We start from the raw sequence: 142810 nt of genomic DNA on the forward strand, positions 1-142810 counted from the left end.
GAAATCAAATCTGCTTCATCATCTATGTAACAGACTTTATAATACGTGTAAATAATAAGCTCGGCATTTAATGCCATTCTACCACAACGTCTGATGTCTAAACTGGAAGATCTGGGGCTTCCGTTATCACTTTGTGGGTGGATATTGGACTTTTTGTCAGACCGCCCCCAGAGGGTTCGGTTGGGCCCTTATACCTCTAATATGCTTAAGACTAACACAGGAACACCACAGGGATGCGTACTCAGTCCGCTCCTTTATATTCTCTATACGTACGATTGTGTCGTTGCTCACCCTAGTAATAGGGTTGTCAAATTTGCAGATGACACAACCGTGATTGGGCTCATCCCTGAAAAGGAGGGTGAAACAGATTATAGAGATGAGGTGGAGCGGTTGACAGAGTGGTGCAGAGCTAACAACTTGCTCATAAATACAAGGAAGACAAAGGAGCTTGTGGTGGACTTCAGGAGACAGAAGAGCAATGTCCAGCCACTTTTGATTGATGGGGTCTGTGTGGAGAGGGTAACAATGTTCAGATTTTTGGGCATTGAATTACAAGAGGATCTGTCCTGGAGTGTCAACACAAGGGGGCTTGTGAAGAAGGCGCAGCAGAGACTGTACTTTTTGAGAATTCTAAGGAAAAACCATCTTCCGCAGAAACTGCTGCTTGCCTTCTATCACTGTGCCATTGAGAGCGTGCTCACTTATGGCTTATGTGTGTGGTACGGAAGCTGTACTACCCAGGACAGGATGGGGTTGTGCAGAGTTGTTAAGGCAGCAGAGAGCATTGTTGGCTGCCCACTCTCCACCTTAGAGCAGATTTATGCCACAAGGTGCCATAGGAAGGCACTGGACATAGTAAAAGATCCATCGCATCCTGATCACTGTCTTTTCGAGCTTCTGCCGTCGGGACGGAGATACAGGACGATGAAGACAAGAACGAGCCGTCTTAAGAACAGCTTCTTCTCCAGAGCGATCTCGGCCCTGAATGGGAAGCCTGGACTTTGAAAGTCATCTAATCTTCCTTGCTGTACTATACTGTATTGTTTTATTTAGTGTTTTTATCGAGCAGTCAAGTAATTTCGTTGTCCCCGAGAGGGGGCAATGACAATAAAGATATTAATAATAATAATAATAATAATAATAATAATAATAATAATTTATTTATACCCCGCCCATCTGGCTGGATTTTCCCAGCCACTCTGGGCGGCTTCCAACAGAACACTAAAATACAATAACCTATTAAACATTAAAAGCTTCCCTAAACAGGGGTGCCTTCAGATGTCTTCTAAAAGTTTGGTACAGTCATACTTTGGGTTGAAGACGCTTCGAGTTCAACCCGGAAGTAACGGTGCTTAAAATGACGGCATGCGCAGAAGCGGCAAAAAGTGACGTGCGTGTGTGCGCACGCGCGCGCAGACACACCGTCACTAGTTATGTTTACTTCTAGATACGAATGGGGCTCCGAAACCTGTAGTTGTTTTTCTCTTTGACATGTGGTGGGAGGGCTACCTGATTGTCTTGGGTTGCTCTACTTTGAGCAGGGCCAGGATTGGTGTTATATGCTCAAAGCGTCTTGTCCTGGTGAGCAACTCAGCCACTGAGTTCTGTACCAGTGGAAGTTTCCAAACCATCTTCAGAGTTGCAGTAATCTAACCTAGAGGTTACCAGAGCATAGGCAGCAGATGTTAGGCTATCCCTGTCCAGTTAGAGGCACAGGTGAGTCACCAGTCAAAACTGATGGAAGGCACTCCGGTCTAGGGAACTGCCCACTAAGAGTGCCTCCGTCTTATCGGGATTGAGCTCCAGTTTGTTGGCTCTCATCCAGTCCATTATCGAGGCAAGATAACTATGTATACGTTTAGTATTGCAGTTCTGTTTTTCAGTTGCATTATTGTGTATTTTTTATTTATGTTATTAATTGCCAACAGTTATAAAATTCTTATCAAATATTTGTTGTCTGCAATAAAGCCATGATAATACTCAGCATTGCTGCTGCCTTCTGCCTTGGGGTTAGTTTTCTGGGGCCGGAGGAAATAGGTCGAGGGGCTTTTGAGTAATTTGAACCCATACCCCTAAGGCTGCTCAGAGAGGCAAACAGAACTTCAGGAAGGCATCAATCACACCCCAACTGCATTTCCCAGCCTCCCCCACAGCCCCATATTTATCTTTCTACTACATTCCTGACAACCGGATAGCTTTTCAGAGAAGTTTACTTAAGGCCTGGTCAGAAAAGTGCTGAGGGCACCATGGCAGGGCCTTTGAGCTCTCTCTCTCTCTCTCTGCTGAATGCAAAGAAAGTGAACTGTGAGGGAGCCACAATTTAGAGAATGGCCATAGCTCAGTGGCAGAGCATCTGCTTTGTGTGCAGAAGGTCGTAGGTTTAGTCCCCAGTGGCATCTCCAGGTAGGGTCAGCAATATCCCCTGCCTGAAACCCTGGAGAGTTGCTGCCAGTCGGTGTGGACAATGCTGAACTAGATGGACCAACAGTCTGGCTCAGTATATGGGACTTTCCAGTGTTCCTGTTTAATTCAGCCCTTTATTCAGAATGATGAATAATCTTGCTTTCTGTTTAGCGGAAGGGTCTTGGCTCTGTGGCCAAGCATCTACTTTGTGGTCAGAAGGTCCCAGGCTCAACCACCAATGGCATCCCCAGGTAGGGCTAGGAAAGACTTCTGTATGAAACAGTGGAAAGCCACTGCCAGTCAGTGTAGACAGTACTGAACAAGATGGAAGAACGTTGCCTCAGGAGAGGGAGGAAAATTCTCAGGGATGATTCACACCCTGGCCGGCACCTTCTTGCTCTCCTGCCCTCAGACAGAAGATATAGAAGCATGATTAGTCGCACCAACAGGGTAAAGAACAGCTTCTATCCGTGGGCTGTTAGGCTGCTGAATGAAAAGATAACAACAGGGCAACTGACTTTTGAGTTCGGTGTGTGCGCCTCAGTAAACGAGGGGAAATAAGACTAAGAGAACTGAATGGGAGGTGCTCATGTAATCTAACTGTATACAAGTTGTACAAGTGACAATAAAGTATTTCAATTTCAATTATTTAATTCAGTCTCTTCTTCAGAACTATGAGGGCTAGTATCTTACTTTTTAGGAGAAGAGTAATCTCAATGGCAGTACACATGTTTTGCATGCAGAAGGTCTTAGGTTCAATCCCTGGCATCTCCAGGCGGGGTTTAAGAGCCTGTTGGATCAGGCCAATGGCCTATCTAGTCCATCATCCTGTTCTCACAGTGGCCAACCAGATGCCCCAAAGGGAAGCCCATGAGCAGGACCTGAGCACAAGAGCCCTCTTCCCTCCTGTAGGTTCCAGCAACTGGTATCCAGAAACATTACTGCCACTGACCATGGAGGCAGAATGTTAAGTTGTGGGTGAACATATCAGATGACACAGCGATTCTTCAAACAGCTCTTGTTTATTCACAGGCCAGAACAGAACTGAACTGAAGGATTGAGTCAGCCTGCTTATATAGAGCTCCAGTACAGCGTAACTGTAACAACTTTCTAAAACTATCCAATCACTGAATGTCACTTTTGATCCCTTATTTGCATAACTATCTACAGTATCCCCCTGCTGGCCCAGGGTGAGAACTTCAGTACATAACACAGAACATGACCACTGTGCCTAGTAGCCTCCTCTATGAATTTCTTGAATCCTCTTCTAAAGCTGCTCAAGCTGATGCCCATCACTGCATCCCAACATCCCTTGCCTGAAACCCCAGAGAGCTTCTGCCAGTCAGTGCAGGCAGCACTGAGCTAGATAGACCTAATGCTCTGACTATGTTCTCCCTAGCTGCTTCCCCTTGATGCGTGGACAGATTTAGGATCCCAGAAGAGGTGGGCTTGATCCTCCACAGCCTGGCCACTTAAGCTGATTCACCAACAGTGGGGTAGTTGAAGTTGGGGGTGGAGTGGGAAAGAAAAACAACACCAACAACAGTGGGGCTAGTTGCTGGAGGTGCGGGGGCTGCATTTGGCCCTCAGACCAGAGGTTCCCTCCTGGTAAAGGGCCGATAATTTAGGTGCTCCTCCATGGCATCAAATGGGGATTCAGACACTGCATTTAACTGCAGGGTGAGTGAAACAGCCAGAAAATAAATGGGGCCATGTAGAAAAATTTGAGCCTATTTCATTCACAGGTATATTTTTGAAAAGCCTTTTCTGCACAGCTGTTAGAAAGATACAAGAGGCCTGTCATCCCTCTGGCTTTTCCACAGGCCCATTCAGGGGGGGAAATTTGTTGGACCTATTCTCTACTGCTCAGACTTAGGCTGTTAAGAGCACAGGAGCCCTGCCAGGAAGAGAGCTGGCAACAACACTGACTAATAGTGTAGGAGTCTCACTGGCTTCGCCTTTTTCTTTCCATCACAGACTTGGAATTTCCAGGCACTCCTATGTTTTGGACAGTGAAGCCAAGGGAGGGAACTTGATTGCCTCTTATTTCGTTTGCTCCCTTTCTGCAATCAAACGGGTTGGTTTTATTCTTTAGACTCAGGCAAATTCCCAGTGGGCAAGAGGGCAGAAATGGAAGAGTTCTGAGTGATTCAGCATTATTCTGAAAATGCTGTTGTGAAATCTTTCCTTCCGTGTCCAAGGGAAGAGGAAAAGAGAAGGACCAATACCTCAGTGGTTAGAGCATTTGCTTCCTTACTTTGGGTTTAATCCCCAATGGCATCCCCAGGTAGCAGAGCCATTCTTAGGGGTTGGTGAAACCGGACCCTGCAGGGGGCACAGGTCCACCACTACAACCCGCAAAAATCACCTGTCCTATCAGACTATATGAGTGGCAATGTGCCACTGCTGTTGCAGCTTCTCAATATTCCAGCACACATCAGCACAAAGGTGTGCATTTTTTTTTTGTCTTTCCTCCTCGCCTTGCCATCACACTGGATGCTTTAAATACTTAATAATAATAATATAATAAAAATTTACTTACCGTATTTTTTGCACCATAACACCCACTTTTTTCCTCCTAGAAAGTAAGGGGAAATGTCTGTGCGTGTTATGGAGGGAATGCCTACGGGTGGCGGGGGGGATCTGCTGCAGTCGTGAGCAGAGGATCCATGGTTCCCCTTCCTTCCCTCCTCCGTGGCTCGCTTTGAAACAGCAAAGCGGGAGAAGAGCCGCTGAGTGGGGAGGAGGGAGGGACAGAGAGCCTGCTTCTTTAAAGGAGCAAAGCGGGAGAGGAGAGGAGCCGCTTACACGTGTGTATGCGGCTCCTGTCTGGTTGGTTCCTTTAAAGCAAGCAGGCTCTCTGTCCCTCTCTCTTCCCCACTCAGCTCGCTACATAGCAGCAAAGTTTTTCAGCTTGCTAAGCCGGGGATGAGCGGGGAGGAGGAAGAAAAGCAGAGCCTGCTTGCTTTAAAGGAGCAAAGTGGGAGAGGAGAGGAGCCTTCCCCCCTTATACCCCTCTTCTTCACTATTAGTAGCATCTTTCTCTACCCACCCCACGCGTGCTGCTTGTCCCTTGAGTGCTTTTCCTTCCCTCCCTACTTAAAAAGTGCTTACAAAGCACGGATCCACATGGATCCTCAGGATTTTTGCACTGGGTCACCCCAAATTCACCATCAGATCAGCATGTCCATGGCTACATCTTGCACCAAAAAAATCACGTACCCACTGTTGCCTGGGGCCACAGTGCTGTAAAAACGTGGTTACAAAGCATGGATCCACATGGATCCTCAGGATTTTTGCATTGGGCTACTCCAAACTCACTGTCAGATCACATGTCTGTGGCCACAGCATGAACCACAAAAATCATACATCCACTGTTTCGTTTAGAATATTTTTTTTCTTGTTTTCCTCCTCTAAAAACTATGTGCGTGTTATGGTCGGGTGCGTGTTATAGAGCGAAAAATGCGGTATATCCCGCCCTCCCCAGCCAAAGCCGGGCTCAGAGTGGCTAACAACAGTAAAATAATACCTTTAAAGTTAAAGGGATCCCTGATCATTAAGTCCAGTTGCAGACAACTCTGGGGTTGTGGCACTCATCTCGTTTTACTGGCTGAGGGAGCTGGTGTTTGTCTGCAGACAGCTTCTGGGTCGTGTGGCCAGCATGACTAAGCCACTTCTGGCGAACCAGAGCAGCATATGGAAATGCCATTTACCTTTCCGCTGGAGTGGTACCTATTTATCTACTTGCACTTTGACTGGTTGGCAGGATCAGGGACTGAGCAATGGGAGCTCACCCCGTCACGGGGATTTGAACTGCTGACCTTCTGATTGGGAAGCCCTAGGCTCTGTGGTTTAGACCACAGTGCCACCTGCATCCCACCTTCAAGTACTTAAGTCATGTAAAATGTAGTAATATCTAATGCCGCTATTGCAGTAAAGGCAGTTTTTGGGGGGGGGGTGGCGAGTGAAAGGAACCCTGGATACACCTGTGCTAGGTAGAGCCAGGAAAGATTCCTTATCTGAAATCCTGAAGAGCAGCTGCCAGTCAGTGTTGATAACATTGAACTGGAGGGACCAAATGATCTCGCTCAGTATAAGGCAGCTTCTTGTTTAGGCCATCTCTTTATTTAGAGCCATGAGGACTGGAACCTTAATTTATTTGGGAGAAAGGGCCATAGCCAGTTGCTGGGAATCACAAATAGGGAAAGTATTGCTGTAGCATTTGGGTCGTGCTTGGGGGCTTCCCATAGGGCATTGTGAGAAAGTTCCATTGACTCTAATAGATTGACACGTGAGTAAGCATGCTCCAATTCTTGCACTGCATTATTCTGCGCTTGATTTCACACTGCATGCCTTCTTTTCTATCAGGGATGAGAATTGGGAGTTATACCAAAGAAGTGATGTGTAGGGATTCTTGTATGTTTTTAAGGGAGAGGGATTCAGCTAGATAGGGTTGGCTCTATATAGATGTTCCAGAATGGACAGGAAAGGTATGTGGCTTTATTCCGGTATAACATTCTCGCAAACAAGTAGCGCAGGAGAGGATCAGAATTTTCTTCTTCTTCCCTTTTTTCCACAGTGAACAGGATGACCTCACAAACTGAAGTAACAGCAATGGAATGAAATTCAACAGTCCAATGTGAAAGGTCAGGCGTTTAAGGGCCAGCAATGAAAGCATTTTTATTAACGGCTGGGGACTCAGCGTATGGGAAATGGGGGAGGGGGGCCGATCATCAGGAAGATTGCAGCTGATCCCAGGAAGACATGTGAACTTCCTGCCAAGAAGGCAAATGCAATTGTTGGATGCAGTCAGTGGTGGGGGCACTTCTCAGAGAGACAGGGAGGTGTTGAGAGAATCTGAACATGCCATAGTGGCTTATTCTCTGTCCCAGAGAGTGTTCTAGTATGAATTTGTGTAAGCCACCTCATACTCTCCAACATTTCTCCAATGAAAATAGGGATGTTCTATTCCAGGCACGTCCAACTCCCAGGAGACGGTGATCTACTCCCATTATAAAAATACTGGCAAAATTGTTGAGCTTTTTTTGGGAGGAGCCAAAGCTTTTTCTGGGGGCAGGGGAGAGAGATCTACCGTGATCTACCACAGAGATGTCCAGTGATCTACCGGTAGTTCATGATCTACCTGTTGGACATGCCTGTACAGTGGTACCTTGGGTTAAGTACTTAATTCGTTCCGGAGGTCCGTTCTTAACCTGAAACTGTTCTTAACCTAAAGACCACTTTAGCTAATGGGGCCTCCCGCTGCTGCCACGCCGCCACTGCACAATTTCTGTTCTCATCCTGAAGCAAAGTTCTTAACCTGAGGTACTATTTCTGGATTAGCCGAGTCTGTAACCTGAAGCATATGTAACCTGAAGCGTATGTAACCCGAGGTACCACTGTATTCAATAGTAGTAGTAGTAGTAGTAGTAGTAGTAGTAGTAATTTTATTTATACCCTGTCCATTTGACTGGGTTGCCTCAGCCACTCTGGGCAGCTTCCTACATACATAAAAACATAATGCAGTGGACGCTCAGGTTGCGAACGTGATCTGTGCGGGATGCACGTTCACAACCCGCAGCGTTCGCAACCTGCAGTGGCGGGCGCTTCTGCACATGCGCGACCGCCGAAACCCGGATGTAACCCGTTCTGGTACTTCTGTGTTTCGGCGAGTCCATAACCCGACAAAACATAACCTGAAGCGTTTGTAACCCAAGGTATGACTGTAAAACATTAAACAACTTCCCTATACAGGGCTGCCCTCAGATGTCTTCTAAAGGTTGTATAGTTACTTATCTCCTTGGCTTGGGGGTGACATAACTCCATACCCTCCAGCATTTCTTAGATGAAAATAGAGACGACCTAAGGAAAAGCAGGACATTTCCGGATCAAAGCAGAAACTGTATAGCTTCTGTAAATCCGGGACTGTCCCTGGAAAATTGGGACAATTGGCAGCTGTGGGGTGGAGCCTCCCCTGTCTCTGGTGTCATTGTGGAGCCATTTGGGTGCTAAGATGCAGGATGAGAGCTAAGCTGAAGGAAAATTAGGGGAAGCAATGGCTTGATAGGCTTTCTTCACGATAATAGCTAGGGTGGTCACTGGGGTACAACTGCCCTGTGTTAGTATTAATAATGAAATGAGTCGTGGTGGACTTGGTAGGGTGAAAGCAAGCCCAACAGTCAGTGGTGCAGATCCTCCAAGTGCCACTATTTTCCAGGGATGTCCCTGATTTAGAGAAGCCTTCCCGGTTTCTGATTTGATCCCAAAATGTCCCAGTTTTCCTTAGGATGTCCCTATTTTCACTGGAGAAATGTTGGAGTTATCCAACCTCTGAGCCTTCTGAAGGCAATCCTGCATAGGAGAGTCTCCCCCCCCCCAATGTTTAATGTTTTGTTATGTTTTTATATACCGGTATGTTGGAAGCTGCCCAGAGTGGCTGGCGCAACCCAGTAAGAAGTGTGGGGTATAAATAGTAGAATCATTCTGGAATGGGACATCCCTATTTTCATTGGAGAAATGTTGGAGGGTGTGGTGGCACAAGAGCCTATGACAGGGAGAGCTGACTCATTCTAGCTTTGTCATTGTTGACATCCCTGAAGGAATAAATTAATGTTGGAAACATGCTGATTTGTCACCTTGATTGTGATTACAGGACCATACCATAAGAAATGGGGTTTGGGGAGGGCAGGGTGTCAGGTTGGCATCTGTTGTGATAGAAAGTATTGGTTTAAACTGTAGAGATCTTTTCTATTCTACGATTTCAAGAAGGTTCTGGAAGCTTCTCTGTGTGAAAAAAGCTGGTGCAAGCTGGAAGTTTCAAGCTAACCAACGAGCTTCAAAGAAGCTGAACAGCTGGTTCAAACTGGTTCTGTTATCTTTTTCTGTCTGGGTCATGCTGACTATAATAATAGGACAGAAGGAACCTGAGTTTCACTTTCTGTCTCTCTTCTGGTGTGGTGTTTTGTACATAATATGCTTAAGTGTTAAGGTTTTAGTCTTAGTGTTAAGTTTAAGTATGCTGCAACTGGATTTCTTATGGACTGTGCCAATCCTGAAGAATATGGGTTTGTGACCATTATGCTTATTTGCCTACTGGATGAGGTTGATTGCCTCCCAAGTTATTTTTCGGGAACCCTGCATTGTGGTCAAGTTTTTACTCTGCTAACTATACTTTGGGGTCTGCTCTGGATCAATATGGGTTAACCCTTTCCTCCCAGGCTGGGAAGTGCTCCCTTCCAAAGCCGTTATTAACTTTCTGGGAGGGAAATCTTCCATCGGTCATCAGTGCAGATGTCAATTTAGGTTTCTCTCCATTTTTCAGTTTTCCAGTCTTAAATTCAGCTCTCCATATTCCCACAGTGCTTGCCCTTTTTGTTGTTGCCAGCATTTCAGAACAAATTTCTCCTCACCTGCACATACTTGCATCTATTTTTTTGTCTGATACTGTAGACAGTATTTTTGCAAATAATTTCCCCCCTAATGTAATGCATTTTTGGTGTGTTGTTTTCATATATATATATATATTATATATATATATATATATATATATATATATATGCATGTTTAGGCATACCTTTCTCCTAACATATACATTTTTATACACTTGGCTGGTGAACTGCCTTGAAAAATTCGGGCATTCAAAGGAGGTGGCTTCAGGAAGCACAAATTAGTTTGGTTCCCTCAAATGTGAGCAGAATTGAACTTCCCTCCCCCTCCCCCTCCCTAAAGGTAAAGGGACCCCTGACCATTAGGTCCAGTCGTGCCCGACTCTGGGGTTGCGGTGCTCATCTTGCTTTATTGGCCAAGGGAGCCGGTGTACGGCTTCCGGGCCATGTGGCCAGCATGACTAAGCTGCTTCTGGTGAACCAGAGCAGCGCACAGAAACGCCCTTTACCTTCCCACCAAAGTGGTACCTATTTATCTACTTGCACTTTGATGTGCTTTCGAACTGCTAGGTTGGCAGGAGCAGGGACCGAGCAACAGGAACTCACCCCGTCGCAGGGATTCAAACCACCAACCTTCTGATCAGCAAGCCCTAGGCTCTGTGGTTTAACCCACAGCGCCACCCATGTCCCTTCCCCCATCCCTAGTAATCAGATATATCATTTGATTATAGGGGAGAGGTGATAACACCTCCCCCACCCTCTACATGGAGCAGTTGATGAGCAAAGGATTTGTGCACCTGTGGGCTTCTGTGTGAAAATTGGCCTGAGTAAAGTATAGGCCAAAACTGCTTCTGAACGCCAGTGCTGGGAACCACAGAAGGGGAGAGGGCTCATGTGCTCAATTACTGCTTGTAGGTTTCCCATAATGCACATCTTTTTGGCCACTGAGAGAGCAGGATGCTGCACTTATATGGGCACCTGTTGCCCTGAGTCTGCAGGGTCTCCTGATGTTCTTGTCGTGTGATATGTATGTGCATTGTATTTCAGAAACAAGCATCATTTTCATGGAATGCCCTTTTTTTAAAAAAAAGGAAATGAAATGATGGATGTCTATCTTTAGGGACCCATGTACTTCCATGCCATGCCCCCCACCCCAGGAAATATACTCTGAATTCCAGAGTTAAACAAGAAGGGCATTATCATGCAAAATAACCCAGCTCACCTTACAAATGCAGAAAAGGGGGGGGGCAGAAAGGGCTGGGCAGGAGGTTACTATCCTGATCCTATCGGCTTTCTCTGGCCCCAGGCAGGAATTGCAGACTTGAAGACAGTTTGGGCCTGAGTAAAATGCATTTTGGCTATCCATCAGGGAGGCAGAGAAAGAGAGAGAACGAAAAGAGAGGGCATTTTAGGAAGAGAGCCAGGGAAATTTGATCATTAAGAAACCCCTCCTGGCTGTCTGGGGAAATTTAATTAAATCACTGGAAGGCTCGCACACAAGAGCACACATCTGGATCCAATATGTCCCGCTTTGATACACACTCTCTCTCTCCCCACACCCCATATCGTTGTTGTAGGGGGAATCGAGGAGGGACAGAGGACGTGGTGGGGCGAGGAAAACAGCAGAACCACAGAACCATGGCAAAGAAAGAGAAAAAAAGAATTGCGGGTGGGGAGGGGAGGGTACAAAGAATGTGTGTGCAGAGAAGACAGTGGAGCCATTTTTTTTTTTTGCAAAGAACACATAGTTTGGCTAAAGGGGAGACGAGGAGCTCAACCAAGGTAGAAACCATAGGAATCCGCCCTGCTCTGAGTCCAACTATTGAGCCATATAGCTCAATATTGTCTACACTGATTGGCAGCAATGGCTCGCCAGGGTTTCAGGCAGGGGTTATTCCCAGCTGTACCTGGAATGGAACCTGGGTCCTTCTGTGCTCTGTCACTGAGCTATGACTCTCCCCCTAGCAGTAAAGCAAGATTCTAGTCCTAATGGTTCTTAATAATAAAAATAAAAGCAATTTATTTAATTTATATACCGCCCTTTATCAAAAGTTCCCAGGGCAGTGTACAGCATTAGAAACACATTACGAAACATCAATGATAAAAACGTAAGGAAAACAAAGTAAGACAGGCAGCCTAATAGTAAAATAATCATAATAAAAGTCCTCTCCTCCACACTTTCACAGGCCATAGATTATTTAACAGCCATAGGCCTGGGTAAGGAGGAATGTTTTTGCCTGGCATCTAAAGACATGTAATGATGGAGCCAGGTGAGCCTCACTGGGGAGAGCATTCCACAGTCAGGGAGCCACCACAGAAAAGCACTGTTCTCTTGTTGCCACCCTCCGAACCTCTTGGGGAGGTGGGACACAGGTAAGGGCCTCAGGTGACATCATCAGGCTCATCCCCAGAGTCTCAGGTTGCTTCTGACCTGCCAACCTGAAATCCTGGCCCTGAAATCTCCGGGTCTGGGGTGCTTCTGGCCTGGAAACCTTAGCCTGGATATATAAATATTGTGATGCAAAAGCAAGCCCCAAGCACTGTGATGCAAAAATATTATGGTCTGTGTCCACTGCTTCCTCCTGCCTTCTTTTGGGCAGAAATGCCATTCGTCTGACATTCAGAATCACAAGCAAGCCTTCCTTCCAAATATAGGATTCCGTGACCAGATTTTTCCTTTCATCATTGGCTCCACGGCACTCCACCCATCAGGAAGCCCTCCTCTCCTTCCCTGGAAGAAAACATCCTGAGATGGGCGAGGCTAGCCTAAGCCTCTCTTGCAGCAACACACGAACGCACACACACACACACACACACACACACACACACACACACACACACCTTCCAAAAGAGAACTGTCTTAGAACACCTTGAAAGGCAATCAGATTGAGATCCTGCCACATGAAGTCTGATGTATGTCACATGGAGACTTGCTCTTATTTTCAGAAGAAAACAGCATTCTTCTGTCCTCTGCCTTCCCATCAATCTTGCGGCTTCCACATATCCTGCAAAAATCTGTGTTTTCTCACTTAAGTTGCCCCATTTCCAAAAACAACCACAATTCTCTCCCTTCCTGGCAGATATCGTGCTAGGGAATGATAAGGCATGAGAAAATGTGTCTATTTTAGTTCCAAAGAAGGTGTCAGATAGGAATGGGCAATTCTGACAATTTCAGCTTCACTCAGCTTCTCATTTTCCCCACCTTAAGATCAGGTCTCCACCTGAACTCCAAATGAATTAGCGCATTATTTTCATGGAAATTGATCAGCATTTTAATGCTAATGTTTCTCACTATTCACATTTTTATATGCAATTTTGCAAGTGGTTCTCTCTAATATAATGTACTTTTGTATGTTATTCTACCCTAATCATATGTATTTTATGTGCACTTTGCCTAGAGCTGATATCAGTTCAGCAGCATATGAATTGTTTCTTTTTTAAAAAATACATTTTGAGGGGGATAAATATTACATGGTTGCAGAACTGCATTGCAAAATTCAGAAAAACACAAATTCTGAAGGATCATCCGTGTTTGGGTTTGCAGAGGGTCCAATGAAACCCTACTTGCAGTAGACCCTTTGAAATTATGGGCCTAAATGAGTCGTGCCCATTGATTTCAATGGGTCTGACCAGAGTAGCATTGGCTACAATCCATGTTTTCTTAGGAAGCACATATTAGGTTGGTTTTGCCTTTAAATCAACCCCCTAAAAGGTGCAATTAAAACAGCCCCAATCAGACAAGGTGATGGGGGGCCTTTTAGGGTTTTTTTTTTAATTGGGGGACTGGAAAAGAAGGAAGGGAGGAAGGAAGGAGTGTCTGGTGCCTTCAGAATGCCACATTTTGCAAGCAGGGTTCAAGAGCATGCTAGGGATTTGTGTGCTTTTGACATCTACTGCAACAGATCCACCTGGAAAAGCAGAGCTAAGGAAGGTGATGGGCAGAGATGAGCAGAAAAGTGAGGGATGGTTAACAGGAAGACATACTGTATATACAATGCATAAGCAAATCAAGATGTATGATACTTTTCATATAACCTCCGGACAAACAAAGAAGGATGCTCCACAGGCACATACCTCCACATGTGGTAGGAATGTCCCAAAATCCAACTCTTCTGGACATCAGTCATACAAGAAATATGCAAAACAACTAAGCAAGTACTGTGTTATAAGTCAACACCAGAACTGGCCCTACTGAACATCTTCCAAGATAATAATGCTCACTCACATCATAAAGAGCTCATAACCCACTTACTCTCAGCAGCCAAAGGCATCATAGCCAGACACTGGAGAGACCTGTCAGGAGTAAGCATGGACCAATGGTACCAAATAGTATGGAAAACAGCCTTATTAGAAAAACTAACCAATAAACTGAAACAGAAGAAGATGCCTTCACCCCGATGTGGTTCCCCTTTATCACATACACAACCAAACAAGACAACAAGAATCCGCTGACAGCATACGAATCAATCTGGCTAACCTGATTCAAACACACACACACACACACACACACCACTCACACACAAAAACAAATTTCACTACAGCCAAGCAAAGTCAACCAACCTCTCTCACCACCAAGGTAACACAACAAGCGAATAGTAAGAGAACCCACACAAGTGACGCTGACACAAAATCCCACACATACACTAAGTAGAAGAACAGAAGCATTGCCACCCCACCCCACTCACTATTCCTCTTTCCCCCTCTTTTCTTCCTAACCTAACACTGTATGCAACACTAATATCTCACAACAAATGAAACTGATCTGTAGAAAGCACAAAAAAGAGACAGTGCATGTATTTTGGTAAAGTAAGAAATCTTTAATGAAAACATATATTTTTAAGAAACAATAAAGACCAGGTGGGATCTAACCACCACTTAAAAAGTAAAGGGATCCCTGACCATTAGATCTAGTCGTGGCCGACTCTGGGGTTGCGGCGCTCATCTCGCTTTATTGGCCGAGGGAGCCGGTGTACAGCTTCCGGGTCATGTGGCCAGCAGGACTAAGCCGCTTCTGGCGAACCAGACCAGCACACGGAAACGCCGTTTACCTTCCCACCGGAGCAGTACCTATTTATCTACTTGCACTTTGACGTGCTTCCGAAGTGCTAGGTGGGCAGGACCGAGGAACGGGAGCTCATCCCGTCGCGGGGATTCGAACTGCCAACCTTCTGATCGGCAAGTCCTAGGCTCTGTGGTTTAACCCACAGCGCCACCTGCATCCCAACCACCACTTATCAATGGCTAATAGCTGTGATAGCTATGTCCTGCCTCCATGGTCAAAGGCAGTTTCTGAATACCAGTTGCTGGAAACCACTGGAGGGGAGAGGGCTGTTGTGCTCAAATCCTGTTTGTGGGATTCACACAACAGGCATCTGGTTGGCCACTGTGAGGATAGGAGGCTGGGCTAGATGGGCCTGCTTTGGCTGATCCAGCAGCCAGGCTCTTCTGATGTTTTTAATGACTAAATGGATATCTTGGTTTGATCCAGCAGAAGAATAAAAGCCTTGGGCTAGACCAATGCCCTCCATATAACCAGTGTGTTCCTCGGGATTTAAGATGTGAATCCCTGTTTGAAAGGGCTGCCCCACTTCGTCTGGTTACAGTGCTTCAAAGCAACAGGAGAAAGTAATTCAGCCAGAGCAGGAGATCAAAACGAGGCATGAGGCAAAAACTATGCCCTGCTGAGAAAATGTAACATTTCCTTTTTTGATGTTTGGGCTACTGCAGCACTGTGGGGTGCCCTGTGAGCAGAAATAGGGTTCAAGGAGGTTTGCTGCTTTTGCTTTCTTTGAAAGTGGAAGGAAGGAACAATTATCTACTTTTGCTTGGAAAAAGAGAGAGAGAGCGAAAGATGTTAATAAATCAAAACAAAGCCTCTGTCAACTAGTGATAGATTAATGCTAGCAGAATATTATGGGTCTTTGACCTGTTGGGTTGTACTCAACTAAATTGCACTCAGAGCAGACCCAATTCAATTAACACACCTAAATGAGTCATGCCCATGAATTTCACTGGATCTGTTCTGGGGAGGACTAACATTGGAGGAAGCCCATTGAAAGCAATGGAGATAACTCACTCTCAGTAGAACTAACTTTCAATGCATCCTGTTGTTGCTGCTACTGTTGTTTCATTTCCTTTTCTCTCCATTTAAACCCTCAAGGATTTAGTAAAATCCATGCAAGGTCACAGTGTGACCCCTAGTTCTGGATTTCAAAGAAGTCAGCCCAGGACAGGAACAAAATCTATTTTATTTTTTCCTCTCCAGAAGTGTATGATATTATGGTTTCACACGAGGGCAGTGATCTCCAGTCTTCTCCACATCCTCATTGTTCTCAAAACAGTTGGAAAAGGAAAAGGAGTCACCCGTCTTATTAATGGCTTCGCTTTACTCCTAGTGTAAATAAAGCAAATTTATTGGTTTGACCTCCTGGATCATTGCCCGTAAAGGGAGAACCTCCAGAAAATGAAACAGAAAAAGTCAAAAGTTCAACTGGCTCAAGACTGATGGAGTGGCGGGGGGAGACGGGACGGACACCAAGTGGGAGAGACAAAGTCAAAGAAAGGAAACCAAGGTTACACTTCTTGAGAGAAGAAAAAGACAGTGGCCCCACCAGGAAACCAGAACTGAAGTGTTCATGAAAATGCAGAGAAGATAATAAAATAATAGAATCATGGAACTGTAGAGTTGGAAGGGACAGCAAGAATCATCCACCCCAACTGCAGGACTCTCAACTGGACCATCTGTGACAGATATCTATCCAACCTCTGCTTAAAAACCTCCAAGGAAGGAGAGTCCATTACCTCCTGTGGGAGTCTGTTCCACTGTTGAATGGCTCTTACTCTCAGAAGGTTCTTGATGCTGAAGAAGACAGAACTGGGATTCAATATGACATTTGCAGATTGGAAAACTGGGCCCCAAACTAACAAAATGAATAACCAACAGGGATAAATGTAAGGTTCTGCACTTAGGCAGGAAGAACAAGATAAACAAATATGAGATGGGGGATACGTGGCTTGCCAGTAATATATGTGAAAAGGATCAAGGGGTCTTAGTAGACCAAAAGCTTAACAAGAGTTAATAGTGTGATGCAGCAGCAAAAAAAGCTAATGCTCTTTTAGGCTGCATTAAGAAATGTATAGTGTCCAGATTAAGGGAAGTAATAGTACCACTCTATTCTGACTTCATCAAACAGTTAGAGCACCACAGGCTACCTTGTCTTAGGGTTCTGCCAAACAAGAACTCAAGAATAGACCTGTTGAAATTGATGGACATTGATGGACTGACTTTTCTTGAGCAGGAAAATGATTGCCCGCCCCCCAAAGACTGGTGTTTCTTTGCAGGCATGTTCTGCAAGAGGTCATAGATGCAATCAAAGCGCACTATTTATTATATGGAGAGAATAGTCAACGCTGAATCTGCCACAGGATCTCGCTTCCTCTGCTCTGGTGATTGCTGGTATTTATGGATTGCTCACACATCATTTTGCTTGGGCCTCATCTGTACTATACATTTAAAGCAGTATCATGCCACTTTAAACAGTCATGGCTTCCCCCCAAGAATTATGGGAATTGTAGTTTGTTTGAAGTGTTGAGTGATGTTAGGAGACCCCTTTTTCCTACTCTCAGAACTATGATTCCCAGAGTTCCCTGGGAAGAGGGATTGATTGTTGAACCACTCTGGGTATTGTAGCTGTGAGAGGGGAAAGGGGGGTGTCTTCTGGGTTAGAGTCTTGGGCCAGGACAATGGTGACCTAGTGCAGATCCTTGGGCTCCATTGGAAGGAAGGACAGGGTATTATTTTAATAAATAAAATGTAATAAATAAACTCCTCCCTGTGCCAGGAACCTTACCGGGTGACTTTGGGCCAGTTACTCTCTCAGCCTACCCAACCTTTCAGGATCATTTTGTGAGAATAAAATGGCAGGGAATTGCATGTGCAACCTTGAGGAAAGGTGGAATATGATCCAAGAAAAATTAAGAAATATCACATTTAGGCTTGTCGTTAAGCCCACATTCATTCTCTTTCTGTGTTATAATCTGTACATTCTACTTTTAATCAATTAATCATCCTGATGATCGAATAAATCTAAGCATTCTAGTTTTAAAAAGGAGTATATCACTTTCCATAATTGAAAACAAGCAGCTGCTAAAATCAACAGGCCTGGCAACTGGGATCTCTTAAAATGGCATTATATGTCTCCTTTAAAATAAATGTATTTAATCCTATATAAATTGTGTAATCCTCTAGGTCTCTCTTAAGTACTAGAATGAATATATATATGAGAGAGAGAGAAAGCAACATGGGACATTATTGAAAAGCCAGTTAATTTCTCAGTGACTTACTGTTCTGATTCCCCTTTCTGAAATGTGCAAAGAGTTGCAGGGTAATTTGAAGGACCCCTGCTGAACGCACTATAAATCTTGGCGTGTCTAAAGAAACTTTATCAGACCGCTAGGACTGGGGAGAAAGAAAACTGCCCCTCTCCACAACCTTCGTTCTCTCACTCCCCTTTTCCTCCACATCCTTTGGAAAGCCGATCCTCTTTGATCATAAAAGGTCATATTTCACCTTAGAAATACCAGCAATCACCAGAGTGGAGGAGATCCTGAGGGGATCCTGAGCGGGTTAGGGGGTTTCACCACTGATTATTCTCTCTGTATAATAATTTCACACCCTGAGAGGCAAGCCCCACACTCCCTCCTCAACTTTCCTGGAAGAGAAACAGATTTCAGTGGGTTCAAGAATGGGTTATAATAAAGGATAACTGTAGGGTCGTCCCAACCCCAGTTAAATGAGCAGGAAGACAGCCTTGAATCATTAAAGGCACCCCCCCTTTCCCTCCAGATCCCTTCTCCACCCCTCTAACCCTGTCTGATGCAGCTTGACGATGCCCCCAGGCTCTCAAAGGCAGTAATCACAGCAAGATGTTACCCAGTTAAGAGGCGGCCTCTAGGGCTAGACTCAGCCAATTAAAAAGACGGGGAGGAGGTAAAAGGTCAGCCCTGGAGTCTTTGGTACCCCTGTCCTGTGGCCATAAGTCCTTACCCCACCAGTAGGGATGGGATGAGGGAGGAATTTGGGACTGTCACCTACCTTGTTTACAACTCCCAAGCATGGATCAAAACTCAGCCAGCCTTCAAAAATTCACACTTTCCCGAAATTTGCAACACTCTTCTCTAGTTGATTAAAGGGTGTGTGTGAGAGAGATGCATATACTCAGGTAAAGTGTGTATAAAAATGCACATGTTCATTTAAATGCATGCAAAATTGTGCATATTAGAATAAATGTACATGAAAATGCAGGCGGATTTTCATGAGGGTTTTTCTTTAAAATCAATCAATCACAAACTAATACGGAGATTGTGGAGACGGTGATCTACTCCCATTATAAAAATACTGGCTGTGATCTACCCATTGTTATTGACAGGCAAAATTGTTGAGCTTTTTTTGGGAGGAGCAAAAGCTTTTTCTGGGGGCAGGGGAGAGAGATCTACCGTGATCTACCACAGAGATGTCCAGTGATCTACCGGTAGTTCATGATCTACCTGTTGGACATGCCTGTACAGTGGTACCTCGGGTTAAGTACGGGTTAACTTTTTTTTTTTAATAATATTTTTATTGAACAATTTTTAATATAACAAAAACAAAACATACATAAACAAACATCAGACAATAATAAAACATAAAAACAAGTACCATTTCATAACCCAATTTGTAAACCTTACTTCCTCGACCTCCCCTTACTTCCCGTTTCTGTATTCCAAATTCTTACAGTTATTCAGCGAAATCTTGCCTTATTTTATTATAAATTTATAATATTCACCCTTATTCTCTTTATCATAACCCTTACTGATAGTAACCATTTATTTTAATCCAACATCATTCTAACTGTCACCAATTTTATAATGTTTCTTTAAATACTCCTTAAACTTTTTCCATTCTTCTTCCGCCGCTTCTCTTCCCTGGTCTCGGATTCTGCTCGTCATCTCCGCCAAGTTCATATAGTCCATCACCTTCATCTGCCATTCTTCCAGTGTGGGTAGATCCTGTGTCTTCCAGTACTTTGCAATGAGTATTCTAGCTGCTGTTGTAGCATACATAAAAAAGGTTGTATCTGTCTTTAACACCCCCTGGCCGACAATACCCAAGAGAAAGGCCTCTGGTTTCTTGGTGAAAGTATATTTAAATACCTTTTTCAGTTCATTGTAAATCATTTCCCAGAATGCCTTAATCTTCGGGCACGTCCACCAGAGGTGAAAAAAAGTACCTTCCTTTTCTTTACATTTCCAACATTTATTATCAGGCAAATGGTAAATTTTTGCAAGCTTGACTGGGGTTATGTACCACCTATAAATCATTTTCATTATATTTTCCCTTAAGGCGTTACACGCCGTAAACTTCAGCCCGGTGGTCCACAACTTTTCCCAGTCAGCAAACATAATGTTATGACCAATGTCCTGAGCCCATTTAATCATAGTTGATTTAACCATTTCATCTTGTGTGTTCCATTTCAGCAGCAGATTATACATTTTTGACAAATTCTTAGTACTGGATTCTAACATAAGTACGGGTTAACTCAGGACGCAAGGGAGAAACGCGCTAAGAGGAAGGCACGCTTGGCAAATCCTCACCGTGATCAAATCCCACCTGGAAACCAACATCCCCACTGTGGAAGGACGTGTGAATCCAGAATTGGCCTCCACAGTCACTTACGGACTCATTATTAAAACCGTGTTCAAGGAAGGGAATCTTACTCAGCTACGAGTGATCGCCAAAGAGAAAGAGAGAGACTTACTCTTCATCAGCAGCTCCCAGAGCAGGTTACAACGATTTCAAGTTCAGAATTAAAAACAGTTAAAGCAGATTACAGTCACAGGAATATTCATTATTATTTATCCACTGCATTTAAATCCCACCTTTTTCTCCTAGGAGCTCAAGGTGGCGTCCATAGTTCTCCCCCCTCATTTAATTCCCACAAAACCCCTGTAAGTTAGATCAGGCTGAGAGGCAGTGACTGGGCCCCAAGGTCATCCAGTGAGCTTCTTGGCCATGTGTGTGTGGGGGGGAGGGACTTGAACACTCTGTGGGCCCTAAACACATACGCCTCCATTTTCAAAAGCTGGAATAAAGAGGTGCATCTTCAGCATTCACCGTAAGCTGTGTAATGAAGGTGCCAGTTCTGGAAGGGAGTTCCGTAGTTCAGGGGCCACCACAGAGAAGACCCTCTCATGGGCCACCCCACCCCACGGGCTTCTGAGAGTGGGGGAACTACCAGGGTACTGAGTAAAGTTAAACAGTACAGTCGAAGAATATTTATTATTATTTATTAATTTAAAACAAATATTTAAAATAAATAAAATAAGTAAGTAAACAAGTGTATGACTAGAGAGAAGACTTCTATCTTGCCTCAGCCTACTTCCTTGAAAATAATGCTCAGCATGGCAAAATTTCATGCTGTTATCCTTAGGCTGTTTAATTTATTATCCCACCTTTCCCCTCCGGGAAGCTAATGGTGGCAGGCATGGTTCTCCCTCTCCTCATTTAATCCCCACAACAACAACCCTTTGAGGTAGGTTAGGCTGGGAGTGAGTAACTAGCCTAAGAACAGCTAGTGAGGTTCATGGCTGAGTGAAGATTTGAACCCTGGACTCCCAGGTCCTGGTCCAATGCTCTACCTACCATGTCATGCTGACTCTCAAATAGTTGGTTAATCTGGTTAATCCATGGTTAATCAGGAAAGAGATTATCACTTCTCTGACTGAACATCACAGACATAGGACTCAGCTATACAGCTGCAAATATAACGTTTTAAGTGCTTTTAAAGTGCATTATACAAATGTGACACTAGATGGTGATGGTGAGCTTGTGGCAAATTCAATATTTTTTCAAAACGCTTTTTAAAAAAGCATTTTCATAGTGTTTTTTTATATTCCACCATAAACAGTAGGGAGTTGGGCTAAGCCCATGCACTGAAAATGCAACAGTTGCCATGAATATCCAGAGCTTTGATGCAGAGCAAACCTTTTGGTTTCAGCCCTTCCAAATCCATTCATGGTAGCCGGATAAGAGGAGTGTTTCACCCAATAAGCAAATTGGGAGTCAGGCCAGCCATCACTTACTGATCAACTTCCCCTAAAGTTTCTGATCTCGGCTGGGTCCATAGATTCCTGTCAAAACAGAATGTTTGCGAAGCCTGTCACTGAAATAAGCGAACATGACCAAAGCAGATCTTTGTTTTTTTAACAGTTCTGGGTTCTTCAAGTTCTTTCAAAGGGTAACCAGGAGAAAGGAGAAGAGGGTGCAACTCCGATAAGTTTTTAAAATATAGCATTGTAGGAAAATTGACATCACAGGGCAAATCCGTTGTCATTTTTGTTATGGACAGGAGCCTTTCATTTAACATTTTGGATCCAATTCATGTGTTCCAGAAACTGCCAATGAAAATATAATATGTTGGTTCTGTAGTTGGAAAGAATCCCAGCCAGTAAGTCTGGAAGTCAGAGGCTGAACAAATCCCTCTCGTCACTGCAATCCTGTGCTGTGGGTTTGGTTACTTGCTTCCTTAAAAAACCCCACTGGGTTTAAAAAACAGCAACAAAGTCACGGGACAAAGTGAAATCCAAGGCTTGGACCAGCCAATCAGGCCCTGATGGAAAACACTTCTTCTTAGAGGAGCTTCCAAGGATCCACTATAATGTTTATGTTTGTGACTTAACGGCTTCTTTCCTTTCATCTGTTCTGCAGATCTGTTATGTGGAACTCTTGGTAGCAAGCAACAGAAGTTCTGACCAGGAATGGGCAACCTCACTTCTGTTCAGAAGAACAGAAGAAGAGCCTGCTGGATCAGGCCAATGGCCCATCTAGCCCAGCATCCTGTTCTCCAAGGGAAGCTTCCAAGCAGGATAAGAGGGGACGCAAACCCACAGAAGCAGGGAGAATGCAGTGGGTTTCTTTGTTCAGCAGAAAAACATGCTTCGGACAGAAAACCCTGCCATGATCCCTGAGAGTGATAAGCCAGGCTGCCCAGCACCTGGATGGAAGACCTTCCCCACAACAACAACAATTAATTTCTCTCCATAGAGGTGAATGGTGACAGTTTAGATGGGAGGGGGAATAAATAAATAAATAAAGCCCCCCCCCACATGTCACTGATAACTGAACCTAGTCATAGGAACCCAAGAAGCTGCTTTCTGGTGACTCAGACCATTGGTCCACCATGCCCAGTATTGTCTACAGCGACTGGCAAGAAGTATCCAGGGTTTCAGGTATGGAATGTATCCCAGTCCTAGCTGACATTGCCATTGATGATTGAACACAGAAACTTTGGCAAGCAAATCAGGTGCTCTACCATTGACAGTGGATGGTGCTGTGGGTTAAACCACTGAGCCTAGGACTTGCTGATCAGAAGGTTCAAATCCCCGTGACGCGGTGAGCTACCGTTGCTCGGACCCTGCTCCTGCCAACCTAGCAGTTCGAAAGCACGTCAAAGTGCAAGTAGATAAATAGGTACCGCTCCGGCGGGAAGGTAAACGGCGTTTCCGTGTGCTGCTCTGGTTCGCCAGAAGTGGCTTAGTCATGCTGGCCACATGACCCGGAAGCTGTACGCTGGCTCCCTCGGCCGGTAAAGCGAGATGAGCGCCACAACCCCAGAGTCGGCCACGACTGGACCTAATGGTCAGGGGTCCCTTTACCTTTACCATTGACCCACCGCTCTTCCCCCAATTAGGAGTTAAGAATCTACCAGCCTAGATAGCTCGGTTGGTTAGAACATGGGGTTGATAATGCCAGTCCCTGTAAGGGACAGCTGCCTATTCCTGCTCTGCAGGGCATTGGATTACATAACCCTCAGGGTTCCTTCCAACTTTATGATTCTATTTGGGGTGGAGGTGGGGACTTCAGGTAGGCAAATTATTTTCCCGTTTAAAGCTGTCCTTTTTCCAAACACGCTCCCCCCGCAAACGAACTTGTAGAAAAAAAGGCAGGGGAGATGACTAACCGAAAAACAGAAAAATAAGGAGCAGGAGGGGTGTGTGTGGTTGTCTGTATGTCTGTCTGTTAAAAGCAAACTTTTTTGTCGATTTCAGAAGAGGGAGGGGAGGGGGCAGCTCCTCTTGAGTCAATTTCAGGAGAAGGGAGGGGAGGAAGGCTTCGTCAGTTTCAGCAAAGGAGGGCCAACCTCTTGTCAATTTCAGAGCCAGGGGAGTCGTGCGAAAGAAAGAAAAAGAAACCACCAACTTTGGTCTCTGAGCGGCTGGAGAAGAAGCCAGAGAAAGTTTTGTGGGCTAGGCTGAGCAAGGGGAAATTGGGGGCGCGCTCCCTCGCCCTGTTTCCCCTCTCTTAGACGTCGACACGAGGCAGACCGAGATCTTCCCATCTCTTTTCCCTGGGAAACCACAGCCAGGAAGAGCAAATCGGGGGTGTAGCGGGGGTCATCAGAACTTTTTTTTTTGGGGAGGGGAGTAAGAGGGGGGAAAGGCAAGGAGAGCCGGATCGCTCGCAGTCTCCTGGGTTTCTGGGCGCTGGGCGCTGGTGAGCCGGGGTGGGTGGGGGGTCAGCAGGCGCCCTGGAGCCCCCCACCTCCGCGATGGACGCTGTGGCAGCCTTCGGCATGGATAAGCAATTTGCCCCAAACCCGGTGCGGATTTTGGACCCTCCGGACAACCCCCAGGCTCGGAAAAACTTCAGCGTCAGCCACCTCCTGGATTTGGAGGAAGTTGCCGCCGGCATGAATGGGGCAGCCAAGGAATCCGGCGCAGAGGCGAGGGAGAGCGGCAAGGGGGGGCCGGACCCCTCTGGGGGCAGCAGCGGGAGCGAAGGAGGAGGCGCCCTTCGGGAAGGTGAGCGCTTTTTAGATGAAGGGGGGAAGAGGAAAGAAGAGGAGATGTCCTCAGACTTTCTTTTTGAGGGGGGTGTACTAAAGAATCTGTGACGATAGGATGTCCGGACTCATCCAACATCTGTGAAATGGGTAGGAAATGCCAGCCAGGCCTGGAGGAATCCACAAGCTTTCACACCCTGGCAGCTTTGCTCGCAGCTCCTCATAAAGCCCACCTTCTTGGGAGTCAGCCCCACTGAATTCAAGAGGACTTGACTTATGAGTAGACATGATCCAAATGGTGCCGTTTATGGCAGATTTGGGGCCTGATCATGCCCGTTGTAAAGCATTTCACAGTGATCACACAGAGTGATCCTCATCAAAACACCATCCTTTATATTCCCCCCTTTCTTATTTCATCTAAATTTTCCCATAGTTTTATTGTTTATAATTTATTGGGTTTTCCACAAAAAATGGCATATCCAGATTAATTGGTGAAATGATAACAGGTGGTGTTTTGATGAGAACAGCATTGTGTGGATGCTGTGTTGAACTTATGTGCAACAGCCATCCCAAATCCACTATAAAGTAAGGTGTGCATAGGTTCCTTCCACATCTTCCTTAGTGGAAGCAAAAGCGCTGTTGAAATTGGTATCCAATTGGGCCCTGTTCCTTCCATTGGGCCTTGCACTTTGTATTTTTTTCTGCAGGATTGTGCTCCTCTCTCTCTCTCTCTCTCTCTCTCTCTCTCTCTGTCTTTCTTGTATCTTTTCATAATCACACACTCTGAGTCTGGGTTTATAGGACCAGTATCCTTTCCTGCACAGTGCCTAGCATGTAGTCCCTTTGCATTAATCTGGTTGGCCACTGTGAGAACAGGATGCTGGACTAGATGGCCCCTTTTGGGGGTCTCTTTTTAGGTGCTTAGGTTCTATATGTTAGCTCCAGGGTCAGAGGCAGCAATGCTTCTGAATACCAGTTGCAGGAAACTGCAGAAGGGGAGAGTTGCTGTTTCCAAGGGCATCTGGTTGGCCACTGTGAGAACATGATGCTGGACTAGATGGGACATTGGCCTGATCTTACATCCCTGCTATTTCAATGACCAGTAGTTCCAGTGGTTAGCAATAGATTCCCCTCCTCCCCCCAGGCCTTGGAAACTGGGGGAAGAGGTGGGGGTTTTGTTTGGCAAACAGACATCTTAAAGCCATGGAGAGGGGTTTTTGCAGTTCATCTATGCTCTGAAATATGTTTGTGCATGAGCAAACGCCATGGAAACTATTATAAGCATTGTGAAATGTGACATCATGACAACAGCCACACATCCAAGAAGATTCCTTCTCCTTCTCCTTCTCCATCTCCCTTCTTTCAGGATACATTTTCTTCAAAAGGAGGCTTACAAGAAACATAAAATTTATATGCTGCTTTTCAGCCAAAAAGACTCCCAAGGCAAGAATAAACAGATGTACACAAATACAACACAGAGCAAATACAACATAATGCAGAAACAAATGATGTAAATTCAACACATTTCAACAGTATCAGAAACCAAACGCATCTCTGCTCCTGCCAAAAGAAAAAGGCAGATGACATTCCCTACAAAAATGTTAAGGGTGAGAATACTTAAGCATATATAAAATGTCATCAGAAAGCTTCCTACAAGGCAGATGGGATAGATTAGCGCAGGAGTGGTGGTGGTGGTGGTGGTAAAAAGACTGCTTAGTTTTGCCATGAATACCAATGGGTAGTTGAGTTGCCTGGACCATAATTTATTGATGAGTTCTCAAGAGCCTTGGGGCTGAAATCATCACCAACTATATAGGCACAACTTTGGTCCTGAATGCAAAACTCTGCCCCTAATGGTTCATGGGTGAGGGTCCAAGTCCTGACAACTTGATTCCTAAAGGACTTTGTTCTAATGCTGATGGTTCCCAAGGCCTCCCAGAAAGTGAAGCTTCCCCCTGGAGAACATGCTCACAGTTCACCTTTGCAAGTATACCCAGGCATAGGAAGGATGAGTCTGAACTGTCCTTAATTTTAGCTGCCTAAAATATTATTGTTGCCATTTGTAATAAAGTTAAGAATTTTAAGGGCCTTAGCTAGAAGAGCTAGACGTGGTTTATGACTAGTAATAAGATATTATCATCATTATTGTGAGTGCTGGATCAGGCCAAAGGGGGCCTAGCCGATCCAGCATCCTGTTCTCACAGATGCCAGTAATGGGAAACCCACAAGCAGGATTCTACAACAAGAGCAACTCTCCCCTCCTGCGGTTCCCAGCGACTGGAATTCAGTAGCATCACTGCCTCTGACCAGGGAGACAGAGCATAGCCATCCATGTAAAACATAAGCATGCAAGCAGAGCTCCGTTGGATCAGGCTAACGTGAGCCCATCCAGTGTATCATCTTGTTCTGACAGTGGACAACCAGATGCTTCCATTGTTGTTGTTGTTGTTACTATTATTTATTGAATTTATATACCTTCCTATACCCGGGGGTCTCAGGGTGGTTCACAGAATAAGAAATTTGCAAGCAGGACATGAGCACAAAGCATTTGTCTGCTACCAGGGTAATTTCAGGGGCACCTTAGCATGCTTGCACGCACTTGTGTGCTCCCCCACTACACCATAAACTGCATGTGTTGCAAGGACACACTGGTTAGACTGGCCATTTTTACAGCAATGTGGTTCCGCTTCTTCCTGCATTGGTCTTAGCGATACTCATGCATGTGCATCGACAGCACCCAGGAGGCTAAAGGTTCTCTCTTTGTTTTCCATTTTCAATGTCATATATGGGGAAAAAACGCAACAGGCAACCCTTGGAATCAATCTGCACAGCCCCCCAAAAATTCTGTGGAGAGCCCCAGGCCCAGACAGAGGGAGGGGGGCACCATATGGGCCACTTGGCCGGGGCCTCCGATTCCAAAGGGGGCCTCGGTCAGCATATTCACAATCGCAGGGGATGCACTGGGGCGAACGTGGAGGCGCAAAGGCGGCGGCGGTGGTGGTGGTGGGCGGATTCCCTGGGGCCATGGCTGGCAGCGCGAGAGAAAAGCTTCCATCACCAAACGAAATTGCTGATCAAATACTAAACTTGAATTTGGAAAATGTTTTTCCAAATCTTCTAATTTTCTTATCATTACTAGCTACAATGAGAGAAGTTTCAATATATTAAAATGAATTAAGTCTTTCTTTTGATCAACAATGGCTCAAGAACGCCTAAATGGTTTAGCAGTGATAAACATAAACCACGATAAGGCGAAGTTGCTTGATTTTTCCTGCGTAATTCAAGAATTTGCAGAAAAGAAATTTATAAGACTTCAGTTATCCCCAGGGTAAATTATCTACCTGGCCCGGGCCTCTGCCTGGCTCTGCAAGGCCCTGGAGAGCCTCGTAAAAATGAAAAGACTATGGAACAACCCCCTTTCATTTCAATGGGGTTTGAACAGGAGAACATCCCATTAGATTTGGGATACACAAGACTTATGCACCCAGCTATGTGCTTCAGATCTCAAGAGGTTTTCTCTGGGATACATTGTGCTCTCAAGGACCTCCTGAAAGCTCTGACAGAAGTATAAATTTGTTGTGCATAATCTAGCTTAAGTATACCCATTTGAATGAATAGGAACTGTCACAACTGCTATTATGGGGTCAAAATGACTCTTGTGGGTGTCCCCATCCATTTAAACGACCACCCTGTGAAGTAATGAGAAGGCTGCAGCTTTGTGTTAGCGAATGTGCTTTGCATGCAGAAGGTCCCAAGCTCAATTCTCAATGGCATCTCCTGGTGGGGCTGTGAAAGACCCCTTGGTTAAAAATCTTGAGAGCTGCCGCCAGTCAGTGTTGACAGTTCTGAGCTGCATGGACTCTTGTGTTCTCATTAAACCAGCCTTTAATTCAGAACTGTGAGGACTGGAATCTTTATTTTTAGGGAAAGGGTCAGAACTTAGAAGTAGAGCATCTGCTTAGCAAGCAATTCCCAACATCTCCAGATTCGGCTGGGAAAGACTCCCTGGCCGAAGCCCTGGAGAGCTGCTGCCAGTCAGTGTTGACAGTTCTGAACTAGATGGAACAAAGACTCCACCCAGAATAAGGCAGCTTCCTATGTAGGTCACTCTTCAAACCATCTCACAAAGGAGACACCTGAGACTGAGCTAGTGGCCCCTATTGGCAGAGGTGTGATCCGCATGTCCAACTATCACTGCAAGGACCACCTTCCTATTACTCATTTATTATAATTTATTACGGTTACACACAGCCCTAAAATCCTAAAATAGCCTGAAGGGTGTTGCATAGATGCTTTTTTAGACTGATTAATTGATTAATTGTATTTATTTTTGGTGGGTTTTATAGTCTGTCCTTCAGTCAAATGCCCAGCTCTATTGCTCCCGTGCCTTTAGTTTAGGGGATTGACTTGCAAATGACAGCAGGTCTCCCGGTTGTGAACAACAGATACTCTCTTGATGGAACTCCTTTTTCATAGGCAAAGAAGGAAGCTAACTTGACCTCCCTCCATCTCATCTTTTGGAAATTTTTAATTTCTAACCTAGCTTCAGTTCAAATAGCACTGGGATGAAAACAGAAACAACCTTCCAAGCATGGCAACTCATAATGATCATGAAAGCATGGTGCATTTTCCCTTGATGACACATTTAGTGATCTAGACCCGAATCCCAGCTTTTCCTACACAAGGTGGGCACCCTATTGCAACTCAGTTTGGCTTCCCTCTTCCCAGTCTGTGAAACCAGAATAATAATGTTGATCTGCTAAATGGTGTCATGGTGAGGATTGGTGAAATTGTAGCCTATAGACTTAAATATAAAGGTGAAATTTGCAGTGCCTGGGGGGACCTCAGAATTAGGAACAGAAATCCAGAAAGACTGCTTCAAATATTTATTTCATATTTATTTATCATTTATCATAATACAGTAAATAAATGGGTCCTAATTGGTTGGGCCAACCCTGAGCCTTTAGGCATCAATAACTCCTTTTACCAGGCTCCCTTTTTTGCAATGCATGCTCTGCATGAGAATAATTTCGTTTCATTTCAGAAAATGTATATACCGCTTGATTGTAAGCAAGCAAGACAACCAACCAACCAACCAACCCTCAAGCATTTTTTTTTAAAAAACACCCACACAAATTATCGGTAAGAACTGTTAAAAACAACTATTTAAAACATTTGCAAATAATTAAAATAAAAACCTGATTAAAATAATTGCCAACAATCTGCATAGCTGGGTAGGCTTTGCCTAAAACAAAAATGTTTTTTAGTAAGCACCAAGAACAGAACAGTGAAGGCACCTTCCTGATGTCAACAGGCAGGGAGTTCCAAAGTGTGTGTGCTGCCACACCAAAATATCAATTTCATTCATATGCAGAATTGGTATTGTGTGGCACCTGTAACAGTGGCCATTCCACTGACTGAAGCAGTCGAGTGGGCACTTGTCAGGTAAACTGGTCCCATGTTGCTGAGGGCTTTATATACTAATAGGGACACCTTGAACTTGGTAGCAAATTGAGAAGACCTGAGCAAAGTGTTACACTAGGGCCTCTCTATCAGCTGATGGTAACATCAAGTGAATGTTTCCATATAGGGAACAGGCAGACGCAGAGATAACGACAACATTCTATTCAAACATATAGGGTATTCTCCCCATTAACCTCCAATTGCAAACCATTTTCTGGGGTGGGGGGCAGTTTTGATGTTCAGATGTACATTCAAGAACTGTGTGAGAAGGCCTTTAGCCAGACCATTGTCTTAATGGCAGGCACATGCAACCGTGAGCGGGATCAGGGATAGGGTTACAGAAATCATATATTTTTGGTGCGGGGTCGTGGTGGCCACCATTGTTCTTTCCTGCATGCATGGGAGCTTAACCCTTATGTGCCCACTTAACTGTTTTGATCAGTGGAACTGGCCCCGTAAGAACTTTATATTTTAGTGTAGCAGCTCCTTTACTTTGGAACTCCCTGCCCCTTGATACTTGGCAGGTGCCTTCACCATAGTCTTTTTGGTGCCTGCTAAAAACATTTTTTGCTTAGACAAGCCTACCTAGATGTTTAGAAAGCTGGTGTATTAATTTGCTCTCAGTCTATAGTTAACATTAACAACTTAAGACTTTCAAAAGAGTTATAATCTTTTTCGAAATTCTTAAATGATTAACGTTAATTTTCCTTATTGATAATTTCATTGTTTAATTGCTTCATATTATTTTTAGTGAAATAAATAAATAAATAAATAAATAAATAAATAAATAAATAAATTTACTCTAGAGCCAGAGCAGAGTTCATGTAGTATTATATACTTGCACTGTGTCCTGTTTTGCTTCAGGGGATAAAAGACTAGCTCAACACTCCTCTCCCTTCTGTTAGTAATGGGAGAAAAACATGTATGGATTCCTTTCTCATACAGAAGAAAAGGCACCGTTCTTTTAATGATGGCACAGTTCTGTGTCAATTACGTGGGAGTACGTTAGCACTGAATTTAGGAAGCTGTACTTCTCAGCAGAAATAAGCCTTTCACATTTCGAAGAATGCAGCAGAATAATGATAAGGGCTCTGGCAAAGGTGGACTAGCAAAAAAGGCCAGGACAGCATTTGATATATGGGAACTTATCTTCCATTACTAAGTAGAATTGTCTTACTGTTGATTATACAAGCATTCTTGCTTGGTTTGGTCAGGGGTTTTTTTTCAACCAGCTAATAGGAAGAATTCCTGTGTTGGATAATAATTGGGTTGTGGTTGTTGGTTTTTTTTTAATAAAAATAAGTTTGTTGCAAAATCCAAACTAAAATAACCAAAGTGGGTGAATTAGTGTCTTCCTTAATTTCTTACCTCTACTGTGCCCTGAATCAGCTCCCCACCTTCCTGACCGCCCCACCCAAGGTAATTTGTGAAAAGTGTGTAAGTTAACTCAGAACTGGTTTCTAAGAAAGGAGTTAGCCTGGGGAGCTTAACAGATGCAGATCTGAATTCTGATCAGAAGTTAGTTGTATCTTTGGAAATTTAACGCAACCAGTGCCTCCTGTTGCCCATTGCATTTTAAAACTGTGTGGTGAGGACCTTGTTTTTTCTTTCCTAATGGAACGGTTAAGAGCCTTCCTCCCTTCTTTGATGACTTCCAAGGCCAGCAACTGTCTTCTCATTTGGGAATGAGGGTCCTGGGATTCCTATAAAGCAAGAGGACAAGGTTCAGGAGCACCAAAATATATTGATTGCATATGTCCCATAAATTGCATGCCTACCTACTGCCATGAGCACCAGCTGACGTACATTATAAGGATGTCTTTTTTTCATCTTCGCTTTTAAAATCACTTGTCTTGAATCTACGACAGTAATGCGTATCTGCAATCAGTTTGCCAGAACCTACCGCAGCATCGGTCTAAGTTTCAAAGTGAAGTAGAATGAAAATTGGTGGCTTGGAGCACCTTTTGTTTTGGGAGAAATTGACGACTGCATTTATTCTCAGAAGGATCTGTATTCTTCTAACAAAAGCAGCCTTGGTTGGAAAATAATATTTGATTAAAAAAATATATTAAATGAAGCACATGAATACAGCTCACCCGGTGTAAAGCACTATTATCAAGTTCTGCTGCTTTCAGTGGGAGAGTTACGCATTTTGCTTCCATCAAAGTGCTTGGCTCCGGTTCAGAAGCGTCCCCAGATTTATTTGTGATGATTAAGAGCAAGTGCATCAGAAGTCTGGAAAGAGGTCCTAATGGAACCTGCGGAGTGTAAGAGTCAATTTTGGTATAATAAAATGTATGATGTGATCAAGGAGAAATTTCTGGACTGTTTTCATGGTAATTAGATTGTGGGGTAATTAGGCAATGTCTTCTTCTTATTAAAGCCCCTTTTTCTTTTTTTGTAAGAGTGCTTTAAAAAGTGGCACACGTTGTGGGTCTACCACAATTGACTCTGAATCCTCTTGAGTCTAATGAAATTCAGCTTTTGTCCTTCTGTTGTTAGACTGAAGGATGGAGGAGAAAGGGAAAGTGGTTGATTCTAGGAATCAGTCGCTGAAAGACGAAAAATGCATTCTGTAGAAAACCTTTTAATGCGTGTATGTCTCTGTGTGTGTTATAGATGTAGCATTGTATATATATTAAAATAAAATAATTAATCTCCACTCAAAGCAATTGTCAAAGCAGTGTTCTAATTCTAAGAACATTTATTCAGAAGGGAAGTTCCACTGATGGCAACAACATGGTTCTGGAACACTAATCAAGAGAGGGTCACTGTATTAAGGACATTAGTGGCAGAAGTCAAATCTGGATAGGACTTTTAACGTAAACCTACCAATTAACACTTTCTGAAATGGTACGCCAGAAACCTTGCAAAATCCACACTTCTCGAAATTTCCAACCAAATAAGGTGTACCCCCCACAAATTGTATATATTAAGGAACGTGTGTGTAAAAATGCATATATTAGTTTTTTAAAAATGCAAGATGCATTTTGTTGTGTGAAATTGGTTTGCAAAATTGTGAACATTGGGCAAAAGTGCATACAAAATTTTGTGTGTCAGGAGAAAGCTAAGCAAAATGTTGATGAATTCTCATGAGGATTTTTTTTTAAATTATAAACTGATGTGGGCCACGTGAAAAACTGAACTGAAGGCTGAGGAAAATGAAAAATGGGAATAAACCAACACTCTCAGATTTCCCATAAGCTTCCAATTCATTTTATTAGATGGCAACACAATGAGGGTGAATATCTGGAATATATTGGTCATAATCCTACACATTTGCCACAATGAACCCCAGGGTTGCATTAGTCATATCAGGGTAAACCTGTTGAAGTAAGTACACATGAGACTAACTATGGCTTCAGTGGGTCTCCTCTAAGTAGCACATGGTTAGAGCCAGCTGACAGAAATCAATAGGATGATGCTTCCTATGGCAAAACTGTATTCTGTTGCTTGAAGAAGGATTTGCGATGAAATTCCATGCATGTTTACTCAGAAGGTAGACCCACGGTATAAACTGGGATCTACAATCTGATACATGTATTGAATGTTTAAATGTTTTATTATGTTTCTGTATATACTGGAAGCCGCCCCGAGTGGCTGGGGCAAATCCTGTCAGATGGGTTAAAATTTAATTAAAATTAATGCAGTGTTACAAACTAATCCCAGTACAGTGGTACCTCAGGTTACATACGCTTCAGGTTACAGACTCCGCTAACCCAGAAATAGTACCTCGGGTTAAGAACTTTGCTTCAGGATGAGAACAGAAATCGTGCTCCGGCGGCGCGGCAGCAGCGGAAGGCCCCATTAGCTAAAGTGGTGCTTCAGGTTAAGAACAGTTTCAGGTTAAGTACGGAGCTCCAGAACGAATTAAGTACTTAACCCGAGGTACCACTGTATATATCCACTGAGAAACAGGCCCCATTAAATTTGATGGGACTTGCTCCCAGATAAGTGCATAAGGATTACTGCCTGTATTATGACTAACTTTAGCTAGATTGTCCTCTTATTTTTGTGTGGGGTGTGTGCAAAAAGAATTTCAGGGGACGGCAACTTATCTACCATGTCCCTACTGTAGCCTAGGGAGCTGAATGTCTAGTCCAGTGGTTCTCAAACCTTTTCAGGGCACTGCTCCCTTGGTTCCATACACCCCTCCCTCAGCTCCCAGCCCTTTAAAGATCATTATTCAGAATAGCAGTTTGCACAAGCCAATAAGGAAGACAAACACACAAGAAAATGCAAAACAGAAACAATACCCCCCCCAAATCTGGTTGAAACTATTAGTTTAATTAATTCAACAAAATCGATGAACTTGATTCAGTGATACCAGATGTTGCATCCAGAAATATTTTTGCACATTCTTACTCATGAAAACTTAAGGGGAAAGGAAATTTACAGCATAAAATATTTATATATAACTACTTACCAAACATGCACAAACCTTCACCTATCACAGATGTTCTGCAATCAATAGGAAAATATCTGTTACCAATAGTCAGCTATCTTGTGGCAACTCAGAATCACAAATACAAACATGACCAAAGGAAATCACTTTGAAAGCAGTTAAGAGCAGTAAAGCTTTAAACATGAAGTGAAGACCGTGTTTTGCTCAAGGCTCCAGCCTGGTTAATCAGAAATACAGTACATATTCAACAAACTTGGAGGGACCCACCTCCAGTGCCCCCTGCCACCCTCTTGCCTCTTAGTGGCCCCAGGTAATCCCCACAGGGGGGCAGAACCACCCACTTTGAAAACCACTGGTCTAGATTTTGCATCCGTGTTTACTCACCAAGATTGCAGTGCAGTCAAGAAACAGCTGATGAATCATTTAGCTTCATTGATGTTCATGTTAACTGATGAAAAAAAGTCCTCTGGATGAATCAGTACAAAAATTCATATGCTTACTTTTGAATCATTTTTAATGTAAATACTTTTTTTTTAAAAAGCAACAGCTCATAGATGGGAAATGGCATCTCAAAGAGTGTATGAAATGTGTGTTGGGGGGGATGGTTGGAAAAAAAGTTTGGGAACCACTGATTTAATTGAATGGCAATATGATAATCATTTTTGTGTTTCTGTATGCATAAACAGGAGGTGCCTGTGCCAATTTGCTCCGAATTACTGCATCTTTCCATTTGTCAAACCTGCTTTCCTCTGCACCATCACACTGAAATTCCCCCACAAAGCAGAGGGGACCTCCCCCCCAGCATTTTTGCAGAACCACATACGGTGGCTGCCTCAATTTAAATCTAGGCGGATTTCAGACAGTTGGGTTTCAGACACGGCTCCATTAGAAATCAGAAGGTGGAGACTCCCCCTCCCCACAATCTTTTAATAGATCTTGCAATTCCAGTAAAAAATGGCGCAGGAAAATAAAACCCCGGTGCTTAATTCTTATAGGAAGAACGCTTTGGATTTGTAATCCCAGAATGAGTTGTTGAAGTTTTTTTTTTTTAAAGCCCCAAAAGCAAACAAAACATTATTATTTATAAAATGCTATTTTCCATTGTCACTTTGCTGGAAAAACCACAATAACATTCCAGACCAGGAGTAGCCAACTTCAAAGGATGTGGTATGGAGGCACAGAAGTGGTTTCAATACCATAACACACAGCTTGGATTTTTGTGTGTGCGTGTGTGGTGAGAGAGAGAGAGAGAGAGAGAGAGAGAGAGAGAGAGAGGAGGGAATGTCTGTATGTAATTATGCTCTTTCAAGCCATCCTTATACTTGCATTAAGAGATGCCCACTGGATCAGTTGCACAAATGCTTCTCTCGCCAGAAGATAGAGCTGGTGCTCATTCCTGGAGCTTGCTTATGGTGGCGATAGTGGTGGTGAGGGAAGGGAGCACTCATTCAACTTGCGGGTTTTTTGCTCATGAAATCAATGACCACTTTTCATCTCTGTTGGGAGCAAAGGAAGCTGGAACTCGTAAAGAAATTGAAAAGGAGCCCTTCTGGAAAAGAGAGGGAACAGAGATCTTGTAAACACCCAGAAAAGTGGACTTTTACAGGGTCTTTATGTTCGCAGAGCAGGGAATGGAAAGGTTCTTTCCATTTCCCTCCCAGTTTGATCAAGGCACCTTGGAAGATGTCTCTAGAGGAGGATATCCAAATCTCCTGCAATAGGATCTTCTTCTATGCTCCGTTCTTTCCACAAGGCAGGCCTCAGCAGGAAATTAAAGTCTCAACTCTTGTCTTCAGAAGAGGGGGGCAGGTGGAGAATCGCATTTGCAAATCGACACAAGCGTCTCTCTGCTCCTTCTTGGTTTGCTTGGCTAGAGTTTCCCCTTGAGATGTTTAAATTACTGATGATTATTCCTGATTCATTTCCCTATTGAGTTCTAGGAACGGTGTTCAAATAAGATCCAAAGGATCTGGAATGCTACTGAAGTAGGTTTACAAGGAAGTTGGAATGGGGGAGAAACTGGATTCAGTTTGTGTTTAATGGCAAATCTACTTGTAACCCACATACATGCAAACCAAAACACCACCATCTTTTGAAATTTGTACTTCTCCCAATTTTGCAGTGCAGTTCCCCAGCCAAGCAATGTGCCCAAAAATGCATTCACTGGTGTCTACATTGGCATGTATTCATTTGAATCCCCTCTTGGCAGTGAAGCTCCCTGGGTGACCTTAATTAATCACAGCCTATTGTGGGGATTACATGTGCACTTGGACCTGAGAGACCAGGGTTAAGATCTCTCCACTCAGCCATGATGCTTACTGGATTGTGTTGGGCTAGTCACTGACCTAAGAACGATGGACGGCAGAGTAATTTTAGGTGTTGAATCGCTTTGATTAGTTAAGTCATTTATTTATCTCTTTAAGACTTTTATATACCACTAAATTAGGCTCTGTCATTGTGTTTGGGATGGGAGCATCAAAATACTGGTGTTGAAAAGTGAAGGGGTTAGGTTTAGGATTAGGATTAAGGTTGCTTGGGGATTTCCTATTAATGCATCTGATTGGCTGCTGTGAGAATAGGATGCTGGATTTAGCTCACTTGACAGAGCATGATACTGTTAGTCTCAGGGTTGTGGGTCCAAGACTCCCATTGGGCAAAAGATTCCTGCATGGCAGAGGGTTGGACTAGATGACACTTGGTGTCCCCTCCAACTCTACAATTATGTGATTCTGTGACTAGATGGACCATTGACTAGATGGACCCAGCAGGGCTCTTCTGATGTTCTAAGAGGTAGCAACTTTACCAAAAGGTTATTTGTGGGCGGGTGGCGGTTAAATGTGGGGTTTCCTTCATATTTCTGGAGCTGGTTTTTATGTGTACTATTTATTTTTATTCCCGAGAGAATGCTCTGTTTAGCCATTAATTGTGTTTTCTAGATTGTGAAAATTTCCACAGTTGGGGTTTTTTTTTGACTTATCTTTTATTTAAGGTGTTTTGATCTGTGTTGCAAACAAGAAGCGGTCCAAACAAAATTCTGGTGCTAGGCTTACAAGGAGGTCAAAGGGAGGCACATCCAGTGCCAGATTTACGTAAAAGCTAAACATGCTGTAGCTTAGCGCACCACTCTCTTGGGGGCCCCCAAAAAAATTAAAGAAAAAAAACCTGGATGTACATTTCCAAAATATAAGATAACTGCAACAATTACTTTGACAAAATACATATTTTGTTATGTGCAAATGGCTTTAGATACCTATTAGGTTCCTAAATTACCATATAGCATATATTCAACACAAAAAACAGCTGGACATATAAAGGGCCCCATTACCTTCAGTAGCTTAGAGTCTCATCAAACCTAAATCCAGCCCTGGGCACATCCTTTGGTTTCATCCTTTGACTTCCTCCTTGGCTGTGGGCAGGGGGACATGATTTGACTAAAACTGAAGGGGCTCCCATTGACCGGGGCTTGCGGGTTGCATTAAACCTCCATATTGTTTCACCTCAACACTAGAAACCTGGTAAATGATAATCCCTGTTTTCCAGGTGTGATATTCCAGGCTCTGGTGGGGCCATGAGGTCCTCAGGCCATTATGTAACACATGGTGGGTGTTTATCCTTCCACTCTCGAAATTTAAGTCTCCACAGCTCACAAAGACCATACTGGCTGTCTCTCAGTGCACACCCAGGTCACTGAGCCTGAGCTTCTACACTCACTGCCTGCCATGAACCACCAGCTGGAGGAGGCGGTGAGGACAGAGGGTGAAGAAAGAGCTGTGAGTAGAGGGTGGGACTTCCCCCATCTCCTGGACCCCCTGAGAAACTCAGCAAACCTGCTGTACCTGGAATTGGCTGTGGAGACTGCAGCTGAATGGGACACAGCTATGGGCATCCTGAGGAAGCACCGTCTACCCAGGGCTGCCCCCAAAAGCAAATTTAGAGTGAGAGTCCCCAAACTTGGCCCGTCAGATGTTTTGGGACTACAACTCCCATCATCCCTAGCTAACAGGACCAGTGGTCAGGGATGATGGGAATTGTAGTCCCAAAACATCTGGAGGGCTGCGTTTGGGGGTGCCTGGTCTAGGGTGATGTCCACTGTTTCCAGGAACTCTTCTCATTGTGAGATGTTTGTAGGTGATCTGAGAGTTTGTTTGGGCTCTGGGTGAGAACCTGGAGCCTGAGAGGGAGGGTGTGTCAGAAGAAAAACGAATTGATATTGATTTATATATACAGCGGTACCTCTGGTTACAGACGCTTCAGGTTACAGACTCCGCTAACCCAGAAATATTACCTCGGGTTAAGAACTTTGCTTCAGGATGAGAACAGAAATCGTGCAGCAGCGGCGTGGCAGCAGTGGGAGGCCCCATTAGCTAAAGTGGTGCTTCAGGTTAAGAACAGTTTCAGGTTAAGAACAGATCTCCAGAACAAAGTAGGTTCTTAACCTGAAGTACCACTGTATTAGTAACTTTGTATTAATGTAACATTTTCATATGACAGTGCGTAATTTTGTAATACTTTGTTTAAGTTGTTTATTGTTGCTTCAGTTTTCTGTGAACTCCTTAGATATATATTTAATATATTAAGCTGTATAGAAATTAAATAATCAATCAATCCTGTTATCTTGCCATTGATCTCCATACTACAGGGATGTAGTTTAAAAGTACATGAACACCTGCCAAAATCAAGTATTTCACCAATACAATGAAAGAGGTACTGCTCTAATATTTGTTTTCCTCTTTCCTCCCATTCGTATTTCCTTTTGTGTTGTGCCTGTTAGAATTTTAGCCTGAAGGCAGGAACGGTTTCATCTTTCAACATACAGGACAGTATTTAGAAAATGCTAGCGCTTTACAAAGTGTTGAATGATGCTAATGACTTCCTTTGCTCCTCAGTTTGCATTGCAAGCAGCTTGGGCTTTATCCATTTATTATTTCCCCTTTAGTATCTAAACACAACATGCCAGCACAGCACATCCCTTTCGCTCCGCCCAGAGCCACCTTCTCCAGATTGCATATGCTGCTAAAAACACAATTTCAGTTGCAGCTATTCTGCAATAATCGCAACCAGATCCACTGTGAGATGAAAACATCCTATTAAACATTAGAACACCTAATAGAAGGCTTAATTTCCCAGTGGGCCTGGTTGTAATTATTAGAGAATAGCTGCAACTTGCACACATTTCGAAATAAGAAAAGGAAACACCACCAAGCTTCTTCTTCCTCCTCCTTCTTCCTCCTCTTCCTCTCCTCCTCCTCCTCCTCCAAACGGTAATTGAGTAAATTAATTCATTGCCCACTAGGCACAGAGTACCCTCTGAGAAGTTGTGACTCTAAAATAATTCAGATACGCTTACAGCACCCCTGTTTTTAGAAGCAAGCTGTTTTCAGGGCTTTCCCAGGAAACAAACTACTAGTCACAATTGCCATGCTCTGCCTCCAAGGTTGGAGGCTGTAATCAGGGGCAGCCCACCACTAGAGTAGTGGAAGATGAGGCTATTCACAGTGATAAGCAATAATGCTTCTGAATCCTACTTGATGGAAACTGCAGGAGTGGAGAGGGTACTGCTTGGGGGCTTCTGCTTGTGGCATCTGGGTGGCCACTGTGAGAACAGGATGCTGGACTAGATAGCCCGCTCTGGCCTTATCCAGCAGCCAGGCTTTTCTTATGTCCTTAACCTGTGTCTTCAGCTTTCATCCTGGGTTTGCTTAGACACAGCTTTTCAGAGGTTAGACTATGTCCAGTCTTTCTTGAGCATTTGCTCAATGATTTATCCAGTTTGGTGTAAGGCAACTTACTATGTTCCTCTTTGGAACTGTGGAGCCTAAAATCTTACTTTATTTTTAGAGGGATGGTCATAGCAGAGTGGCAGAGCACATGTCTGAACACAGAAGGCTCCAGACTTATTCTTTGGTGTCTCCTGATAGGGCTGGGAAAGATTCCCTGTCTGTAACCCAAGTGAACCAGTCAGTGCAGACTATACTGAGCTAGATGGACCAATGGTCTATATCATCAGAAGGCAGCTTCCTATGATCTGGTGAACCAGGTCACTAAATGCCACTTTGTGGAAACTGGAAGGAATTAAAGGTAAAGGTAGAGGGACCCCTGACCATTAGGTCCAGCCGTGACCGACTCTGGGGTTGCAGCGCTCATCTCACTTTATTGGCTGAGGGAGCGGCGTACAGCTTCCAGGTCATGTTGCCAGCAAACTGGAGCAGCGGAAAAGCCGTTTACCTTCCCGCCAGAGCGGTACCTATTTATCTACTTGCACTTTGACGTGCTTTCGAACTGCTAGGTTGGCAGAAGCTGGGAATGAGCAACGGGAGCTCACCCCGTCGCGGGGATTCGAGCCACCGACCTTCTGATCAGCAAGTCCTAGGCTCTGTGGTTTAACCCACAGCGCCACCCGTGTCCTCTAAAACCTGCTTTCAGCTGAAATCATCATTGCACAGTTATGATGTCTGATGGCGTTTCCCTACTCCTCCCAGTAAGTTTTCAAGGGCAATTCAAAGTGTTGGTGCTGACCTTTAAAGCCAAACAGCCTCGACCGAGTATACCTGAAGGAGCGCCTCCACCCCCATTGTTCTGCCCAGACACTGAGGTCCAGCTTCGAGGGCCTTCTGGTGGTTCCCTCCCTGCAAGAAGTGAGGTTACTGGAAACCAGGCAGAGGGCCTTCTTGGTAGTGGCGCCTGCCCTGTGGGCATAGCTGTCAACTTTTCCCTTTTCTTGCGAGGAATCCTATTCGGAATAAGGGAACTTCCCTTAAAAAAAGGGGAAAGTTGACAGCTATGCCTATGGAACGCCCTCCCATCAGATGTCAAGGAGATGAGTAATTATATAACATTTAGGAAACATCTGAAGGCAGCCCTGTATAGGGAAGCTTTTTAAGGTTTAAGGTTTTACTTTGCTTATATATATGTGCTGAAAGCCGCCCAAAGTGTCTGGGGCAACCCAGTCAGATTGGCAGGGTACAAATAATAAATGATGCTGCTGATGCTGATGAATACCCCCAGAAAAAAGCAAGTGGTAGTTGTGCCATTAACAATGCCTAGGGCTGTGTACAGTTTTAGCTCAGTGGCAGAATATCAGTTCCGCATGCAGAAGGTCCCAGGTTCAGTCCCCGTTATGTTCAGGTGGGGCAGGGAGAGACCCCCTACTGAAATCTGGAGAGCCACTGCCAGCCAGTGTAGACAATACTGAGCTAGATGCACCAACTGTCTGACTGCCTGTGTTCCTAAGGTCATGCTTGAGGACTGGCTGTAGCTCAGTGGTAGAGCATTTATACTCTGCTCCTCTGCGCGGCTTACAGTGCGTATAAAAACATAGTAAAACGTCAAACACTAAAAAAGTTCCTGCCTTCAGCCGTCTTCTAAAAGTTGTGTAGTTCTTTATTTCCTTGACCTCTGATGTAACATTGGCAGTGGGGGGAGTAACTGGGCAGGCAAGAGAATAAGAAATGGGTCCCTTCCTGCCAAGTCACAACATATTCCATCCATCATTTTCCTTTTCCCTTTTCGGTGTTTGCTATTTGAGGAGTGAAAAAGACTGAGTTCCAGGCCTTTTACCCCTCCCAAGTTTCCATCTCTTAACAAGTGAAGGGGGCCGTTAAAATAAGATATTTCTTTGAGGTAAAAACAGGAAATAATTTTTCTCCCTGATGGTAAAACATGTAATTCTTCTTTGAGATGATTAAAAGTAAAAGTAAAGGAGGGATTGATTTCAGCAGCTAGAAATCAGTCTCTGCTTTTGTGGGGATTGAATGCCCAGCTGAAGGGTTGATCTGGGCTGCTGTTAGAAGCCAGTGATTAGTGGCCCTCAGTTCCCCTGTTTCCCCCATATGCCTGTTTTGAAAAAGGATGGTGCAGGTGTGTGGGGGGCTGGGGGAGAGAGAGAGAGAGAGAGAGAGAGAGAGCAGTTGCATAGCTTGGGGTGGTGGTGGGGAAGGTGGGGTGCACTGGGTGGCACTTACCTTGGGGGTGGCACCCCAGAGCATGGTGCGCCACTCCCCAAAGCAGTGTGGCCCCAGAGCTGTTCTTGCAGGGCGCTGAGCTGCTGCAACCCTACCCCCTGCCACCAGAGGGCAGCGGAAAAGGATGCAACAGGCATGTGCTGGCCCTGTGAGCAGCACTGGGCCCGCAGTGCGCCTGAGCCACAGTGTCTCTCCTGGTCATGATGTGGTGGCTCGGGCCCCTGCCGCACAACCCAAAAAGCAGGGTGGGGGTCTCCAGCTGGGGAGGGCAGTAGGTGGACTCCCTGCAGGCGACAGCTGCTCGAAAAAGCAACATGGGTCTGCAGAGCACGTGAGCGGAACACGGTGGCTTGGGTGGTAGGATTCTGGCAGTCCGCCCTGCCCTGCCCCCATGTGTGGTATGTGCATAGGGTGCCTGTGCCACCCTGAGTGCCCAAGCAGCTAGCTGAGAGAGAGGCAGAGAGAGACTGATTACAAAAATGTGGAAATAAATCAAGGTGGATTGGAGGGAGGATGGAAAGAGACTGATCAGCAGTGATAAAGAAGCAGAAAGAACATTATTTCTTTCCAAGGCAAAGAAGGGATATCTGTGCGTATATATAAATCCACCACACCAGTATCTGAGGGGCATCTGTGACCAATTAGAGCTGGGGGGGGGAGCAGGGCTTCATTTACCTCCCCAGTTTTAATTTAGCCCTAACTTGGAAATGTTGTTAGAGCAGCCGTATAATGTTACATTGATTCTGCACTCAGATATGACAGCAAATTAAACGTTATCTTGAATTTCTTAAACATGAAATCAAGGAGGCTTGTTGCTTAAGCTGGGGGGTTGGGGTGGTGGTCCTTCACTGCTTGATTGGGATGCCCTGCTGGATCAGGCCAATGCCCCCCAGGGGTGCCAAATCCTAGTGGCTGATCCCTTTTGCCCCCCTTCAAATATTTTTTGGGAGGGAGCCAGCTGCCTGCAATGTCTAAAAAGGGGGGGTGGGGCGGCGGTGGAAGCATGGTGTGGCTTCAATGACTGGCTCCTCCACCTTCTGCCACAGAGGGGAAGGAGGTGGGAAGCAGCCCCCAGTCAAGTGTGGAGCCAAGCATGCCACAGCACCCTCGGCTGGTGGTGGCAACAGTGGCCGGAAGAGGAGGAACCAGTGGCTATTGAAGCTATGCTGCTGCCACATTCGGCTCCACCCCATGGCTCCTCCCGATATCCTGACGTTGCTCGCATAACACTGCAACATCACTTGTGACATTGGCCAGCCCCCCAAACTCCCTTGCAAGCTGACGCCTCTGCTCTACCGCCTAGCATCCTGCTCTCACCATGGCCAACCAGATGCCCAGTTATGGGAAACCTTCAAGAGCCCTCTCCCCTCCTGTGGCTTCCAGCAATCGGTATTCAGAAGTCTCTGATTGTGGAGGCTTGGCCAATTGTGGGTAATAGCCATCAATAGCCCAGTCCTCCATGAATTTGTCTTTTATTTTATTTTTTTCAAGTAATTTTTTATTATTTTCTTTAAATATTCTTTCCCCAACAATCCTTATTATCACAATATATTCCCTTTGACTCTGCCAAGTCTTGACTTCCCTCCCTCCCTGCAGCTGGTATATACATCACAATCTTATCGCGTGTATTATTCTTATATCTCTACTATTTTACATTGAAGGTATTATTCCAGTCCTGCTAGTGTCTTTAAGTTTTTACAGTTCTCCTTTAGATATTCAATGAATTTACTCCAATTGTTCTTGTATCTCTGGTCCTCTTGGTCCCAGATCCTCCCTGTCAATTTGGCAAGTTCCGCGAAATCTGTCATATTCACCTGCCACTCCTGGATGGTTGGTAAATCTTGTGATTTCCATTTTTCAGGCAATAGGGTTCTTGCGGCGGCTGTGGTATACATAAACAAATTCTGATCTTTTATTTTAATCTCCCTTCCCATTAGACCTAGCAAAAAAGCTTCCGGTCTTTTGGGAAAGGTGTACTTAAATATCTTTTAAAGTTCATTATAGATTGATTTTCAGAATTTTTTAACCTTGTCACAGGTCCACCACATATGAAAATAATCACCATCTGCTTCTTTACATTTCCAACATTTTCTATCTCTCTTTCTATACATTTTGGCCAATTTTGTTGGTGTTAAATGCCATCTATACATCATCTTTAATACATTCTCCTTCAAAGCCATACATCCAGTAAATCTCAAACCCTCATTCCATAATTTTATCCACGCTTCCAACTCAATATGAATTTGTCTTTTAAAACCATCTAGGCTGGTGGCCACCACTCCTGTGAAGAAGTCCTGTAGGGCTTTATAGGTCATAACCAGGACTTTGATGATGACATGGCTCTTGATTATAAGCTGCGCTTTAGCACATTTAAAGCAATTCACACTTGATATTCCGCAGCAGCCCACAAGCAGCCTTGTGAGGCTCACCTGCATAGTGTGGCATAGAGACTAGAGAGTTGGACTAGAGCCCAGGATGCCCAGGTGCAGATCCCCCCCCCCCCCCGCTTGGCTATGAAGCTGACAGGGTGACCTGGGGGTTGGGCATCACCTTGTGGCATAAACCTACATTGCAGGGTTGTGGTGACAATAAAAATTTGTTGTGAATTTTTAGTCAGCTTAGTAGTCATCAGACATGCCCGGAGCTTCAGGGCTGCAAAGAATAAAGGGGGGAGGGCATAAAGTTGGGGGGAGATTCATAGCAGGATAATCTATAGGAAAGTAGATGGCAGAATAAAAATGAGGAGGGGGAGAATCACTGCCTTGAGCTTGTTGGAAGAAAGATGGGAGATAAGTGTGATAACAGATCAATATAAAGCTAAACTAAGCAGACTCAGGGAAGCTGCAGCCCCAGTAGCATGGCCTGCACAGGTTTTCTCACCCCTGCTGGTGGAGGGAGGGAATGAGGTGAACTTACCTAAGTCATGCTTTCTGGAACATTCCTTGAACCAAAAGGCAGACATCTTCCAAAATTCATGTTTCTCCAAATTTTGGAATGTGGCACATCAGCCAGGTTGTGTATGGAAACTCATTTGCTACACCAAAATGTCCATACAAATGCACATATTTGGGGGGGGGGGGAATAACACAATGCATGCATTATATCAGGCAAAATTGCTTTGCAAAAGATGCGTCTTATCTGTATGATTCTGTATGTACATCTATGAGTGCAGCGAAAGGAAAGATCATAATAAAAGAGAAATCTCTTCCTCCCCACTTCTCCCTTGCAAAGCATGGCATGAGTCTTCTAAAACGAGGCTTCTTATGAATGCCTGAGTCACCAAAAACACAAACATGCTCTCTTTTTCTTTTTCTTTGCATCACATTGTGATTGTGATTCAAGTCAACTAACAAAACCCCCAATAATTGTTAAGGGAGAGGATCGTCACTCAGTAGTAGGGCACTACATGCAGAAGGTCCCAATACCCAACATCTCCAAGTAGGTCTTGGAAAAGACCCTGCACACCTGAATCCCTGCAGAGCTGCTGCCAGTCAGTGTAGATAATACTGAGCTTGATGGTTCAATGTTCTGAAATGGTATGGGACAGATTCCCGTGTTCCTGTTTGGGGAAGGGTCATAACTCAGTGGTAGAGCACATGCTTTGCATATAGAAGGTCCCAAGTTCAATCCCAAATAGCATCTCTAGGTACAGCTGAAGCCCTGGGGAGCTGCTGTCAGTCAGTGTGGACAATATTGAACTAGGTGGGCTAATAGTTTGACTCTGTATAAGGCAGCTTCCTGTGCTCATGTTTAATTCATCCTTTTCCCAGAATCTTGAGGACTAGAATCTTACTGTGTTTTAAGGAGAAGGGATGTAGTTTAGTGGTAGGGTGCCTACTTTACATGCAGAGGGGCTCTGGTTCAATCTCCAATGGCCTCTTCATTAGTCTGACTTTCTACAGGGAAAATTCCCGTGTCCTTAAAACGCATAAAATGAATTGACTTTGGTTTCTTTAATTGGAGTCCATCCTAGGGAGAAATGCCATTTAAACTTACTGCTTCCAATACTCCATTCCCAACCACCAAATCCCATCTCCTTCTCACTCCTGCATGGCCAGCCCTTAACGTCCACCTCACCCCTCACCCCCGGCTTCCCACATCTGGAAAGCTTCCTATTTCCAGGAGACAGCGTGATGATAGGCAAGGGGAGTCCAAAAGGAACTTTTTACTAGGAAAGTTATCTTTTTATGGTGATCCTAAAACAAAACAGGCATGGACATCCCAGTTTCATTTCATTTTATGGCCTTCCTTTGCTTCCTGCAGATGCAATTCTGCTGGAGACAAGAAGCAAAGGGTGTGATGATTGATCAACTTGGGAAGATGAGGAAGTATTAAGGGTTTGGAGATTATATATATATATATATATATATATATATATATATATATATGAGGGAGCTTGCCTTATAGTTGTACCTTGGAAGTCAAATGGAATCCGTTCCGGAAGTCTGTTTGACTTCCAAAATGTTTGAAAACCAAATCACAGCTTCTGATTGGCTGCAGGAAGCCCCCTTGGACGTTCAAGTTCCAAAATGTTTGCAAACTGGAACAATCACTTCTGGGTTTGTGGCGTCTGGGAGCCAAAACACCCGAGTTTGGAAACCAAGGTACAACTATATTTGGAAGATACTTTTATTCAGTGCTTTTTTTCCTCTAAAAAAAATGTTTAGGGGCACTCTCATTTTGACTCAAGAAAAGCACCATTTTATAGTTCAAATTGGGAAAAATAAATACAGTAAATGGACAAAAAATACAAAGATTCACAAAATGTTTAGGGGTATGCGTACCCCCAGAAAAAAAAGAATGGCTTTTATTATTGTCACATGGAAGCTGGAGCAAGCTTGTTTTCTCCTGCTCCAGAGGCTGGGACCCGAACCAATGGATCAAAGTAAAAGGAAGGAGGTTCCAACTAAACATCAGGAAGAACTTTCTGAGTGTAAGAGCTGTTGAATAGTGGAACAGACCCCTTGGGAAGCTGTGGACTCTCCTTCCTTGGAGGTTTTTAAGCAGAGGTTGGGTGGTCATCTGAGATTCCTGCCTTGGAGGGGGGTGGACTAGATGATGCCTAGGATCATTTCCAATGTGACAATTCTATGATTCTATTGCTCCTTCACCCACCTCAGGCCCCCACCCAGTGAGCCACCAGCTTGAATTGCAGGGACTAGATGACCCTTGGGTTCCCTTCTTACCCAATGATCCTATAAATCCAGGGCCCAAGCCCCTGTTGACATTATTTGATACTTGCCAACAATGCGGCTGTGTCTGTCTACATGTTGGCAGAAACCACTGTCACAAGCTCAAGCTCATTAGGGAGCAGCATGAAGGACAGCTGGCTTGTCTGTGTCAAAGAGGTGCTCTCCAAGGCACCATCTACACTATGTATTTGAAGCAATATTACAGTGGTAAAGGTAAAGGGACCCCTGATCATTAGATCCGGTCGTGACCGACTCTGGGGTTGCGGTGCTCATCTCGCTTTATTGGCCAAGGGAGCCGGCGTACAGCTTCCGCGTCATGTGGCCAGCAGGACTAAGCCACTTCTGGTGAACCAGAGCAGTGCACGGAAACGCCGTTTCCCTTCCTGCCGGAGCGGTACCTATTTATCTACTTGCACTTTGATGTGCTTTCGAACTGCTAGGTTGGCAGGAGCAGGGACCGAGCAACGGGAGCTCACCCCATTGCAGGATTTGAACCACCGACCTTCTGATCGGCAAGTCCTAGGCTCTGTGGTTTAACCCACAGTGCCACCTGTGTCCCTATATTACAGTGGTACCTCGGGTTAAGTACTTAATTCGTTCTGGAGCTCCGTTCTTAACCTGAAACTCTTCTTAATCTGAAGCACCACTTTAGCTAATGGGGCCTCCCGCTGCTGCCGCGCCGCCGGCAGAGCAAGATTTCTCTTCTTATCCTGAAGCAAAGTTCTTAACCCGAGGTAATATTTCTGGGTTAGCGGAGTCTGTAACCTGAAGCGTCTGTAACCTGAAGCGTATGTAACCCGAGGTACCATTGTATATCAATTCAGGGGGTCATGGTTTTCCCCAAAGAATCCTAGAAAGTGGTTTTTCAGAGTGCTGAAAACTGAGCTGAGAGACCCTCTATTTCACCCTCCCTGAGCTACAATTTCCAGAGCTCCCTGCGAAGATGGATTGATTGTTAAACCACTCTGGGAATTATAGCGCTTTGAGGGGAATGCAGGGGTCTCCCTAAAGCTCTCAGCACTGTGAACAAACTACAGCTGTACATAACCCCCCAGATACAGAATATTTGTGTTTACAAAAAGAAGAAAATCAAGTAGACTTCACAGAGCAGTCAGAGCAGATGGAAGTTTATTTGCAAAATGCAGCCTCTCAAGAACTTCAAGGAAAACTGTTCAGGTACAGAAATGTTTGGAGAAAGTGACAATGAAGTGACAGGACCTGCAGTCAAAGAACTAACACAAAGCACTGAAGGAATATGCCATGAGATAGTTACACCCCTAAAAGAGCAGTTGCAATTTCATTACCATCTTAAAGAATTGGAAAACATCGCAGACACAAAATTACCAACTGTTCATGCTACTAGTGATTTTAGAGACAATAATGACAGATGTTTATGGACCATAATGAATAACAAGGAAATATCATCGTGGATTGAGAAAGGTCCATTGGAATGTCAGCATTGGTATGGATGGATCTTTTACCACTTTGAAGTGAATACAGTGGTACCTCGGGTTAAGAACTTAATTCATTCTGGAGGTCTGTTCTTAACATGAAACTGTTCTTAACCTGAAGCACCACTTTAGCTAATGGGGCCTCCTGCTTCTGCCTCTGTGCCACCGCTGCACGATTTCTGTTCTCATCCTGAAGCAAAGTTCTTAATCCGAGGTAATATTTCTGCATTAGCGGAGTCTGTAACCTGAACTGTATGTAACCTGAAGCATATGTAACCCGAGGTACCACTGTATACAAAAACCAAGCCTGGTTCTGCTCTATGCTATTCCACCAAAGTAAATGGAGGAACTAAGTTTGAGAATGGCTAGTGCATTCTCCCGCAAAAGGAAAAGTCTACTGTTTTGTGTGCAAACTTTTCTCTAACCAAACTACCTCAACCACAGCTTTAGCTTCTACTGGATTCAGTGATTGGCATTATGCTTGTCTTCTTCAGACCCATGGAAACTCTAAAAATCGTATGAATTCTATGCTAACATCCTTAGCAAAAAATTGTGGTCAAACACTCACATCAAAACTTGAAGAGCAAATCAAAGCGGAGCAGGGTTACTGGAGGCACGTACTTCAGTGAGTTGTTGCAGTGATTTCCCTTTTGGCAGAATGCAGTTTGACATTTTGGGGGAGATGGTGAAACATTTGGTTCCCCAAACAATGGTAATTTTCTTGGATTGCTTGAGCTAATTGGCAAATTTGATCCCTTCCTGTGTGCTCACATAAATCAGTATGGAGGTAAAGGCTCTGCTCAGACATTGCACTTATCCAAAGCTGGACTAGATGGGCCATTGACCTGATCCAGAATGTATGATGATTGTCCTGTTTCACTTGCTTGAACTCAAGTCTCTCCCCCTTTACCTCCGTCTCCAACGATGTGCAGCACATTAAACAGAGGTTCACTTGCTGCTGCAATTCACTTGATTGAAAAATTATAGTGCAGGGATTGCTGGGTGGAGGGGAGGAAATCAAAAGCAGAAACACCATTCATTCTGGCCAGGATCTTATTCAGTCCCAGAACAATGCAATAACCCTCATGTATAAAAAAAACCTTATAGGCGGGTGGGAGGGGGAGAAGGGTTGAGGTCTTGAAAGCTTATTCACCTCCTTTCATTAGACTAACAAATAACACTTAACACAAACCATCTGTTAGCAACAGACCTTACTGCTTGAGAAGATAAAACAGAAAGGTAATTTTAGCCACTGGAGGGGGGACTCTCAGCTTTTCATGAGAGCCCTTTTTCAACCAGTGCTGTTACTCAAGCGTCTCTGGGGAGGTGGGATGCAGGTAGGGGAGGGACCAGGAGGGAGGGAGGGAGGTCAGAACTCTGGCCTGGTTTTAAGGGGGCATCTTGACAGCATTATGGGCATCTGGTGGCTTCGAGCTTTGTCAAATTTGGGGATCATCCACACTTTCACTTGACTTGTATTTTGAGTGTATTGTGTCCCAATTAATTCTCATTGTTCTGTGGCTGTGCCTTGAAAGAATCTGATCTTACCAGCTGAATTGAAGCTTGGTTAAGCAAAATCTCCTTGGATTTTAAATGCATCTGATAAGGTCCGATTCAGTGGGTAAGATTGGATTTCCACAAAGCACACAGCTATGGAATAACGAAAAAAGCTCTTGGACACAGAGGAATTAATTGGGACACAATACAATCAAAATACATGTGAAAGTGTTGACCAGCCCTTACTTGCAAGAGTGTGTGAAGAGACTAGTCTAGTAGCCTAGTCCTCAATAGTTCATTTGCATTGAATTGGACCGTTTACTGGACCCAGTTTATTAGAAGGAAAAGTCATTCTAATAGGGATGCAATGAATGTCAGGGGCTGTTTTTTTTAAAATTATTATTATTATTAAAAAGTTGTACCCAGGCCTAGAGTGGTGTGCTCCACCCTAGATGTTGGGGATCAGGGGCAGAACTGAAAGGCTACATTATATTCTGTGCAACTTTCCAAGGACCATATGGAAACAAAAATCAAGATAATTTATCTACTGTAACAGGTGTATCAGATTGGAGAGTCCATTAATTTCAGTGGGTCTGTTGGGAAAAGGATTCACATTGGATACAGTTCCATCGTGTGGAGCAACAAGAGGATGATTGCCATTCAGTTCCTAATGCCCACTTCTTCTTGTTTCATTTGGGCAGATATTGAGAAATTTCTTCTCATATGCACTTTCCCCGATATGCATTTTTTTTGGGGGGTGTCTTACCTCAGATATGCCCTCTTGCCCACTTTGATTGGCAGAACTGGCACTACTGCAGGTGGCATATGGTGCCCATTCTGCATTAGTAAGAACTCAGTCTTTTAGAATGGCAGTACCTACACTTGGGAACTCCCTGCCACCTGACAGCAGGCAAGTGCCTTCACTGTATTCTTCTCAGCACCTGCTAAAAACGTTTTTTCAAAGCAAAGCTTATCCGGGTACAGTATTTAGAAAGTTGATGTGAGTTTTAATGTGGTCTTAGTTTATTGTTATTCTAACTTTCCATAAGACTTAAATTGTTGTTATTAATTGTTTATTAATAATTTGTATTGTTTTACCATACATTTTAAATTATTGTTGTTATTTTTTTCTTATTGGTAATTTATTTAATTTCATTTTTTGGTAAACAACTTTGAGGTTTGGTTGTTTTCAAAGCAAAGAAACAAATAATTCTCCAGAATGCAATGTATTTTTATATGCTTTCCCCCACCCATATATGCATTTTTTTAAAAAGCATATTACTTACGTGGAAAACTGTACTGCAAAATTTAGAGGATTGCAAATTTTCAGTTTGTGTAAACTGGGTACCTTCTTTTAAAGCAAACAGGATTCAATTTCTCCACAGAAACTAGTACTGTGTCAAGAAGTTCTTCCTTAATCTTCCAATGCTCAACCACATTAGAGCACCTCTCGTTCTGGAGATACACAAGAGAGAGCAAGAGATTCTAACTTGTCTATCTTTTCTTTGCAGCCTTCCTATCTACCACCCTAGAAAAATAGCACATACCTCAACTATGCGTGCCTTCCAAGGGGTAGGGTGAACCACCCAATGCTTTAATGGGCAGAAAATTAGATCTTTGTGTTTATTTTAAACCACTATGGAAATAGATTCTTGAGAAATCAGCTTAGCAAAACAAGCTGAAAATGCTTTCTTCTGAGCACATGAGTTCTGGAGGGTTAGCTGTCAACCACAACCACCCCAAATTTATTTGTACAAGTTAGAGGCATGGCCTTCCTAACATGAAAGGTGGCACAAGGCTGACACACACTTAACCAACAGACTCCAAGAATAAACGTACAAGATCTCCCGTAAAAGCAAGAAGAGCCTTCCCTAACAGAAACCTGAATTTTCCTCCTTGGGTGATGCCAACAACTTCATTCCCCAAATTGAAAAATTGGAGATTTCCTCCAGGTAAACTTTGGGATATCTGGTTTGTGTCCAGAGCAGCTGGAGCAGGCCAGTGGCTCATCTAGTCCACTGTCCTGCTCTCTTTTTATATATATATCTTTATTTGTTTTACATAAAATTATACACAGTAACTGTAACCATTCCAAAACATGAAAATAAAAGATTCTTTTGAACCTTCCGACCTCCTTCCCTCCCTCCATGGGTTCCAATTCTAAAGATCTTATCTTTTTCTTTCCCCGCCTGCATCTTTTACCATTATCCATCTATTATATAATTATATTAACCAAAGTTTATTTCCCTTTACAAGTGTCATTGTATCCCTGCCAATGATTTTAACTGTCTACAGTGATCTTTTAAGTTATTCCAGTCTTTTAAAAATAGTTGGTCTTCCTGGTTTCTGATTTTTCCTGTTAGTCTTGCCATTTCTGTGTATTCTATCAGCTTGGTCCGCCACTCTTCTCTGGACAGTAGTTCTCCTTCTCTCCATGTCTAGGCTAGGAGCATTCTCGCTGCCATCATTGCATACATAAAGAGTCTTTTGTTTCCTTTTGGTAGTTCCCCTCCTATTATACCTAACAGAAAAGCCTCTGGTTTTTTTTAAACAAAAGTTTTCTTTAACTCATTATATATCATTTCCCAGAAAGCTTTTACCACTCCACAGGACCACCACATATGCTAATAAGAACCATTTTTTATTTTACATTCCCAGCACTAATTGATCTGGTTCTATACATTTTCGCAATCTTAAAGGTAAAGGTAATGGGACCCCTGACCGCTAAGTCCAGTCGCAGACGACTCTGGGGTTGCGGCGCTTATCTTGGTTTACTGGCCGAGGGAGCCGGCATACAGCTTCCGGGTCATGTGGCCAGCATGACTAAGCCACTTCTGGCGAACCAGAGCAGCGCACCGAAATGCCGTTTACCTTCCTTTATCTACTTGCACTTTGACGTGCTTTCGAACTGCTAGGTTGGCAGGAGCAGGGACCAAGCAACGGGAGCTCACCCAGTCGCAGGGATTCGAACCGCCAACCTTCTGATCGGCAAGCCCTAGGCTCTGTGGTTTAAGCCACAGAGCCACCTGCTCACAATCGAAATCATACTCAGTCTTAAATACCAACGGTACATCATTGTCATTTTCTTTCAATGAACAGCAAGCCGTAAACTTAAAATCCTCTTTCCATAACGTTTCCCATGATGAAAGTTGTATATTATAACCAAAATCTCTTGCCCAGTGTATCATCACTGATTTAACTTCTTCGTCTTTAGTGAACCATTAGCGTCCTGTTCTCATGGTGGCTGACTAGATGCCCCCAGTGGAAAGCCCCCAAGCAGGAGCTGAATACAATAGCAACTCTCCCTACTTACAGTTCCAAGCAACTGGTATTCAGAGGCTTTCTGTCTCCAACAGTAAAGGTAGAACATAAGAAGAATCTAGCTGCTAGATCAGGCCAATATGGCCTATCTTGTCCGGCATCCTAGTTCTCCCAATGGCCAACCAGATGTCCCAATGGAAAACCCACAAGCAGGACCTGAGCGCAACTGCAACTCACTCCTCACTTGCAGTTCTCAGCATTTGGCATTCAGGAGCATTTACTGCCCCCAGCAGTGGAGGGAGAACATAGCTTTTGGGGTTGATAGCCATTGATAACCTTGCCCTCCATTAATTTGCCTCAGCTTATAGGGCAATAAAAGGTGGTGGCCATCACTGCGTCTTGTGGTTCCTAATGATATAGTTAAAGATATGTTTGCAGCTCTGGGCTCCTTTGGGATGAAAATAAATAAATAAAATAATAATACCAGAACTTTCCACTTGGGCGGCGCCATTACAAAAGCAACAAGGGACATTGCGGGAAATTAAAATGGCAGCCCCCCAACCTCCAGCCCCAGGGGCCCCTGGTGAGCTAAGCCAGTATTCAGAAAAGCTGTTGCCTTCTGAGGCTGAAGAGAGATGTGATCCCTGCTCACCTGTCAACCCACCCGTACCAAGACAGCTGATAAAGACCTGCTCTTGGCCCTAAGCCCCACAACCCTCAAACACAGAGCACCTCCCCACCCTCCACGTTTGACATCTGCCTCAACTTATTATTCCCCGGAGATATTTAAATTAGCATCAGATGTCAGGATCAACCTTTCCCTGACCCGCTCTTAGCATTTGTTATGGGCTGTTCCCTTTCATAGTCAGGATGAGGGAAAGGTAAACAACCAGCCGAAAACCGGCCTTTGACATGGAGGCATTGGAAGGGAATCCTCCTCCTCCTCCTCCTCCTCCATCCACTGGAGAAAACACAGTTCCATTGTTTTATCAGCTGGGTTTCCTCCAATCCTTGTAAAGTTGCTTTGGTGGCTATGACACTCATTGTAAAGGCTCCATGGGGGCTGCTTGTCATCCTTTAATGGGAATGGAAAGATGCTTGAGGAAGCCAAGGACCCACAAACCAAATGGACTTTGTATCATAAGCATGGGAAATGTTGGCAGAGGAGTGGGAAATGGGGGAAAAAATAAGTGGCGGGCGAAATCAATGGATACGCTTATAAAAGCAGGTCCTTTGATTAAACTTAGGTCCATTCATTTCAATAGGTCTACTCTGAGCAGGAATTAGTTGAATGAGACACAAAGAGATGAATGCACCAAAGTTAGTCAAGTTCCTTAATTTTGACGGGCCTACTCTGAGTAGGACTAGTACTGGATGCGCAACCCACAGGAGGTTGCCTTCTACTGAGTCAGACCACTGGGGTCCATCTTTCTGAGTCCTGTGTACACTGGTTGGCAGTTGTGACTCTCCAGGGTTCTAGACAGGGAGGTCTCTTTCTCAGCCCTATCTAGAGATGCTGCTGGGGATTGAAGCTTGGACCTTCTGCTCTGCCACTGAGCTAAGATTCCAGTCCTCATGGTTCTGAATTAAAGGCTGAATTAAATAGGAAGCTTCCTTAGACCAAGTCTGACCACTGGCCCAACTAGCTCAGCGTTGTCTTCTCTGACTGATAGTGGACTCTGACATTCCACAGTTTCTGGCAGGTGACTTCCTTGGCCCTACCTGGGGGATTGGGGATTGAACACAGGTCCTTTCGTATGCAAAGCAGGGGCTTTCCAACTTAGCCACGGCCCTAAGTCCTTCTCAAGGGTTTAATTCAGCTTGCATGTTTAAGCAAAGGGACCTGATTTGGTCCCCAACCCCAGACTGGGACATGGATTGGAGCATGATCGCCCACAACCACATTCAACCTCTCCTTTTATCAACCAGTGCACAAGGAGACCCCTACATGCTTCTCAAGGGTAACACAGTACAGTATGATGCCTCACTCTGCTGCCTCATCTCCAACCAGACCTTTTGAGTGTCCTCAAAGTCACCATCCTCAGCAAACACATTTACAGAAGGTCGTCTTTGGATTGGGCCTGTGACCCCTGTAAACTGTCTGAGTGGAAGCCAAGCATTTGACAAAGGAATGAAAATATTATGTGATTTTTCATACAAGTTGTGTGTTTGTGTGTGTGTGTGTGTGTGTGTGTGTGTGTTGGGAAAAGGTTTGGAAAACAGCAACCAAAATGATCAAAGGGGGTAGATGGGTGGACTAGCCTATGAGGAAAGTTTGTAGTGTTTGAGGCTTTTTAGCTTAAGAGCAAAGGCAAGTAATAGGTGACATGGTGTAAGTTTATAAAATGAAGCATGGCATGGATAGAGAAATGTTTCCTCCTGTCTCTCGTAACTCTAGAATGTGTGGACATCCAATGGGGCTGAATGATGGAAGATTCAGGACAGAAAAGAGAAAGGCGCTTTTTCATACAGCACATTGTTAAACTATGGAACTCACTGCTACAGAAGGGCGCCAATGGCCACCAACATGCATGGCTTTTAAAAAAGGATTATACCAATTCATGGAGGAGAGGGCTTTCCACGGCCACTAGCCACAATGGCTATGTTCTGTCTCCAAAGTTGGGAGGCAGTAATGCTTCTAAACACCAGCTGCTGCTGGGGCCTAGGTCCAGAAAGCACAAACCTGTGCCTGAAAAGCATGGCACAAAAGGATGTCTGGATGAGCCCTTTCTCACACACAAATGGGCTATAGTTAGCATTTTATGCAAACACGCCAGCATTTTAAAAATGGGTAGGAGAAGAGTGGAGACTTTGATGGTTACAAATAAACATACCCTGAAACTTTCCACTTTTAGCATTTATTTATTTTAACCATCAAAGGTTTGCATTTGTGGGTCTGTTTTCCCAGCACAAAATAAAACCTTCCCATTATGAGTGTATATGGATAGGATAAGGAGATGGAGAGATGGGGCTCTGTAGATGAAGGGGAAGGACCATAACTCAGTGACTCAGAGCATCTGCTTTGCATGCTTTCTCATAACACTGAAACTAGCGGCCACCCAAGGAAGCTGAATGTTGGAGGATTTCAGGAAGAAAGTCCCTTCTTCATGAAGCGCATCATTAAGCTATGGAACTCTTCCCCAGGAGGCAGTGATGGCCACCAGCTTGGATAGCTCTAACAGTGAATCAGACAGATTCATGGAGGATAAGGCTATCAATGGCTGCTGGCCACAATGTCTAGGCTCCACCTCCATGGTTAGATTCAGCAATGCTTCTGAATACCAGTTACTGGAAACTACAGGAGAGGAGAGGGCTGCCACCTGCCATCTGAAATGTACCCAGATACCACACCCTAGCATCACTCTGCAGCACTCTGGGAAATTTAAAGGGGCAGCCCTCTGGACATTGAGTGCTCCTGTTCTTATGGAAGATTAAAAATGGTGGACAAGGGTCCACCGACGTATGAGGGGTCTATTTTGCTGCTGGATATATTTTTGAACCAGTAGAGAGGCTGGTCCACTGACTGGCGATTGGTTCAGTACAGATAAACAGGAACAGTGGAGACTGGTCTATTAGAGGAAAAGGAGCACTGCCCCATTAACCTCAGTCTGCCCTCAGCCAGCCCTCACCTGCCTGTCTTCTTACATACAACCAATCAAGTTTTGGCTCTGCTTGTCACTTGTTCTTGTGCTAATTGTTAATCTGCTCTACCAGTGGAGGCTGGTCCATTAGGAAAAGTGGGGCAATGCCTCACCAACCTCGGTCTGCCTTCATCCAGCCCACACCAGCCTTCCTTCTTACGGACAACCAGTCCAGGAGGTGGCCCTTCCTCTTGGGCTTCCTCTTCCTTAAGTCTTAGTCCTGCTCAACAGGACTTCCTTTCGGTTTGGAACATATTTTATTTTATCGAAAAGCATGTGCACACACACAAGGGATTGAAGAGATTTTGATTTCTGCTTTTAATCATATATAAATATATATATTTAAGGAGCTAATGAAACCAGGAACCGCTAAAAATATAGCCTGCTGGGGTTTGCCTCATTGCCTAACGGTTATGAAAAGAAAAAAGAAAAAAAATTCCAGAAGGAAAATCTGGAGCATGTAAAAAAGAGAGAGAGAGTCTTGTTAGACATCACACTTGCCTTCACCACCCCCACAACACAAATCCTTTATTAGATTATTTTACAGCTCCTGTTATACAGTGATGGTTAAGCAATGTGTTCTCCTGACCACTTACCACCACCCAATACACTTATCCCATTATGCATCTGAGACAGCTTTGCCTAACTGGGACCACAGCAATTCCCCACGAGCCACAGACAAACTTTCTATGTCTTCAAACAGGGGCAAAGAAGCTTGGCCAGCTTGAGGGCCACATTTCTTTTTGGAATAACCTTCCAGGGGCCTCAGGCCAATGGTGTGTGGGGCTGGAAGCAAAAGCGACCAGCTGAGTAAAATTTACCCTTGTATTATGGCCTAGTTTCTACACATGCTCTCTCTCATAACATTAGAGCTCATGGACATTCAGTGAAGCTGAAAGTTGGAAGATTCAAAGCAGAGAAAAGAAGGGATTTCTTCTTGAGGCGTAGTTAAATTGTGGAACTCACTCCCACAGGAGGAAGTGATGGTCACCAACCTAGATGGCTTTAAAAGAGGATTAGACAAATGTATGGAGGAGGAGAGGGCTAATGAGGACTACTGGCCATAATGGCTGTGCTCTGTTGGAGGAAGCCAATGCTTCCGAATACCAATTCCTGGAAACCACAGGAGGGGAGAGCATTCCTGTGCTCGAATCCTGCTTGCAGGTTTCCCATAATAGGCACCTGGCTGGTGACTGTGAGGACAGGATGCCATTGGCCTGTTCCACCAGGCTTTTATCCAGCAGGGTGGAATTTGGTAAGAACAGATGGAGAATCTGTCTCCAGTCCATTCTACTTTCACATCTATTCACTGTAATCTGTGCAGAAACATAGCAAAGGAAGGAACTGAAATTGACTGTTTTGTCCTTCCCCAACAGAGGAAAACAAACTGCTTTTGGGCTCAGTAGGTGGTTGAGCTGGGCAGAGATGCCCTTCCAGAGGTTTGCCTGCATAGTGAGTCCAGTGGTGCTCCACTGGCATGGAACTCTCCTTTTAACCTGCCAAATGAACTCACTGGTGGCATCCAGCTTAAAACCCTGAAATGGGCTGGCAGGGGCCAGTCCATTGGACCCGGAGCTGGTCCTAACATCATAGCAGGAAGGCACTGGGCCTGATCCAGACCCAACAGCTGCACCTGCTCCAGGCTAGTGCAGGAATCTCCTCACCTCCATTTGCCCCTTGCATGCATGCTCAGCTAGGGTGTAGTGCAGGTGCCAGAGCCCTCAGGGAGTACAGCAAAGCAGGTCATGGGTCACAGGACCACGGATAGCTCCAAGTGAGCTGCTTGCTCCAGCAGAAATGAGCACAAGAGCCTGTTGGATCAAGCCGAAGGGGACCCACCTAGGCCAGCATCCTATTCTCACAGTGGCCATCCAAATGCCCCAACTGGAAACTAGCAAGGAGTGGTTTCCGGCAACTGGCATTCAGACACATTACTGACTCCAACCATGGAGGCAGAGCATAGCCTCCATCACGGCTACTAGCTATCAATAGCCTCTTTCTCCATGACTTTCTCCAATCCTCCTTTAAAGCCGTCCAACTTGGTGGCCATTGAGGCTTCCTGTGGGAGTGAGCTTGAACCCAGGATCTGAACCCACCACCCGCCATACATGAGCAGAGGAAACTGGACGCAATGAAGCCATTGCATTATATTGGGGGAGAAGGGAGGGAAGGTCTGAGCCCCTGGCGGCCTCCTGCACACAGGAGGTTGAGACCCAATCTGTTTCCGATTCCTAAAGAACAAGAAAGACTCCAGCAGATAAGGAAAGCTGTAAACATTAATTCAATATTAACATGGCTTTTTACACATCATCTACTCTCTTTAACCTTGCATTAGGGCCTGACTATATCTGGCTTTCTCTCAGGTTAGCATCTGGCCAATAAAATTGGGGAGGGTTTTTTATGGCTTTAATAAGTTATAAGGTATTAAGAGGGATAAACATTGAGCACTTGATTAAATTGCAGATTGACCCGTAACTCCTGGAAAGCTTTCGATGGCTCAGCCTTCCAGCTGAAGATGTCAGCAAGGAGACATAAATATATTGAAAAGCTATGTGGTCTGGGGCACCCAAAAGGCAAAGTGGGCAGTTCTCCTACAAGTCTTTAGGCAGACAATAGGTAGACAGGAGGGATGCAGGTGGCGCTGTGGGTTAAACCACAGAGCCTAGGACTTGCCGATCAGAAGGTCGGTGGTTCGAATCCCCGCAACAGGGTGAGCTCCCGTTGCTTGGTCCCAGCTCCTGCCAACCTAGCAGTTCGAAAGCACATCAAAGTGCAAGTAGATAACTAGGTACCGCTCCGGTGGGAAGGTAAATGACATTTCCATGTGCTGCTCTGGTTCGCCAGAAGCGGCTTAATCCTGCTGGCCACATGACCCGGAAGCTGTACGCTGGCTCCCTCAGCCAATAAAGCAAGATGAGCGCCGCAACCCCAGAGTCGGCTACGACTGGATCTAATGGTCAGGGGTCCCTTTACCTTTAGGTAGACAGGAGTTGGGTTGGGGAAACTTTACCATGCAAATCAGGCTTTTGTACTTTGTAATGGTTTGGGGGAAAACAAGCATTGATTGTCAAGAGCTGGCAACAGCTGATCCGCAATCACTGCACAATCACCCCAAGGCAATATTTTTTAAAAGGACCATAGCAGCTGCCTTGCATGCAGAGACCTGTTTCTAGTCAGTGCAGACAACACTAAGCTAGATGGATCCAATGGTCTGTTCATGCTCCTGTTTACATCAGCCCTTTATTCAGAACCATGAGGCCTGGAGTCTTGCTTTGTTTTTATGGGAGAAGGTGCTCAGAAGTACCGTTCCTGCTTTGCACGCAGGAAGCCCCAGGTTCCACCCCCAAGCAGGACTAGGAATGTCCCCTGCATTCAGAGAGCCACTACCAGTCAGTGCAGACAGTTCCAACCTCTATAGACCAATGTTTCGACTCAGTAGACGTCAACTTACTGTGCTCCTCTGTCTCCTGGCATTGTCCTTAAAATTCTGCAGTAGTAGCCAATTCATGACTCTTGAATGAGATGTAACCACCCCAGTTGAATTTTGAAGTCAAAGTGTGCTTAGTTCATTTCCTGCGGTTAAGATGCTAGACTGGTTGACATAAACAACTTTCGGATTTCCAAGGGGGCTTGCAAATCTTCACACCACCCCCTTGCCCCACCATCACCCATTTCCTCCCCCCACCCTGAGCCCCTCCAATCCCCACAGTGGAATTTAAGAGCCCTGCAGCAGCAGCCGCAAAGCCCCACAGATGGATCTAGTTAATTACAAAGGAGAAAAAGGAGGAGGTCCATGAGCCTGCCTTGGAGAGAGAGACAGAGAGAGAGAGGTGAATAGTGAGACCCTTGCATTCAAAGGAGACTCAAACCAAACCAAACAAGGTCTTTTGCAAGGAAGAGAGTGGAAGCAGAAATCAAGTGTTGCAGGCCTAGGATGGGCAAGAATCAATAGGCTGTGCAAGAGATGAAAGTAATGTTTGTGTGATTGTGTGCATGTGCATTTGTGAGCAGTGACGGGGGTTGGGGGGAGAGAAAGAAATCCCACAAAGGACTAAAAAAGCAAAACCCTGCCCCACATTTATTTTGAATCTGCTTTCAGCAAGTTGGTCCATTTCAGTTACTCTTGGTTTCTCCCCCCCTCCCCGTTCTAAATTAAGTTATTCACATTCCCACATCAGTTTGTGAGTTATTGTTATTAAGAACATAAGAAGGGCCCTGCTGGATCAGGCTAATGTCCCATCTAGTCTTGCATCCTGTTCTCAAAGCAGAACTCGAGCACAAGAGCAACACCCGACCTCTTGCGGCATCCAGCAACAAGTATTCAGCAGCATTCACTGCCTCTGACCATGAAGGCTAGCAGACACTGATGGCCTTATCTCCTCCATGCATTTCTCCAGTCCTCTTTTAAAGCCATCCAAGTTGGTGACCATCATTGCCTCCTTCAGGAGCAAGTTCCAAATTCACACTAAAACGCTGAGGAATTGCTCTAAGAACTATGTTCAGCATTTTAGTGTGAATTTCTCCTACTGTACACAATTTACATATGAAAATTTGTCTGATAGATGCATCTCTGCAATCAATTTTCCCCTCACATGATGTATGTTTTGATGTTATCTTCACTAATATGTGCATTTTAACAAACACTTTCCCCTGACTGACATAAACCATTTTTCTACATATTATTTGGGTGAAGAGCTGCGTTGCAGAATTTGGAGTGTGACTTTCAAAAGATGGTTGTGTTTCAGTTCACATACTGTTTTTTGAAGTGGGGATTATGAAGGTTTACATTAGAATGTGGACCAAACCACATTTCTTCTTGCCCTTGCCCTTGCCACTGCCCAGGAGCAGGCAGCAGAAAGAGGCAGAGGTCAAATGAGTGAGTGGCAGTAGCATCTGGCCCAGATCCTTGAGCAGATGGGCAGGTGAATGAGTGACTGGCAAGAGTGGCAGGCAGCTGGTCTGCCTGGGCACCAATGAACCACATGTCTTCACTGATGGCTGCATGAGCTTCTATAGGTAAGAGCCTATTTTGCCAGATCTTTGGAGTGAAAAGTTGGAACATGTATATGCATTTGATCCTCCAGTAGAACTCTGAGGGGAGCGTCGATTGTATTTAGGTTTTAAGAAAAGAGAACCACTGAGTTGTTCTTGTAGCTGCAACCTTTCACTGAGCTGGCAATTTCAAAACACAATATTAACATATATATCTTGATGATCATCTGGAACATCAAGAGCCTAAAACTCATATAGGTTATTTGCCCAGGATAAATGAAATGAAAAGTTCTTCACCATGCACTGAAACTGTAGTAATCTTGGTACATGGCTTGTTTATGGAATGTCCCTGATCAGGACCATCCCTGCACACCTTTCATGCAGTCACGTTTAGGTGAATGTCAGCATTCATGTATGTATCTCTGAGTTTTTGGATGTTCACAGAATTTGTCTGTAATTGCCATTTAGTTGTATTCATAGAGTCAGAAATGCCGACATTGGTTGTTTTTTTAAAATAATAATATATTGTAATAGGACCAGTGAAAAGGGTCAAAAATGGGTGTGCCACAAAGCTTATTTTGGACATTTATGTCCTTGGCATAGAAGGGATCCAAATGAAGCTGTTTTGACCTTCACTGAAGTCCTGATTTCTTTTTCTGGATCCCTCAACATCTCAAAAATAACCAGTAAATGTCAACATTCACCTCATGCTTAGTGTAATCATACTCATATGGAGGGTCCAGTGTGGAACATAGGACATTTACTTGCGCTAGATCAGACTATTTGTTCATTGAACCAGTGCTGCCTACTTTGACTGGCAGTAGCTCTACTGGGTATCAATCAGAGAGAGGTCTTCCTCTCTATTTCCCTAGTGATTATAAGATTTTATACGGTATTTTATCCTAACAGCTTCACACCTAACATCGCCCAGGAATTATAAGAAACCCAAAAGTAGTCAAAAATCAGTAGGCAAAATCCATGCAGTTTGAAAGGACCAATCAACTGGCTTATACCTAAACACAGTCAGAGACCAGTTCATTGACCTAAGGAACTATCATGCCATATTTGGTTATGATAAGAGGCATCCAAATGCATAACCATGTCCCCTCTTCTCAGACCACACCACTCACTGGCCCTGCTTTGAGTAGTTTCTTTCCTGGCTGGAATGCGTCCTTGAAACCAGTCACCACTGGCATGTAGAGCATGAGGCTCTTAATCTGAGGGTTGTGGGTTTGAGCCCCATGTTGGGCAAAAGATTCCTGTATTTTAGGGGGTTGGACTAGATGGCCCTCATGGTCCCTTCCAACTCAATGATTCCATGATTCTATGAGGTCCCTGGAAGGTTGTTTGGAAAAGAATGTGGTCCTTGGGGCTGAGAAAGGCTCTCCGCCCCTGGTTCAGATAGAAAGGGAGGGTGCGAACGAGGAGTTGTCTTCTTGCATGATGACAACCTGGAGATGGTTGGATGAAGACAGAATCACTAATTATTAGCTATGAACTATAGCCATAATAAACTTATTTGAAAGAAAAGGGGCTTCTGAAAAAACAAAATATGGACAAAGGGAACAATTCTCCCCACCCTACAATGAAGAAAAAATATTAAAAAGGGGCAAATCAAAGGAGGCAGGAAGATTAGGTTGTTTCTGGAGGAAACGTCCAAGTTGAGTTCCAGCAGAGTGGGACTCTTTTGTTTGAACATCTGTTCATTGGGGCGGGACAATTTATTGCCATGATATTATTGGCAGGAGAAGGGAAGGAGTGTGAAGTTAAAAATACAGAAACCCAGATTATTCGAAGATTCCAGACAGCTTCATTGACGAACCTCGTATTTGGAAAAATAAAGACGAGGGTCTAAAACCATGTGGAAAAAGTTCCCTCAAAAAAACCCATCGTCCCAGTCCAAAATGGGAGTTGGGAAGTTAGTTGGTGAAAGGAAAGCTTGCAGGGCTGAGAACAGGGAATAATAAAATCCTGCCATTGTTTTCCTGGAAGCTCCCATGTATACTTTTTAACCCTCTCAGCACCCCTAGGCTGGTAGACAGACTGGCCCAGGGTGGTCACATGGTAAGGGAGCCTAGGCCTGTGAGCTTGAAGCCCAACTATTGTTGCATCACATGGAGGTTAGTGCTGCCCCAAAATCTCAAACTAGATTAACTGTAGCTCCCCAAGGAACCAAGGTAGTTGTAGTTTTTGTGAGGGAGTAAGCTTAGGCATCCTTAGCAGCAGATTTTCATCTCAGTTTAATTATTTATTAAATTTTACATGTGGCTTGGCTGTTTAAAAAGCAAACAAAAGACAACATGGTTTGCAAAAAGAATAACACAAGCAGAATTTGAACGCAAGAGCAACCTCTCCCTTCTTGTGGTTTCCAGCAACTGGTATTCAGAAGCATTTATTGCCTCTTGACTGTGAAGGAAGAGCATGGCTATCTTTTACAGTGGTACCTCGGGTTAAGAACTTAATTCGTTCTGAAGGTCTGTTCTTAACCTGAAACTGTTCTTAACCTGAAGCACCACTTTAGCTAATGGAGCCTCCTGCTGCCGCCACTCCACCACCTTGCGATTTCTGTTCTCATCCTGAAGTAAAGTTCTTAACCCGAGGTACTACTTCTGGGTTAGCGGAGTCTGTAACCTGAAGCGTCTGTAACCTGAAGTGTATGTAACCCGATGTACCACTGTATGGTTGCCAAACCTCCAGGCCTCACCTGAAGTCTCCATGTTTGCCTGCTCCCACCCCTCTTGATGACAGCGGGGTGGGGTGGGGCCTTAACCTCTACATGGGCAAGAGTGTTTTTAATAATAGTAATGATAATAATTAATAAATTATTGAGACTGTGCATGCAGCTTGCAAGCTTCATCCCAGCAGGAGTGAGCTGCAAATTATAGCATAGATGTTTGTGGGGTAGGGCTGCGTTCCTCTGCTCTCCCCCCCCCCCATTAACCACCGTCTCCAAGGTCCACCTCCATGCCATCACCTAGGATATCACTAGGTCTTAGGTTTGGACCCTGAAATTTCGGGGCCTAGGATGCTCCTGGCCTGGCAACCGTACCATAATGGCTTGGAATCACTGATGCCTCTGAGGATGCACAGAATCTGCTTCCTGCTCCCTTCTCCACTTCCTAGGAACAGCCAGAACTCTGCTGTGTCTATTCAAGCGGACTGAAGCATTCTTTGATGTATCTGTTCATAGGGAAACAATATTCAGCACTCCATATATAAAAGGCAGTGTGGCATAGTGGTTAGAATAGTGGCATAGTGGCACAATGGTTAGACCAGGACCCGGGAGGCCCGGGTTCCAATTCTCGCTTGGCCATGAAGCTCCCACTGGGTGATCTTGGAACCCAGTCCCTGCCTCTCAGCCTCGTCTCCTTCACAGGGTTGTTGTGGGGATTAAATGAGGAAGGGGAGAACTCCACTCTGATCTTCATGGAAGAGAAAAGTGGGGGTATAAAAGCAATAAATAAATAAATTTATCCTACGGATTGTCCCGACATCAGTGTGGGCACAGTGGATGAAGCAAACCCTATTTTTGCGAGTTGGTATCTTTAAAGCGGCCTTTGGGTCCTGGCAGGGTATGGGTTTCAGGGAATCTTCTCAGTCTGCAGAATATTCAGAGGCTTTTGTGTCTGTCCCCCCCCCTCACAAATCTCCCATCTCCTTAGAGAGAGCTAAGATGATAATGCTTGTTGCCCCTTTCAAACCAGGAACTTTTATCCATCCTGCAGAAATGCCATCACAGTTCCCCTCCCTCCAACCCCTCTTGGAATATATATATACATATACATACATGGAGGGGAGTGTGTGTGTGTGTGTGTGTGTGTGTGTGTGTGTGTAGAATTGAAATATAACAAAGCAGCTTTTCAGTCACAGCGATAGCTGAGGAAGCGAATTGTACGAGCCTATTAAAGCCTGTGTCTCTCTCCCCAACTGAAGTCTGTGGCTACGGTCGGCGCCAGCCTCTCGCACTGAACCAGATGTGGAGAGGCGCCGTCCTTCCCGGCCACTGAATCTGAATTGCTCCAGGCCTCACACGAGGGAAACTGGAACGCACATGGGAAGCCACGGGGTTGTGGAGGGCGGGCTGCAGGCGGGGTGGGGGGGAAGCTTCCTCCAACGAAGCACAGAGCAGCAAAGTCAGGGGGAAGCTTGAAGCATGGACAGAGGAAAGCCAGGGGTCTCCTGGTTGGCAGAATGGGCACAAGATTAAGGCAGCAATGCAAGGATATAGGAAGAGCCTGGCTGTTTGATCAGGCCAAAGTGTGGCCCATATAATCTTACTCTGACAGTGGCCAACCAGATGTCTGTTATGAGAAGCTCCTAAGCAAGACCCAAGTGCAGCAGAAAATATCCAGTTGTTCTTCCCCATTGTCTGGTATACAGAGGTAGACTACCTCCAGGCATGGAGGTTCTGCTGTCCTAATAGACCTCCACGGGAAGAGCCTAGCTGCTGAATGAGGGTGAATGGGGCCCCATCTAGCCCAGCAGCCTGTTCTGACAGTACCAAACCAGATGCCTCGATTGGGAAGCCTGCAAATAAGACTTCAGTACAAGAGCAACACCTGTGAATTCTAGCAACTGGCATTTGAGGGATAGATTGCTTCTGGGCATGGAGGTTCTGCTATCATAATAGACATCCAGAGGAAGAGGCCTGCCTATGGGTTCAGGTCAAAAGGAGCTCGTCTAGGCCAGCACTTCAGTCTCGCAGGGGCCAACCAGACACTTCTTCAGAGAAGTCCTCAAGCAGGGCATTAGGGTAAAGTCAGTCTTCCTAGTGGTGATTCCCAGTTATGGGCTGTTAAGAGACCTACTGCCTTCAGTGGTAGAGGCAGAGCATAAGAAGAGCTCTGCTGGAGACCTGCTCATCGTCCTACATCCTGTTCTTACAGTGGCCAACCAGATGCCTAATAATAATAATAATAATAATAAATTTTATTTGTACCCCGCCCATCTGGCTGGGTTTCCCCAGCCACTCTGGGCGGCTTCCAACAAAGACAAAAAATACACTGAAATGTCACACATTTAAAACTTCCCTGATGTCTTCTGAATGTCAGGTAGTTGTTTATCTCTTTGACATCTGATGGGAGGGCGTTCCACAGGGTGGGTGCCACTGTACCGAGAAGGCCCTCTGCCTGGTTTCCTGCAGCTTTGCTTCTCGCAATGAGGGAACCGCCAGAAGGCCCTCAGCGCTGGACCTCAGTGTCCAGGCAGAACGATGGGGGTGGAGACACTCCTTCAGGTATACTGGACTGAGGCCCTTTCCGTTTTCTATTAAGGAAAGCCCAAAAGCAGGACCTGAGCATAACAGAACTTTCCACACTCACAATCCCAGTGACTTGCATATTGCCTCTGACAGTGGAGGGAGAATATAGCCATTATGACTAGTAGCCATTTAGAGTCTTTCCCCCCCACACAAAGGAGACCAGAAGAAGTTTTTAAAACTGTCTTCCCTGGCTCAAGGAAACCACCACTTCTCAGGCTGCAGAGTTGCCTCTGCTGCACTAGTGGGTTTAGCAGTTTTTCAACACAGTAGCATGAACTTGCTGGACAATTTAGCAGGAGACAGGTCATTATAATTATCCCTTTCATGAAAGCATTTAGAGAAACTGCTTAGATTCCGGAGATGGGTAGAAACATGGAATCACAGAATTGTAGAGTTGGAAGGGACAGCAGGGGCCATCCAGTCTAACCTCTGCAATGCAGGAATAATTGCATTGGGGCGAAACATAAAAAACCCCCAATAGCAGTCCAAAGTCAGCAAGCAGCAAATAAAATGTGAAAGGCCAAAAGTTGGAGACGATCAGCTAAAATCAAATTGAAAAGTTTTTTGTTTTGATTTGGCTTTTAAATCAGCATTGAGCAATTGTTTAATTCAGGCTGGGGGCCATATTCTCTTGTGGGAAACGTTCTGAGAGCTGCATGAAAGTAGTGGGTGGAGCCAGCCAGAAGCAAAAAAAAAAAAAAAGTTGTGGGTAGAGCAACAAACATTACTTTTACCTTTGTGAAATAGGATACTGTTCAAGTCATGGAGAATTCAGACATTACTATGAACACACCTCCCCATCCTGACAAGCAAGAGGCATAATCCCATTGAGGGATGCCTTCCAGCTAGCCAAAGGACTCAAGGAGGTTTGTGGAGCAAGGCCAGCAAGGGGGAGAGTGGCTGGGGCTGGGGAATAGAATGGAGCAAGTCCCGAGGACCATATAGACAGGGGTTGGAGGGCCACATCTGGCCTCCAGGCCTGAGGCTCCACATTACCAGCCTCAGTGAAAGCAGCACTCTTAAAGCCATTTGAGGACACATGGGACTAATCTACACTGGTCAGTTAAAACGTTAAAACGTGTTATAAAAATGTGACACCAGAGGGTGCTGTAGAGCAGTGATCTGTCGTCAATGGGAAATTAAATTGAGAGCTGTATTACTGGGGGCATTTTAAACACGCGTTTATTTTTCCCAGATCAGTGTAGATCCAGCCATGGAGAGAGAAGATTCTTTTGCAAGTAGGAAGATTGTTTACACCAGAATCAGTTAGGGATGGACTGAGCAGTTAATTCCATTCTGTTTAGGTCTCAGTGGCACACAGTCATAGGTCTGTTGCATCTTGTAGTAGGACAGTATGTCCTGACCCATTCTGTTTTCTTGCCGTCCCATTCTGTTTTTTGCATCTCATTCCATCCTGTTCTGTCCCGTTTCTTTGCATGCCATTCTGTCATGTGCACTTTGTGTACCTTTTATATGTAAAACATACTTTCCAATGCTTTCTGGTGCACTTGCAAGTAAAAAACACACACCATGCACTTCCTGTGCATCTTTTATGCAATAATACATATTTTTGTGCAGCCTTTTTTGCATGCTCAAAGTACACTACAAAATCAGGAGCGAAGTGTCATCTGACTAGGAGGCATGTTCAGATCCACAAACAAGTGCAGGGATGTTGGATGCAGTCCAACCGCCATGAAAAACAGACCAAGTGAATCCCCCCCCTACAAGCAGCTATTCTTTAGAACTATAAAATGAAGAAAAAGAAAACCTGAGAGTCTGTCTCTGCTCCAGCCTGAATGTGGTTTCAGGCAAAACAACGTTGTCTTGCCAGATATCTGACCTAGAAAGAATGAGAATTAATTTGCTCCCCACCCCCCATGTCCAGAAGTAGAACTGTGATTTCACTTGGAATATAATACTATACCCCAGTACCACCCTGAGTTAGATTGAGCATTTTCATACAAGGCTTAAAATAGTTTGTACCTAAATCCTGGGTCACCTCCAGCACTTGTAGCATCTTTCCATCTGGCAGGTCACTCACCTTGCTTGGAGTCATGTTTTCCTCTCCACAGAGGCTTCTCTGCCACTTTGCCGGCTGCTGCTCTATTTTATTAAACTGCTGGTTTTCTTGCTGCATCTGTTGCTGGACCTGCTGCTGGACCACCAACGTGACCTGCTGTAAGAATGCTGCTGTTTCTCCCTCCTTTTCGGCTCAGGAACATCTAGCCCTCAGCCCTTTTCCTCTAGAAAACACAGATCCCACTTCTTACACCAGTGTGACACACCACCCCAACCTCCAAGCAGTGTGAGATTCCAGGGGTAGCAGGAGCACTTGTCAGGATCTGGGTTACTTTTTGGAACAAAGAGGCAAAGCAGAGACTGCAGTGTCTTTATGATATATGGATTACTTACACATATATACAGCACATCCTGTAGAGGGAAGTGAGAGGCAGATGGGGCTTGTCTACTTGGGAAGGGAGCCCCTCTAGGAGAAGGAAAACTGATCCTAAACCTCTGCTGCCTTGCGGGACATCTTCGGGAGAAAGGGCTAAGGAGGAAACCCTACTCAAAACCAGAGTGGAATCCCTAAGGTGGTTGGATGGCGCTTTGTACGCCTCCTTTGGAAACTCCTGTAGCCAGGTTGGTGCAAGATGTATTGCTCTGCTTCCCTTTGGACCACATCAGTGCGGCTGAGAGTGGGGTCTTGTTGTCTGGTCAGCCTAGGACCTCTGTATACACTGCCCATGCTTGCACCGCAGAGAGGTCATTTCGGTGCTGTTAATGTAACAGTTTGACTTCACACACCCCAGGCCCACTCTGTTGTCTCTCAAGACAGATGGATGCCAACAACATACAATCTGCATCTAGATGGAGAGAGTTCAGAGAGCATTGAAATCCCAGGAGGATTGTGCTCCTCCTCCCATTGCTGCAGCCTCAGACTCCAAGAGACCCAAAACATCATATCTGATCCTTTCTACAGCATAAAACAGACCATTCCCCTCCTGCTCTGGTCCCCCCCCAGCTTGCAAAGATGACCCTTCTTCCTGTTCACTTATGTCAGTGCCCACTGCAATTTCCCCCCTTCCTCCTGAAAAGCTGGCCTTTTATCTCTGCTAACTAAAGGTAAAGGGACGCCTGACCATTAGGTCCAGTCGTGGCCGACTCTGGGGTTGCGGCACTCATCTCGCTTTATTGGCTGAGGGAGCCAGCATACAGCTTCCGGGTCATGTGGCCAGCATGACTAAGCCGCTTCTGGTGAACCAGAGTAGCACACGGAAATGCCGTTTACCTTCCCGCCAGAGCAGTACCTATTTATCTACTTGCACTTTGGCATGCTTTCGAACTGCTAGGTTGGCAGGAGCAGGGACCGAGCAATGGGAGCTCATCCCGTCATGGGGATTTGAACCGCCAACCTTCTGATCAGCAAGTCCTAGGCTCTGTGGTTTAACCCACAGCGCCACCCGTGTCCCATCTCTGCTAACTAAGGACACCTCAATTCACAGAGGGGCTTTCACCATTTCCACCAATCTCTGTTAATGGCTTTCTTAATGGGTTAACAGTTCAGCCATTATCAGCATTTGTTCTTCCAAGGCCCTCATCCAGCTATCTCTTCCAAACTAGCCCAGTTTAATAGCATAAATTGAGTTGGGCACAATTTAGCCAAACCTCATTAATTCTAACTTTTACTGAACCCAACAAACACCCACAAACTCTGGCACCCAGAACCTGTAATAACATATTTCCCATTCCAAATTCACCAGTTAAAAGAATAAAATAAAATAAAAACACTCCATGAACATCAAGGTCAGAATTTAGGTGGTAGAGAGGAAGATGAAAGACCTATGACGTTTCTTACAGATGTTTCGTTAGAGACTTGGTGTGCTCATTAAGGGCCAAGCTAGATAAGAGGAGTCAGGCCAGAGATTAGATCCCATAACACTGGGAGGGAAGTTGGATTAGGGCCCTGGCACCAGAGAAGAGGATTTAACCTATTCTGAGTGTGAGAGAGAAGGGGGAGGCAGAAAGGGAGTGTGAGAAAAAAGGAGGCGGTGAAGAAAGTGAGCAATATAGATGGGAGGTGGCAGCAAGGATTTGTGAGAGAGAAAAGGAGTGGCAGAAACAGAAAAAAAGAGGGAGAGAAGGGAAATGGCAGAAAAATAGAGGAAAGGGGCATGTCTCCATCCCCTTCCAGCTCTAGTCTTGCCCACCATTGGGTATGGAGCTGGAGGGGGGGAGACAGGAAAGTAGCCATATGGGTCAAAACTTTTGTTACAGATCTGAGGTGACAAGAGTTTTGGGGTGAAAGGATACCTGTAACTGCTAGAGTTAGGGAATGTTAGAAACTAAGAAATGGCAACATTTAGATAATACTTAGAGCATTGAAGAGAAGATGCCAGATGCTAGATTTAAAATGCAGGCTAAACCAGGAAATCTTCTGGGGAGAAAGACTATAAAGGGCTAGATCTAGGCACATCAAAGAAGCATTTCAGTTAAACAGGTTGTAAGCTTTGCATGGGGACACGGGTGGCGCTGTGAGTTAAACCACAGAGCCTAGGACTTGCCAATCAGAAGGTCAGCAGTTCAAATACCTGCGACGGGGTGAGCTCCCATTGCTCGGTCTTTGCTCCTGCCAACCTAGCAGTTCGAAAGCATGTCCAAGTGCAAGTAGATAAATAGGTACCACTCCGGCGGGAAGGTAAACGGCGTTTCCATGCACTGCTCTGGTTTTGCCAGAAGCGGCTTAGTCATGCTGACCACATGACCCGGAAGCTATACGCCGGCTCCCTCGGCCAGTAAAGCAAGATGAGCGCCGCAACCCCAGAGTCGTCCACGACTGGACCTAATGGTCATGGGTCCCTTTACCTTTACCTTTACCTTTAAGCTTTGCATGAGAAATTGGGTTGGCAAAAACAGAACTCCACAGTGCCATTTGGTGTCACAGTGTTATCATGCCTAAACAATGCATATAAAGCGCTTTTTCTTTGCCAGTGCAGCTGAGTCCAAGGTGTAATTACCTGACAGTGGCCAGTCATTGACCCTCTTTTACCTGAACTTCGAGTAAATAATAGAGATGAGAGGGAGAAGCTACAGGAAAAATGTGTCCTTTTGAAATTTAGCGGTTGTGGAAGAATGGGGTGAACTTGGTGAGTTGCTGTGAAGGGTAGAACCAGCTGGGGCAGAGGCACAGAGATGGTTTGCAGGATGCCTTGGACTCCAGCGCTGCATTGCTGTGGGGAACAAGCCCCTCTTGACACGTAATACACTGAACTCTCTCCCAAAGCAGACCCAGGTGTAAATATGTGTACAACAAACCATATTTCTTAAAGACACTAGTCTCCACCGTGCCTTGATTTTTTAAAAAAAGATATTTATTAAAATTTCCAATTTTTATACAAACAAAAAACAAAAAAGTTTAAAAACACATATAGTTCACAATACTTAGTTTTCAATGACATATTTCCCTGACCTCCTCATACCTTCCCTTCTTGTAGTCCAGTTCAAATTATTTATTCAGCAAATCCTTATCTCAAAGCATTACAGCTAAAAAAACCCCTTAATTTCTATCCAACATCATTCAACATTCATTAATTTTACAATATTTCTGTAAATAGTCCTTGAATTTCTTCCAATCTTCTTCCGCTGACTCTTCTCCCTGGTCACGGATTCTGCCAGTCATTTCTGCCAATCCCATGCAGTCAATCATCTTCATCTGCCATTCTTCCAGAGTGGGTAAATCTTGCATCTTCCAGTACTTTGCAATAAGTATTCTTGCTGCTGTTGTAGCATACATAAAGAAAGTTCTATCCTTTTTTGACACCAACTGGCCGACCATACCCAAGAGAAAGGCCTCTGGTTTCTTCAAGAAGGTATATTTAAATACCTTTTTCAATTCGTTATAGATCATTTCCCAGAAAGCCTTAATCTTAGGGCACGTCCACCAAAGGTGAAAAAATGTACCTTCATTTTCTTTACATTTCCAACATTTATTATCGGGCAAATGGTAAATTTTTGCAAGCTTGACTGGGGTCATGTACCACCTGTATATCATTTTCATAATATTTTCTCTTAAGGCATTACATGCCATAAATTTCATCCCAGTGGTGCCTTGATTTCCCAATGGAAAATTTCATCCACCGTGCCTTGATTTCCCAATGGAAACACAACCCTGGAACCCCCTGAAATCTTTCTGCCGCTCAGCAGAGATTGGAAATGATGCACAACCATTGTAACACTTTGAAGAAGACCAGGATTTGTGAGTTTATTTTCTTTTTACTGAGCAAAGATATCTGATTTCTGTCCAAGTTGTAATGCACTTCCAATTTCTTTCCCCCAAAAGCCAGCTTTAGCACTTAGAGCTGCTTGAGGTTAGCTATGGCACATCACACATATTTTCCCCTTTCCACAAGCGTAAGCAGAAAAAAAAGCCATATACTGTGAGACAGTCCTGGCACCTTTTCCATGGGAAATTGCTGGAGCAGGCGTGTAGAATCTCAGGCCTGGAGGGGCCTCCAGCTACCTCTGTTTGGACCTTGAGATGCCTCTTCAGCTCACACCCTTCACTAGCCTGGCTTCATTTGTGAAAATGGCTTGCAAAAAGGCATTATATCAGGGAAAATCACTTTGCAAAGAAGTGCCCATTAGGCAAAATCTCTCTCACACACACAAACACAAAATGCATATTAGGGTAAGTTCACACTCCCATCAGATGTCATGGAAATAAACAACTATTAGGCTTTTAGAAGACACCTGAAGGCAACCTATGTGGGGAAGTTAATAATAATAATAATAATAATAATAATAATAATAATAATAATAATAATTTATTTGTACCCTGGCCATCTTGCTGGGTTTCCCCAGCCACTCTGGCCGGCTTCCAACAAAGATTAAAAATACATTAAAATGCCACACATTAAAAACTTCCCTGAACAGGGCTGCTTTCAGATGTCTTCTAAATGTCAGGTAGTTTATCTCTTTGACATCTGGTGGGAGAGCGTTCCACAGGGCGGGTGCCACCACCAAGAAGGCCCTCTGCATGGTTCCCTGTAATTTGGCTTCTCGCAGCGAGTGAACCGCCAAAAGAGCCTCGGCGCTGGACCTCAGCGACCGGGCAGAACAATGGGGGTGGAGATGCTCCTTCAGGTATACTAGCTGAGTCCGTTTAATGTGTGACTGTGTTCAATGTTTTAAATTTGTTGGAAGTTGCTCAGGGTAGCTGGGCAACCCAGTCAGATGGGCAGCATAGAAATAAATAAATAAATATTATTTTTATTATTATTACTAAAATGCTGGTGAATAAGGACATTTATTTTTTTTGAAAAAAATGCATGAAGTGGAAATGTGGAGAACTTGAACTTTAGAATGGAGAGAGAGAGAGAAAAAAATGAAATTGAAAGGTTCACCTAGATACATATCCCACTATCCTTGTCCCTGCTGCCTGGGGCTGATGGGAATTAAGAGTTGAGCAATGTCGCTAGAACAGGTTTCTCATCCCAGCTGTGAAGGAGAGCACTTCGTTTCCAAAAACTGACCTGGGAGAAGGGGTGAGTGACAGGTCCTGCCTTTCCAAACAATTTCTGAGCAAAGGACATCCCTCCGAATCTGGCCAGAGTCAGTGTGAATTTTTTTAATCCACGTTAAGCACCTTGTTTGCTTTTGCTAATTCAGACCACCTGAGATTGAACCGGGTTCCGTTTGCTAAGAACTCGTGCTAATTAGTAAAGCCTATTTATTTGCTTAGAGATGTCTGCAGCCTCTGGGTCACATTTTACCATAATTGTTATTTCGAGGGGGTGGGGAAGGGATTCTCGGAGAGAGAGAGAGGTTAGAGCTAACTAGAAAGGAGCTGCATTTATTTTTCTTTGGCGGTATGTACAGCTAATGCACTCCAGGCTATTTCCACCCCTTCAGCTAAGCCGAATAAGAGGAGAAGGAAGGGTTAAAGCAGAGGTGCCAGAGGAATAATAGAACTGTAGAGTTGGAAAGGATCCAAAGGGTTGCCTAGTCTCACCCCCAGGAAGGCAGGAGGGCAAGCTTACAACTGGCTATTCGCTTTGGAAGGCAGGGAAATTATCAACAAGTTATTTTAGAGCAGGAGTGGGAAACCCTTTTCAGTCCAAAGGCCACATTTTCCTTCCAGGGTGGGGGGTGGGGGGTAGGGGGATGCCAGGGGTGGGAGGAGCCAGAGGCAAAAGCAGACAGAGCAACTAATACGAATTTCCCCCTTTGCACAGTGGGTTAGTTTCTGCACGCATCCCCCTTTCTTTATCCCATACTCTCCAAATGTCCCGATTTCCCAGGGACAGCCCCGGAATTACAAAAGCTTCTGATTTGATATAATAATAATAATAATAATAATAATAATAATAATAATAATAATTTATTTATACCCCATCCATCTGGCTGGGCTTCACCGGCCACTCTGGGCGGCTTCCAACAAAATATTAAAATACCGTAACATATCAAACATTTAAAACTTCCCTAAACAGGGCTGCCTTCAGATGTCTTCTGAAAGTCTGGTAGTTGTTCTTTGACAACTGGTGGGAGGGCATTCCACAGGGCGGGTGCCACTACCGAGAAGGCCCTCTGCCTGGTTCCCTGTAACTTGGCTTCTTGCAGCGAGGGAACTGCCAGAAGGCCCTCAGAGCTGGACCTCAGCATCTGGGCAGAACAATGGGGGTGGAGATGCTCCTTCAGCTATACAGGACTGAGGCCATTTAGGGCTTTAAAGGTCAGCACCAGTACTTTGAATTGTGCTCGGAAACATACTGGGAGCCAATGCAGATCTCTCAGGACTGGTGTTATGAGGCCTCGGCGGCCGCTCCCAGTCACCAGTCTAGCTGCCGCGTTCTGGATTAGTTGTAGTTTCTGGATCACCTTCAAAGGTAGCCCCACGTAGAGCGCATTGCAGTAGTCCAAGCGGGAGATAACCGGAGCATGCACCACTCTGGCGAGGCAGTCCGCGGGCAGATAGGGGCTCAGCCTGTCCCTCAGAGTGTCCCTATTTCCTATCAGTGCCACTGCTGCCGAGCTTGGGGGTGAGCATGAGCTTGCCCTGGGTGACAGTTGCAGCTGTGAGCGAGCACCCCACAGCCTCTCCATGGCTGCCTTAAATGCCAGCCTCCTCTCTTGGGCAGCTAATAGCGGCTACTGGAGAGCGGGTGAGGAGGAAGAGATTTGCCAACAACATGGAGGCATAGCTTTGTGTGACGCATGGCTCTGAGGTACAGGCAGGGAGCAGGGTGGTGGAAATGCTCTGCTGGCAGAGTGTCGAATAGGTTCAGTTGGGGAGGGGAAAGAGTGAGAAACGTCCCTGTTTTCATCTGAATGTCTGAGGGTATGCTTTCCTCCATCCAGGCAAGAAGCTCAAAGACACATCCCTGCAGGACAAAATCACTCAGAGAGGGTGCCAAGCAGTGAAAGGTGTGGCCTGGGAAGGGTTCTGAGGGCCAGGTGGAGAGGTCTGAGGGGCTGCATGCATCCCCAAGGGCTGAGCCCCCCACCCCCTGTTTTAGAGTGAGTCTCTTGTGCCCTCAACCCCAACTCATCTCTTAGTGAGCAATCCGGGCAAGCAGCAAAACGTTTCGCCACATCACAGTCACTTAGATTTGACACACAGCAGAAGAATCTGGGGCAACCCTGCTGAAAATCAAAGGGGATGTCATAAAATTATTCCCTTTTTTTATAAAAAGTGAATTCCAAAATAACTTTCTTTCCCGCCATTAGGGAACAAATGGAAGCCAGATGTTTGCATAACAGAGCGGGAGGCAAAATTGCTGTATAGGATTTCAGGACAGAATTTAAACTGAAACACACGCCCAGGGACCATTCTCTGGCGGACTGCACCTTCCTAGGCTGCATTTTATAGAATCATGTGATAGTAGAGTTGGAAGGGAACCAAAGACTCATCTAGTCCACCCCCCTCTGCAATGCAGGAATCTCAACTAAAGCACCCATGACAGATGGCCATCCAATCTCTGCTTAAAAACCTCCAAGGACGGAGAGTCCACCACCTTCCAAGGGAGTCCATTCCGCTGTCAAACAGCTGCTACCACCAGAAAGTTCTTCCTAATGTTTAGACTCTCATTTCTTGTAATTTGAATCCATTGGTTCAGGTCCTTGGGTGGGTGGGGGAATAGATACATACAAATCACCCATGTGGGGTAATTAATAAACGAATGCACCCAATGCCTACATCCAGAAATTCAGGGCAAGCAAACTCTGGTAATAGAGAAAGACCCAACAACAGTTTTAAAGTCACAAAAGCAAGCAGCAAAATATTGTGGGGATTTAGGTTAAGGTTACCAGATTTTTTTTCCCAAAGAATCCGGGGACGCTTTTTTTTTGAAAAGAGAGAAAAAAAGTTATTTTTTAAAAAAGTTTGTTTTTCTTAAAAAAGAAGTCCCAGCCTGCTCTCTTGGAGTGCTAGCCACCACGGAGTAGGCTCAGGTCAGGCCTGGGCTCGGCCAGGTGTCCTTGCCCTCCCGGTACTCTCCTACCTCTCCTCCTCAGCGGCAGCGGCAAGGTCAGGGCTCCCCTCTTTTTTCTCCTCCATCTTTCTCTCTCTTCCTTCTCCCCCTGCTCCCTGCTTTGGCTCCAGGGTTTTCCTGGCCCTGGAGCGCCACTGGGCAGTTGGCTGGGTGGACGGATGCTCTCGCTCCCGGTTTGATTTGGGTCGTGGGGTGTGTGTGTCAGTGGTTCCCCCAGTTGACGCGCCGGGCGTCCCTGGCTCCCCCTCGGCAGCGGCAGTGGTGGTGGCAGAGGCAGTCAGCAGCCCGGAGCCAGCCTGGAAGCGCAGTTGGCTCTGGCTGGCCTCAGGAGCTGCTCGCTGCTGTGGCGCCTGCCATTTTGCCTCGCCGGAAGTCCCCATAGGCTGTTTCTTGTGTTGTTGAACCAATCACACAACATTCATTCCCTACTAATAAATCTACAACACTTAAAATATAAATCCGGGGACATTCCGGGGCGGATTTTGTCCGGGGAGAGCTTTATAAATCCGGGGACTGTCCCTGGGAAATGGGGACATCTAGTTACCATAATTTAGGTTGTTAAACCTTTAAAATATCCTATCCTGAGTCACTACCAGATCTTACCCATTTCTACCCCTCTTAGCAGTGAGCACACTTTAGCAAGTTTAAACATGCTTTACTTACAAAGTTCCAAAGGTCAGGTTCATTCATTTTTTCCATGAAGCAACAATTAAACACAGGCAGAAATCTTGGGATACAAAATATAGTGAAATAGTTCTAAGTACGTGGTCTGAGCTTGTAGTGAGCAAGCTCAGGCACTTCCTATCTCAGTGAGTTCATATGGTGAAAAAGGAGAATGAATAAATGAGTTAATTTCCTTCCAGGTGAGAGGCATGACTGCAATTTCCCACAGTCCTTCTCTCTGGAGCAGCAGGAAACAAGTCTATTCTTTCTTACATGTGATAGCCCTCCAGATGGCTATTGTATCAACTCTCAGCATTTTCTTCTCCAGGTACATTAAGGGTATAGTTCCTGCCCACCCAGGTGTGATGTGTATGGAAAGCCATGCTCCGCCTCCACATTCAGAGGCAGCAATGCTTCTGAATACCAGTGCCAGAAACCACAGGAAGGGAGAGGGCTCTTGAGCTCAGATCCTGCTTGCTGGTTTTCCATAGGAAACTGTTCAGCCACAGTGAGAAAAGGATGCTGGATGAAATGGGCCATTGGCCTGATCCACCAGGCTCTTCCTATGTTCTTGTGGCTTCATCGTGGCATCATCATTGCCTCTCTTTTGTCCCCCAACAGGTGAGAGCTTGAGTGCATCCCGCAGCTCCGCCAAGCGGAAGAAGAAGCAGAGGAGAAACCGCACCACATTCAACAGCAGCCAGCTCCAGGCTCTGGAGAGGGTCTTTGAGAGGACGCACTACCCCGATGCCTTTGTCCGGGAGGAGTTGGCACGGAGGGTCAGCCTTAGTGAGGCCAGAGTGCAGGTGAGAGGGAGAAGAGAATAGCTGAAGGCAACCATCTCTCCAGAGATGTACACCTGCAGGGACCGGAATGAAGTTGTGGGTGTTCAAGCTCCCTGTAGTTCCGTGGTAGAGCATCTCTTGTACATGCAGAAGGTCCCAGGTTCTATACCTGATAGCATCTCTAGGTAGGGCTGAGAAAATACTATGCCTGAAACCCAAGAGAGCAACTGCCAGCATACTGAGCTAGACAGTCCAAGGGTCTGACTCAGTATAAGACAGCTTTCCATGTTTAATTCTGCCCATGCATATTTATTCAGAACCATGAGGACTGGCATATTTATTCTTCTTTTAGAGGAAAGGCTGCAGCTCAGTGTTGGAGCATTTGCTTTGGATGCAGGAGGTCCTGGCTTTAGCCCCTTGTGGCATCTCCAGGTAGGGCTGGGAATATCCCCTACCTGAAACCCCGGAGAGCTGCTGCTGCCAGTCAGTGTGGACAATATTGTGCTGAATGGACTCATGTTCTTACTCAGTATTATCTTCCTTAAATTGCAGATTAAAATAACATCCTAGCACTCTTCCTCTCTGCCAGGTATGGTTTCAGAACCGGAGGGCCAAATTTCGCCGAAATGAGAGGGCCATGCTTGCCAACAGATCGGCATCACTCCTCAAATCCTACAGCCAAGATGCAGCCATTGAACAACCCATGGCCCCCCGTCCAACCAACCTGAGCCCAGACTATCTCTCCTGGTCAACAACATCCCAATACAGGTAAGTCCAGAGCAGTCTTCAGTTTTCCTTTCTGTGCAGAAAAGAACCCAGACCATTTTCCTACACAGACCTACAAAGCAGATTAGCAACAATAATTATATCCATTTTCAAACAAAAGTGCTAACAAGACCAGGGACAAGAAAAGAAGGGAAACTGAAGTTGCTTCAGTTGCCTAGAGAATGCTTATTTTGCAAGGGAGCAGGAGGAGAGAGATGGTCTAAAATCAGAGCATGCTGCTCCACTTCAAAGGGAAACAGAATTTAGAAGTGTAAAGAAATTAAGTTCAGAGAGCTGCATAACTTTGTCAGTTACTGAAATTGCAAACGAAGGCATGCATGCAATCTGAGTCATGCAAGATGGATTGAGATGAAAGTGTGTGAGATGATATGCGTAGGTTCCCACAACATATTCAGAAAAAGATGCTGATCTCAAGAAGCAAGTTTGGGGTTTATCTTTTTACTGGTACTGCCAAAAATACAGTTACACACCTCTCTCTGTCCTCCCCCTAGATAACGAATAGCCATGACCAGAGCTCCAGGACGTATTACAGCCCAGCAAAAACATTCAAGAAAGTGTGAGCTTGTAGTGTAGGGGGAAATTCAGAAGTGTGAGAAAGGCACAGTCACACCCCATCACAATACTGTTATAATTGTACAATAATGATAATTAGGGGTGCATTTCAATTATCACTGCAGATCTCCATGTGTTGCCTTTCAGCTAGGTCTGCTATTTTCCATGCACAAATGTGTTCAAATGGTTTGGAGTGCTCCAATATCTTCTTAAGTGGAGTTTTCCATAAAACATAACAGAACTTCCACACCTTTGTCTTGAAGCTGAAGCCTGTTGTGTTGTCGGTGTTCCTAAATGCTTAGCTTTGGCGCAAACAGAATGACTCCTTGGTGAGCTTCCCACACCCCTTCTCCAGAGTAACCCTAGAGCCCATCTTCAGTGGCTAACTTGCCTCCTTTCAGCATTTTTTGTTCCAAACACCACAAAGGGTGAGAAGAATCAGTGGCTACAAAGCTCCCATTTCCCCCACCTGCCCCAACCCTGGAACACCACACATCTGATGTGAAGTAGGGCTGATGAGAGATGCGATGTGGGCAGAGGGTGGGTGGCCTTGAGCAAGCAACAGTTGCTGTTAAGACTTATAACTCTTTTTTGCTTCCCTCTCTCCCCACCTCGCATGGCTCAGCAACACAGTGCCTTCGTACACTTCTAGCAGCCCCACCACGCCCACCCAAGGGGTCAACATGGCCAACAGCATTGCCAGCTTACGCCTCAAAGCCAAAGAGTTCAGCCTTCATCAGAACCAGGTGCCCACTGTGAACTGACCACGGGGTCGTGCCGAAGAGGCAAGCCTGCCTCATGTTCCCCTGCAGCCAGGATCTCCACCCCCGCCTGCTTCAAAGTCCAGCCCCGCTGGGCAGCCGAGACCTTGATGATTCTTGCTCCAGCATCACCAACACCTTCATACGTTGTCCGTCTCTCTTACTCTGCCCTTTGTCTCTTTCACCCCCTCTCTGGAAGACAGACGTTCACAATGTCTTTCTTTCCCCCCAAATTAAATTCATTGGCTTTGAGGAATGAAGGAATGAGACACTCTGGCAGGGTTTGATTTTAGCAGATGGGGTGGCCAAGAGAAACTATCAAACCCTCCAGAGGCGATGGTGAGAAGTGTAAAGCCAAATCGCCCTACAGTTACTTCACCCTTTCTTTTCTCAGCAGATCAAAAGTTCAGAGCTGTTCAACTGAAGTTTTGAAAGAGAAGAACTTTACCTCCTGAGAACTTGATGAAAGTTTCTGAACCTGCTGTACCTGTATTCACTTATCCAGCCCCACATGGTACAAGTGTACATTTTGGGGGAATACAGCAACTCAACATTGCTATAACAGAGAGGCTGCATTTTTCCTTTTTGCTCAAATGCGCACACCCCATTCCTTTAAAAACACCCTCTGGGAGATAAGAGGGGAACTCACAATAACTCAGAGTAGTCCTGCTGCTTTCCACAGAGGTTGTGCGCCATTTGAGGGTTGTGCCCTTTGGCTTTCAAAAACTGGTGTAGGATGAGCAGGGCATTGGTTGATGGGATGTTGAGTCCCAGAGAGGGACAGGACTCAGAGGCAGGGAGTGCTGAATGGATTGGATGCCCCAAGACACAAGACTGTCATCTATTCACGTTCAACCCCTGGAGGCATAAGCATCCCCAAAACTCTCATCACAAAAAATGAAGCCCCTGGAGCCCTCTGTCAGCAGCCCACAGCCATTCTGCCCCAATCCAGGAAGGCTGACATGGTATGTATGCCGTGTGGTTGTAAGAATGGCTACAGGATGTGCAAAACAGGGGAGTTGGTGAGAGGTGATAGGCACCCCTGAAATGCGGAAGGGTCCTAGCAGTGCGCTGCCAGTGACCTGCATTATAAACTATTCCAGGGTGAACACAGCTCCACCTATCTCTCACTTAGCTTATTTTCCCAATCCACCTTCTCCCAGAGGCCTCTGGCACATCTTTCGCAGCCAGGGACCCTCACTTCATTCCTGCCAATCACAGATGGAGTCCCACTTGTACATGTCACGCTGCCTTCCAATCAGCCTCTGCCCTTGTCGCCTCACAGCCAATCATCTCTGGCTCGGGTGGTGAGTGAGAAACAGTGTGACCCTCAACAGGAGATACAGAAAAGACGACGAGGGATGGATCAAACCAACTCTCTTTGTACCATTTCGTACCCCGTCCATGTGCCCATTTGCTGGTTGGGGGAATTTGGGACTCTGCGTGTCAGAGAGAAACTGTGATGGCTTGAGGGTTTTTGTGAAGGTCCCAGCTTTTTCATAGCAATTGGAGACTATGGAATTGTGTATAAGGAGGAAATGCAGGTTGTTCCTCCAAAGAATTGAACAGAATCTCCTGCCAGTGAAGGGAGAGGGGGAATCGCACTGCCTACAGGAGCCTAAGTAAGGGGCAAGAGGTATTGAGGAGTTTGAGCTTTGCAAATTCCGGTTGGTAATGAGCTGATTTTTTGTTTCCAGGATGAGCTTCTAGACTCAAGAAAATGTTCACAAAAGAAATAATGAAAAGTCAAATTTTCATTTGGATTTTTTTAAAAAAACCAGATGGGGGGGAAAAGGGGGATGGAAGAGATTTGCAAAGCAGCACAGACCAGGAAGAGCTAGAGGAAAGAAACCCAGTTCTGCAATTTCTCCCCAACTCAAAATGTTGGTGGTTATGATTCCAAATTATTTCAAACTCTACGAGTTTCAAGGAACTCTCTTTGTTTCAAAATGGCTGCCAGAGATGGCATGAACATAATAGTGGCTGGTGAAATCTGACTTTTGTTTTTGTTTTTTTTAATTCAATGCTTATAAAATAAATATCAGATGGTTTCTACATGCCGCATGCAAACCACCTCTGTGATTTGGTATTCGTACTGTGTTGTGTCTCATATCGCTAACTTGGAGGAGAGCATTTATATGGAGAAGGCAGAGCCAACATCCCATGCCACATTTAGCCTGGACAGGGGAGTCCACTCAAAGTCAAGCTGAGCAAAATATTTTTAAAAAATCAAATGGAAATTATAACTGGTAGGCCCGCAAAGAAAGTCTGAAAGGGGCCTGTCTGCGGTATTATTAATTTTATTTATTCGTTGCATCTATACTCCACATTTTCCTCAAAGTAAGCTCAAGGAGGTGTACATGGTTCTCCACCCCTCCTTGTTTAATCCCCACAACCCTGAGAGGTAGGCTGGACTGAGAGGCAGTGACTGGCCCAAGGTCCCCCAGTGAGCATCATGACCAAGAGGGGACTTGAACACTGGTTTCCCATGGCCTAGTCCAACTCTCTACACCATCACTGCACCATACTACCTCTCTATTACTACTGCTGCTACTACTATTACTCTGCTTGGCCTTCACCAGCAGGTCCCAGGTCAGGTATGAACAACAACAACAACAATAAAAACACCAGTTAATAGTTCCTTGGAAAGATGAGCTCCAGGACAGGTATTTTAAGAGATGAGGAGGCACTGAGATCCATCAATCCCATGAGTCTCAAACCCTCAGTGTGTTAGGGTCTTCTCCTGCATGCAAAGACAGGCTCCAGCATATTTAGTGCACCAGACCAACTGTGCGTCCCGTGGTCAAGAAGGCAGTTTCTGCATGTGCTGTAGAGGCAAGTGAGGGGCAGATGGGGCTTGCCGTTAACCTGGGAAAGGAGCCCATCTTGTAGAAGGAAAATGCTGTTCCTAAACCTTTGCTAACTTGCGGGATATCCTTGGGAGAAGAAAAGGCTAAGGATTAAACCCTACACAAATCCAGAGTGAAGTCCCTATTGAATGGCACCTTGTACGCCTCCTTCAGGTAACTCCTGGTGCCCAACATATTGCTCTGCTTTCCTTTGGACCACAATGCCCAGGCTTTGAACCCAGGGGAGTCACTTCTGTGCTGTTAAAGCAGTGGTTTGTTTCACCCCTGGAAGCGTAGTCCATTGATTTCTAATACAGATGGATGCCAACAGCAAAAATGAGGCATTGGCCTGACATAACCACAAAGTATCACTAGAGGGCAGCCTCTGATAACTTGCTGCCTTCCAACTTTTTTTGACTACTGCTTCCATCAGCGCCTAGTTTGCACAGCTGTGTATGCATCTGCCCCAGCATCACATAGCTATGCTGACTGAGACTGATGGGAGTTGTAGCCCAAAACATTTGAAGAGCACCAGACCCTGGCTGAAAGGTTGATTCACTGAGGGGAATATGCCTCTGAATGCCAGTTGCTCCAAATCGCAAGTATTGAGAGTTCCTATTGCGCTCCGGTCCTGTTTGCAGGATTCCCATTCCTTTCACCTGAACCAGAAGCTCTTTTAAAGACCTTGCAATGAGGCTTAAGAACTGATTGGTCAAATCTACCCATATAGTGTTACTCTTGCTGCAGGTCCCAGTATTATGACTAATACTGTTATCCTGTGTGTGCCAGAGCCTCATCTACACCCCCAGCTGAATCTGAAAACATTTAGTTCACATTGCATTCCATCTGCTCAGTCTTGCAGTATCTCCTTGGTGGGGCTGTTTCCTTATCCTTTAATCTCCCCTTCAACACAGAACAACTTCCTTACCAGCAAGCTTCTGCTGTGTCTAATTCCCCAAACAATGTGCTAAGAATGAACTAGAGACATAGCCCGAGATGCAAATCAGGGCAGGGTTCTCCCTCCTTCCCACAGTACTCCACACAATCTGGAGGGCCAGATAAAGAGCTCTGGAGTGCCACCTCTCACCTCTGGAAGTCATGTGCACCAAGTTCTGTTCTAAGTGAAATCCACCAGAGTTGAAATAGACAGCTTGGGACTAGCAAGATATTCTTTACTGCAATAAGTGTTTTTATTTATCATTTTGTGGACCTGAACCTCTGCACCACATGCCCATCAGCAACAGAAAGGTGCCTCCCCTCCTAGGAGAGACTGCCAAGCAAATTGTCCAGTCTGAAGATGACATGACTGAGTCCATCCAGGCAAAGAGATGCAGTGGTTGAGGCTGAAATGCACATCACCAGACCACAGCAAGGAAAAGGAAGAGCTTTATCCACCTCTTACAAATAAAGCCACTTGTCCATCTCATTTCCCACACCTTTCAAGTCTCAGATCAAAGCAATCACCAGGACTTGATGGCTGCAAAGAGGATCTGTAGGGCCATAGAGATGCAGGGAAGTTGGGCCACACTGTAGGCCACTGAGCGTGTGGGAGCCCTTAGTTTCAGCAGGTAGGCTAAGGTGTGGACAATCCGGCCAAAGAAGAAGATCAAGAAGTGGATCCGGGCCACAGTCGGGTTGGGGTCCAGAAGGGAGTAGATCGCACCGAGGAAGAGAAAGGGGTAAATGTTCTCCATGTCATTGAGATGAGCCCTGCAAAAAAAAAAAGGGGGGGGGGGGGGAGAACCCAGATAATCATTTATCTATTTTAGATTAGGAAAGGTTCAGAAAACGGCAACCAAAATTATCCACGGTGGAGGATAGAGATATTCCCCTATGCGGGAAGATCACAGCATTTGGGGCTTTTTAGTTTAGAGAAAAGGTGCATAAGAGGAGAAATAAGTTTATATAATGGGACGCGGGTGGCGCTGTGGGTTAAACCACAGAACCTAGGACTTGCTGATCAGAAGGTCAGCGATTCGAATCCCTGCGACGGGGTGAGCTCCCGTTGCTCGTCACCAACTTGATAGTCACCAACTTGAATGACTTTAAAAGAGGATACCGGACAAATTCGTGAAGGCTGTCACTGGCTTCTAGCCACAGTTACTATACTCTGCCTCCATAGTCAAAGGCAGTCATGCTTCTGAATTCCAGTTGCTGGAAGCCATAGGAGGGGAGAGTGGTTCTTGTGCTTGAATCCTGCTTGTGGGCTGCCCAGTGGGGCACCTGGCTGGCCAATGTGGGAAAAAGATGCTGCGTTAGGTGGTAGTCTATTGGTCTGATTCAGCAGGATTTTCTTGTGTTCTTAAGGGTGGAAGGAGAAATTGAACACGTTTCAAAGCAAACAGACCTGTTTGGTAGATTTCATTGAAGTCTAGAATGTAGATAGCAGTTGGATTATGTGTCTATTTGTGCAAACATGGGCACAATTTGGGGGAGAGACACTGAAAATTGTACAGAATCCTTATTTTAGTGGAAGTAGGTATGCAATGTGTACAACTGAAGTGCAAAGTTATCAAGCATTTTAAAAAGGTTGCACTCACTTTTTAAAAAGTGTAGGGGGCGGGGAAGGAAACATCTCATTGTGTCAACATGGGGGGCTGCCTTAAATTAAATCAGACCACGGGTACATCTAGCTCAGTATTATGTACATTGACTGGCAGTAGCTCTCAAGGGTTCCAGGTAAGGAGTCTTTCCCAGCCCTACCTGGTGATGCTGGGAACTGAACACAGGACCTCTTGGGTACAATGAAGTTATTCTGTCACTGAGCTATGGCCACATAAGAAGCCTGAAAACTTTTTAAAATGTTTGGAAAATTCCCAAGCCTTGGTCAGGAAAGGGGAATAGTGGTTATTAACATCACTATTCCCAGCCAATTGGTGCTGTGCACCACCAGTTTTTGCTGGAGACTAAACTGGCCCCGGGACGCGGGTGGCGCTGTGGATTAAATCACAGAGCCTAGGGCTTGCGATCAGAAGGTCGGCAGTTCGAATCCCTGCGATGGGGTGAGCTCCCGTTGCTCGGTCCCTGCTCCTGCCAACCTAGCAGTTCAAAAGCATGTCCAAGTGCAAGTAGATAAATAGGTACTGCTCCAGCAGGAAGGAAAACGGTGTTTCTGTGCGCTGCTCTGGTTCGCCAGAAGCGGCTAAGTCATGCTGGCCACATGACCTGGAAGCTGTAAGCTGGCTCCCTCGGCCAATAAAGCGAGATGAGTGCCACAACCCCAGAGTCGCCCGCGACTGGACCTAATGGTCGGGGGTCCCTTTACCTTTTTTAACTGGCTCCTTTCCTTTCCCACCTCGATCTTGAAGAGATGTTTGCCCATCTAGGCTTCATAACAATTGTGTTTTCAACAGCAGACACAAAACTCAGCACACATTTTACAAAACATTCAGATGTTGGGGGGTTTTTTTGGGGGGGAGAGATTTGACACCTACCTAGATGGGCAGGGGCAGATTCCATTCCCCCCCTGACACAACCCAGAGATGTCTGCCTACTTGGTGGGTACAGGCTAAACAAGCTCTATGAACAAGGGGGGAATTCCAGCACAATCTACCTTAGGTACAGTTGAACAACATGAGGCTGGTTTTAATAGGGTTATATAACAATAAAAAAGACGCACCCAAGTGACTGTTCGGGAATAAAGCCTCTACTGGCACCACTCCCAAACCGCAACTTTCAGACATGAATGGCTTTCCTTTTCACCCCAGAGGAAGGTCACCAGCTCAGACCTTGTCTCAACTGAGTCAGCTTTCAAATCTCCTTCAGTCACTCATTATCAGATTCCAAAAACTTTGTAGACTATCTTACAACTTGTAAGGTAGTCTACAAAGCTTTTGGAATCTGATAATAAATGCTCTGGGGCTTGGCATGATCTTCAATTGCCTAGAACAGGCACCCCCAACCTTCGGCCCTCCAGATGTTTTGGACTACAATTCCCATCATCCCTGACCACTGGTCCTGTTAGCTAGGGATCATGGGAGTTGTAGGCCAAAACATCTGGAGGGCTGCAGGTTGGGGATGCCTGGCCTAGAAGGCAGAAGTGGGGGAGCATGGCCAGAAGAAGAAATGCATCTGAATTCCAGTTGCTGGAAATTGCAAGTGGGGAGAGTGATGCTATTGCACTTGGGTCCTGTTTGTGGGCTTTGCTTTGGCACACCTGGCTGGCTTTTCTTGTTTTCCTATGCTCATACTAAGTCCCAACAATGAAAACATGAAATCACAGAAGACAAGACTTTCAGGGCTATTAGCTGCAATGGCTACGTTCTCCCTCCACTGTCAGAGGCAGCATGCATCTGAACCCCAGTTAGCCAGGAATCACAAGTAGGAACAGTTTCTGGTACACTCAGGTCCTGCTTGTGGGCTTCTCATAATGTGAATCTGGTTGGCCACTGTGGGAAAAGGATGCTGGGCTGGATGGACCAATGGCCTGATCCAGCAGGTATTACCTTATGATGTTACATGTGATGTCTTCTGATTGGCAGATGGACATGGATTGAGGCAAATGGCCTTGTAGGCCACTATTGGCCCACGGGCAGGAGGTTTGCATTGAGGAAACTGCATTCGGAAACGCACCCAACAGGGTTCAGTTTAGGCCTTTACGTTCTCCCCCCCCCCCCGCCACTGTTGGAGGCAATATGCCTCTGAATGCCAGTTCCTGAGAATCACAAGTGGGGAGAGTTGCTGTCTCACTTAGGTCCTGCTTATGGGCTTCTCATTAGCTCTGCCCAGAAGCAAGTGAGGATTTAAAAATAAATAAATTGATTCAGTGCTGCAAACAGATGAGAGTCAATTTCCCCAAACTTTTTTTTGGGGGGGTGATGGTGGTGATGATGAGGAGGAGAGTAGCAAAATCTGTCACACAATAATTATGCTGCATCCCATTTTAGCACTGCCTCAGCAGCTGTTTCCCATCAAACCCACCCACCCAAACCTCCTGCCTCCATTGAGACCATGGAGTGGGGTTTAAGAACGTTAAGGACGTGGCTGCTGGATCAGGCCAATAGCCCATCTAGGTCCAGCATCCTGTTCTCACAGTGGCTGACCAGAGGCTCCAGTGGGAAACTAGGAAGCAGAACCTGAGCACAACAGCACTCTCTCTCTTTTTTAATGAATATTTATTAGCATTTTCTATAATGAAACAAAAACAAAAGTAAACAAAAAAAGAAAATAACAAAGATACAAAAATACAAAACTTAAAACAATTAAAAACACATAAAATTTCAATTGCTTATTTCTTTTAACTTATTTCTCAGACCTCCTCACACCTTCCCTTCTTGTATTCCAATTCAAATTATTAGCTCAGCAAATCCTTATTACTTATTTCTCAACTTTAACTTAATAATTTAATTTAACATATTATTATTTTACTTTTTCTCTTTCATCCATTTCCTCAATTTATTTTTGCTAACCTTATTTTCATTTAATTTAGTTCATTTTAAAAAACCAATTTTGCCTTATCCAAACTTAAACATCAATACTTATACATCAATACTCATTCTTAAAACATTTTTTCTAAAGTCAACCCAAATTCCCTTCCACGAATTTCCCAATTTTCATACAAATAACAAAACAAAATAAAAACAGAACAAATTATAATTATGTACCCTTTGGATTCCCAAACTCCACCCCCCCTTTCCCGGTTTCAGTCCCCAACAAATGTCCATCAGTCTTAATCTACTATCAGCCTGGAGATCTCACATCCGAGGCTCTTAGTTCTCTTTCAATTCCTCTCTGCTGGTTTTTTTGGATAGTCCTTAATATTGAACACCAAATCTCGGAGAAGCTCTGGCCCAACGGGATCCATGTTTCTTCCAGCCGGACCTCCATACTTAAAAGTGGAGCCCGAATCTTGTTTCTTACTCCTTTCAAGTCCAAATGTCCCCAAAGCTCCAACTTCCACCTTAAGCAAATTTGTAATCCTTAGGTCTTCAGATCTCCACATAAGGAGATCTCTCCATTTTTCAATCTCCAATTCAGGCCAGATTTTCCACATCAAGTTTTTATTTTCCTTTGTTGCCGTCATGTCAGGCCTCAAGCTCTCCTTTGTCATCTGCAAAATTACAGCTCCTCCTTCCTTTTCTTCAGGGACAACATATATCTCCTTCTCCAAATTCTCAAAGCTCTCAAGTTTCTCTTTTTGTCCAGTTGAATAGACTTCCTGATTCAAATCCTTATCAAATTCAATGATGTTGTTTACTGTTAAGTCCAGAGTTATAACATTTGTAGCCAAAACATCAATTTGGCCTTGTAACTTTCCCAAGAGAACAAATACTCTGTCCAATTCAGCCTGAATTTTCCCTCCTCCAGCCATTCTTGTAATGTCCCAGAACCCCCTCTAGAGGGATTTTGGTTCCTTGATATTCCTTCCAGTTCAAATCCAAAAATCAAGTTAGTTTGTATCAGCTCTTCCTTGTTTTCAACAAATTGTAACAAAATTGTAACAAATATAACCAGCAGAAGCAACAGAAACAAAGTTCTCTTTTTCCGTCTTGACAGCTAATTTGACAGCTGTCAAACTCTTCAGTACCTCATCAACAGGCTCTCTCGCGGAGCACTCCCGGGTCCGGGGGGGGGGGTGGCACTTCAGCTCCCAAAATTAGCTCTTTATCCTCCAGTAAGATTTCTTATACTGCCAAACCGTGAAATTAAAGTCTTTTACCAAAAAAGGAAAAAAAGGGTTCTCTCGACCTTAGTTAGCAGGTCCTTGCTTTAAATTATTTACAAGGAGGGGAGGCGGACTTTCTGTTTACGCCTTCCCCGATCGTGCCTAATTCATAGAAATTTTCTTTACAATTCCAATTTCCGTACTACTCACGGGTTGTTACTTTAAAGTCCAATTCCTCACAAGAAGTCAGTGCTCTCCGACAACGGCAGTGCGGCTTCACTCCGCAGGAGAAGCAGTCGACTCTCAGCACCGCACCGCTCACCCCGTCCCCGTTCCGAAGCCTTTAAAAAGGCTCCTTTGCAGCTCGGGGGGGCGCAAATGGTGCCCACCGAGTCACCATGCTCACAGGCTTCACCGCCTGTGATTTTTGAGGGTTCCCGCGTCGCCGCAGCGGCAAGACCCGATCCTGCGGAGCCGATTCCCTCCAGAGCTCAGAGAGAATCCGCCCTTAGTCGATCGCGCTAACCCGGAAGTCTAGTACAACAGCACTCTCCCCTCCTGTGGCTTCCAGCTTTACTGGGATTCAGATGCATTGCTTTCAGTTCCATTCCACAGGAGCCATTTGACAGCCAGCAAAGTGGATGACTTTAAAACAGTTAACTATGAGGGACTTTCTTTTATCTGCCCTGAATCTCCCAACATTCAGCTTCCTTGGATGTCTATGAGTGATGAGAGAAGGAGAATTTTCCCCTCTCTCTGGCCACTTCCTCCATGCCAGCCATTATTTCATAAACTTATATCGTGTCACCTCTTACTCGCATTTTATGTCAGCTGAAAATCCCTGAATGCTGCAAGCTTTCCTCACAGACGAGTTGCTCAACCCCTTGAATATTTTGGTGGCCCCTTTCTGAACCTTTTCAAACCCTGCAATATCCTTGTTGGGGTGAGGGTGAACAGAACTGCACACAGCACACAGCTTGTGGTCATTTGCAGCGGCAAAAATCTCAGGGAAAGCAGGCAACGGAACCCAAGCCTTCGCAGCTGGCTCCAATCACCGTGTCCTCATTAAGGCAAGATGTACGCACATGGATGGGATCGTTGCCATGGCAATGGCGTGGTTGCACCATTTCCTGGCTCCTCGGCCCCCCCTTTCTCTCTCCCCCCTTTCTGCATTTATGTATGCACACACCTTGGCCACAACCCAGGGCTGCTAATGGGATTATGCGTAAACAAGTCATGCCACAAGCCATAACACCTCAATGGAACCATTTCCTGCCTTCAAGGGTCGGTGCAGATTAAGGGCCAAGTCTGGGGCTGCAGTGCAGGGGCGGAAGATGGTGGGGTCTAGAACGTTTATTTTAAAAGTCAACAACAGCAAAATAACTTTTGATGTCTTGGCTTGGGTTGTAGGGTACAACTTTCAGGAAGCACACAGCCCCCTGGGGACGAAATCTATAATGAAATGTACCAGCGGAATTAAAGGAAAACAGTCACTAAAAACTCTCCCTGGGTCACCAAGGAGGTCGTTTCCCTTTTGGCTGACAAGGAAGGAATGCAAGACACATTATGAATGTCCAGGAACCATAAGAAACTGCCTTATATGGAGTCAGGCTTTGGCCCATCAAGCTTAGTACTGTCTACACTGGCTGGCAGGGGCTCTCCAGGGTTTCAGCAAGGAGTCCTTCAGCCCTTCCTGAAGATGCTACTGGGGTTTGAACCTGGGAGTTCCTGTGTGCAAAGCAAGTGCTCCATCACAGAGTCCTTTAAAAATGAAGTAAGAATGAGCCCAGTTTTCATGGTTCTGAAAAGGGAGCTAGATTAAACAAGAACATATGACACTGCCTTCTACAGAGTCAGACCACTGGCTCCTCTAGTTCAGTACAGTCTACCCAGACAAGCAGTGGCTCTCCAAAAGAGAGAGCATCAAGGAAGGAGAACTCAGTCAATTTCACCTTCTCTCGGTTTCTCTTTTTCCCAGTCCTAAGTGCTGCCCTCCACATTCCCACCTCATTTTGCACGTTCTTCTCCTTCTTTTTAAGTCCTCAGCAACGGAGTGTGAATTTCTCCTAATAACAACATTGTGTGGCGAGTTCCCGCCCCCCACAAAGGATAAATAAAGATACTAGACACCAGAATTTAAGGTTAAATGGGCGAATTAGGCCACAACTTTATTGAATTCAGGAATGAGAGGCATTGGCTTAGGCATTGGTCCTATCGACTATCCGGCTCCAGCCCATTTGCTGGAGACACGGGAAGGGTTAACACCATAGAGGGGGAGTCTCCTGCTGAGGCACGTCAACTAGGAGCTCCCCCGGGTCACCGCTCGGGGGCGTGCCTTAGGCCCACACCTCCATAGGCTTCGGACAGGGCCACGCCCCCCGGAGTCCTTTATCGGACCACCCTTCATTCTCTGGGGGGAGGTGATGGCGTTCCTCCCCCACCCACACATCCTCTAAACCCCTTCTTACCAATGCCTAACCGCCACATGAGCAATCGCTTGCCACCAATACTCTCATGCCTGAAACCAATCCCTTATCCCCTTTGCTATATCCATCAGCCAAATATCATTTCCAGCATCCGAAAGATGCACGCCATCAAGCCGGTAGAGGGCCTCGCAGCTGAAACGTATGCCTGGGTGGCCAATGACCCTCCAACCCAGGGCTGCCAGGTAAGCAGTCATAGGTTTTTTCTAACATAGCGCTTGTAAGCAATTAAACAATTAAATAATTGTGGAGTTGGAAGGGACAAAAACGTGGGGGCTAGCCGGCAAGAGAGGACGAGCCCTGGCCGTGCCGGCCCTAAATAAGGCAGGCCACGCCCCCCCAGCCACCCGATTGGCTGGCTGGGTGGACAACACGGTCGGGATTCCCCTGCTCTCTCGGGGGCTGAAACCAGCCCCTGCTCACGCGGGGTGGGCGTGAAGCCCGCAACCCCACCTCCTGGGCAAGCTGGAAGTGGTTTTATTACATGCAATTTTTCGCCAATACTTGCTGTCTATAAACCATACTTCTGCCATATTTATATTTTCCCTTGATTCAACTCATTTTAGCACAATTGACCTTTGTATGTGCATTGTTTAAATTCACACTATTTGGCTGGAGAATTGGCTTTGCAAAAACTTGAAAAGTGTACATTTTAAAGGACAGACAATTCTGCAATTGTACAGTGGTACCTCGGGTTAAGAACTGAATTCATTCTGGAGGTCCATAGGGGGGTTATTTGCAATTACATGCTACCTTCCTGAAAGGATGAACCCCTGCCCACTCCTTAGAAGTGTGATTGCCTAGAGCATGTCGTATCCTGCCAATTATGGAAGTGAAAGGCCCCATCAAATCCTTTGCTTACATTCCAAAGCCAGCTCTCATTCTCAAAGCAAACAGTGAGAGTTGTAAATCTCACCAGACCCGAAACACTTTTCCTGCACTTCCTATGCCACAAAACACCCTCTCCTCTTCATGACCATAGGTTCAATAGCTCTGGGGAGGAACTTTTACCAGCTTTTAAAAATAAATAAATCAGCCACTCCTCACTTGGTCAGAGCTTTTCCTTCCCCTCTCCATGACAGATGAGGCTCACCCCTTAATGAAAGGGAAAGCCAACACTCCATAGCAGAAAGATCTCCATTGATGTCAGCCAGCTGACACAACTCTTGACAGCCTGTTCCTGGCAGCAGGGAGTATTTAAGGTGCACTTAATCCTCCTCAACACAGAGAGAAATCAATTAACAGTGCTAGGCAGCTGCTACAGTTGTCAAAAGTGCCCACAGGTGATATACCTTGGTGACTCAAAGCTGCTGCTTCTTTTTGGTGCCTGGATTGACAGCTGCCTAGGCTGGCCAAAGAAATTTCAGTGTGGCTAGGAGCGCATTGGAACACTGGGTGAAGAGACCCAGTGCTTCCCAGCTCCACGATCCAGTGACTCGCCTAGTTCCAGCACCCTGTTCTCCTGGTGGCCAACCAGATGCCCCAATGGGAAGCCCACAAGCAAGCCCACAAGCAAGTCTCCCCAGTTTTGTTCCCCAGCAACCTGGCATTCAGAGACAGGTAGCATAAGGTCATCACGGCTAGTAGCCACCAATAGCTGTGTCCTCCATGAGTGGGTCCATCACCCTTAAAAAAACCTGTGTTGATGGGCATCACCACTGTCTTGTGGCTGCAAATGTCATAGTTTAATTAAGGGGGCAGAATTTATATGGAGCCATCGAGGCTTCTTGTTCTCTGTTGGGCTTCTTAGGGTGAGGAGCTTGCAAGTGTATAAGGCTGTAGGATTGGAAACCCACAACTCTATTAGCCTTTGCATCTATGACCAGCTGCTCCTCCCTCTCCCAAATCTGCTTTTGCACCATTTCCCTCTCTTAGCTATGCCCTGCCTACCCTGTCAACTCTGCTTCACCTCTTTTCCTTTACAAAAGAAACAAAACAAAACAGGACTTCATGCTTTTCTTCGGAAGGAACGCAGGTGCTTGAAGCAAGCCAGTCACATGTTCTCAAGGGGATTTCAGGGCCAGCTGAACACCAGCGGCACTTAAGATTCCTGTTCAGACTAGTCCTGCAGCAGTGCATTTAGATTCAGAGGTCTGGATACTGAACCATCAGACTACGAGGGCTGCAAGCGTCAAGGGCTTTGAGTTTGTTGTGTGGGGAGGAGTGGGCAAAGAGGGTCCTTCAGGCCACTTTCATCTGTGTGTCAAAAACATAAGAAGAGTCTTCTGCATCAGGCCATTGGCCCATCTAGTCCAGCATCCTGTTCTCACAGTGGCGAACCGGATGCCTGTAGGAAAGGAGCAAGCAGGACCCAAGCACAAGAGCCCTCTCCCCTTCCCCTGTGGTTTCCAGCAACTGGTATTCAAAAGCATCAGAGCATAGCCCTCTTGGTTAGTAGCCCTCGATAGCCCTTTCCTCCATGCATTTGTCCAATCCTCTTTTAAAAACATCCAAGTTGATGTCATCACTGCCTCCTGCAGAAGGGAGTTCCATAATTTATCTCTGTGCTGTAATTTTCATCTGTCCTGGGTCTTCCAACAGTCAGCTTCACTGTTTGCCCACAGAGTGGTGGTGTTATGAAAGAGGGAAGGGGGGATTTTCTCTCTCCACTTTCTCCAGGCTGTACATAATTCCGTAAACTTCTATCATGTTGTCTCTTACTTGCCTTTTCTCCAAACTTAAGTCCCAGACGCTGTCTATGGATTAAGACACTTGAGACCCTCCTTACAGTGGTACCTCGGGTTACATACGCTTCAGGTCACAGACTCCGCTAACCCAGAAATAGTACCTCGGGTTAAGAACTTTGCTTCAGGATGAGAACAGAAATTGCGCAGCGGTGGCAGCGGGAGGCCCCATTAGCTAAAGTGGTATCTCAGGTTAAGAACAGTTTCAGCTTAAGAACTGACCTCCAGAACAAAGTAAGTTCTTAACCCGAAGTACCACTGTATTTATATCTGTGATTTTATATTGTTTTACACTCCTTTTTAATATTGTGTTTAAATTATTATAGCCTGCTGTGGGACCACCTTAGGGGCATGGGTGAGATAAAAGTAAAACAATTCACTGTTTAAGTTTGAGAGGTCAAGCCAAAGTGGAACGTCTGTTTACTACCTGGTGTTATTGTATTATAACCTATAAAACCAATCTGGAGACAGGCGTCAAAGGGCAAAACAGTACAAACCAAAGCCACTGTGGTGCAGTGGTTACAGTGTCAGACTAAGACCTGGGAGACCAGGGTTCAAATCCCCACTTGACCTGGAAGCTCACTGGGTGTTATTTTGGACAGTGCACTGCCTCTCTTAACCTAACCTACCTTACAGGGTTGTTGTGGGGATTAAATGAGGAGGGAGAGAACCACATATGCCATTTTGAGATCCTTGGAGAAAAAAGGTGGGATATAAATGGCAATAAATAAAATAAAATAAATAAATCTGGCCAAAAGCGGTTTGAAAAATAGTCCAAAATATTATCTCAGTTTGCATCTTTCTTTCTTTCTTTCTTTCTTTCTTTCTTTCTTTCTTTCTTTCTTTCACTCCAAAAGCGCCAGATAACCTCTGTCTAAATATAGGTAGTTGTATCCAATGCTTGTCTTACTCAGAGTAAACCCACTTAAGTTAATGGGCACAACTAACTTAGGTCCACAAATTTCAGCAGGTCTGCTCTGAGCAGAACCAACTCACAAGTTCTGTACATTGAAACAATGCATAGTTTTAGCCTTGCCATTATATGTTTTATCCTCCCTTCACCCTAAGACTGTGTCACTGGTGCTGGTACAGTTGTGTTTTTCATGGTAATTAGTTGTTTGTTTTTTTAAAAAGAACAAGAATGTTTTGTTTTTCTTTTCTTTTCTTTTTTTTAAAAAAACTGCTATCAAACTGGATGGGAACCCTGCTGATCAACCTCAAGTAGATTAGTAGAGGAATTAACCATACCCTCCTCAAGGCAACAACTAATGAAGCCTTTCTGGGAAGAATGAGAGATGCAATTTCTGAGAAGTGCAAGCGTTTTTTAATTGGGCATTAAGTACTAAAGATTTGCTCCTGCCTTTGGCCAATTTAATTTGCTGGTTTCCGCGCTGAAAAAGAACACTAGTTCTGTTCCACTTGCGTCTTTCCCTGGTCAAGCCAAGCAGCAAATTGTTTCTTTGACATTCTTTGTATGTTTGTAAATAGATAGATACTGTAAATATAGATACAGATACTGTATATAAAATTTCTGTGCTTAAGGGAAATTGAGATGTGATCTGTTGCATCTAGGGAAGAATTCTAAACTTTAAATGTCACTAGATGTGACTAAATGTTTAGCTGGAACTTTCTGCATTGCAGGAGGTTAGACCAGAGACCCTTTGGGCCTCATCCAATGCTAGAATTCTACAATTTTATTATACTATGATTCTATGACTTTCACCTCCATCCCCACTCGGGATGCACGAATCTGTCCATTTTGCCCCCCCCCCCATTTCCCCAAACTTCTTCACAACTCTTGAGTGGCCTGTGAAGTTACCAACAATATGTCCTCAGTGATGCTGGGGGGGGCAATCACATGGGAAGAGGGAAGGAACAATGCTAAGCAGCTTCAAAATCTACATCACTGGTTAGCCATGCAAAGCAGAGCCAGCAATTGATTGGTTGACGTGCAAGGGAAAGATGGCCTCCTAATGGTGCAAAGAGGAGTTTTGTTTTTTATTTTTAAGACTCACCTGCGGCATCGCTCCACATCAGGGTCTTCCCTGTGGTATTGCAGCCCTCCGTGCCTCAGAGCATCCTCCGGATTGGCAAATGCCTGGAGGAAGACAAGGATCAATTAGTTCATAATAAGAACTTTCTCCCTGCATCTCCCCTCATTGTAAGCAGTTTTGCTAAAAGCACAATTGCTGACAGAAGCGAGGCACTTTTGGCATATCACGCTTGTGCCAAGGCCAAGGTGTTACTATCAGTATATAAAGCCCTTAACAACTTGGGACCAGTTCACCTGCAAGATTACCTTACCCCAAATCCATCCACTCAGCCACTTTGATCTAAGGAACTAGCCCTGTTACAGGTACCATGTCATACCTGTCTTTAAACTTTGGAACTCCCTGCCTATTGATGTCAGGCCTCCAACTTTTCCGTACTTGTTTTGGTTTCTGTACTTGGAGTTGGTCTCTAAGGCGCTACTGGACAATTTTTTAATTAATTTAATTATTATTTTTATTTATTTTGACTGCGTCTGACCAACACAGCTACCTACCTGAATCTGTACTTGTTTTGTTTAGAAAAACCATTGAAAGCTGATGCAAATTTCAACCTGCTTTTGGTTTATTGTTATTTTAACTTTTCAAAAGTCTTAAATTAATTTTTCTTATTGCTTTGTCTATTTTGTAAATAGCTTTAATGTTACTGTGTTTTGTTTTACAATCAAGCAGGGTATACATTTTAGGAAATAAATAAATACATTTTCCGATGGAGGAGCCATCAAGAGTGAAGCCTACCTGTTAGAATAATCTCTGGCTACACTGAGCCTTTCCCCAGGGCAAGCAAGGTTCTGTTTTACTTTTCTATTTCCTCCATGCACACTGGCCACAGACCACATACTTCCTGGAGCAACAAAAGCCCTTTGGGCAGATCCTGTCTTTGGGCAGGAGTTGGGGTGGCCTGGGTAGCCATTGGCACAAAGGAGGGTTGCTGGATCTGCAAAAACTCTCAAGGTTCACACAAGAGAAAAGGGTCCCTGCACAAGCCGTCCAGGAGCTCATGTCACAAATTGTGGGGAGGGGCCACAGCTCAGTGACAAAGCATCTGCACTGCATGCAGAAGGTCCTAGGTTCAATCCCAAGTGGCATCTCCAGGTAGGGCTGGGAGAGACACCTGATACCCCAGACAGTTGCTGCCAGCCAGTGTAGACAATACTGAGCTAGATGGAACATGTTTGACTTGGCATAAGGCATCTCCCTAGGCTCTTGTTTAATCTAGCCCTTTATTAATAGCCACATGAACTAGAATCTTGCTTCATTGCCGAAGGAATCCTGGGAACTCTTAAGGGTGCTGAGAGGAAATATGATAGCCACCTTCAAGTGTCTGAATGGCTGTCCCATGAAAGATGGAGCAAGCTTGTTTTCTCCTGTTCTGGCGGGTAGGATCCAAACCAATGGCTTCAAATTGCAAGAAAGGAGATTCCGACTAAAAATCAAGAAGAACTTTCTGGCAGTAAGAGCTGCTTGACAGCGGAACAGACTCTCACAATTGGTGGGGACTTCCCCTTCCTTGGATGTCTTTAAGCAGAGGTTGGTTGGCCATCTGCCATGGATGCTCTAGTTGAGTTTTCTGCATTGCAGGGGCTTAGATTAGATGACATTTGGTGTCTCTTCCGACACTACAATTCCATGAGTTGCCAGGAGACCCCTATTCCCCCACAGAGCTACAACTCTCAAAGTTCCCTGGGAAGAGAGATTGATGCAGAAATCCTGGGAGGGGAAATAGAGGTCTCCTAACAACTGGGTTAAACCACAGAGCCTAGGACTTGCCAATCAGAAGGTCAGCGGTTCGAATCCCCACAACGGGGTGAGCTCTCGTTGCTCGGTCCCAGCTCCTGCCAACATAGCAGTTCGAAAGCACGTCAAAGTGCAAGTAGATAAATAGGTAGTGCAAGTAGATAAATAGGTACCGCTCTGGCGGGAAGGTAAACAGCGTTTCCGTGCGCTGCTCTGGTTTGCCAGAAGCAGCTTAGTCATCCTGGCCACATGACCTGGAAGCTGTACACCAGCTCCCTCGGCCAATAAAGCGAGATGAGCGCCGCAACCCCAGAGTCGGCCACGACTAGACCTAATGCTCAGGGGTCCCTTTACCTTTAACAACTTTTAAGACCCTTAAAAAACTGCAGTTCCCAGGTTTTTTGGGGGGGAACACCATGGCTGTTTAACATAATATGATACTGCTTTAAATGAATAGTGTAGATGAGGCTCCGACAAACCCATACATTTAAAGCATGACTTCTCCACTCCCAAAGAATCCCTGGAGCTGCTGTTTGTTCAGGGTGCCAATACATAGCCTTTACCTAGCATTTGGTAGCTTCCTGTGTTTACTAAGGAAGACCTTCAAGGCCATGAGGACTAGTTTCTTGCTTGCCAAACCACAATTTGGCAATCTGTCTTGTAAGCTATTCGCAGGATTTTATGCGAATGAACTCAGCTCCAGAACATCTGACAAAGATGCCTGCAACTTCACACTTCAGGCATGAAAGTGCCAAGGTCTGGCCCCTCCCAGGAGCAGCCTCGGGTCATAAGTGTCCTCTCAGCTCTAAAACATTCAAATTAATTACCAGCTTCCTTGAGGAAGTGGTGGAGACTGTGGAATGCTTACACTTGAAGCAAACTAGTCCCAGCAGAACCCCTTCAGGGAGTGCAGAAGCACTGAATGGTATTGCCCTCTGCAGATCGCACAACTTCTGATTGCAGGGATGGGGGAGAGAAGAGAAGGCAGGCTGGTGCACGAATGCTCCCCGCATGGAAAGGCAATCTCCATGCAACAGGGAGAGGCTGAGGCAGAACTTTCCCCCCCGTCTCCCCCCCAATATTCCAGTTTGCCAAGTGTGCAGAATTTTTTATATATGGGAAGTATTGATTCATTCTTTTAATTTATGCTAGATTGAATGTATAAACGTGTTTCTTGCTTCAAATATTGTAAGATACTTTGAGTCGCCATGGCAAAAAAGTGACTAATAAATTTAATTAATAATTATAACTGGAACAACAAGGAATGGGTGAATATGCCATAAGCTGGTTTCTCCAGTTTTCTCTTTTTCCCTGTCTTAAACTCACTTCTCCACATTTCCACAACAGCTTGCAATTTATTTATTTACTTTTAAAAGCCCTCGTTTTAAAAACCTGGCATTTTAATATGAATTCCTCCAACACACACACACATTTCTTCATGAAACTTTGTCAATCTCATTATTCTTTTCTGCAAAGAATATTTCCCCATATATTTATATTCCCACCCCCCATATGATACATTTCTGCACATTATTTTTGTGAACATACGCATTTTTTTGCACGTTTCCCCCAGATGTGGGCATTTTCAGGCAGATTACCTGGCTGGGAAACTGCAAAAATGCAGAGATGAGCAGACTTCAAAAGACTGATGGGTTTTGGTTCCCATACTGTTTGTAAAGCACACATTAGGTAGATTTGCCTTTTAAATGCAAACAGAATTGAAATTTCCCCCCATCCCTGAACCTGCTACCGCCCCATGCATGTTGAAGTAGCATATTTCCGAAAAACACCGCCAGCTGGTTTTATAAATTGGCCAAATACAGTTTATGCATCCAGTGCAGCAAGAGATGGTGCCTCTGAGTTATTTTCTAGCATTCTACATGTGGGGAAAGGCTGGATTGGCTTGAAAGGTTTCTACAAGTGTGGGGCTTTGTGTGTGTGGGAGGGGGGAGCAACTACCATATTTTTCGCTCTATAGGACGCACCAGACAATAAGATGCACCTAGTTTTGGGAGGAGGAAAACAAGAAAAAAAAAATATTCTGAATCCCAGAAGCCAGAACAGCAAGAGGGATCTGGCTTCTGGGATAGCCGCTGAAGCCTCTCCCGCGCAGTGGGATGAAGGCTCCCCCTGCCCGGAAGAGGTTGTGCGCGGCTAAGCTGCCCTCTGTCCCTTCCCCCATCTCCCGCAAAAGCCCGCAAGAGCCGCACTCCCTTTAAAGAGCACGCGGAGCGTGTTTGCGGCTCTTGGGGGCTTTTCCCCAAGGAGGGAGAAGGGACTGAGGGGCCGCGTCAGTCTCTCCTTCCTCCTCAGGGAAAAGCCCCCAAGAGCTGCACACACGCTAGGCACGGCTCTTTAAAGAGCGCGCTGCTCTTGAGGGCTTTTCTGGGAGGTGGGGGAAGGGACAGAGCCGTGCACTCTGTCCCTTCCCCCCACCTCCCACAAGAGCTGTGCGAAGCCTCCGCAGGGCAGCAGGGAGCCTTCATCCCGCTGCCCTGCGGAGGCTTCGGGGGGCTATCCCAAAGCCAGAACAGCTAGAGGAAGCGCTGCGCAGCGCTCCCTCTCCCTGTTCTGGCTTCCGGCTTAGCCGCGCAGCCTGCATTTGCTCCATAAGACGCACACACATTTCCCCTTACTTTTTAGGAGGGAAAAAGTGTGTCTTATAGAGCGAAAAATACGGTAAATATGCAATCCCAACCAGCTCAAAGTTTAGCCCTCAATTCTGTTCATTTTGTAACTCAGCCTCAGAGACAGAAGATGTAAGATGTCTTCAGACTGTGCTCAAAGACGGATGTTTTAAAGTATTTCCCCCACTCCAGGAGATTATGAGCTTTATAGAGAGTGTATAATAAAAAGCGAAGGCTGCTTCTTCCCATTCCAACAGGCTTTTATCAGCATTTTGGGAGATTTAGTAGAACATTCTACCCAACGTCACTGGCTGCATGGCTCTGTCTGTGCCTGGTGATTTCCCACAACTGTCTCAAGTTTGTTGCACCACCTAATGCAACGTGGCAGTCTCTTATGAATAAACCCCAGGTTGTGAAAGGAGTTCCATAAGCTATGCTCTTTAAAACATTCCAAAAGAATATTAAAACAACCACCACCTCCAGTAAGACCACAGCTTAAACTGGAGTAAAATTCTGTTTTTGGTATTCCAGTTACAGTCACCATTTTGGGTTTCTTAATTTGAAACAGTCAGGATTAGATTATTTCTGGTTGCCTTTTCATTAAAAGTTCCAGGCATTGCTTGCATCACAACTGCAGAGATTTTGGCATTGGATCACTTCCAATTTCTTAAAAGATCCAGCACCTAATCCTTGATGTTGCAACGATCTGTTTTGAAAACGGAGAATGTACAGACCCTGTTTGGAAGCTAGCAAGTGTCCATTGGAAGCCAGCTCACTATTTTGAATACAAGAATCTCAATTCCTTTCCAAGACAAAGTTCTTTTAAAAGAATGATGACAAGGATGATTTTGAAAGCCTGGAGCTATCCAAGGCCATTGGCTAACCCTGGTTGACAATTGTCCAGATCCCCCTTCAAATCCCTGAAGCAGTTGTTTTGCAACTATTTGGGATTTTTCTAAAGATGAATTATAATGTGAATTATTGATGGATAATTTGCATCACTTTTAACATTTCAGGAAAGCACTTGAAACCTGGAGGGAGTGGTCAGATATCAAACAAAGAGTCTACTGAGAATGGACCCACTGAAATTAAGAGATCTAAGTTAGAAGGCTGATCGCCGAAGAATTGATGCTTTTGAATTATGGTGCTGGAGGAGACTCTTGAGAGTCCCATGGACTGCAAGAAGATCAAACATATCCATTCTTAAGGAAATCAGCCCTGAGTGTTCACTGGAAGGACAGATCGTGAAGCTGAGGCTCCAATACTTTGGCCACCTCATTAAAAGAGAAGACTCCCTGGAAAAGACCCTGATGTTGGGAAAGATGGAGGGCACAAGGAGAAGGGGACGACAGAGGACGAGATGGTTGGACAGTGTTCTCAAAGCTACAAACATGAGTTTGACCAAACTGCGGGAGGCAGTGGAAGACAGGAGTGCCTGGCGTGCTCTGGTCCATGGGGTCACGAAGAGTCAGACACGACTAAATGACTAAACAACAAAAGTTAGTCATGGCCATTATCTTCAATGGGTCTACTCTAAGTAGGACTAGCATTGACCACAATCCCTGAAGATTAAACTTCCCTTTCTCTCTGATGGGTGATGTTTTGCAGCCTCCTGGGCAATCTTCAGTGGGCTGCATACCTTTGGTGGGCCTGGACAGAGGGAAAAGTGGGTGCAGAGACTGACTTTCTTCAGTAGCCTAGGGTCAACTCACACAATTTTCAGAGACTTGTATATGCAAACAGACACCACTCTCTTCAGCACCCACCCCAAAGCAATACAGATTTATGGTTCCCCCACAATGAATACTGTATTGTTTTGGTGCAGGTGCAATAGGAATAATAGGAGATGGAAAAGATTGTCAGGAAAGACTGGGGGATGCCACCTGCTCCTCAGATATGTCCCTGTTACCCCAAAGGCTGTTGGTATGGTGGGCTTCTGTCCACTCTTCACAGTAGAATTTTTGTGGGAACTCTGCCTCCTCTCCCTGGAAAACAGATCTCTCCATTTACTTGCAGAGGGAAAGGGGTGTTGGGGTGAACCTTAGCCCCCCCAGCATAATCCACATGGGGGAGGGAATAGTTTTTAATCCCTCCACCGAATCATTAGGTGGAAAATAGTTCATTGTGATTAAAATCTAGAGTTGTTCATCAAACAGTTTTCTGCTTCACTACTCTTATTCTGGTTGAGCTCAGTTAGCTTTCCCTAGTTAGCTTGGTTTTGTTATACTGAAAACTAAAAATTAAAATTCAGATATCGCATAAAAATGGAACATTTGTTTTATCCCCCAGCTCTACAAAACAACTTGGGACCTTGGGGAGACACCATGCCTGGTTAATGGCTTGATCCAACTTTGACACACAGAAACCTCCACAAAATCTCCCTATTTGCTTTTTAATTTAGAAAGTGGGCAGTTGCCCATGCACCCCCTCCCCCAACACTCAGTGCAGGTTTGGGCACCATCTGGAGTGGGTCCAAAAAGAGATCAACTGTGTTCTGGTTTGTTTTATTGCATCCTAGACAACCACCTATAACTGCAGAACACAGCAGTCAAGTTTTCTTTTTCCAAATAACAAGAAGTGAAAGCTAGATTTCCAAGAAGTACTTGAGAAAGCATTCCTTCCCTTTAGGGAACAGGAAAGAAACTACAGCTTTTTTTAAAAAAAGAGAAAACAAACTCATTATTTTTAACATCACACAAACTTCCGCTAAGCAGAAGTCCCGCTAAGAACATCAGAAGTATGGACTGGATCAGGCTAGCAGCCCATCTAGCCAGCCACCTGCTCTCTCAGTGGCCAAAAAGATGTGCATTATGGGAAACCTACAAGCAGGACCCGAGCACAAGGGCACTCTCCCCTTCTGTGGTTTCCAGCAACTGAGATAGAGAGAGACATACTGCAGCGCAAGGCAGCAGCAACATTTTTAGGCTGAATCAAGTCTAGTACAGTGGTACCCCTGGTTGCGAACAGGATCCGTTCCGGAGGCCCATTCGCAATATGAAAAGAACGCAAACTGCAGCGGCACTTCTGCGCACGCGTGGGTTGCGACTTGCCACTTCTGTGCATGCGTGTGGCATTATTTTGCGCTTCTGCGCATGCGCGAGCGGCGAAACCAGGAAGTAACCCTTTCCAGTACTTCCAGGTGGCTGCAGGACATAACTTGAAAGAACATAACATGAAGCAAACGTAACATGAGGTATGACTGTATCCAGATCAAGGAAAGTAATAGTACTGCTCTATTCTGCCTTGATCAGCTCCCCTGCTCCCACTGGAATCTTGCGCCCAGTTCTGGGCAACACAATTTCAGAATGATATTGACAAGTTGGGAGATGAGGCAGAGGAGGGCGACCAAGATGATAAAATGTCTAGAAACTAAGCCTTACAAGGAAAATTGAGGAAGTTGGGTATGTTTAACCTGGAGAAGAGAAGACTGAGAGGTGACCCAATAGCTATCTTCAAATACAGTGGTACCTCGTGTTACGTACTTAATCCATTCTGCAGGTGCGTTTGTAACAGGAAACCGCTCGTAACATGAGGCACGCTTTCTCTAATGGCGCCTCCCGCTGCTGCTGTGCCGCCGCACCACGACTTCTGCTCGCATCCCGGGGCAAAGGTCACAACAAGGGGCATCTACTTCCGGGTTAGCGGAGCATGTAACCCGCAGCATTCGTAAGGGGGATGGTACATAACACGAGGTACCACTGTATCTGAAAGGCTGCCACATGGAAAATGATTGAAGCTTGTTTTATGATGCTGCAGAGGGCAGGACCTGAACCAACAGCTTCAAATGATGAGAAAGGTGATTCCAACTAAACATTAGGAAGAACTTTCTGATGGCAAGAGCCATTTGAGGGTGGAACGGACTCCCTGGGAAGGTGGTGAACAATCCTCCATTGGAAGTTTTTACACAGAGGTTGGATAGCTGTCTGTCGAGGGTTTCTTTGGCTGCGAGTCCTGCATTGCTGGGTGCTGGACTAGATGACACTTGGGAAGTTCCCATGGTTCTATGATTCTATGATCTGTGCACAGTATAGTAAGGGTAAGGTAAAGGGATCCCTGACCATTAGGTCCAGCTTTCACTACTGCAAAAGTTTCAGGGTGGCCAGACTGCTTCATCCCCAGTCAATGCTAAATAACTAAAGAGTGCCCCTCCAAACGTCAATAATACTGCTGGGCAAGCATAGCAAAACAACTAATAAGGTGGAATGATGTGTAGACAGTCATTTCCCCCCTGCAAATTTCCTTTGTTAGTGTTATCATTACTACAACTGTAAAGGCATTTGAAATCCTCCTTCTTGGGGGGAAAAGAATGCACACCACAGATGCTGTCTACCAAACTGGCTGAAGGAGTTAACTTTGCACAGCAATCAGAAGAAACATCACCCATTTAAGATTTGGAAGAGCTTTCAGCAATGCTTTTCTTCAGGCTGCTCACCACTACTCCGCCTTGGTCATCATTCTAAGGGGGCTGATTTATCTCTGCGTAAAGTTGTCTAGTGAACACAAAAACACATTCGGATTGTGTGGCTTCTACATTACTGGCAATCCTGTTCCAATGGAACAAAAATCAGATTGAAAACATGAGACCTGGTTCTAAATTAGTTACAGGAGTGTCAACTTCACCATATACTGGCAAATTAGTCACTTAAAATGCCTGCTACTAGATCCTTGACTAATTTTGAATCTACTGAATTGAATCAAGGACACAGAAGCAAAACACTGGTCTCTATTATTTATGAAGAGCTCCAGGTGCTCACCATTGGTCCCTTGGTGGGCCTTAAAAGTTACTGGAACAAGGATTTAAATATTCAAATAGAGGAATCTGAAAGATGGATCAGCTGTTCTTTTTTTATTTTAACACCTCAAAAAACCCCATCAAATTCCAATTGGGAAGTCTCTCATAAGAATTCCACAACCTGTTTAACATTTCTGGTTTCCCTTTTTCCTTTTTGCAAAGTGTGTTCAAAGCCCAGTTTGGGGGAAAATGTAAACAGATGCAAGACAGAGAAACCTAAACAGTAGCATCTATTAAATGCACGAAATGAAATCACAACTTGCTGCAAAATATCAAAAAGTTAAAGAGAGCCATTTTCAAAAGCCACATGGAGGGTAAAAACTCCTTCTACAATCACAGAAGTGCCATTTTTTTATATATAAAAAAGAATGACTTGCCTACCTTTTTGCGAAGCCTCACTTGCCCTGTTATGACGGCTACAGCATACATCTTTATGACCAAAAGGGTGCCAAAGAATATGAAAGACACGAAGGCTTCATTCTCCATCATTTTCTGCATGGGAAGCGAAGGATCGATGCTGTTTCCTGAGAGAGTGGGGTGGGGTGGAGAGAGAGAGAGACAGACAGAGAGACAGAGATCTGGAGCTCGTTTTTCCTTCTGAGGTCTGAAAACTAGTGCCAGATTATATCATGTAAGAAAGGGGTTGGATCAACATTAATCACCAGATCTACTCTTTGGATGGAGCCTCTACCAGTCAGCATTGCAACATGCAAGCCTTTGGATTTATATTCAGAAGTTCCATTATTTGTTTATTTGTTGTTGCTGCTGCTGCTGTTGCTCCCCACGCTTCACCATCAGGTGAATTTAAAATTCAGTATTACAAACCGTTTAAAACAAGTTACAATCACAGGAAGGGGGTGGGTCCTGAAAACCTATATTCCAGATGCAATGGCTACAAGCCAGGATAACTATGCTCTGCTTCCACGATCAGAGGCAGGAATGCTTATGAATAGCAGTTGCTATTCATAACACAGGAGCCGAGTGAGGGCTATTGTGCTCTGATCCTGCCTGCAGATTTCCCATTGGGGCATCTCACTGGCTGCTGTGAGAACTGGATGCTGGACTAGATGGGCCATTGGCCTGAGCTAGTAAGGCTGCTCATATGGAAGTCTATTGTGATAGCAGAACCTCCATGCTCAAAGACAGTCTACCTTTGTATACCAGATAATGGGGAACAACAGTTGCACTCAGGTCTTGCTTGGGGACATCCCATAATGGGCATTTGGTTGGTCACTATGAGGACAGGATGCTGGACTTGATGGGCCATGGGCTTGATCCAGCAGGGCTCTTCTCATGTTCTTAGGTGTCCAAGGTTAGGGTAAAGAGGGGTGTTTTTGGCATGATGGACACTGTCCAATGAAGATGCCAGATGCTAGACAAAGTTCCACAACTTAGGTGCTGCCACAAATAAGTTCCTCTCTGGGGCTGCCACCATCCTGAATGCCTCAGGACAGTAGAACTACCAAGAGGACCCCCTCTGCTGAGCTTAACACCCAAGAGGGTGGTGGTGGAGGAGAACTCTCAGATCTTTGCGGCCCAAGTTGTTTAGGGCTTTAAACACAAATGTGAACACCTTGAATCGGGCCCAGAAACAGACTGGCAATCAGGAAAAGAGAGCAGAGAATCACTGCTTAAGGCAGGCACCCCCAAACTCAGCCCTCCAGATGTTTTGGGACTACAATTCCAGTCATCCCTGACCACTGGTCCTGTTAGCCAGGGATGATGGGAGTTGTAGTCCCAAAACATCTGGAGGGCTGAGTTTGGAGATGCCAGGCTTAAGGCAAACCACACAGGTTTAAGATTAACCACCACCTCCTTTAAGTGTCAGGGGGTTGGGCAAGATTTAGAGGCATGGCAGTTCTATAGCATACAGACCTTACAAGTGTCCCTTTTCCAGGGTAATCCCAGATTTACAGAAGCCATCCCGGTTTCTGATTTGATCCCAGAATGTCCCGCTTTTCGTTAGGATGTCCCTATTTTCATTGGAGAAATGTTGGAGGGTATGGAGTTATCTGACCCTCCCAGCTATCCCTGTATAGGGAAGGTTTTTATTTTAAAAAATGTTTAATGTTTTATTATGTTTTTATATATGTTGAAAGCCTCCCCGAGTGGCAACCCAGTCAGATGTGTGGAATATAAATAGTAATCCCCCCCCCTTATTTTTATGGAATAGGACTTTCCTATTTTCATCAGAGAAATGTTGGAGGGGAGGGACATGTTGCTTGCAAACAGCGATTCTCTTAAGAACGTTGTGGTTTTTTGAGAAACTCCAGGTTAATCACCGAGACTCATGAAATTCTGACTAGACCATGGTTGCAGACATGCCAGTCACCTTTCTCTGAAATCTGTAACTGCAATGGCAGTGGAGGGCATTGCGCAATTACATCATGCCCACAGAGAGAGCAACATCAGGTTAGCATTCCCAAGATGTGCCTTCAAACAGAGCTAAGGAACATTTAGACCTCAAGAAGTGGGTGGTACTCCATGCTCCCCATCCCTTTTCTAAGAAGGAGACCCCCTCCCCTTCATGCAAGAGATGCTCCTGTTTTAAAAAAGGCATTCCCTCATGGGGGTGGGTGGGGGCGGGGAATGCCTCTCCTAAGGTGGCCCACCACATATTCATTGGAACCCAATTCCCATCAGCCCCAGCCACCATGCCAAACAGTCCAGGAATGATGGGAGTTTGAGTCCAAAGACACCTGGAGAGTCAAGGCTTATCCTGTCCTGCCTGAAAATCCTCTGGAATGCATCAGGGTTTCGTGGCTGCAGTTAGGGGGCTCTTTAACAAGACAGGGCTTGTCATGGAACAACTTGCAAAGGATTCCCAGAAAATCAGCCAACACAGAAGTTCCTTAAATAAATCTGCATATAAGGTGTGGAGAGCCTCTGGCCCAAAATAGTTGCTGGACTGCAACTCCCATCAGCCCCAGCAGGCACAGGTCCCCACACCAGTGGCAGACCTTGGGGTCTCAAATTTCAGTGCCCAGTACAGCTGACACCTGGCCTACAGGGACAGCCAGAAGCTCACCAGGATGTCAGGCAATAGTACTGTATCTCCTAAGCCTGGCTTCTTCTGCATGTAAAACACATTATCTGCCACTGAGCTATGACCCTTCCCATGAAAATAAGATTCTAGTCCTCATAACAGTGGCACCCCCAGAGTCTCTCACCACTCAGAGATCTGGAGCAGGCTACAATGTGATTTTATGGGAAAGGACCATAGCTCTGTGGTAGAATATCTGCCTCGCATGCAGAAAGTCCATGATTCAGTCCCCGGCCTTGCCAGGTAGTTCCAGGAATGTTCCCTGCCTGAAATCCCAGACAGTTGCTGCCAGTCAGTGTAGACAATACTGAGCTAGATGAACCCAGCCATCTGACTCAGTTTCCTGTGCTGATTCAGCTTTTTATTCAGAACAACAGGGACTAGAATTTTACTTTATTTTTTGAAGGGGAAGTGCACAGCTCTGGTTTAGAGCACCTGCCTTGCTTGCAGAATGCCCCTGCTTCAGTCCCCTGTGGCATCTCCAGGTAGGGCTGGGAAACATTTTGCCCCATCAACTTCTGTCAGCCAGCACCAGACAGCCTCCTTGATTACAACCAATCAGGGAGCCACTCTATTAAGTAGTGGGTGGACATAGCAGATGACACAGAGCTTTCTCCAAGTAGTTCTTTATAAGTACAGTGGTACCTCGGGTTACATACGCTTCAGGTTACATACGCTTAAGGTTACAGACTCCGCTAACCCAGAAATAGTGCTTCAGGATGAGAACAGAAATTGCATGGCGGCAGCAGCAGGAGGCCCCATTAGCTAAAGTGGTGCTTCAGGTTAAGAACAGTTTCAGGTTAAGTACGGACCTCCGGAACGAATTAAGTACTTAACCCGAGGTACCACTGTAAGCTGGAACTGAACTGAACAGCAAACAGCTCAGCTGGCCTGCTTTTATAGGCAGCCGCCTGTCAACATTGTAACAACAAAAGCCCAGGGTTTCCTGCCTAAATTAACTTACGTGGACCTGAGTGAAAACTATATACAGTGGTACCTCTGGATGCGAACAGGATCCATTCCGGAGCTCTGTTTGCATCCTGAGCAGAACGCACCCCGCGTCTGCATGTGCATTGGTCACGATTTGCCGCTTCTGCGCAAGCGCGTGATGTCATTTAGAGCATCTGCACATGCGTGAGCGGCGAAACCCAGAAGTAACCCGTTTCGTTACATCCGGGTCTCCGCAGAACACAACCTGAAAACGCTCAACCTGAAGCGTATTTAACCCGAGGTATGACTGTACACAATACCCCTGGTGGCAAGGGTGAGAACTTCAATACATAACACACTCTCCCTGTCATTGTCTCTGACTCTTCTTACTAGCCTGCTTTCCAGTCTACTGGTCCTGATGGGCACCAAGAGAGCCTCAGAGAGAGCCCACCCACGGGGGCCCAAGTACAACAAACCTCACTTGGTGCAAGAACCCAACAGGCAATACAATCCTGACATGTTCTGCCATATAGTCAGCCAATCCCAAAAGGAAATGACCCATAAGGAAAGGGGGGATATGGATAGAGGGAAAGAAATAGACAAGCTTAGATGTTGGTGGAAGGGTGGCAGCCAACAGCTGAGAGAGCTCCTGCCCCTTTAACAGATATGCAGAGGAAACCTTACAGCAAGTGTGGCTTTCCACCTACTGAAAAAAAGTCCTCTTCTGCCCAGGTGTTAAAGGGGCAGGAGTGCTCTCTGCTTTTCACACCTGGCCAGTTTCCTTGATTGCATGCATGGACACCCCACTTGTTCCTCCAAGGAGCTCAAGTTGGCACCCATGGTCCTCCTCATTTAATGCCCACACCAACCCTGCCAGGTATTGTAAAAAGTCATTGGAAGGGCAAGGTCCAAGTTTGGGGTGTGTGCTCTTTGGTGAGAGAACCCCGGCAGAGGTTTAACATGGCCAAGCATGCAGCAAAGAAAAGTGTGGAAATATAAGCTGTAAAACCTTTAACACATGCCTTTAACGTATCCCACTTGCCGAGCACAGATAGACCACATGTTTAGTCCTTTCCCTTCACTCAGACAAAGAGAAGGAAGAGGCAAGCAACAGCAGCAGGTGGTTCCAGAGGGAAACAGGGCAACATCTAACTAGCCCAGGGAACTTGGCAGTTGCTCAACAATGGAAAGCTCCACTGCCAGCCCCAGACTGAACTTCCAGAGGCCCCAAGGTATAAACTAAAACGCTGAAGCTTTACAATTCACACACCCATAAAGAACAATTTCTCTCTCTAAAAGAGAGAGGAGTCAGAAAATAGGGGGTGGCCCCTGGTCAACAAAAGGCAGTTATAAAACAGGGGGTGGGGGTGTTTGCAAGATTGCAGCATTTTGGAAAACACTGCCTTGCTTCCGGCTTGGAATGGAATGCTAATTTGTTTTGCAAATTAATTCCTGATGTGACATTCTGGAGCAGAGAAAGCATCCCTCATGCTTGGCTCCCAGACAAAAGTTGCATTCCAAGACTGAGGGTTGGGGGGTGGGGGAGCAAGTGGATCCCAGCCAATAACACACTTACCACTAGAATGGATTGAGAGTAGGAACGACAGCAACTTTCTTATAAGAAGAACCACATCCCTGATTACTTCAGGATAAACACAGCTCAGCCATTCAGCAAAGGACTCCTCCAGCTGCTCTGATAGCAGGCTCTGATATAGGGGTGGGAAGCTGTCACGTGTACCTCTTCTCCAGCCAAACAGAAGAAGAGGGAGGGGCACCGCTGAGATACTTGTCATGCAAAGTTCCCATTTGCCTCTTCACAGGGGAGCCCCCCCCCAACCATAGTTAGTTTGGGGTATCGCCCATTTGCATAGCTCACGCAGGAGCCCCAGGTTCAGCACCCAAAGCATTTCCAGGTGGGGCAGGGAATGAACCCTCTATGAAACCCTGGAGAGCTGCTGCCAGTCAGTGTAGGTAATATAAAGCTAGATGGGGAAATTGTCCAACTTTGTGTAAGGCAGCTTCCTGTGCTCCTGTTTAAAGCAGCCTTTAAATCTGAACCATAAGGACTTTCTGCTTGGTGTACATAAAGTCTCAGGTTCAATCCCTGACAACATCTCCAGATAGGACTGGGAATGATCCCTGCCTGAAACCACAGAGAGTCACTGCCAGTCAGTGTCGACAGTGCGGATCTAGATGTCATAACAACAGCAAGTAGACATTTTCACCTCTGCTCTTTAAAAGCAGGAAGAACATTGAACCTGGTACCTTCTGCATCCAGTCCAGATGCTCTATCACTGAACAGATCGAGCAAATTAGGTAGATTTCCACTCGTAGCTGTCAACTTTTCCTTTTTCTTGCAAGGAATCCTATTCGGAATAAGAGAATTTACCTTAAAAAAGGGAAACGTTGACAGCTATGTTTCCACTAAATTAATCCCCCCCCCACCTAATACATTTAAGTGAAGATTGAACCTGGAACCTTTTGTATGCAAAGGCTATGCAGCACCACTGAGCTACAGTACTTAGAAAATTAAATAAGATTTTAGTCCTCATGTTTCTGAACCAAAGGCTGAATTGAATAGGAACATAGGAAGCCACCTGATACCTCAGAATATTGGTCCATCTGACTCAGTACTGTCTGCACTGAATGGCAATGGCTTTTGTGGGGGGGGGGTGTTAAAGCAGGGAGGGTTCTTCCAGACCTACCTGGGAGAGGTTCTAAGAGCTGAACCTGGGGCTTCTGCATGCACAGCTCAACAGCTGAACAGACTGGGGGTTTGACTCAGTACAAAGCGGCTTCCTTATCTGCTCATCTCTCAGTAGATCACAATCTAACTTCCACCCCTCCCCTTCTGGATGGTGTTTGCCGCTTCACACACAGCAGCTGCTGGTGACTGTTTTGAATCCTGGCTAAACCTGTCCTGGGACCATGTTTTTCCAGCTTATCTTTAACAAAATGAACAATCACCCTCTTGGTGTTTATATCAAGGGAAGACAGGCTATTGGAGGGTGAATGAACAGAGGGGTCGTTAATTTGCTTTCAGCAAAAAGCCTTACTATTCTGTATATATACACACCAACCCCTCTCTTGAATGCCTTGTTATTACTGCATTATGATGGATATCGATTTCAACGCTGCAAAAAAAGAATTGCCGTATTTTTCGCACCATAGGGCACACCTGACCATAGGGCGCACCTAGTTTTTAGAGGAGGAAAACACAAACAAAAAATATTCTGAATCAAATGTTACACTAAACTATTTAAAGCAGCAAAGCGGGCGGCTCCTGTCCGCTTTGCTGCTTTAAATCGAGCCTCAGAGGAGGGTAGGAAGGGGAACCATGGCTTATCTAAGTCCAGTTAATAATGAATTGCCTGACTTATGGCCATCAAGATTAGCCTGGCCATCTCAGTGGAAATCTGGGGAGGCTGAGGTGGACTTTCCAGTGGTCAAAGTGTGGTTGTGTCTTCCTGCCCGGCATCTATTTCCTGCCCTCTTTCCCCCCTGCACCCCCGCACCCTGCTTCGAGGGAAGGAAGCGGAGCCATGGATCCTCTGCTCGCAACTGCAGTGGATTCCCTCCACTTTAAAGCAGGAAAATGGGAGAGGACCTGCTTACAGGAATGTAAGCTGCTCCCCTCCCACTTTGCTGCTTCAAAGGGAGCCAGGGTCCGCTGCCTTCACTAGCAGAGGATCCATGGTCCCCTTCTTTCCCTCCTCCGTGGTTGCTTTGAAGCAGGAAGGTGGGAGAGGAGCTGCTTACATGAGTGTGAGCTGCTCCCCTCCCACTTTGCTGCTTCAAAGGGAGCCAGGGTCCGCTGCCTTCACTAGCAGAGGATCCATGGTCCCCTTCTTTCCCTCCTCCGTGGTTGCTTTGAAGCAGGAAGGTGGGAGAGGAGCTGCTTACATGAGTGTAAGCTGCTCTCCTCCCACTTTGCTGCTTCAAAGGGAGCCGGGGAGGAGGGAATCCGCTGCAGCTTCCCCCACCTCCCGGAGAACCCGCAGAAGCCGTGAGCTCTTTAAAGGGGCTACGCGGCTTCCCCTGGCTTTTCTACGAGGTGGGAGAAGGGACTGATGCAGCCAGTCTGTCCCTTCTCCTTCCTGGGGAAAAGCCCGCAAGAGTGCACGAAGCTTGTGTGCGGCTCTTGGGGGCTTTTCCCGCCTGCCTCCACCCTGCATTCGCTCCATAGGACACACACGCATTTTCCCTTGCTTTTAAGGAGGGAAAAAGTGCGTCCTATAGAGCGAAAAATACAGTAAGCTACAGGAGGGGCCGTTCCTAAAACTGCATTCCTTAATGCTGCCACCTGCTGGAGAAAGCCCTCTTTTTTAAAATTGCATCCACTTCAGCTCCTACCTGTTAGGAAAAGGAAAGAGTAGGTAATCAGAACCTCAGGGTTCAGGAGAGCCTTGCCTGGGTTTATCCCCTCGCCACAGCTCCATGAGGATGGGGGAGCAGGGCCCAAAATCATCCAGCCGAGTTGATATAGCTTTGCAGCTAATAGAGCGAGTTCCGCGTCAATAAGTCCCTGTTTGAATCTTGCTGCTTCTGTTCGCCTCGTCTTTGAAAGGATATTGCAGAGCTGGAAAATGTTCAGAGAAGGGCGAACAAAATGATTAAGGGGGTGAAGGGACTTCCCTATGAGGAAAGGAAGCAGAATTTGGGACTTTTTAGTTTAGAGCAAAGGCAAGCAAAAGGCAACATGACAGAAGTGTATAAAATTCTGCATGGTGTGGGAAAAGTGAATAGAGAAAAGGTTTCCCCCGCTCTCTGATAATACTAGAACTGGTGGAGATCCAATGCAGAGGAATGCTGGAAGATTCAGGACAGGTTTTTAAAAAGCCCTCCACACAGCGTAGAGGCACTCGCTCCCCCAGGAGGCAGTAATGATCACTAACCTGGATGGCCACCAAGCTAGATGCCTATTGCTGGCTACTAGCCACAGAGTCTTTGCCAGGGGCAGCAATGCTTCTGAATACCACCTGCTGGAAACTGCAGGAGGGGTGAGGGCTCTTGTGCTTGTGCCCTGCTTGTGGACTTCCTGTTGGGGCATCTGGTTGGTAACTGTGAGAAGAGGATGCTGGGTGAGATTGGCACCCTTTTGATTCAGTCAAGCTGCAGGGCTCTTTGTTACTCCCTTGCGTCCTAGGCTGTCATGTTGACCTTCGCCACTGTTGTAGTGGATGCAGCATCCAGAGGAGATGCAGTCACAGTTGGGACCTCTTCTTCTTCTTTGCAGCCATCTGAGAATGAAGAAGTGGGCAACCCCTTGGAGGTGGGGTGGCGACAGCGAGGTTGGGCCTTGGAGAAACTGGAGAGTTCCAAGGAATCAGAGGCCTCCGTCAGCTTGCTGGTCACATCCCAGACTTCTACCAAGGGGGAGCAGATGGCACTGCCCATCACGAGGTCCTAGGGGGCTATAAAGTGTGTGAGCAGCTTTCCCTAGGGGGATGACTCTAGTTGGGACCAAGTCCCCAGTGCTCCCTTTGCAGTTATGTGGGTCCAGGCAACAGAAGCTCGTGCAATTTTATGCCGCATCAACAGAAGTATAGAGCTCTAAGCAAGAGAAGTGATAGCACCATCCTATTCTGCCTTGGTCAGACTTCGCTTGGAGTACTGTGTCCAGTTCTGGGCACCTCAGTTTATGAAGGAGATTGGCAAGCTGGAATGTGTGCAGAGGAGAGTGGCCAAGATGTGAAAGGGTCTGGAAACCAAGCCTTATGAGGAACAGCTGATGGCGTTCAGGATGTTTATCCTGGAAAAAAGGAGACAGATAGGCGATAGGGTAGCCACCTTCAAATATATGAAGGGCTGTTGCATGGAAGATGGAGCAAGCTTGTTTTCTCATCCTCTGGAGGGCGGGACCTGAACCAATAGCTTCAAGTTAGAAGAAAGTAGATTCCGACCAAACATCAGGAAGAACTTTCTGGTAGTAAGAGCCGTTTGATGATGGAACAGTCTCCCTCAGGAGATGGTGGGCTCTCCTTCACTGGAGGCTTTGAAACAGAGATTGGGTGGCCATCTGTCAGGGATTCTTTAGCTGTGATTCTTGCCTTGCACAAAGTTGGACTAGAGGACCCTTGGGTGTCCCTTTGAACTCTACAATTCTATGATTCTATGACTCCAAGGTCTCCTTCCAGGCCTGGAAAGGTTGTGCGAATGCACACCAACCTACATGACTGTGTGGAGATGATTCCAGACCAGGCCTGTGGCATCAAAGGCATGGGGGCACTTCTTCAAAGCCCCACCCCCGTGTCATTATTGATGTCCTCCTCTTCCTTCTCACCTGCCTCTTTTGCTCAAGACCCTCAGGTCACCTTGCAGCACAAATCTGCATTGACACCACAGCCTGGATGCTGTCCTGAAGGGAAGCAGGCACACTCTGCCAAAACAGAGCAAGGTAGCAATTAGGAGCCGAGGTGCACAGATCAGAATCTGGTTACTTTCTCCTGGTGTGTTGCTGTCCCTTTTCCTGAAACCCAAGTAGGCAGGCTGATTAAACCCACAAGACAGAATTCCTCGCTCTGCTGAGGAGGAGGTTAGCTGCGATGCTGGCAGAAAAGGACTGTTCTGTCAAGCTGGCGCCATATTGGTGAGCAGCCTCCACTCACTGCCTCCACTCACTCTGCATACCTGCAGAAACAGAGAGAGAGAGAGAGAGAGAGAGAGAGAGAGAGAGAGAGAGAGAGAGAGGTGTTTGTGAGAACATAGGAAGTAAGAAGGTGCCTTATGCAGTCATACCTCGGGTTACAGGCGCTTCAGGTTGTGGGTTTTTTGGGTTACAGACCTGCTGAAACCTGGAAATACTGGAACAAGTTGGTTTCAGGGGTCATGCATGCACAGAAGTGCTAAATCATGCTTTGCGCATGCACAGAAGTGCTGAATCGCAACCCGCGCGTGCACAGCTGAACCGCTGCAGATTGCAAATGCTGCGGGTTGTGAACGTGCATCCCGCACAGATCACTTTCACAACCCGAGCGTCCACTGTATCAAGTTGGACTGCTGACCCACCTAGCTCAGTGCTGTCTACCCTGACTGGCAGAAGAAGCTTTCCAGGGTTTCAGGCAGGCGACATTCCCAGCCTTGCCTGGAGATGCTGGGGACTGAAGCTAGGATCTTCTGCATCCAAAGCTGCTGCTCCAATACCGAGCTGCAGCCTTTCCTCTAAAAGAAGAAGAAAGATCCCAGTTGCCATCGTTCTTAATAAATGTGCATGGGCAGAATTAAACAGGGACATGGAAAGCTGCTGTATGCTGAGCCAGACCCTTGGTCTGCCTAGGTCAGTATGCTCTACAGCAACTGGCAGTGGCTCTCTAGGGTTTCAGGGATTGTGGAGCTTGGCTTTGAGATTATTCCACCCTCCACCAAGAAGTCTTAAGCATTTAAGGTGCCCCTTCCACAGGTTGCTTCTGCAGCATCTTCTCCCTCCCCCTTACCTGGCTCTTTAGCATAGCATCCATTCAACACGCAGAAAAATAGGTGGTGGCGGCTGCTTCGTATACCTGCATCCCAGTTTGCATGGCCCAGAGGTAAGCTGATCGCTGATTTGCATCCCTGGCCTGGGTGATGCTATCTGATTTCCAAGCTATCAGCTTTCTTTCAACATGAAATGCAGAGCCTACTCAAATTAGTTTCCCAGAACCAAGGAAACCCAAAAAAGTGTGCTGAGGACTGAAGAAACAGTGTTAAAGTTAGGTACAGTGGTACCTCGGGTTACATACGCTTCAGGTTACAGATGCTTCAGGTTACAGACTCTGCTAACCCAGAAATAGTACCTTGGGTTAAGAACTTTGCTTCAGGATGAGAACAGAAATCGTGCGGCGGTGACACGGTAGCAGCAGGATGCCCTATTAGCTAAAATGGTACCTCAGGTTAAGAACAGTTTCAGGTTAAGAACGGACCTCCAGAACGAATTAAGTTCTTAACCCGAGGTACCACTGTAATTTTACCTGACTCTGGAGTTCATCGTCAATACAATAATAATAATTATTACTCACTTGTTACTCAAAGACCCTAAGCGAATTACTAAACATAAAACCATTGATAAAAATGCATTGATACAATACTGTGCATGGTTCAGGTTGCCTTATCTCAAAAAGGCTATTGCAAAGTTGAAAAAAGTTCAGAAATGGGCAACTGAAATTAACAAAGAGATAGAATGACTCCCCTGTGAGGAAAGGCTGCGGGATTTGGGACTGTAAAGAAAAGACGGGTAAGAGGTGATATGATAGAAGTTTATTAAATTAGGCATGTAATGGAGAAAGTGGAGAGAGAGAAGTTTGTCTCCGTCTCTCGTAACACTAGAATTTGTGTATATCTAATGAAGCAGAATGTTGGGAGATTCAGGACAGATAAGAGAAAGCACTTCTTCACGCAGTGCAGAGTCCAACTATGGAAGTTGCTTCCACAGGAGGCAGTGATGACCGCCAACTTGATTAAAGGCTGTGAAAAAGGACTGGACATATTCATGTAGGAGGAGAAGGCTATCAACAGCTAGTAGCCATGGTGGGGACTGAACCTGGGACCTTCTAAATGCAACACAATATTTCTCCACTGAGCCATGGCCATTCCCCAGCAGTTTTACAGGCCCCCCCCCCCCAGATTATAATGCATACTTCAGATTGTAGTATGTTGGCTCTTGTTGCCTTTGGGCCCATCCCCACCCTTCCTGTTTATTCTGTTGGGTGCCCCCTGCCCAAGTCCAGTCCTGATGGCATCAAAGGAGGTGTTCCGCAGTACTGACCCAGGACATGCACTAAAGACTGTGACAGATGGGGAGCTGTCCAGAGTGCTGGAAGACAGCGCAGCCCCCCTCCCCAATCCATCCCTATCCACCCCAGACCCTTCACGGCACTGAGGGCATTGCTCTTTGCTCAAAGGCATTTGGGTCAGGACTGGAAGATAAGAATTTTTGGGGGTGGGTGGGGAGGGAGACAATGCAGGGCAGAATGGACTTTTGCCCTAGTGCTCTTCTTGCACAAGACCTGTCCTGGTGGCAAACGTCAGGATATTTCTAACCTTGTTTAGTTGAGGGCCAAATAGGTGGAGAAAGTGAAGTCCTTTTTCATGTGATGCTGTCAGGTGGCAGTAAGCAACTCCCACGGCCAGTTGCCAGGAATGTACGAGACAAGGAAAAGTTATTACCACCTGCTTTTTATTCAATATTTACAGAGAGAGGCTTGGAACATAGCCTCTTGGGATAATGGCGTTGTCCCGAATGACTCTCCACTCCCCCTTTCTCCCACTTCCTTATTCGTCATTGTCATCATCTCCCCTACAGGTGGCTCTGAAGGCCCTCCGCTTCTGAGCTCTTTGCTCTCCTACTTTCAAGGCTTGCCAGGTTCTGGGAGGGAGGTGGGTCTGGAATGCTTTCTAAAGACACAGCGCCCATCAGCTGTTGCCCTCCTGGTGCTTCCTCTTCCTCCTCCTCTCTCATTATTTCCCAGCTTTCCCCCTCTTCTGCCTCTGAGCTATGACCTCCCTCAAACCCCTGTTGTAATTCTGAACTGTCTTCTTCTCCAGAAGGCTCAGGCTGGGGAGGCTGTTTCCACCATTCCTCCTCTGCCCAGTCCCTGACAGGTGTGAAGTTAAAACTATGGAACTGCCATCCTCAGGAGGTGGTGATGGCCACCAATCAGATGGCTTTGAAAGAGGATTGGACAAATCCATGGAGGAGGAGAGGGCTATCAATGGATATCCATGGGAACGAGTTTCCATAGTTTGTGCAACATGAAGACGTCTTTCCTTTTATCTGACCTGGATCCTCCAACATTTAACTTTATTGGATGTCCATGACTTCTGGTAATGATGAGAGTGGGAAAAGAACCTGATAACAGTTGATAACTCTTTCCTTCATGTGAGATTGATGATGGGGATGCCATTTTTCACTGTTAACCATGGTGACTGAAAGCTCAAAATGTTGATGGAGCCAGAGCCTGTCCAAGGCAATTAATTCTTGCTTTGCCCCCATCTTCCTCCTCCCTGCTGAGTGAAGAAAGGTGGTTTTATTTCAGGTTAGGTTTTATGTTCCGCGTGTAGTATTTCTTTGGGAAGTTGTCAAATGCCCCTGCTGTTTTGGAGAGCTTCCTCAGTAGAGTTTACTTAGGGCTTTCTCAATATTTGCTTTTGGATGACAGAATTTGCACACAGCTTAAGGGTGAAACGTGCTTGGGGGGGAAACAGGACCTTTGCTCCAGCTGGTTTGGTAGCAGGCCCAGTGAGATGAAAGAAGAAACACTAAAAACATGATCATTAATAATATTACATTAATATTTTCATTAATTTCAGTGGGGCTGCTTTGGGGAGAGCTTGGATACAATCCTGTTTATACTGTATATGGTCTGCATGCTAATAACGTTTAAATTAGCAAATTATATATATGTTTAATATATACACACATAAATACTACATATTATACACAGGCATATATATTCAAATAGAATACATTAGATTTCTCTCTCTCTCCCTCTCTCTGTTTCACCAGTGCTTTTCGTCTAGGAAAAAGGCACCACTGCTGTGTACCCTTGAGTACCCCCAGAAAAAGCATTATTTCTCATGTGTTTCATTTACTTATTGATTGATTTTATATCCTGTCCTCTCCAAGGAGCCCAACAATGGCGGACAGATAGGAAATTTAAACCCAAAGCAAAAACCTTCTAAAACTATTACAATTAAAAGCATTTGAAAGCAATTACACTCTTGTCTGTCTCTCACTCACACACAGAGCATGCAGAGATGCACACACATGTGCATGTTAATAATGCCTTAACCATCACACATATTTACTTAAAATGTCTCTGTGTATTTATCAACACATTGTTTATTTATTCCTTTGTTACATTTACACCCCATTTCCCCCCCCAGAGAGCTCAAGGTGCTGTATGTGGACCTCCTCCTCTTCATTGCACACCCCAGGACAACCCTGTGAAGTAGGTCAGGCTGAGAGGCAGCTACTGCACCCCAAGGCCACCTGATGAGTTTCATGGGCCAAATGTGTGTAGGACGTTGTAACACTTCTAGGCAATTGAAACCAGAATAGATAAATTTTATGATATGGTTACCAGATTTTTTTCAATGAATCCGGGGAAACTTTTTTTTTTTTTTGAAGCTGAGTAGCAACAGGGTGTCAGTAGTGGGGATGGTGAGGCAAAAGACGCTGGGCACAAGCACACATGCATATTGTATAAAGGTGCAAAGCCCTTCTTTCGCACCCTGTGAAACATAAATGCCCGGAGTTTTTTAAAAACTGGGCAACGACTCCCAAGCCTCCACCGTTCAGTCAAAACAAAGGGGGAAGGGGGCAGGAGATCTGTACCGCCAGACATCCCCGGTTCCCCCTCGGCAGTGGCGGTGGCAGACGCAGTCAGCAGCCCGGAGCCAGCCTGGTAGCACAGTTGGCTCTGGCTGGCTTCAGGAGCTGCTCGCTACCATGGCGTCCGCCATTTTTCCTCGCCGGAAGCCCCCATATGATGTGTTGCGACAAGGGAATATGACAGGCACCACGGCAGCAGGCAGCGAGCAGCTCCTGAAGCCAGCCCAGAGACAACTGCGCTACCAGGCTGGCTCCGGCCTGCTGAGGCTGCTGCTGCCTCATTTCCCAGGGACAGATTTGCAAATCTGGGGACATTCGGGGAATGGAATTTGTCCGGGGACAGATTTGCAAATCCAGGGACTGTCCCTGGGAACCAGGGAGGTCTGGTAACCCTATTTTATGAACCTCCTTCCATTGTCTGCCCAGCAGGACGGCGCTCAAGCCACCCTGCAAATAAAATGTTATTTCATTTGAGCATGCATTTGATAGTTGATTTCTCAGAAGAGAGAGGCTTTGGGTTTGGGGGGGTTAGGTCGTGGTTGTGCGTAGGGTCAGGGTCATCGTCCTGACTTTAGGTCGAGGCTGTGCTGGGGACTTTGGCACTATTTCCGGGGTGTCACACCCCCCCGCCCTGACTTTAACAACTCTAACCACTGTACTACACTGTTTATATATTCTAAACTTGCACGCGCATGCGCGCTTTATTATATTATATATTGTATTTACACACACGCACACGAAAGCAATCCACGTGCTTGTTCAGTAACTCCCTTAGCAGCAGCCAATGAAACTGGCTTAGCGGTTGCTAGGATGGAAACTCCGCCCCAAACAAAGATGGCGCCGGGGCTTACGGGAAAGGGAAGGGGTCCTTGCGGGGGCTGCTGGGAGTTGTAGTCCCCGCGTCGTGCTTGCGAAGGTGGGCGGTCGGACTTGCAAAAGTAGCCGCCAGCGCGGGGCATTGCCGGCCCTTTTGCCGGCGCGGCGTCCACCATGCTGCGGCTCCGACTCCGCCTGCTTTTGACACCGCCGGTACTGCTCCTGCTGCTGGTGGCCGCCTTGGGGCCGCCTGGATCGGCGGGGCTGGAGCCCATCAGCACCGGCATAGCCATCGGGGCGGCCTCGGCTCTGACCGGTTACCTCTCCTCGCCCCGCTTCTACTGCGCCTTCGTGGAGTGCTGCCCCGGCGAGGAGGAGCGGCCCAACAGCACCGGTACCCGCAGGCAGGGAGGGTGGCTGGCTAGCCCCATAGAGGGGCAAAAGCGGGATGTAGCAGCTCTAGCCCCACCATAGAGAGGCAAGGAAAGAGGGCAAAAAATAAGGCAGGGCTGCCCCCCTAGAGGGGACCCCCCCCTTATAGGGACGTTGGAGTTTTTTTGTTGGGAGTGGAGCGAAAGAAAGAGAGAGTGAAGTAGTTTTGGCCTCATAGAGTTGTTCAATTTGGTTGTGTTGTGTGTTTAAGGAAAGAAGTTGCCTTAGAGTCCATCTAGCACAGTATTATCTGCACTGCACTCCTGGATTTCTGAAGGATATTCCCAACTGTAGCTGGATAATGCCCAAGGTTTATTTATCTATTGCATTTATATCCCACCTTTTTTTCCAAGGAGCTCATGGTGGCACACACAGTTCTCCCTTCCTAATTCAATCCTTACAACAACCCTGTGATGTAGGTCACACTGAGAAGCTGTGGCTGGCCCAAGGTCCCCCAGTGAGCTTCAAGGCCAAGTGGGAATTTGAACCCTGGTCTCCCAGGTTCCAAGCCCGGCACTCTAATCGCTGGACCCACACTGAGGGTTGCAGGAGTGCCTCTCTGAAATCAACACTCTCCACCTTTGCCTCTCTGCAGCGCTCCGGCAGAATCTGGACAATAAGCTTTTCGGACAGCACCTGGCGAAGGACGTGATCCTGAAGGCGGTGACCGGCTTCGTCAACAACCCAAACCCTAAGAAGCCCCTGGCGCTCTCCCTGCATGGTTGGGCAGGGACGGGCAAAAATTTTGTCAGCCAGATTGTTGCTGAAAACATCCACAAGGCCGGGCTGAAGAGCAAATACGTCCACCTTTTCCTTTCTACACTGCATTTCCCCCACGACCACCAGATTGCACTGTATAAGGTGAGGGTGTAATTGGTTGAGTGTTTTCGCAAGGCTTTATGTTGCTGGTTCTAGGCTTATTTTGTCCCCGTTTTACAGAGTGGGCAAAGTGAGGAGCTCCCATTCTCAGCTGGAGCTGATGGGAGCTGTAGTTGAAAGCATTTGGCTATCATTGGGTTAGCGAAGGCTGTAGTACATTATAGCCAAGAGCACTGAGATATCTGAATAATAAAACTCAGTGGTGAAGCACATGCTACCTCCACTCCAAATACCACCTCTGGGAATCTCAAGGACAGAGAACTGCTGTTGTGCACTGGTGCACCTCCCATAGGCATCTGGTGGGAACAGGATGCTGGACTAGGTGGGCTACTGGCCTCATCCTGCAGACTCCACTTATATTCTTAAGTTTTTTGCATGCAGAAGGTCCCAGGTTCAACCCCCAGTATCTCCCTTGCCTGAAAGCCTAGATAACCACGACCAGTTTGTGTTGACAATACTGGGCAATATTGGCAATATTGAATTCAGCTCTTTAATCAGAACTGTGAGGACTAGAATTTTACTTTATGTTAAGGGGGAGGGCTGTAGCTCTCTGGTACAACACCTGCTTTGCATGCAGAAGCTCCTGGGTTCAATCCGCAATGGCATCTCCAGGTCTAGGAATGTCCTTGTCTGAAATCCTGGAAAGCCCCTGCCAGTCAGTGTTGACAGTACTGAGCTAGATGGACCAAGGGTCTGCTTCCTGTCTTCCTTTTCCAGGGTCCCTAGTCTCCTGAATAATTGAAAGCTTTTTTCCTGACTTTTTCCTGATCATTCTTTAAGGCTTCTTTTTGCATCCATGAGCACCAGAAACTTAAAAGTTACTCTAAATGAAACAGAGGTTCTCAGGAACGCTAAACGGTAAGCTTGTGGGGAATCCTAGCTTGCAGAGGGAAACTGAGGTCTCTGGGACTTGCACCAGGTAGAGACTTCTTCATTTGGAAATGTTTTCAATATTCTAGAAGGGCAGGAGAAGGACCACCCAGAAAAAGAAAAGTTTGGATTTTTTTTTGGATCCTATTGGTATGGCCTTTTGAGCACTCTCGAAAACCAGTAGTGGTCATTTGCCTTCCAGTAAAAGGAGTTAATATAGGAGAATAATGGAAAGTGAAAGCTGAGAGTTTGTGGAGCTGCTTCCTTTTTTAGGAATGGACGGAGCTGCCTTATACGACTGTGGTTAAGAAGCCCCTGTGTCTGAGAAATTGGTTAGTTGCCTATCCTGGGTGGGGTTGCATTCCCCCCCGAAGGAGAAAGTTCTCAGTTTGGGGGTGCTTCTGCATCCAGTTCTGTCACTGGAGGCGCAGCCAACTTCAGTGGACAGTTCAACAGCTACGGCCATCCCTGGACCAGGAAAGACTTGCTACAGTAGTTCATGGGTTGGTTGCTTCAAGACCGAATTACATCAGTTTGCCCTGTGTGGAACTTCCCTCACACATGACCCAGAAGCTTCAGTTAGTGCACGATGCTGCAGCGCAATTGCTGACAGGAGTGAGGCCTCGTCAGCATTATAACACATGTGCTCAGAGATCTGCACTGGTAGTTCATTTGCTACCGGGCCATGTTCAAAGTGTTACAGTTTGGGACCACTTTATCTACATCACCTTACTCCACATGTGCCTACTTGAATGCTTTGATTGCCAGATTGGCACTACTACAGGTGCCATGTAATACCCATTCCACATTTTAAATAACTTGATCATTTAGTGGGGCAGCAACTGTACTTTGGAACTCCCTGCCTCTTGATATCAGGCAGGCACCTTCACTATGCTCTTTTCAGTGCCTTCTAAAAACATTCCTGTTCAGCCCAACCTGCTCACATGCTTAGAAAGTTGATGTGGATTTTAATTTTAGTTAACTTATTGTGTATCATAATGTATTGCATTTCCCCCGCTTTAAAGTTGTTACTCTACAGTTATGTGTTCCTGTGAAAAAAGTGTGTTGCAAGTCAAACTCTGTTTTAAAGGGTGGTTTTACCCTCTGCCAGGGACGTGGGTGGCGCTGTGGGTAAAAGCCTCAGCGCCTAGGGCTTGCCGATCGAAAGGTCGGCGGTTCGAATCCCCGTGGCGGGGTGCGCTCCTGCTGCTCGGTCCCAGCGCCTGTCAGCCTAGCAGTTCGAAAGCACCCCCGGGTGCAAGTAGATAAATAGGGACCGCTTACTGGCGGGAAGGTAAACGGCGTTTCCGTGTGCTGCGCTGGCTCGCCAGATGCAGCTTTGTCACGATGGCCACGTGACCCGGAAGTGTCTCTGGACAGTGCTGGCCCCCGGCCTCTTGAGTGAGATGGGCGCACAACCCCAGAGTCTGTCAAGACTGGCCCGTACGGGCAGGGGTACCTTTACCTTTACCTTTTTACCCTCTGCCAGGCTCAGGCCAGCAGTAGCCCTCCTGAATGCAGTTTGGAATGAGGGTAATTTACACCAGTTTACATTAAGCTGGCATAAATTCCACCACTCTCTTGGACTTAAGGATCACTCTGACTGTTGCTTTGTTTCATTGGTCAATTACTCAAGTAGGGTGTCAGGGTTTTTTAATGTTAAAATCAGAGCTTCCTCCATAATTGGGTTGATGCTGAAGAACTGTGAGATCAACCTTTTATCCTCCTTACTGCTTTGGTCCAGGAGCAATTGCAGAAGTGGATTCGGGGTAACGTCAGTGCCTGCGCCAAGTCGGTATTCATATTTGATGAGATGGACAAGCTTCACCCAGGACTGATTGATGCCATCAAGCCTTTCCTCGACTACTATGAGCAGATTGACGGTGTCTCCTACAGGAGGGCAATCTTCATTTTTCTCAGGTTGGGAATCTCTTTGCCTGCAACCACAAGCCCTTCATTTGATGGTTTCCATCTGAAATTAGATGAGTCCCACTGGATCAGGTCATCAGAGGCCCATCTAGTCTTTTAAACTGGAAGCTCAGAAGCAACTGAGTACAACAGCAACTCTCCCCTCCTGTGGTTTCCAGCAGCTGGCATTCAGAGTCTGACAGTGGAGGCAGAGCATAGCCAGCAATAGCATTAGGTAAAGGTAAAAGGACCCCTGACCCATTAAGTCCAGTTGTGACCGACTCTGGGGTTGCGGCGCTCATCTCGCTTTACTGGCCGAGGGAGCCGGCGTACAGCTTCCGGGTCATGTGGCCAGCATGACTAAGCCGCTTCTGGCGAACCAAAGCAGCACACGGAAACGCTGTTTAGCTTCCCGCCCGAGCGGTACCTATTTATCTACTTGCACTTTGACGTGCTTTTGAACTGCTAGTTTGGCAGGAGCAGGGACCGAGCAACGGGAGCTCACCCCGTCGCGGGGATTTGAACCTCCGACCTTCTGATCGGCAAGCCCTAGGCTCTGTGGTTTAACCCACAGTGCCACCCGCATCCCTCCATCAATAGCATTACCTTCCCATAATCCTGTTTCGAAGCTGTCCAAGTTGGTGGCCATCACTACCCCCTGTGGGAGTGAGTTCCCTGGGTTTAATTATGTGCTGCATGAAGGACTTTCTTTTATCTGTTCTGAATCTCCTGACATTCAGCTTCATGGGATGTCCACAAGATTGAATGTCAGGAGAAACAATTTTATAAACTTCTGTCATGTTACCTCTTACTGACTTTTTCTCTAAACTCTAAACTAGAACGTCCCAAATGCAGCCATCCATCTATCTGCTTTTGGCTGCCCTTTTCTGAAGCTTTTCCAGTATCCTTTTTGAAACGAGGCAACCACAACTGTTTGCGCTACTCCACGCAGGGTCGCACCATCAATTACTGTATTTTTCGCACTATAGGACGCACTTTTCCCCCTCCAAAAATGAAGGAGAAATGTGTGTGCGTCCTATGGTACGAATGCTGGCTTTCGCTGAAGCCTGGAGAGCGAGAGGGGTTGGTGCGCACCGACCCCTCTCGCTCTCCAGGCTTCAGGAGAGCCCCACCGCCAGCCCCACAAGCTCGGGGGACAGCGGGAGAGGCGCAGCGTGCCTTTCCCGCTGTCCCCCGACTTGGTTAGAAGGCTGGCGGGGGGGGAGAAGCCTGGTCCTCCCCGTCGCCAGCCCCGCAAACTCGGGGGACAGCGGGAGAGGCGCAGCGCGCCTTTCCCGCTGTCCCCCGACTTGGTTACTAGGCTGGCGGGGGGGAGAAGCCTGCTCCTCCCCGTCGCCAGCCCCGCAAACTCGGGGGACAGCGGTAGAGGCGCAGCACGCCTTTCCCGCTGTCCCCCAACTTGGTTAGAAGGCTGGCGGGGGGGAGAAGCCTGCTCCTCCCCATCGCCAGCCCCGCAAACTCGGGGGACAGCGGGAGAGGCGCAGCGCGCCTTTCCCGCTGTCCCCCGACTTGGTTACTAGGCTGGCGGGGGGGAGAAGCCTGCTCCTCCCCGTCGCCAGCCCCGCAAACTCGGGGGACAGCGGTAGAGGCGCAGCGCGCCTTTCCCGCTGTCCCCCAACTTGGTTAGAAGGCTGGCGGGGGGGAGAAGCCTGCTCCTCCCCATCGCCAGCCCCGCAAACTCGGGGGACAGCGGTAGAGGCGCAGCGTGCCTTTCCCGCTGTCCCCCAACTTGGTTAGAAGGCTGGTGGGGGGGAGAAGCCTGCTCCTCCCCGTCGCCAGCCCCGCAAACTCGGGGGACAGCGGGAGAGGCGCAGCGCGCCTTTCCCTCTGTCCCCCGACTTGGTAACTAGGCTGGCGGGGGGGAGAAGCCTGCTCCTCCCCATCGCCAGCCCCGCAAACTCGGGGGACAGCGGGAGAGGCGCAGCGCGCCTTTCCCGCTATCCACCGACTCGGTTAGAAGGCTGGCGGGGTTAGAAGGCTCGGTTAGAAGGCCGACTCGGTTAGAAGGCGCCATCCCGCTGTCTCCCGACATGGTTTGGAGGCTGGCGGAGGGCTTCCTCCTCCCCCAGCCCCGCAAGCTCCCAGAGCGATGCCAAAGCTGCACGCAGCTTCGGCATGGCTCTGGGTCCCGTTCTGGGGGAGGGGGAAGCTCGGGCTTCCCCCGCCCCAGCCCCGCGCCTGGGGTGGGGAAAAATAATTTTTTTCCCCTTTATTTCCCCCCCCCCCAATCTAGGTGCGTCCTATGGACCGGTGCGTCCTATAGTGCGAAAAATACGGTAATTTAGTGGCTTTACGATACTAGTGGTTTTATTTTCAAACCCTTTCCTAATGATTTCTAGCATTTTCCCTCTTCACCACTTTTTCATACATTCCTCAAGTGGGGGTAGAGGAGGCTCACCACATACCAGCATTCTACATGTCTTGATAGGCTTTGCCTGAATTATTATTTTTTTATATAATGTTTTTAGCATGCACCAAAAGCATCTGACTGTTGTCAATAGGCAGCGAGTTTCAAAGTTTAAGTAAGACTGGTTTCTTACAAAATCAGGATGCGTATTGCTGGCTCTGTTATGAAGCATATGGATTCCTAACATGCATCCCACCCACCCCTTTGGCTTTTCCGGCAGTAACGCTGGGGGAGACCTCATCACCAGAGTGACCTTAGACTTCTGGCACAATGGGCGGGACAGGGAGGAGATCCAGCTGAAGGACCTGGAGCCTGTGTTATCTGTGGGCGTCTTCAACAACAAGAACAGTGAGTTTCGTTGGCTGTTCTTTGCCCTCCCCCTTCCTTGTCAAGCAAGAGATTTTTAAATTCATCCTAGCTCAAAGTTCTGTCTCCCATCTGTGGCCCTTTGGACTGTTGTCGGACTCCAACTCCCATCAGCCCCTGCAACCTGCATGGGAAGTGGTCGGGCACGAATAGAGTTGAATTCCAACAACATATGGAGGAACAAAGCAGTGGCTGCCCCTGCCTAGAGAGCCACTGCAGGTCATTGTAGGCAATCCTGAGCTAGATGTATTCTTTAGAATTTATATACTTCTCAGTTTAAAAATCAAATAAGCAGTTAACCATTAGCCAACCAGAGTATATTGAGAAGCAAAGTGGACAGTAAACCTCATCTTGATTTAACTGTTGCAACAGGGTCCCCACTCACCACATGCAGGAGGGAGGAGAACCCTGAACAATTGTATGCAAGCCCTTATATAGACTCTTGAAATTAACCACCCTGTAGCTCAAGACCATCCCCCCCAAAACATGCATACATTACTAAGGAGGCAGTCTACAGCAGAAATCCTGTCTGCCAGGATATCTGATAATGGTCAATTGATTGCATTACCTGGGCAGTCTCGCTATTCTTTTGTTATGGTTAATAGTTTAGTTCCTGAGTCCCATGTCACAGGCTCACCCTGTTCATACACAAATAGGCCCTTAAGACAGGATTTGCAAGCAAAAGACAATGGGAAGGTTTTCCCCATTTCCTTACTCCTTGCAGAGAAATGTTTGAGGTCAATTTGGGAGAGTAAAAATGGCTTCAGGATTGCTCTTCTGTACTATTTCAGACACATGTTTTATATACTTACGGTATGTATGTGTTTGCCTTGTACATTTATGAACATTTAATTTATATTTGAGACCTTAGAATTCGTATAACAATATATAGAGTTGGAAGGGACTCAGAGGGTCCTCTAGTGCAGGGATCAGCAACCTTTTTTAGCCGTGGGCCGGTCTACTGTCCCTCAGACCATGTGGTGGGCCAGAATATATTTTAGGAAAAAAAATGAATGAATTCCTATGCCCCACAAATAACCCAGAGATGCATTTTAAATAAAAGGACACATTCTACTCATGTAAAAACACGCTGATTCCTGGATTATCCACGGGCCGGATTGAGAAGGCGATTGGGCCGCATCCAGCCCCTGGGCCTTAGGTTGCCTACCCCTGCTCTAGTGCAGCCCCCCTGCAAGGCAGGACTCACAGCTCAGTTATCACAATATGCAGTCAGAGGCAACGATATCTCCTAGTTCCCAAATCCACTCACCTTCTCAATTTTGCCCTTCCCCAGGCGGCCTCTGGCACAGCAGTCTTATCGACCGGAACCTCATTGATTACTTTGTGCCATTCCTTCCCCTGGAGTACAAGCATGTGAAAATGTGTATCCGGGCAGAGATAGTCTCCCGCGGCAACCCTGTCGACGAGTCAGTGGTCCAGAAGGTGGCCGATGAGATGACTTTCTTCCCAAAGGACGAACGGATCTACTCCACCAAAGGGTGCAAGACTGTACAGACCAAGTTGGACTTGGTGGATATTTGATTTTTTTTAAAAATGCCATTAAACCAGAAAGAGGAGGATGGTGAAGGGTTTCTTAAATCTGTTATCCTCTCTTTCTCCAAAGCACTTTTAAAACTTTTTTTTTTAATGAAAGAAAAACTCTGGGTGTGCACTTTTAAAAATATTGTGTGGGGCTCTTAGGAGCTGTTGGCTTTTTGTGGTCACACCTTAGGTATTTCCTCTCGCAATGTGCCACCAAGGAAACAGGTACCACTCTTGGCTTTAGGTAGAAATGACAAGTGTAAGACCAGGAGGGCAAACTTGTGGACCACCAGATATTGATGGAGTACATCAGGTGTAGGGAACCTTTGGCCCTGCAGGTGTTGCTGAACTACAACTCCCATCATCCCTGGCTACTGGCCCTGCTTGTTGGGCACCGATGGGAGTTGTAGTTCAGCAACAACTGGAGGGCTGAAAGGTCTTCACACCTGGTTTGTAGCTCCCTGACTGTTCACCATGGTGCCTGCTTCAAGCCTCAGTAACAACTGGAGATCCACAGGTTGCCCACCCATGATGTAAGACAAGCCCACAACTTTGGACCATAAAGCATTACCGTTCAACAGCTGGGATTTGCTAGGAGTGGCTTTGCCTCTCCTCTCCGCATTCCTCTAGACCAGTGTTTCTCAAACTTAGGTCCCCAGATGTTGTTGGACTACAACTCCCATAATCCCTAGCTGGCAGAACTAGTGGACGGGGATGATGGATGTTGTAGTTCAACATCAGCCGGGGACACAGATTTGAGAAACACTGCTCTAGACTATGACACTCGGTCTGAAATGAAGGATGGCTAATGCTGTTGTGGCATCCGTACCTGCTCCCGGGTGTCATTTTGGGAATTTCAGCTCATGGGGTCATTGGGAAGCAGAGTGCTTTTCTCCATCTGTTGGTTAAAGCATTGCAAATTGTGGAAGGGCATCTTCCTAGGGAAGCTTGAAGTTATTCAGTGTGCAGGTAACCAGTGGCATGACCAGCTCTCCCTATGGATGGAAGAAAAGGTGGGGTCCTCTCTGTATATGGGACTCTAAAGCTGATCCACCTTCGGCTGTAACAATGCAGTTAGGTATCACATTGAGCTTAGGGAAACTGGCTATAATAGGCCATGAATTTGTATGTCTTTGCCCCTTAAATCTTGACAGTCATCCTTCCAGGCACAAAACACTGTCCCTAAAGGAGTGGGGAGTGTTGTGTGTGTGTATAATTTGCCTGTTGATGGGCTGGAACATTACCCTAGAGTTTTTGACGAGGTTTGCAGCTTTGGTATAAGTCTGAAAGGGGATTTAACTTTGGGTTCACTGTTACACGTAGCCTGATTGGTTTGTTCTTCCCCAAACCAGTATGCCTTCCCGCCCAATGATGTTGGATTCCCAGTTCCAGTCAGCGCACCCACACCCCAGCAAGTGTGGCCAGGAGTCAGGGATGATGGGAGTTGTAGTCCCCCGCTGTAACTTCTGGAGGACACCAGGGTCAGACAGCCTGGTTTAAATCAAGGACTAGAACCCTTCCTCTCCAAATAATGCCTCTCACTCATCCTACCTGTATATATTTTTAATGGAAATTAAGGAACATATTTTTAAAAGTATCTCTTATCCCTCTATCCTTCAAAATGGTGATAAATTTTTTATTAATGTTACAGAGATTTGGGTATGGTGGGGAGAACTGGGTCAATTAACTGCCCCCCACCGCAGCAATAAATATGTTTAGCCCTATTTGCCAACCTGGGGCCCTCTAGATGCTTGACTAGGGGTGATGGAAGTTGTGGTCTGAAACATTTGGAGGGCCACAGGATGGTGAAGGCTATTGTAAGGCTTAATTAAGCAGCATTTATTTAAAGGAATGAGAACATGAATGTGTGAAATGCAGCTGGGATGTGTATGTGCGCCACAGCAAACAAGTAACTCCAGATGCATCTGAACAGATAGAATAGGCTACTCTGCAACTTCCTGTTTGATGGAGTTTTAGGAAAAGTAGATCCGTTGAAATTAACTATGATTCAAGTTGGTCCTTTTCATTTCAATGGGTCTGTTCTTGAGTGTGACTGCTATCAGCTATAAGCCTGTGTGTGGCCGTAGAGAGAATCCTGTTTAAGCAGGAGCTGCCAACTGAGCTCTGTCTGGGTGTAGCGGTACAATAAAAGGCCACTGAGCATTAGGGCAAATCGCTTAGGTTCCTGCTGCGGTAAAAAGTCACTGCAAGGGACTAGGCATGAAAGAGGTTGGTTGCACAGTCCCTATTCTCCTGTAGCCTGGACACCATCTTATCAGATATTTTGCCAAGAGACAGAAGTGTGCTGGTTGAGTGTGTACTCACTTTATCTCACCATGAGGTTATGATGTTCCTTCTCATTCTTCACGGGGTTGCCCCACAGCCCCGTAGTGAAATACAGTGACTTCTTCGCCACTTGGGAATGCAACGGCCAGAAAAATCACCAAAGGATAAATTGGCAGTGTAACAAGTTCAGAGTGTGAGGTTTGATTCTGTGTTTCCCCTTTTAAGAATCCAGAGGAACAGCTCATATGTGGCTGAGAAAGGAGATCAGAATCAGTAGTTGTGAAAAAATTGAAACTTTTATTTCATTTTAAAAATGGCCAGTGTGGGCTACGTTTTGTAACTTCTATGGAGTGATTGTAGTTCAGTTGCTGCTATCTGTATTAAATCTTGGACAAAAGTACCATAAAACAGGTCTCTTGCCTTTCTTTATTTGCTCAGGTGTTCAAAACTGCAGTTCTGATACTCTGGATACAAGAGTAAGCTTCAACTGCCACAAGCTGCTGTAGTAAAAGGTTTTTGCGCTCTCCTATTGTCTTTCTGCCTTCTTAATCCTCCCTGTGGTTTTGTTCATTGTCCAGGGAGCCTGATTTGTCAAAAAAGCCAGTTTCTAGGAGATGAGCAACTTCATTGAAAGACCAGGATCCTGTGACCAATCAGATGACCCCAACAGCTGCCCCCCCCGCATCTGTAATACCCAGCAACTGGCATTCAGAGGCAAAATTTGCCTCCAACAATGAGGAGAGAATGCAGCCATATCTGGTCAAATTATGCTGGCAATGCCTTTCACTTATTTGCATGGCAGGGAAGGGGGTGTCGACTATAAAAGTATCCTACTGTACAATTAGTGTCATTTACATTAACTTGCTCACCCACCATCAGCAGTTTACAACCCCCCCCTCCAGGGAAAGTGGTCCATGGTTTGTGAAAAAGGTTACTTGCCCCTGTTTTAACTCAATAGATGCAGGACAAAGAGACATTTGACCCATTATTTTACAATTTTATTTAAAAAATCAGTTGCAGGAGGGCATAATCGGGTAGTTCTAAATCAAAAAATCACAAAGCTGTAGTCTTCTCCCAACAGCACCTAGTTCAATTTGCTCCATGTCTTTTGGCTGGTTCTGGGTTTGAGGCAGACCAATAAGAGCACAATCCTCTGTGTGCACTTAGAAGCAAGTCCCCCCGAGTTCAACAGGGCCTCCTCCCACCACAGAATATGCCTGCCTGATGCCTAAGTGATGTGTTGCACTTAAAATCAGTGTGAAGAAGTTGGTTGTGACAAACTCTTTCACATGTAGTTCACAGCAAGGAAGTTTCACCATCTCCCCACCCTGCAAACACACTTTGTTCAGTTCTTCACTCCTACAGAGGCTTTTGAAAAAATGGGAGTGGGAGTTGGGTAGAAGGAAGGGACAGGGGACTTTCTTAACTAATCTTAGCTTGATTTCAAGAGGACTAAAGTGCAACTGACTTTATGTAGGCTTAATCCAATGCCTCAGTTGACACATCAAAATGTGTGTGGGTTTTTTGTACTTACGGTTGCTTAAAACAATAATTTGAACTTCTCGGCTGGCAAAGTATGTTACAGTGATACTGCCCTGCTACTCAATCTTGTTTCTACATTGTAGCAGTTGCTGTGCAGCCATCACTGTGACAGCTGTTACCCCTGGGTTTGTCCTGCCAAGCCATAGTGAAAACTGTCCCTGTCCATGGTTTGGTGAGTTACGTGCGAAAGAGAGCGATTTCTTCACAAATGCCCAGACTTGACACAAAAATGCCCAGTTAAGGGCAGCTGTTAACTCTGCTATATCAAACAGATTCCTCCTCTTGGGATGTGTGCTAACAGCGAAACTCAAAAGTGTGTGTGGCAACCTCTCTATTTTTCTCTCTTCCACACTCCTTCCTGCCACCAATGTGAAATTAGGCCACAGGCTGACTGCCTGTGAGCTAGATGCTGCCAAGTGTTGAAATGAGGACCTCTTGACACAAAACTGCATAATCCAACAGCAGCACTTGTGCTCTTCGTAAGATTCACTCTCACCCTTTGACAAGTGCCTTTTTAACATTAGATTCACTGGCTCTTCTCAAAGCTAAGCTGGAAAAGTAAGAAGATACACCGAGAGAGCTTTCAGAGGATAGTGCTGAGAACTTGGAAGTTGTGTTCAGGAAGATCGAGAAAAGCTGTTTTCCTTCTGCCCTACAAGAGCTTTGATTTATCAACTGCTCTTCTCCAGCACAAGATGGCTTTATTGGGATGAAAATCCAACGTGGTTTCCCCACCACTTGAAATCAGCCCCTGGAAAGCTGTCACAACCCACAAAACAGCAGGAGTGAAAGTTGTCCCACCTGTACTTTAAACCATCCTGGAAACCCCTGCCTGTTTTTGCCTCAGTGGTGCCAAGAGAAGTGGGAATTAAGGCAGGTAAAAAAACTCTCCTTGTTAGTGCCACCAGTGACTACTACATACTCCTTTTGATGGAGAGTGCTGTTTTCAAAAAGCCTTTCTGAATTTGTTTTATTTGTTTACACATAAATTAGTCTGAATATAAAAATCTCTCACAACCCCCTGCATTCTGAGATTTAAGGCAGTGGTTTTTAAGGTTTTGAGGGTCAGGGAATCTTTTGTGTCACACCTTGCACATTGCAAAGGATTCTGGGAGTGGCCTAGAGGGCCACATCTGCTGACAGGGCAGTGGGTAAGTTTGTTACACTCCTCACATGTATAAGGGCGCAAATATTCTGCTGCTGAATGGAGATGGGGGCCAAGATGGAAGCCAGTCTGACCCCCACAAGTATTCCCTCATTGAGGTTTTTCCACCCATACTGGCCAATTTGTTGATGAACTGCCCCACCCCCCAAACACTTTCAAAGAACAGAAAGCCACCCCTGCAAACAGTTTGAAAATACCATGTTACATAGCTCTCTCTGCCGCTACTACTGAAACCATTTAAGAGTTGGCGCTCATGGAAAGCTACACGTCTTTTCCTAAGCTGCCTCAAGAACATTCCTTCATTCCTTGGGAGAAGTCATAATTTTTAAGAAGATTGGGAGGTGGTTCCAACATCAGAGATCTCATTAGAACTCAGTCACAGACATAGTCACTCTAGAATACTGGTCCATAAAGCAGATGTGGAAAAATTCAGGTGGTTTTCACAGGACAGGCATCAGTAAAAGATGCTCTGGAGTGGACCAAACCACAACACAAGGCCACAGGACTGAGTAATTTGTAGGATCAGGTTCGTCATTCCTTCCACTCTGAGAAACTATTGAGCTGTCTCCTCTCTTTACATAATTTAAAATCTTTTTTTTTTAAAAAAAGATTCAGTTTCTCAAAGTTCTGTGATTGGGTTCATTTTCTTCGAAAATCAGGTAATTATAAATATATGCATTACAGGTAGAAATCCAGTTTTGTACAAACAGTCTTGCATCCCTTATCAGAGTAGATCCGCTCTTCTTTTGGGAAGTAAGTCATCTCGTCAGCGACCTGGGTCACAATGTCCTCATCCACCTCGTAGCCGCGGGATTCAAGCTCGACCCGAATGCACATTTTCACATGCTTGTACTCCAGAGGCAGGAAGGGTACAAAATAATCGATGAGGTGTTTGTCGATTAGGCTGCTGTGCCAAAAGCCACCTGCAAAGGAAGGTAGCGATCTTGTTTGGTATGGGGTGGGGAAATATTTTTCTTTCTTTCTTTCATATATTAATTTTCTTTTTGATTTTATCATTTTGTCCAGAATCGCTTAAGGTATAAATACAATAAAATAAAGCCGAATACAGTACACTCCATGCCCCAAATACAATAATTTAAGCTTGGTGAGGGACTAAACACATAGTATAGGAAATTATGGCCAAAATCATAACATAATCATAATCAGGCCCATGGGCCACTTAGTCCACCATCCTGTTCTCACAGTGGCCAACCAGATGCCCCAACATAAAACCCTCAAGCAGTACCCAAGCACAAGAGGAGCCCTCTCCCCTCCTGTGGTTTCCAGCAAGTGCTATTCAGAGGCATTTTCGGCCTTCAGTCGTGGAGGCAGAACATATGTAGCAAGTAGGCTAGCCCTCTTCTCTGTGAATTTGTTTAATCCCCTCTTAAAGCCATCTATGTTGGTGGCCATCACTGCTTTCTGCAAGTTCCACAGTTTTAACTATGTGCTGGACCACAAACGGTTTGGTAAAAAGCCAAACAATAATGATTTTGTGTCACTAGAGGTTTCATTTGCACTACTTGCTGAGCTGGGATGTTCTTCATGTAATCAATGGAGACTTTTTTAGTCGGGGGGGGGCACATTCCCACTTGGGCAACCTTCCAGGGGCCACATGCCAGTGGAGGGTAAGACCAGAGGTAAAAGTAGGCAGAGCCAGTGGAGGAACAATGGATGGGATTATTAACTTTCGTACATGCTAGTTTCACCAAACAAAAGCCAGGTTCACACACCCCAATGTGCTGGTCCTGCATACTCTTGAGTACCCCCAGAAAAAAGCACTGCACCCCCCGTCTTTCATCAAGGTAAGTAAGAGTCACTTTTCAAGGAAAGATTCCGGGCAGCCAAAAGAAGCTCAAGCTGGCCACAGGGTTAAGCTGGGTGGGGGGAAGTGAGCTTGGGAAGACTTCTGAGGGCCAGAGAGATGGGGCCTGAGAGCCTCATTTGGTCCCCAGGCCTACAGATTCCCACCCCTGTGTTAGGCAGCATTGATTTATCTTATTTGCATGCTGCTAATTCACACAAGGTAACATGGCAGCGTACAGCAGCATATACACAGCACCACCTTATTTTTCACAAAAGTATGGTTTACACGTATTTCAATCAATAAAAAAGGACTGGAGGTTTAATATCCCTGATTACTCACTGTTTTTGTTATTGAAAACAGACAAGGTCAGGTCCAGGTCCCGTAAGCTCAGGTCCTCCCTCCTCTTTCCCCTCCTCCAGAAGTCCAGCGCCACTTCGGTGATCTTTTCAGCCCCTGCATTACTTAAGTGAGAAAGGAAGGCGTTTTTCAACAAGTGCCAGCTTTTAAAACCTTGCAAAATTTGTACCGGTTGCCAGTTTGCTATGACCCCACGTTCAAGATACTAGTACAGTGGTACCTCTGGTTGCGAATGGGATCTGTTCCGGAGTCCCATTCGCAACATGAGCAGAACGCAACCTGCATCTGCGCATGACATCATTTTGCACGTCTGCGCATGTGCGAGCGGCGAAACCCGAAAGTACTTCCTTTCGGTACTTCTGTGTCACCACGGGACGCAACCTGAAAAAACGTATCATGAAGCAAACGCAACACGAGTTATGACTGTACTGATATGTAAATCCCTATACAGTTTAGGACCATGTTAACTAACAGCAGCCTGCTGGATCAGGACAATGGTCATCCATAAAGCTGTCTAATTCTCTTTTAAAGCTATATAGATTGGTGGCCACCACTCAAGATTACTTGAGAGAACACTTTATCCCTTACATGCCCTGTAGATCCCTGTGGTGAAGTGTCTCCTGCAAGTTCAAGAGATCTCAGAAGCCCATTCTGTAATAACTTGGAGCAGGGCCTTCTGTGTGGCTGCCCCAGTTTTGCAGATATGGCAGGTGCCCACCATCTGCACTTTCTGAAAACAATTGAAGACATATTTGTTCTGACAAACTTTCCCAGCTGGATAAATGGATCTTTACTATGAGTGCCCAGTGCTTAAAGTTTTTTGATTTGTTTTAAATGTATTAGGTGCTTTTCTGTCTTTTAACTCTTTTTGATTACCTACTGTGTAAATTGTCTTGAAATGGCCATTTAGAAAGCAATTAGTAAATTAATGATAGTAGAGCAAGAAGCTAAGCTGGAAGAAGAAAATTCCCTGCCACCAGATGATCAATAATTTAAAGCCTTAGGCTATGGTAATGAAATCTTTCTTCAGGACATATTCCAAAGATGGAGACGAGAGCTTTTAGTGCCAGCTCCTAAATTTAGAAGTACTTTTGCAGCTTCACATCTAGGCTTGTTCCTAACCTGAGGAAGATGAAGATAGCTTTCCGGTAAGACACACCGTCCAGCTCCTCGTAGTAGTCCAGGAAAGGCTTGATGGAGTCGATGAGGCCAGCGTGCATCTTGTCCATCTCGTCAAATATGAAGACGGATCTTGGGCAGCTGCTCACATTGCCCCGGATCCACATCTGCAACTGGTCCTTGTTATTTCAAAAGAACATGTTCTGTTTATTGACAGTATTGCTAAACCTGCCTTCTCAGCTTGTGGGGAGGGCTCTAAAGATAGCAGGGGGTTGCTTCAGGGGGTGTAGGCTTGGAGCAGGGCAATGGTGGTTCTGGCGAAGTCCCCACCCACCTTCCCTCCCTTCTGTCACTCAAAAGTAGGAACACTTCAGCTCAGTGGGAAACTTTTTTCAGACAAAGAGACACATACCCTTCCAGACACCCTCCTGAGGGCCTCATGCTAGCGATAGGCAAGGGCCAGAAGCAAGAGCGAACAATTAATGTACATTGTACTTTTGTAGGGTAGGCTAGTTCCTAGTTCCTGCTCCCCTCTCTGTTCTCCATCTAGGCAAGCAGGAGTCACTTTCAGAATTCAAGGACATGTTGCAGCCCTACCCCAGAACCACAGCTGTAAGGAAATAGTTACATCTAGTCTTAAAATGCAATCAATCTTTTTACCTTGTACTGGGAAATGTTCTGCTGATGAGGAAAATGCAGAGTGGATACAAACTGATGTACAAATTTGCTGTTGAGGCCTCCTTCAAAAAGGCTCTCCACGATTATCCTACTAGCAAAGTTTTTGCCAGTCCCAGTCCAGCCATGTAAGGAGAGTGCCAGAGGCTTCTTCGGGTTTGGATTATTCAACAATCCAGTAAGCGATTTCACAATCACCTTCTTCGCCAGATGCTGCCCAAAGAGTCGGTCATCCAAACCCTCTTGAAGCACTGGGGGGGGGGTGAATAAAAGGAGTAACTGATTAAAAGAGCATTTTGGAAATCTGAAGTCCTTCTGTGCAAGCATATAATTTTTTGCCTGGCAAAGACTAGTGTGGGGAACCCAACCTGTATGAAAAAGCACTACTCCAGTAAGCCATGAAGTACGATGAATAAAAGAATTCTAGTGCTGGAAGTGACCCTAAGGGTTATCTAGCCCAAACCCCTTAAAATTCCCTGAGAAAGGCTCGGCTTCTTGAGCAGAGTCACAATTTCTTGGCTCTTTCAACCTTCATATCCAGTTGTTAGTGGGGGCAGGGGTTCCGTGGTCAAAGTGCCTAATGGAGCAAATAAAAAAGGAGGGAAAAGGATACCCACAGCTTAGTAATAAAGCAGGCAATGCTCATGCAGAAGGTCCAAGGTTCAGTCCTCAGTGACACCTCCAGGTAGGGCTGGGAAAGATCCCTGTCCGAAACCCTGGAGAGAGATGCTGCCTGTTGGTGTGAGCAATACTGACCTGTTTGGACCAAAAGGTTCTCCTTCCCTGACAACTGCACACTCTTTCCTTTCATCATCTTCTTGCGATATCACAGCAGTCATCTCCTGATCCACAGAAACACTTAGGCGGACCCTGCACTGCCACTCCCCACCTCTTCCCTGGCACCAGTGGGAGCGTCTGGTTTCCACCTTCCTTCTCTGATGTCAGAGCATGCACACCACTCACCTCTGAGCAGAGCTCAGCCCACCTGGGCTGCCGCACACTGACGTCACAGAACCCGAACGCGAAATTCTCTCCCCGCCCCCCCCGCCCAGTAGCTCACCTGTCCCGCTGCGGGCGCCAGGCTTCTGGAGGCAGCAGTGGGCGAAGTAGCAGTAGAGCTTCGGATAGGAGATGATTCCTGTCAGGGCGGAGGCGGCGGCGCCGGCTATGGCCAAACCCAGGCTGATGGGCTCCACCGCCTGGGCGGTCGCGCTCAGCTGCCACAGCAGCACTGCGGCGCCCAGCACGAAACGCCTCCCCGCCCGGCGCGGGGGAAGAAGCTTCATCGCCGCCGCCGGAGGACGAGGAGCGGGGCCCGGGAGGAGCAGGACCCCGCTGCTTCCCCGCTGCCCAGTTTGCCTCAGAGCTGGCACTTCCGGTTCCTGGAAAAGCAGCGAAGTTAAATTTCCGGCTCCGCGGGCGCCATCGTGGTGCCGGGCAGCAGCAAGGGCAAGGGCAAATGATTGGCGGAGCGCAGAGCCAGTGGGAAGCGGCGGAGAGAGTATCACTTGGGTTCGACCCTCTCCCTCCACCTCCTTCTTCCTCTGCAAGGACGACGGAGCCGTCTTCGTTGTTATTGTCGACTGTTAATTCGCCACGTGCGTTACTCGGAAGCAAGCCCCATGCTCTTTGCATTTTTTTAATTTTTATTTTGCTACTTTGCATGTTTGCAAGGGAGGCTGCTGAGAGAGGTAACTGAAGGGTGAAAAGCTAGTTTAAATATCTTTTCCATTTCATTATGTATCATTT

At 45.9% G+C, this 142810-nt stretch overlaps 4 protein-coding genes across 8 annotated transcripts; 2 read left to right on the forward strand and 2 right to left on the reverse strand.

Annotated features, from left to right (window-relative positions):
* The first annotated feature begins 24300 nt into the window (after positions 1-24300).
* Positions 24301-82330, forward strand: PRRX2 (paired related homeobox 2). Of its 3 annotated transcripts, none has more exons than XM_053374538.1 (4): positions 24301-24626; positions 79502-79686; positions 80255-80433; positions 81629-82330. In XM_053374538.1, the coding sequence occupies exons 1-4, from the start codon at positions 24374-24376 to the stop codon at positions 81765-81767; spliced, it is 756 nt and encodes a 251-aa protein (XP_053230513.1). In that variant the 5' UTR covers positions 24301-24373; the 3' UTR covers positions 81768-82330. The 3 variants fall into 3 exon arrangements, with proteins under 3 accessions (XP_053230513.1, XP_053230515.1, XP_053230516.1); XM_053374540.1 differs by having other exon boundaries at positions 82159-82330; XM_053374541.1 differs by having other exon boundaries at positions 82162-82330.
* A 3449-nt stretch (positions 82331-85779) lies between these two features.
* On the reverse strand, positions 85780-116476 carry PTGES (prostaglandin E synthase). Of its 3 annotated transcripts, none has more exons than XM_053374544.1 (4): positions 115915-116476; positions 107970-108112; positions 98400-98482; positions 85780-86323 (listed from the first exon to the last, which is right to left on the reverse strand). In XM_053374544.1, the coding sequence occupies exons 1-4, from the start codon at positions 116027-116029 to the stop codon at positions 86074-86076; spliced, it is 591 nt and encodes a 196-aa protein (XP_053230519.1). In that variant the 5' UTR covers positions 116030-116476; the 3' UTR covers positions 85780-86073. The 3 variants fall into 3 exon arrangements, with proteins under 3 accessions (XP_053230519.1, XP_053230518.1, XP_053230517.1); XM_053374543.1 differs by lacking the exon at positions 115915-116476 and adding an exon at positions 113138-113700; XM_053374542.1 differs by lacking the exon at positions 115915-116476 and adding an exon at positions 113144-113279 and having other exon boundaries at positions 107970-108130.
* A 7289-nt stretch (positions 116477-123765) lies between these two features.
* Positions 123766-132211, forward strand: TOR1B (torsin family 1 member B). The gene is made up of 5 exons (XM_053374536.1): positions 123766-124079; positions 124713-124978; positions 127611-127786; positions 130423-130550; positions 131863-132211. The coding sequence occupies exons 1-5, from the start codon at positions 123860-123862 to the stop codon at positions 132108-132110; spliced, it is 1038 nt and encodes a 345-aa protein (XP_053230511.1). The 5' UTR covers positions 123766-123859; the 3' UTR covers positions 132111-132211.
* A 5517-nt stretch (positions 132212-137728) lies between these two features.
* On the reverse strand, positions 137729-142444 carry LOC128406818 (torsin-1A-like). Its single transcript, XM_053374537.1, has 5 exons — positions 142122-142444; positions 141047-141312; positions 140390-140565; positions 139250-139371; positions 137729-138026 (listed from the first exon to the last, which is right to left on the reverse strand). The coding sequence occupies exons 1-5, from the start codon at positions 142345-142347 to the stop codon at positions 137782-137784; spliced, it is 1035 nt and encodes a 344-aa protein (XP_053230512.1). The 5' UTR covers positions 142348-142444; the 3' UTR covers positions 137729-137781.
* Positions 142445-142810: the final 366 nt, after the last annotated feature.

This window comes from Podarcis raffonei, chromosome Z, assembly GCF_027172205.1.
Source record: "Podarcis raffonei isolate rPodRaf1 chromosome Z, rPodRaf1.pri, whole genome shotgun sequence".
Classification (NCBI taxonomy): Eukaryota; Metazoa; Chordata; class Lepidosauria; order Squamata; family Lacertidae; genus Podarcis; species Podarcis raffonei.

Bases quoted from the DNA above. Each gene is read 5' to 3' on its own strand.
- PRRX2 (XM_053374538.1), top strand. From the start codon at position 24,374: ATGGACGCTGTGGCAGCCTTCGGCATGGATAAGCAATTTGCCCCAAAC. The intron at 24,627-79,501 runs GTGAGCGCTTTT...GTCCCCCAACAG, and splicing joins AGGAGGCGCCCTTCGGGAAG to GTGAGAGCTTGAGTGCATCC. The intron at 79,687-80,254 runs GTGAGAGGGAGA...CCTCTCTGCCAG, and splicing joins TTAGTGAGGCCAGAGTGCAG to GTATGGTTTCAGAACCGGAG.
- PTGES (XM_053374543.1), bottom strand. From the start codon at position 113,354: ATGACAAGTATCTCAGCGGTGCCCCTCCCTCTTCTTCTGTTTGGCTGG. The intron at 98,483-107,969 runs GTAGGCAAGTCA...GTCTTCCTCCAG, and splicing joins AAGTGAGGCTTCGCAAAAAG to GCATTTGCCAATCCGGAGGA. The intron at 86,324-98,399 runs GTGAGTCTTAAA...TTTTTTTTGCAG, and splicing joins GATGTGGAGCGATGCCGCAG to GGCTCATCTCAATGACATGG.
- TOR1B (XM_053374536.1), top strand. From the start codon at position 123,860: ATGCTGCGGCTCCGACTCCGCCTGCTTTTGACACCGCCGGTACTGCTC. The intron at 124,979-127,610 runs GTGAGGGTGTAA...GCTTTGGTCCAG, and splicing joins ACCAGATTGCACTGTATAAG to GAGCAATTGCAGAAGTGGAT. The intron at 127,787-130,422 runs GTTGGGAATCTC...CTTTTCCGGCAG, and splicing joins GCAATCTTCATTTTTCTCAG to TAACGCTGGGGGAGACCTCA.
- LOC128406818 (XM_053374537.1), bottom strand. From the start codon at position 142,347: ATGAAGCTTCTTCCCCCGCGCCGGGCGGGGAGGCGTTTCGTGCTGGGC. The intron at 140,566-141,046 runs GTAAAAAGATTG...TGAAATAACAAG, and splicing joins AGAACATTTCCCAGTACAAG to GACCAGTTGCAGATGTGGAT. The intron at 139,372-140,389 runs GTTAGGAACAAG...TTCTCACTTAAG, and splicing joins GCTATCTTCATCTTCCTCAG to TAATGCAGGGGCTGAAAAGA.